Below are 144,179 nucleotides of genomic sequence, written 5' to 3' on the forward strand. Positions count from 1 at the left end.
AATGACTACATGGCTTACTTCTTGTGTCCATTTGCTTGGAATACCTTTTTCCAACCCTTTACCCTGAGGTAATGTCTATCCTTGATGTTAAAGTATGTTTCTTGGGTACAGCAGAAATCCAATCTGTTAGTGTATGTATTTTTTGTTGGGAGATGGAGACCATTGATATTGAAAGTTATCAATGAGCACTGTTTATAGACTTTAGTTATTTTGTTGTTGTGGTATGTTCCCACCATTTTATTTGCTGGTCTAAAGATTAGATATTTCTTGTGTTTTCCTGGGTATGGCTAAATTCTTTAGGTAGGAGTTTTGCTTCTATCACCTTCTGTAGGTGGTAGATAAATTTAGGTTTATCATGGAATGTCTTTCTCCATCTATTATGATTGAAAGTTTTCTGGGTATACTATTTTAGGCTAGCATTTGTGATCTAGAGTTTGCAGAACCTCTATTCAGATCTTTCTGGCTTGTAGAGTATTGAAATATCAGGTGTTCTTCTAATAGGTCTGTATTTACATGGCATTTGATCGTTTTCCCTTGTATCTTTTAATATTCTTTCTTTCTTTGTTCTATATGTTTAGTGTTTTGATTATTAAGAGCCAAGGGAAATTTCTTTTAACCCTGGCTTTTATGCTTTCTTTAGTGATTCTACTTCCATTTTTATATCTTGAATTGTTTTCATAGATTTCATTAACAGATTTAATCATATCATCTTTCAAGTTTCTTAAGTATACTCGTAATAGCAATATTGAAGTCTTTGTCTTATGTTTTAGATATTTTGCATTTCTCAGGGTCTATTGTAGTATGGTTTCTGGGTTCTAGTGGTGGCATATTGTTCTGGATGTTATTGATTGTGATTTTATACTGCTGTCTATATGTCTGTGCTTGTGATTGTTGAAATTCTAGGTGCTGATGTCTGGTCTTGCCTTTATTGTTTGGGTGTATTTTTCCTTGTTTTCTGTTACCCTTTCTGGTTCTTAGGAGACTGTGGAATCTGTAGGATGCCTGGTAGGAAATGCTCCTGAGATTCTTCCTGTTGTGGCCACTGGAGTTCCTGAGTAGAATGATGTTTTTAGGCATTGGAGATGACACTGAGGAACTGGGATCTCCTAGAAAGGGGAGCTGAGATGGTCTGCAGGAAAGAGGAATGCTGTTGTGCTACTAGGATCTGAATAGACCCCAGAGAATGGGAGCAGAGAAGAAGGAGAGTTAACAGCAGGTACGAGGCAATTTAAATGTAATTGGCTCTCATAATCTCATTGAGAGTGGCATGATTAGGATCCATGGCTTTGTTGGAGTGGGCGTGGCCTTAGAGGAAGTGTCACTGTGGGAGTGGGCTTTAAGTTTTCCAATGCTCAGGATATCATTCAGTGTCTCAGTCGATTTCCTATTGCTTGTAAGATTTAGGACCCTTAGCTGCTTCTCCAGCACCATGTCTGCCTTCATGTTGCCATGTCCCACCATGATGATAAGGGACTGATTCTCTGAAAATATAAGTCACCACCTCATTTAAATGTTTTCCTTTATAAGCACAGCAATAGAAACTCCAACTAAGACAAGGTGGTCTACTACAAAGCTGGGGATAAAATTAGGGGATGAGAATTGGAGCACAGGAGGGAGAGTAAAGATTTCTTACCTGATTTTCTGGCCTGCATGCTTGGTGGGTTTCCAGGGAGTGCCTGTGCCTGTGATATTTGGAGCCTGAGATGTATACATACATGAACTTATAATATTTTCTTAATTAATTCATTTATTGATTAAAAGAAGTGCTCTTCTTTGTTTCTTCAGATTACTTATACTTTGAAATCTATTTTGGCTGCCAGTAGGATAACAAGACATTTTTGATTCCTGACCCAATATGCTTAAAGTAATTTTCCTATACATTCCCTTTAAGTTGGTGCCTACTTTAAAAATAAGTTTGTTGTAGACATTTGATAGATGTATTTTATTTCTGAGTCCATTCATCTAGTCTGTGTCTTTTGATTAAATAAATGAGATCATTGGTATTTAAAGTTACTATTGAAAGTTCAGCCGCGCGTTGGTGGTGCACACCTTTAATCCCAGCACTTGGTAGGTAGAGGTCTACAAGAGCTACTTCCAGGACAGCCTCCAAAGCCACAGAGAAACCCTGTCTCAAAAAAACAAAAAATGTTATTATTGAAAGCTCTATGTAGAGTGTAGTCATTTTTTGCTGGTTTGTGATTTTAGTTGGGCTGATTTTATTTCAGTAAGGCATACTTTGTTTTCTTTTTAGTCTCTTGACTGTGTACATGCCTCCCTTCAGTTTGAAGTAATCTTCTGTTTATTATAACATTTTTAGGCTGTTGTGTCATAAAGGTTTTTCTATTGCCTTCAACTATGGCCGATAGTTTTTCTGGGTACAGTAGTGTAGATTGGCTGTCTTTTAGAACTAGGTTCCTCTGATTTTCAGTTTCTATTGAAAAATAACATTATTATGATAGGTTTTCTTTTATATGTGACTCATTTTTCGCCTTTACAGTTTTCAATGTTTTTACTTTGTTCTGTTTATTTAGTGTTTTAACTATTATGTTTGTGGGGTGTTTCCTTTTCTGGTCTTGTTTAGTTGTTGCCCTGTATGCTTTTTGCATCTGTATGACATGTGTATTTGTTTGGGGGAGATTTACTTCTATGATCTTGTTAAAGATTTGGTCTATGCTATTTCCCTATATATTTTTCTCTTTGATCTATGCCACACTGTTGCATCTATGTTTGGCTTGGCTTCTTTTTTGTGTGTTGCTTGTCTGTTTCACTGTCTGTGAATTTCTCAAGCTGTTTCTCTCTACTTGTCTTTACAATAAGGTTGTTTTCCCTCTCATTGTCACCATTCATTCTTTGGATTAAAATGAGGCCACAATATTTTGAAAAGAATGAAGGATATGGAAACAGGAACAGAAAATGTAAGGAACAAAGAGAAAACCAATACCATGATTATACACATAAATGAATAATATTTTTATTCATATTAAATGTTGATAATATAAGCACTCCAAAGGGCACAGGTAAGAACAGTAAAAAGCAAAATTCTATTATATGTCTAAGAAACACATTCTATACACAGACGAACTAAGTAAGTAGCAGAAAATGCTATGTCTTAGAAGTGTTATGTACATGAGTGGTAGAGTAGCTGTTTACTATCATATAATATGTGTTTCAATATAAAGCACAGTACCAGAGAAAAAGAGAATGCTTTATAAAGGCAAATGTGTTTCTATAACAGAAAGGTATATGATGATAATTGTATCTATTATTAAAATAGGAAAGGCTGGAAATATTGCACCGAGTGTATTAAACACAAGACTGAGGAAGATATATAAAAATGAACAAAATCCTGTATTTAAATTTTGAATCAGAGGCATTCTATATAGTCCAGACTGGTTTGAAGGTTTAGTGTAACTCATGCTGGCTTCAAAATTCTTAATCTTCTGTCTCAGCCATTCAGTGGATGAGATTACAGGTGTGTGTCCGCTTGTCCAACTTGGAAAATATTTTAATGCACAATACACTAAACAAAGTATACACATTTCTAATCAATATACCAGTCATTAAATTAGACATAAGTAGAATACAACTTAAAGTCTAATAACCATAAAAGGACTACATGATAAATAGAATTACTAAAATTAAAAACCGATCTTTCTAAATGTTGGCAATGATGTGTAGCAACTAGAAATTACTCCTGTAATTCCACTAAAGCATCTGATCTGTACCACATTCATTGGACCCTGGAACACACTAAAACAGGCAATTTGACCTATATACTATGTGCAATTTCAAAAGGCAGTTTATCCAGAAAACCAGTTTCTGGGTTTGCAAGTCTGAGCTTGGGTTGCCATACCCTCCTCTTTTCCTACCCTCAATTACAAAACCCCACTCAGACTCTAGATAGGGGTTTCTCCTGCACCCTTGAGTACTGCAACACTGGGTCTCAAATCTGTACTTGTCATTGAGATCACTTTTAGTTTTTATTCTTTAATTTCCCTCTGCCAGTTTAATTCTTACACAGATGAAATTATAGAAAAATTTTCAGTCCAATTAATGTATTCATGTTTTGGGTGGTAATTGCATAAACATGCGGTGAACAATGAAAACAGCCCTAAAGAGATTGTTGGAATAATCTAAGAGATTGTTTGGGCTAAACTGGTAGTGAAAAACATTGAACTAAGTAAATTTATTCAATTGTTATTTTGATAGTAGGCTAACCAGCATTTGCAATTAATTGGTTATGGAAAATATGACTTCATAGTGTTCCATTCATAGATGATGAATCAGCAGAACAAGTTCATATACAATTACTAACTGAATTCTTATTATTTATCCTTGCACCCATAGATAAGTGTAGCTTTTACACCTTATCAAAGAAGCTGATCTTTTGCATCAGAGGGAAGGTACCACAGAGACAACTGGTCAAGAGCAAGGAATAAGTGACTTTGGACTGATTCATCTTTAACACAACATCTATAACTATGGCTCAGGGAACATTGTGGAAGAGATGGCACAAAGTTGTAAACACCCAAAGACCTGCATGCCTGCTGTAAGAAAGTGTCCCCTAGGGTTCAAGGAGTGACACACGGATCTCTATGGGATAGGGGAAATAGAATAGATTTTGTGGGAGGACTGTGAGCAGGTGGTAATGGGAATAGGAGGGATGGGGTTGGAGAGGGTACTGGGAAACATAACTGGAATTGGGGGACATTTCTGGGGTGAGTTAGAAACCTAGTATTGTGGAAACTCCCTGGAACCTATGAGAGTGACCCTAGTGGAGTCTTATAGTAATGGTGGATACAGGGTCCGAACTGGCCATCTTCTATAACCAGAAAAGGCATCTGGCAGTGGGTCTGGGACATCAACCTAGTCAGAAAACCTTTGATCTACATTCTGTTCTGCTTGCATGATGTTCTGTGGTTCTGGGGGCCCAGAACTTGTGGGAATGCCCAACTCATGACTGGCCCAATTTGAGGTCCATACCATGCAAGAGAGCCTGCCCTAGACTCATTCTGGATCACCAAGACCCAGAGGCAGGATAGCCTAGAGACCTAGTATAGAACCAAACATGACAGGTAGAAAAGCATGAATGAAAAGATTCCTAACGACATTTCGATATGCTTAAATATCAGCGCTTAGCCCAATTGCCATCAGAGGGGTGTCATCCAACAACTGATGGGAGCAAATGGAGAGTTCCTTAGGCAGAGACAGGGCAACCTGGCAGAGAGGGGTGAAGGATTGCAGGAGCCAGATGAGTCGAAGATACTAGGAGAACATGGGTCACAGAATCAAGCAAGTGGGGTTCATAGGGGCTCACTGAGACCGAAGCAACAAATACGAACTGTGTGGGTCTCAGCAAGGTCCTCTGCAAATGATATGGTGTGTAGTTTGGTGTTTTTGTGGGACTCCCAATAATGAGAATGTCTCTGACTGTTGCCTGTGCTTGGGACCATTTTCCTCCTACTCGATTGTCTCTACCAGCCTTTGCATGAAGGTTCGTGCCCAGGCTTATTGTATCTTGTTAGGCCATGTTTTGTTGTTTGGTGGATATCCGTGGGATGCTTATTCTTGTTTTTTTAAAATATGAACTGAGCCAGAGTAGATCTGAGGGAGAGAGAAGGTGGGGAGGGTAACTGGGATGAGTGGAGGGAGGGAAACTGTGAATGGGATGTAATGTATAAGAAAAGAATAAAAATTTAAAAAGAACAGAAAGTGTCTCCCAGATATGACAAGGAAGCAGCACCCACGGAATCTCAGTTATATGATTCCTTGAAAAAGACCTGCATCCAGAAGACCCGCCCATACAGGAAAGACATCAGCTCTTCCAAGCCCCAAGCTCCAGCGAGCCCAGCTTCAGGGGAGATTGGGTCCCCAGCTGCGATCCCCCGCCCGACTCCCATCCCCTTGATCTTCGGGGCCACTCCTGGCATCCAGAAGACCCACCCACACAGGAAAGACATCAGCTCTTCCAAGCCCCAAACTCCAGCGAGCCCAGCTTCAGGTGAGATTGGGTCTCCAGCTGGCATCCCCCCCCACTCCCATCCCTTGATCTTCCGGGCCACTCACAGATGTCCTACAAATGCTAAGGGAACAAGGATGCCAGCCCAGACTACTATATCCAGCAAAGCTCTCATTACCATAGATGGAGAAAACAAAATATTCCATCACAAAGCCAGATTTAAACAATACGTATCCATGAATCCAGCTCTACAGAAAGTGCTAGAAGGAAAACCTAGATCCAAGGAAGATAACTACATTCACAAAGACACAGGCAAGATATAATCCCACTCTACAAAACACCAAAAGAAAAAAGGGAGGAGAAACTACACAAAATAACTTCACTAACAATAAATCAAGCACAAACAAGAATCATCAATTAATGGTCATTAATATCTCTCAATGTCAACAGCCTCAACTTGCCTATAAAAAGACACAGACTAGCAGAATGGATACAAAGACAGAACCCTTCCTTCTGTTGCATACAAGAAACACATCTCAACATCAAAGACAGACGTTACCTCAGAGTAAAGGGTTGGGAAAAGATCTTCCAATCAAATGGTCCCAAGAAACAAGCGGGTGTAGCAATCCTAATATCTAACAAACTAGACTTCAAATTAAAATCAATCAAAAGAGATGAAGAAGGACACTTCATATTCATCAAAGGAAAAGTACATCAAGATGAAGTCTCAATTTTAAACATCTATGCCCCAATACAAAGGCACCTACATTCGTGAAAGAAACACTACTAAAGCTCAAAATGCACATAAAATCTCACACACTAATAGTAGGAGACTTCAACACTCCGCTCTTACCGCTAGACAGGACCTCCAGACAGAAACTTAACAAAGAAACAAAACAACTAATAGAAGTTATGACCCAACTGGGTTTAACAGATATCTATAGAACGTTCCACCCAAATACAAAGAGATATACCTTCTTCTCGGTACCACATGGAACCTTCTCTAAAATTGACCACATAATAGGAAACATTGCTAATCTCCACAGATACAAAAAAATTGGAATAACCCCCTGTATCTTATCAGACCACCATGCATTAAAATTAGAATTCAGCAATAACACAAATCGCAGAAACCCTACAATCTCATGGAGATTGAACAATGCGAAATTGCACCATCCCTGGGTAAAGGAAGAAATAAAAAAAGAAATTAAAGTCTTCCTCGATTTCAATGAGAATGAAGACACAACATACACAAACTTATGGGACACTTTGAAAGCAGTGCTGAGAGGAAAGTTTATAGCACTAAGTGCCCACATGAAAAAACTGGAGAACAGTCATACTAGAGAATTAATAGCACAGCTGAATGTCCTAGAACAAAAAGAAGCAAACTCACCCAGGAGGAGCAGATGCCAGGAAATAATCAAATTGAGGGAGGAAATCAATCAAGTAAAAACCAGGAAAACACTGAGAAGAATCAATGAAACAAAGAGTTGGTTCTTTGAGAAAATCAACAAAATAGACAAACCTCTGTCTAAACTAACCAAAAGACAGAGAGAGAGCATGCTGATTAACAAAATCAGGAATGAAAAAGGGGACATAAAAACGGACTCTGAGGAAATCCAGAGAATCATCAGGGCATACTTTGAAAATCTGTACTCCACAAAATTTGAAAATATAAAGGAAATGGACAATTTCCTGGATAGATATCACTTGCCAAAACTAAATCAAGAGCAGATAAACAATCTAAACAGACCTATAACCTCTAATCAAGAGCAGATAAACAATCTAAACAGACCTATAACCTCTAATGAGATAGAAGCAGTCATCAAAAGTCTCCCAAACAAAAAAAGCCCAGGCCCAGATGGCTTCAGTGCAGAATTCTACCAGAAATTCAAAGAAGAGCTAATTCCAATACTCCTCAAAGTATTCCACACAATAGAAGCAGGAGGCTCACTGCCAAACTCTTTTTACAAGGCTACAATTACCTTGATACCCAAGCCACACAAAGACACAACTAAGAAAGAGAACTATAGACCAATTTCCCTCATGAACATCGATGCAAAAATACTCAATAAAATACTCGCAAACTGGATTCAAGAATACATCAGAAAAATCACCCACCATGATCAAGTAGGCTTCATCGCAGGAATGCAGGGATGGTTCAACATTAGAAAATCTATCAATGTAATCCACCATATAAACAAACTGTGAAGGAAAAACAACATGATCATCTCACTAGATGCTGAAAAAGCCTTTGACAAAATCCACTACCCCTTCATGATAAAGGTCCTAGAGAGATCAGGGATAACAGGAACCTACCTGTATATCAAGAACTTTGTGTCTTTGAAGAAAGAAATCAAAGAAGATACCAGAAAATGGAAAGATCTCCCATGCTCTTGGATTGGTAGGATCAACATAATAAAAATGGCAATCTTGCCAAAAGCAGTCTATAGATTCAATGCAATCCCTAGCAAAATTCCATCACAATTCTTCAAGGACCTGGAAAGAACATTAATCAACTTTATATGGAAAAACAAAAGGCCCAGGATAGCCAAAACATCCCTATACAATAAAGGAACTTCAGGAGGCATCACCATACCTGACTTCAAGCTCTATTATAGAGCTATAGTCCTGAAAACAGCTTGGTATTGGCACAAAAATAGGCAGGTAGACCAATGGAACCGAATTGAAAACCCTACTTTTAACCCACACACCTATGAACACTTGATTTTTGACAAAGAAGCTAAAACTGTACAATGGAAAAAAGAAAGCATCTTCAACAAATGGTGCTGGCATCACTGGGTACTGGTATGCAGAAGACTGCAGATAAATCCATGTTTATCACCTTGTACAAAACTTAAGTCCAAATGGATCAAAGATCTCAACATAAATCCAGCCACACTGAAACTTTTAGAAGAGAAAGTGGGAGATACTCTTCAACGAGTTGGTACAGGAGACCACTTCCTAAACATAACACCAGTGGCGCAAACACTGAGATCGACAATTAACAAATGGGACCTCCTGAAATTAAAAGCTTCTGTAAGGCAAAGGACACAGTCAACAAGACAAGAAGGCAGTCCACAGAATGGGAAAAGATATTCACTAACCCCACATCTGACAGAGGGCTAATCTCCAAAATTTACAAAGAACTCAAGAAACAAGTCTCCAAAACACCAAAGGATCCAATTAAAAGGTGGGGGTACAGATCTAAATAGAGAATTCTCAACAGAGGAGGCTGAAATGGCCAAGAGACACTTAAGAAAGTGCTCAACATCCTTAGCCATCAGGGAAATGCAAATCAAAACAACTCTGAGATACCATCTTACTCCTGTCAGAATGGCTAAAATCAAAAACACTGAAGACAATTTATGCTGGAGAGGATGTGGAGACAGGGGAACTCTACTCCACTGCTGGTGGGAGTGCCAACTCGTACAGCCTCTTTGGAAATCAGTATGGAGATTCCTCAGGAAAATGGGAATTAATCTACCGCAAGACCTAGCAATTCCACTCTTAGACATATATCCAAAAGAGGCAAATTCATACAACAAGGGCATCTGCTCCACTATGTTCATAGCAGCATTATTTGTAATAGCCAGAGCCTGGAAGCAACCTAGATGCCCCTCAACTGAAGAGTGGGTGGAGAAAATGTGGTACATTTACACAATGGAGTATTACTCAGCAGAAAAAAACAATGGAATCTTAAAATTCGCAGGTAAATGGATGGCACTGGAGGAAGCCATCCTGAGTGAGGTAACCCAGTCACAAAAAGACAAACATGGTATGTACTCACTCATATATGGTTTCTAGAGAGTCTGGGAAACAGGAAAGAACCTAAAAGATATGCATATATGCATAGTACCCAAGAGAAGAGGATTGAGATAAGATCCTCTGAATGGATGGGGAACACGGTGAGGGGCAAGGGGGAGTGGGAGCTGGGAAGAAGAGAGGGGGAGAAGAAAAAAACAGAGTAGGTCATGGGGGAACAGGAAGTTGAGTGGGTGGGGGTAGAATAGGGGGAAGAGGGACTCATAGGTTAGAAGACGGATCAGGCACCAGAGTGACCTCCAGTGATCTAAAGGGATAACACCAATTGGCATGCTAAATAATAGTGGAGAGACCACCTCGAATGCCTATTCTTGATAGTGAACTAGATGTCTATAACCATCTGGGAGCCTTCATCCAGTGGCTGATGGAAGCAGAGGCAAACACACAGTTAAACACTGAACTGAACCCAAGGAACCCAGTGGCAGAGAGAGAGGAGTGATGAGCAAATTGGCAAAGAATTCAGCTGATCTGAACAGAGGAGAGCTCTTGGACCCCAGACTGACAGCGGGGAGGCTAACATGGGACTGATCTGGACCCCCCCAAATGTGAGTGTCAGTGAGAAGGCCTGGGCAACCTAAGGGGCCTTGAGCAGTGGATCAGTGTCTATCCCTGGAATATAGTCATTGTGTGCCCATAGCACAAAGAGAGATGTTCTCTCAGCCTTGACTCTTAGGGGAATGCCTAGACCCTACCCGGAGTGAAATGACAGACTCTAGATATCCCCTATGTGAAAGGAATTGGCAATAGGGTGGGAGGCTGGGGGGGAAGGGGAGTGCGGGAAGAGGGGAGGGAGAGGGAACTGGGATTGACATGTAATACAAGCTATTTAAAATTAAAATAAAAATGATATAAAAAAAGAAACAGACCTGTATAATAACCACACCTATAAACAAGCCAGCATAGGTAGGGAAATTTCATAAGGCTCCACTGGTTACTGGCTGAAAAAAAAAGAGAATCAATTTTCTCCAGGCACAAGTCCCTTGATAGTTTATCAGATCCCAAGTGGTCACCTCTAAACATATGTTTGTATAACAAACACTAATTGAACTCAGTGCGTGTGTGTGTGTGTGTGTGTGTGTGTGTGTGTGTGTGTGTGTGTGTGTGTATGTAAAACAAATGGGACCTACTGAAACTGAGAAGTTTCTGTAAGGTAAAGGACACAGTCAGCAAGACAAAATGGCAGCCCACAGAATGGGAAAAAATATTCACTAATCCCACATCTGACAGAGGGTTGATCTCCAAAATTTACAAAGAACTCAAGAAGCAAATCTCCAAAACATCAAAGGACCCAATTAAAAAGTGGGCTGCAGAACTAAATAGAGAGTTTTCAATAGAGGAGTCTAAAATGGCTTAGAGGCACTTGAGAAAGTGCTCAACATCCTTAGCCATCCAGGAAATGCAAATCAAAACAACTCTGAGATACCATCTCACTCCTGTCAGAATGGCTAAAATCAAAAACACCAATGACAATTTATGCTGGAAAGGATGTGATGAAAGGGGGACACTCCATTGCTGGTGGGACTGCCAACTGGTTCAGCCACTTTGGAAATCAGTATGGAGATTCCTCAGAAAAATGGGAATAAACCTACCACAAGACCCAGCAACTCCACTCTTAGGCATATATCCAAAAGATGCCCATTCATACAACAAAGATGTCTGTTCCACTATGTTCATAGCAGCTTTATTTGTAATAGCCAGAACTTGGAAGCAACCTAGATGTCCCTCAACCGAAGAGTGGATAGAGAAAATGTGGTACATCTACACAATGGAGTACTATTCAGCAGAAAAAATTAATGGAATCATGAGATTCGCAGGCAAATGGATGACACTAGAAGAAACCATCCTGAGTGAGGTAACCCAGTCACAAAAAGAGAAACATGGCATGTACTCTCTCATATATGGATTTTAGACATAGATCTGGGGAGTGCCAGCCTACAATCCTATGGCCAGAGAGTCTGGGAAACAGAAACTTCATTTAGTGGCTAATCGAAGAAGAGGCAGACTCCCTTGGTTAAGTACTGAGCTGAACTCAAGAAAGCCAGTAACAGAGAGGGAGGACTGATGATCAAAGGGATTAAGACTGGGCTGGTTTAACCCCCAGAAACAGCTGACCAGACAAAGGTTAACTCTTGAATCCCAGGCATCAGCCTGGGAATCCAGCATGGGACTGATCAAGACCCCCTGAATCTGGGTGTCAGTGAGGAGGCCTAGGTAATCTATTGAGCCTTGGGCAGCAGATCAGTACCCATCCCAAGTATACACACGGACTTTGGACTCCCATAGAACAATGTGAGGTGCACTCTCACCCTGAACTCTTGGGGAAGGGTCTAGGCCCTGCCCTATATGGAATGACAGAGTATGGACACCCCCATGGAGGGCCTCACCCTCCCTGGGGGAATGAGGGGATAAAGCGGGGGGGGGGGAGTTGGGGGAAGGGCACGGGAAGAGGGGAGGGAAAGGGAGAGGGACCTGGAACTGACTTGTGAAGCAACCTTGTTTCTTATCTAAATTTAAACTGGAAAAAAAGATAATTGGACTAAAAAAAAAAAGAATAAGAGGATATGATTTTCAGGGGGCATGGAAGGAGTTGAATGGGAAGAGGAAGGAATGGAAATTGTGTAAATATATAGTAATCATGAATGAAATCTCAAGAAAACAAAACATTTTTGAGATGGTTTTTCTACGTAGCTCTGTCTCTCTTTGAATTCACTCTGTAGACAATGTTGGACCTGAACTCAGAGACTCACCTGCTTTTGCCCCCAAGTGCTGAGATTAAAGGCATGTACCATCACTGCTCTCCTGAAAATATAACACTTAAATAAAAAGAGAATACATGAAATTGTGATGGAAAGGTGATATTGGGGATACTGAGTAACTGGAAGGGAAAGAAAAGGGGTAGATTTGATATGAACACATGGTGTGTATGCGTGAAATTCTCAAATGATAATATAAATAAAAAGTAAAACTACCTTCTACAGGAAAACAAAACCCCAAAGAAACAAAGCAAAGAAAATAAAATCAATGAAACTGAATTTTATTTTCTATATTTTAAAAACATTAATGTGTGTGTGTGTTTGTGTGTGTGTGTGTGTGTGTGTGTGTGTGTGTGTGTGTGTGTGTAGACACAACTGCATGTACATGTGAATGTGAAGACCAGAGGTCTATGTTGGGTCTCTTCTGTATCACTGTAGACATGGTCTTCACAGTGAACCTGCAGCTCACTCTTCCAACTAGCCTTCATGCATCCATCTGTCCCTACCCCTGTCCCCAAGTACTGTACTTGCATTGTACATGATTGTACACTGCTTTTATATAGGGATTGGGACTTAGATCCTCATGCTTCTATAAGAAAGTACTTTGTCCACTGAGCCATCTCCTTAACCCCAATTCTGTAATATTTTTACTTCTCTTATCAGTGTTAGTACTGATCTGTGTTATACAGATGGGTTTAAAATGTAACTTTAACTTTTCACTGTTTTTTCACTGTGTAATGTAGATACTTACTATTGAATATTTTTATTCTGATTAATGCTAATTAATAATTTAATTTTTTTCCTAAATATTGTTAAGATGGAATCTTCACCCCAGTAGCTGCCATCCATGTACCCAAAGAGTCTGGGATGTTGTGGAAGCCCCCTCCCCCATCTCCCTCCAAACCCTGCTGCATCTCAGAAAGCTTGCCAAATGATCACCTCTTCCCCAGAGATACTCAAGACCACTCCCACAGAGTACTTAAACCATACCTCAGAGAACAGACTTGTGGTTTTTCTGGTCTCCCTTTCCAGTCTCCTCTCTGGGGTACTGGAAGGCCACTTGGGAGTGCTGTATCCATTAAATGTGGGCTTTTTCTAATTCGGTTTGATTTGGTCTGATTTGGATTGCTGCATAGGCCGAAAGGCTTATCATGGTGTAGAAACTGAAAAGTTTAAATACCAAACTGAATGAGTAGAAAAAGAGGACACCGTTGTCTTCTGATTTTAATGGAAATGCCGGAATTCTTCTTAAGTGTTTTAGTATAATGTTAGCTGTAAATTTATTATATAAACCTTCTTATTATATTGAGATAGTTTCTTTTATTTCTGGCTTCTTCAAGAAGTTTATCATGAAGAGATGCTGTGTTTTGTAAAAAGCCCTTCTGCTTATATTGAGATGATCACATAGTTTCTGTCCTTGAATGTATTTATGTAATGTTTGTTGATCTTATGTGCTTAACCTTCCGTGCATCTCTGGAATGAATTCAAGTTAATTATGGTGAATAATCTTTTTGATATATTCTTGAATTTAGTTTGCAAGCATGTTGTTGAGAACTTTTACATCTATTTTCAACAGGTAGATAGATGGGTTTACAGTTTCTTTTTTTTAATCTTACCTGATTTTGGTAGTAGAGTAACAGTTGTTTCATGAAACCTTTGCCAGTGTTGGTTCCTGTTCTATTTTATGGACTGTTGTGTTAATTCTTCTGTAAGGATCTGATGGATTTTAGGAGTGAAATGATCTGAGACTGGACTTTTATTATTTTGGAGTTTTTCCAATTAGTTCTTCAATCCCATTGCTTGTTATACACGTGAACATTTTCTACTGAGTGATTCTCACAAGTACCCTTTCAAATTAGTTGGTGGCAATCTCATTATTTAGCTTTTCTTTATAAGTCAAAGTTAAAAAATATATTTTCCATAAGAAATTAAAAGCAAGTTTTCAATAAAATCGCATTTCTTATGAAAGCTTATATTTGTAACTATAAACATTTCAGCTAAGTTGGGAGCAGTATTTTTGCCTAGGTATTTCTAATGATATTTAGCAGTTTTGAAAAATGCATGCATAATGAATATGTATGCATAAAAAGTGGTAATCTCTAGGTGCTTTCCTCTTAAGTAAAATTCACTTAAATTCTGCTATTTTAGTGATGCTTAGTGAATATTAGTCCTATCTATCAGAATTTTACTCTGTTTCTTTTTATGTTTATTTTTGTCCTTTGTATGGTGGCCTTGTTTCAGTTGTAAGTGCGCATATGTTTAATGAATTTATTGGCTTATTAGTTTAGTTCTATCAGTTAATTGAATTGGAAGTTATAGACTTGGCATAATGTCTGCTTGTTACTTTCACTGTCACTTTTTGTTAAAATTTACATCTTAAATTATGGTCCGCTGTCTTATTTTATAGTGACTCCCAAATAAGGGGTAAAGAGTGCCCATATTTAACTGGTAGATTTTCATTCTTATAACTGTGACTACTGCTATACACCATTTGTTATGTGGGAAATTAATAGGGCAAGACATTTTGAATGTCAAGATGTTTCACTACAGTGCTTTTGTAAGTAAGCAGACAATGGAATGTATAGTATATGAACATGGACGAAAGAAAACAAACTACATTAAGAAAAGCATTTGTGACTCAATTGCAAATGTGCAAAAACCATTATGTTGTCTGGCTAAAGACATATTTTCAGTAGTTTTGTATTTATATTTATTCTTTGATGTGTCGCCAATAGCAAGTAAAACAGGACTCACGAAAAGTAAGAGCTGAGCTGTTATGTGATCCCATACTTAGTCATTTGAAGAATTTGGGAGTAAACTTGAAGTCTTGTTCTGTACCCTGTAGTCACTAATTCATGGGAGCAAGGAGAAGATCATTTCCTTTTTGTTTGACAGAAATCTGAGATGCACTCTGATACTGTGATGTTTGCAAACAATTCTAGATAATCTTTTATATCATTTTTGTTTGTAGTTATATTGCTCATTCACAAAGTGAAAAGAATAACAGAGACATTGCTGGTTGGTTGGTCAGGATTGCCTCTTCGGATTATTTTATCTTTAGTATATTCTTTCAGAAAATATCCTTTCTTGCTTTACGCTATCTGATCTGCTTTTCTTTTTCATGTTAGAAACTTCTGGTTTATGGAGGTAATTGAAGATAAATATATATTCACTATTGCAATTCTGTTTTAAATAACCAATAATTAAGAGATAACAAAAAGCAAACAGTGACACATCATTTTTTGATCCTCGCACTCCTTGTCGGGAGGCTCAGGACCTTCCATCTCCTTGTCAACTGAGATTTTCCTTTTTCTACCAGTTGGCACATTACCTGAACAGAAGTCTATCCTGATAATTATTTTAAGATTTAAGAGGACACTTACAGTGCAAAAATGTGGAGTAAGGTATTTTAATGCTTTGCAGGTGCTCTCCATTTACAGTATTTCAAATAGAATTCTAGAAGTTTTGTGCATAGAATGACAAGATTTCCATCTGAACTTCTATGCTGTAAATAATTTATAGTCCCTGGAGAAATAAATGGAGATGTAATGTATGGCAGATTAAGGGTGTATTCTTTGTTTCCTTTATATCCTCAAGGGGAGGAGTCATAATCTCACTCCAGCAGCCAGGCCCTCCTTTCTACAATAGCTTATTATCTACATCACATTATGTTGTCAAAGAAAGAATCAATGAGCATCCACAGTATGGGAGATGATGGTTTTCTAACATGCAGTCTCCGTTGTTTGCCAGGGAGTATCAGCACAGCAATTAGCAATTTCTGAAGAATAATGCAGTTCAGTTTTTACAAAAGGACTGGTGTTAAAAAGCTCAGCTACACCATTTTTTTCCTGGATTGTTACTGACTGGCTATTTAAAGAGCTTCCTTAAGAGCTGTTTTGAATTTCATTTCATGATAAATGTGATAGTTTTCTTTGAACCTAAATTACATTCCAAACATTATTTCTACCAGTACCATTCTAGAAAAGAGGAAGAAGTGTAGATGAGCTTTTAGAAGTGTACCTTTGAGTGCAGCGGGACAATTTTACACTGACATAAAGAGCCAGTACAGGCTTTCCTTTGAGATGTAATTTCAAAGAAAATAATTTCTCCATTATTTATATTCCTGACCAAAATCACAAGTACATGAAGAAAATGAGTGGATCAAATATATCTCAAATCAAATAGAACCAAAAACTTTGCATCCTTTATTTTCTTCTGTAACAATTAGCATAACTAATTTTGATTGTCTTGATTTTTCTTTTCTTGTTTCTATTTTCCAGCAGATCATTCCATTTGTTCTAGTATGAAAGAGTGTTGTTTCAAGACAGGTATATTACTTCTAAGAATTAAAGCAATGGTGGGTAGGTAAATAAAGGTGAAACAGAACAAAACCAAAAATTATTGGAGCAAATTTGGTGATTTGTTGCTGTATTTTGGGGCTTCCAGTAATTGGATTAATTATGATTAAATAAATACTTTAAAAGTTTTATATACTGTAATCTCTTTTAAATATCTGATATGTAACAATTAGACAATTAATAACAGTGATGATAATGATGTTTTTAAAGTGATCCAAATTTGAAAATTGTGATTTAGGTTTACATATGGGTTTCCTGTTAGTTTTACATATGTACTTATTTTTATTTTATATCTATGAGTATTTGCATGCATGCATGCATATGTGAATCATGTGCATGACTGCTGCCTATGAATATCAGAAGAGTGTCCCAGATCCGCATGGAACTGAAGTTATAGAGAAGTTATGAGCCACAATGTAGGTGCTGAGGATGAAACTCAGGTCCTCTTCAAAAGTAGCGACTGCTGCTAAACATTGAATCATCTCCCAGACGATTTTTTAAAAACATAAGTTCAAAATAATAGATAACAAATGTAAAGACATCCAAGAGTTTGCAGACATTGTGAGAGTTTTATTCTGATTATTATTAATTGATTCTTTTTTCTTGTTTTTAGTTTAAATTAAAAGCAATCTTGTTTTACATGTCAATCCCTGTATCCTCCACCTCCCCTCCTCCCCAGCTCCCCAGCTCCCCACCTACCCCTATTCCATCTCCTTCCTGCTCCCCAGGGAGGGTGAGGCCTTCCATGGGGGCTCTTCAAAGTCTGTCACATCATTTGGAGCAGGGCCTAGGCCCTCCCCCGTGTGTCTAGGCCAAGAGAGTATCTCTCTATGTGGAATGGGCTTCCAAAGTCCATTCTTATACTAGGGATAATTACTGATCCACTGCCAGAGGCCCCATAGATTGCCTAGGCCTCCTAACTGACACCCACTTTCACGGGGTCTGGGTCAGTCCTGTGCTGGTTTCCCAGGTGTCATTCTGGGGTTCAGGTCAGCTGTTTCTGTGGATTTCTCCAGCCTGATCTTGACCCCTTTGCTCATCACTGGAGCTGGATTCCAGGAGTTCATCTCAGTGTTTAGCTGTGGTTATCTGCTTCTGCTTCCATCAGCTTCTAGATGAAGGCTCTAGGATGGCATTTAAGGTAGTCATCATTCTTTTTTTAGGGGACAGGCATTTAAGGTAGCCTCTGAAGTACTGCTTATATTGTTAATTGGGGTCATCCTTATAGATCTCTGGACATTTTTCTAGTGCCAGATTCTCTTTAAACCTGTAATGGCTCCCTCTATTAAGGTATCTCTTTTCTTGTTCTCCTGTATTCTTCCCCCGACTCAATCTTCTTGCTGCCTCATGTCCTCCTCTAACCTCCCCTTGCCCCTTCTCTTTCTCCTAACTCCCTCTCCCCTCACCCCATGCTCCCAATTAGCTCAGGAGATGTTGTCCCTTTCCACTTCTCTGGGGGACCATTATGTTTCTATTAGGGACCTCCTTGTTTCCTTGCTTCTCTGGCGGTGTGGATTGTAGGCTGGTAATCCTTTGCTCTATGTCTAATATCCATATATGAGTGAGTACACACATGTTTGTCTTTTTTGTGACTGAGTTACCTCTCTACCTCTCTCAGGATGGTTTCTTCTAGTGCCATCCATTTGCCTGCAAATTTCAAGATTTCATTGTTTTTTTTTCCACTGAGTAGTACTCCATTTTGTAAATATACCACATTTTCTCCATCCATTCTTCAGTTGAGGGGCCTCTAGGTTGCTTCCAAGCTCTGGCTATTACAAATAATGATGCTATGAATATAGTTGAACAGATGTAGTTGTATGAATGTACATCTTTTGGGTATAAGCCTAAGAGTGGAATTGCTGGATCTTATGGTAGACTGATTCCCATTTTCCTGAGGAATATCCATACTGATTTTCAAAATGTCTGTACAAGTTTGCACTCCCACCAGTAGTGAAGGAATGTTCCCCTTTCTCCACATCCTCTCCAGCATAAGCTGTTGCTGGTGCTTTTGATTTTAGCCATTCTGAGAGGAGCAAGATGGTATCTCTTTACTGGAACAAGACAAGATTTTCCACACTTTCCACTCCTGCTTAGCATAATGATTAATTACATAGCTAGAGCAGTAAGACCGGGGAAGGAGGAAAACAGGGGACACAAAATTGGGTGGGTAGGGACGTGGGTTTGATTTGGGAGGAATAGAGGGAGGGAATGAATATGATTAAATTAATTAAATAAAATTCTCAGAGAACCAATACAAAATGGGAATCGTGCATATAGAGAAAACACAAACAGAAATAATCAGTTTTATTAAACTGATTATCTATTAATCAGTTTCTCCTCCCTTCGTCCTCCCAAGCTCCTCCCCTCACATCCCTTCTTCTGCAGCTACACTCTCTATCCATTTCCATTCAGAAAAGAGCAGGCTCCCAAGAGACAACAGATTTTTTGGTATTATTGGTATGAGAAATAGAAGTAGATTTGCCAAAGTCTCGAAGAGATGAACATCTTCAAATTCAAAGTCATGCACACACAAACAAATGTATATGTGTGTGTATGTTTGTGTGTGTATTTATATTTGTATTCGTTACTCTTGATTCTCTCATTCTCCACTATTGGTTAAGTTACTTTGTCTCCCTGACCTATACTTTTTTCCCTGTTTTTTATCAATATCAGTGCATATATGACAATACATTACAAAATTCGAGTCTCATAAGAAACATATGAATTATATTAAAGAACATATAGGATTCTTTCCAGCATTTCAATTGTAAGTAATATCTCTATTAAATTAGTTCCAAGGTGATGTTGAAATCACTTGGAGCTTTCAGAATTTTATTAGAATTTTATTGGGTATTAAGGAAAATTGATAGATCATTAACTAAAAATTACATGGCTTCCTTTTATTTGTATTTTATATGTTTTGTACTTTTTCATTTTGGAATGCATTAATGGCTCTGTAAAATTTTCTACATAATTTTACTTCAAAATGTGGTTTTGTTTTACATACAACTGCTACTTGACGCACACAAACATATCTACACCTACTCACAATATCCAAAATTTATTAATTCCAAACCTTCAAAACAGATTATTTTCATTTACATAATTTTCTAATGTTTTTCTTCAAATATCTATCTTCTAAATTGTTATGGTTGATTGAAAATAAATAAATAAATAAATTTTTTCTTTTGTTGTTGTAAATCACTACATGTTGGCTAATATCACAAAACATTTTTAGTTGCTTTCTGGTTCTAATACATTTCCAAGTAACATTTTTAACTCTACTTGTTCATTTGTTTTTGTTAAAGCCCATTGTTGGTGGTCGAAACTGTATGGCTGAGTGGAAAACTGTTAAATGCTTGGGCTTAAGCGTGGATAATGAATTCTTCGCAGAGTTCCAGTTCTTTAAAAATATTTGAAACACACTTTCATGCTGTCATTGTACATTGCATGGTTTTATGGAAATATATTTTAATAGTTTTTTTTCTGGTAAGCAGTTCACAAAGTTTACCCCACAAAGACTCCCCTGCCCTATTTAGTGCATTGTTTCTTCCACTCTTTTCTCATTCTTTGTCTTTCCTTTGTCATTTTAACCTTTGCATATTTAGGTATCCTTTTATAAGACAAATCCAATCTTCTCAGGGAGGTTGGGATGTCAGTAGTGACTTGTGCATAACTAAAACTATGACAAGATTTTGATACAAGTATCACAATAAGGACTTTAAAGGTTGGTGTTTCTAAGGGATCCAATAAAACTCCAGGCATACTTTTGTTTAATAGAACTCAATACTAGATAATCAACTTAATACAAGGCACGTTGTTTTGCACATGGTGGTAATTTTTTCCTTCAAAATGCATGATTTATTCTTTACATTTTTTATTAATTTATTTTTTACATTCAAATCCCATTTTCCCCTCCATTCTCTCCTCCTGCTCCTCCTACTCCCCTACCTCCCTTCATCTTCAGAGAGGGTAAGGCCTTTCCTAGGAAGTCTACTAAGTCTGTCCCATCATCTCATTGAGGCAAGACCAAGGAACCTCTCCATCCCCTCCACACACTCCTGTGTCTAGGCTGAGCAAGGTATCTCTCCATATAGAATAGGCTCCAATAAGTACTTTGTGCATTAGTGTTAGATCTTGGACCCACTGCCAGTGACCTCATATATTGTCCCAGTTGCACCATTGTCACCTATATTAAGGGAGTCAGGTTTGGTCTTATGCAGGTTTCACATTTGTCAGACCTGAGTCAATGATCTTTCACTGACATGATGGCAAGTTTTACAAGAAACAATTAAGTTTTTCCATGAAAAGAAGCATAAAAGAGAGTTGTTGGAAAGGTCTAGAAAAGTAGCATTATATATAGTGAGAAACCCAATACCTTTGTGAACTGAAACTAGAGAAAGGTGAAAAGATACTGAAGCACTTAAAGTATACATTTTCCGGTTTATGCTTTTGATGCATCATGAAGGATCTCCTTGTGTCACATAACTCAGACCATACTGAAGAAATCTTGCACGAGGTAATGGAAATTATTTCACTGGAAAAATCATTCTACTTAAGTATGAATGGAAGATGGAAGAAATTCTGTTTTTTTAAGTAAATGCAGTAATTTCCAAAGAAATGAAGCTATTGCTTCATTACCATGGACAGCAAATCATCATTCCACACTGCCAAATCTTCAAAGACAATTATAAATAACTACTCACTGTGTAGTATTAGCTTCGAGAACTCATAATCATTCATGCTTTCCAATCCTAGCAAGGATGTACTGCAGAGGAACCATATGCAAACAATTCTACTGTGCAATTAAAAAAATATGGGAGGAACAAGGCACTGTAACATTTGTCCTTGTTGAGGTATGTGCACTGCTTTCCCAGGGGAATTTGAAACAGTGCTTCCAGAACCAAAATTCTTGTAGAAAGCTTGAATTGTTTTACAGAGAATACTGAGGACAATGGGGTTGTTTTCTCACTGACCAAACCATTTTAGTGTAAATTTGAAAATTCGGTACTCATAATATGCTCGCTCCAGTGACGGCCTTCTAATATTCATGAAGTAACAGCAACAGGAAGTTATATCAATTACAACTTATACGAAGAATAAATACGAACAAAAATATTATAGCTGAGGGTAGGAAAAATATGACGACTGGGAAAACTTTGGTTTGAGGAATTTGAAGCAAAATGCTGCTGTTGAAAATTCTAATTAAAGTGTTTCTGTCAATCAGTTTCAGGAAACACAAAATATATGTTATTTGTGTCTGTTCAGTAATTCTCCACTAGATCGGTAATTTTCTTTAGGAAACAGCAAATCCTTTGGATCTAAGGCTATATGATTCCATAAAGGAGGCTACTATGGTCTCATGAAATTCTGGAAGAAAGCACCAATAGTTAAGAAACTGAGCAATGTTTTGAACATCTGCTGTTCCAAATTGCACACTTAACTGGTATTAGGTTCCCCTGTATATGTGTTACTCCATGGAAATATTTAGAGCTTCTGATAAAGTCACTTGTTCAGGGGACACAGTTTAGTGAACTATAGTACTCTGCATGGAATGTTTGAAAAATGAAAGGAAGTGGGATCATTTTCAATAGGAAATAAACCACTAGCAACTTACCTCAGAAAATTATTATATTTTAATTAAACAGTCTTTGTGCCTACTCATTGAAAATTGATTTCAGGAGTTCAGTTACTAATTTTCTTTAGAATTAGGTAGTTAGAAATGTTGAATTTTTCTTTGTAACATAGACCTGGGTACACATTATTGTATTTATTAACTTTGTCTGCTGTATATTCATTTAACTTCTCAGCATAGAATCAATCTTTTTCCCTTTATCAAAATGAAATGTTTTAATGAGTTCATCTTTTATTGGGTGAAACAGAAATATGAACTCAATTATAAAGTCACAGTAAATGCATTTTTTGAGAGACCCACGAAGAGAATGTTCAACCTTTCCTGAGGAACAATATGAATAGCTATACGGTAGCTGGAAAACATATGTATTTAAATAGAAATGGTTTGGAATGCAAGACCTTGCTGGAAAGGAAACATAAAAATTACAAGAAATGGAAAATTATTAAAATTAACAGGGAAATAGTACTAAAGAGGTAGTTGAAAATATTAAAATTGTGAGTTTTTATTATTCCAATTTAGTCTACCTCATTTTATGCATTTCATTTAAAAATCTCTGATAAACGGCTCAAATCACCAGTTCCAGTGAGTGCTCAAGTTTTATCAAGCTTATATATATGAATAACCTTTATCATTTGATGCAGTTACCTTATCAAAAGGACATTAAGCCTGGATTTAGCCTTTAGCTTTTACATACCAGCCAGAATCCACTTACCTATTATTCTTATTTATGAAATTGTCAGAGCAGTGTAGTTAAGGACAATTTCCAGGGAATGCATTTAAGTTATCTGAAGTCCTTTAAGTGAAAAAAAATTATTGCTACTCTTTAGCTCTGAATGTAAAACTTAGATTTAGAGAAGAAAATGATAATGTTTTAACTTCATTTGATTTCATTAAATTTCTATAGAATGAAGAAATAGAACATATGATACTAATTTTAATCTTGTCATGATGAAATAAATTGTTGATAATGTGGCTGATAATAACTGTTAATGTGATGATGACAAAATGCATTTCATATCATTTGTTTTCTATTGCCAGTGGTGAAGACTAAGGTTGCACAAAATGACAATTATTTGTATATTCATTGACTGTGCTTAGCTTGAAGATGCAGCAAAGAATGAAAATGCTATTGTGAAGGTAGACATAACATTTCTTGATCACTTTGAGAATATTGTTGTAAATATAACAGGTAGATTACTTATTATCAAAATCATATTTGCTTAGGTCTTCATGCATTGCTCATAGCATTCCACCAAACTACATCTAGGATAAAACAAAATTTCTTATCACCAAAAATGAATAAAAAGAAACAAGGGATTAAAGGTAAGACAATATAGAACAATATATCACCTTATACTATATATCCTTTTATGATTTTTGTCATAAAACCTAACAAGTCTAACTAATATTAGAGACAGATTAATCTAATATATTGACTGAAATATTTAAACTCAGTGATAGACTTGTTACGATAGTCTTGTAATTGCTTTGCACCTGTAGCTTTAGTTAACAGGGTTAAGTAAGGACCTGTGTTGACAAAGTGTATCTTATAGATGTGAATGAGTAGTAAAATTGTGTTTAAATACTTATAAAATCCTGCAAGAAATGTACAAGAAATTGCATAATGCAATTCTGACAAAATTCAACGAATAAAAATAAAATGAAAATTATATAGCTAGAGTATTCATAAAAATAAAACTAAGTTTCTAAGCTTAAGTTTTATAGAACAACTAGGCTCATATGATACATTAATATTAATAGTATATGCTCTTTTTTTAACCTTTTGTTTTTAATGAGGGCTTTACTATGTTGCCCAAGTTAGTTTTGCTAACCTGGAATCTAGTAATTATCCCCTGTTAGCCTTTTCAGTATGTAGATTACAGGGGCACAGCTGCATTTCTATCTTAGTTTGTTTTCTATATACATAATATTTGCAAATAATGAAATGTTTACCTGGTCATGGTGCATGTTTATGATCCTAGCACCTAGGAGGTGGAGGCATTAAGGTAACCACACATTTGAGGCCAACTTGGCCTAAATAGGGACCTCTCTGCAGGCCAGCAAAGGCTATATGATGAGATTCTGTCACTACACAACCATAACAACAAAATCCTAAACAAAAATGCAATAGTGAAGTTTTGTTTTAATTACATTTGTTTCTTTTTCTTATTTTATTTAATTGGATGGGGTCTTTAATATAATAATGTAAAGAATTAATGATTTATTTCTCCTTCCTTTTGTCTCTTTTCAGGCTGGAGATCAAACTCACATCCTAACAAATGTTGGGCCTAACCCATCCTTGTGCTCATCTTAAACTCTTAGTGAAAGAGCTTACAACATTCCATTGTGAACTATGGTGCTACCTATTATTAGATAGCAAAGTATCCCTTTTCCAGTGAATATTTTCTTTTGAAATATGATTGTTTTGGACTTGTATGAATTTACTTTTGTCTGCTATTGAAATGAACATATAAGTTAGGAGTCATATGTTTACTTTTGTAGAAGAGATTTGTCTATAATATATTTTACTAATGTTTACTTGAATTCCATACACATTTCCTTCTGGTTTCCCAAAATAAGGTTTACAGCATTCCCATTTTTGCTCTATTCTGTGTGGGTTTGGGTACTTTTTGTATCTCACTCTAAGCTTTAGGTAAGAGGTATGATATTGATTTCCCATTTGTGTGTGAGCACTTCCCAGTCATTTATTTCTTTGCTTTGACTGATTGTGAGTTCTACATTAGCCACCACTGCACTAAGAAAAATCCCTGATGAAATCTAAGAACTATAATAATTGACAAACAGAAATTTAGAAGGAACTTTGAAACTGTGTCCACTTAGCAAAATATAATAGTAATAGATTTACCCCTGAAGTCTGTGAGCTCCCAACCATAGATTCTTGGCAAGATTTGGAGAACCAGGCATGAGTTTCCTTCTGTTGAGTGGGCCTTAAATCAAATCAGATGGCAATTGGTTTTTCTCCTAACATTCGTGCCACTTATGCACCATGGAAATATATTTCCACACTAGTCATTTTGAAGCTCACAGAGTTCACATCTTTGTGAAACTGTTGATGACATTTCCCTCCAAACAGGCTGCATAACAACTTCCAGTATTCTGAAAGCTAGTCTGTAGGAACGAAACTTTTTGGTCAGTACAGATGTGGTTTCTCCATGTCCTGTTACCAATATGTGTATCTTTGGCAATAAGGTCTTACCATTATATTCTGGTTGGCAATCAAAAGAAATGTTAGTAGGCTATATTGCTTGGGGGTCTCCAGCACACCTCTGATCTACAAGTTTAGGGAAGGTATCCCATACTAGGCAAGGTGCTTTTTATTTGCCAACTCATGGCTTCTGGGATGAGCATAATCTCCTATGTAGGGTAACACAGCTTCAAATATATATGTGAACAAAACTTGTAGTAAGTTTATGTATGGCTTTTTCAAATGTACTTAGTGTGAGTTAACTCTTCTCCAACCCACACATTTACCCCACCATCCCATCCCTCTCCCCCCCTTTTTTGGTTTTTATGAGACAGGGTTTCTCTGTATTGTTTTGGAGGCTGTCGGTCCAGCCCGGCCTCGAACTCACAGAGATCCTCCTGCCTCTGCCTCCTGAGTGCTGGGATTAAAGGCGTGCGCCACCACCGCCCGGCTCCCTCTCCCCTCTTAAACCTTCCTCCCCATTAATTTTCCTCTCCCTATCACCAGTGTTATACTATGCCTCCCTACCTTAAGACCTTTCTCCCCATCCCATGAATGATCCCTTTCTACTTTCCTGAATTCAGTGAGTAATTTAAATTGAACACTAAGAACCAAATATGATTGAGAACACATGACATGTATCTCTCTGAGTCTGGGTTGTCTCACTCAGTATATTATTTTATCAGATATTGTATATAAGCCCTATATATTTCTCTGCATATTTAATAACTGTAGTTTTTTACAACTGAATAAAATCACAAATGAATAAAATTCCATTGTATATAGATGGCATGTTTTCCTTATTTTTATTTTTTAGTTTTTGACATTCATGTTACTTTTTCTCTTCTTTCCAATACTCCTATAGCTCCAATCCCTGTCAAGCTCTTGGCATCCCTTTCTCGTGTGTGTGTGTGTGTGTGTGTGTGTGTGTGTGTGTACGCGTGCACATGCATCTTAATCCATTTAGTATTCTGAATGAAACAATCCCATAACAGAAATTCTGGTACCTCGGCTTTTATGATCTTTCCACCTCTTTTTCAAGGTGTTCCCTTAGCTGTAGGAATGGAGGGTGGCCACGGAAGGACTGGGAAACAAGTGGGGTTGGAGTGCATGATGTGAAATTATCAAAGAATCCATAAAAGAATTATGTTAACAACAACAAGGAGCATCTCTCATGAGGGTTGAGAGCGACACTTACGTATGGGCATAAGGATAAGTGTTCAGAATACAGTTTAATTTTATAATTGTCTAAATTATAAGTGACAGTAGAAGATTTTCTTCACAGTTGCATGATTTCACCAGCACAGGTAGTTGGCTAATTGTTTAGTACCAGCCATAAGTTACCTCCTATTGTGTGGGCTTTGTATACTCTTGCTTACCATCAAGATATATGTAATACTATTTAACTCTGGTCTGTTTTGAGGGCACATGTTCATTATCCAGCAGTTAATGGTCATCTAGTCTATTTCCATGTCCTAGCTATTGTGACTAGAGTAATTATGAACTTGATGAGCATTATTTCTATAGTGGGAAATAGAGTAATATGCCTTTGTGTAATATGCCCAGGAGTGGTGTAAGTCAGTCATGTGGTAGGGCTGTTTCCAAGTTTATGAGGCACTCCCACGATGATTTCCACAGTGGCTACAAAAATTTCCATATCATGTAGTGTACTGCCTAAGATTTCTTCTAGCAGTTTCATGTTTCACATTTAGGTCTTTGGTCCATTTAGAATTATCTTTTGTACAATGTGATAATACAAGGCTAATTTTATTCCTTTACGTGTAGGCATCCACTTTTCTCAGAACCATTTGTTAAAGATGATTTATTTTCTCCAATGCATGCTTTTGGCTTTTTTTGTTGAATATTAGATGGCTTTTGTTATGCATATTAATTTTTGGAATTTAATTTTCTTTCACTGGTCTGCAGTTCTGTTTTTATGCCAGTATCACATTGTTTTTTTATGAGTATGTTAACCCTTCTAGGATTGTTCTTTTTCTCAGGGGTGTTTTAGGTAACTTTGGTCTTTTATGATTCCATATTAATTTTAGGATTTTTTTAATATCTGTGAAGAATGAGATAGGACTTTTAATTGAGATTAAATTGAATTGTAAATGTTAGAACAGCCTCACAAAATTAATTTTATGAATCAAGAACATGGAACTTCTTTTCATTTCTAGCTTCTTTCTCTTAGATTCCTTCATAAATTTAAAGTTTCAATTAAGATATTTCATTTATTTATTTATTTGATTTCATTTTACATTCCAACCAAAGTTCTCCCTCCCACCCCATCTCACCTCCCTCTCCTCCCCTAACCTACCCCTAGCCCACTCCCCATCCACTCCTCCCAGCAGACAAGGGCTCCTATGGGGAGTTGACAAAGTCTGGTAAATTAAGTTATCTCCTTGTTTCTCTCTCTATATTTTATTTTCTTCAATGCTTTTGTGAATGGGAGTATGCTTATGATCTCTTTCTCTGTATTTCTGTTGATGGTACATAAAAAGCTTTTAATTTGTGCAAGTTGGTTGTATATTCTGCCATGTTGCTGAATTTGTTTATGATTTCTAGAAGTTTTCTCATAGAATTTTGGGATTTCATATATAAGATCATATCATCTACAAATAGAGATGATTTGACTTATTTTGTCCCATTTGTATCTCTTTAATTTTCTCCTCTTGCCTTATACGTCAGCAAGTATTTCAAGACTGATACTGAAAAGAACTGATTTCAGTGGGAATGATTAAACTTTTTTTCTTCATTTAGGAAGATGTTGGCTGTGGGTTTCTTAAATACAGCTTTTGATCGGTTGAGGTATGCTCCCTCTGGTCCAACCTCTCTGGGACTTTTATCATGAAGACATGTTGAATTTAATCAAAGGCCTTTTCAGTATCTATTCATATTATCATGTGTTCTTTGTCCTTACGCCTATTTTCGTGGTTCATTACACTTACTGACTTGTGTAGTTTGAACTATTCCTGTATCACAGGGATAAAGCCAACTTGGTCGTGGTGGGTAAATGTTTTGATTTATATCTGTATTCATGTTGTCATCATTTGAAAAAAAATATACCCCATAGGTATGTAGGCCAGTTTCTGTAGTGTAGTGGTTATCCCACTCACCTAACTATTATTCTTATTTATAAAATAATATAAATAACAAATGACAATTTATATTATATTTTATCAAAGTGTAACAAAGTCAAAAATTATTATTTACCAAAACTATATTAGAGGTACTGTGCTGGTTAATTTTTGTCAACTTGACAAAAGCTAGTCATCTTGGAAGAAGGAATTTCAATTGAGGAATTTCCTTGACCAAATTTTCCCATAGGTAAGTTTGTGGGACATTTTCCTAATTAATGATTGACATGGGAGGGCCCATCCCACTGTGCCTGGTCTCACTTCCTGAGGCATGGTCCTTGTGGTATAGAAAAGCAATTGAAACTTAGGTTATCAATCCACTGCATAAGTGCTTGTATGCACTCAGCCACATTTCTTCCTCTGCTCTTTTTTTAAAGACTGATAATGTGTTTTTCCTCACATGAGTTACTTCACTCATTATTAGCAGTTTTAAAGACATAAGTATTTAAATTCATTTTTGTGTGTGTATTTTGCCTGCATGTGTATCACCTATGTGCCTGGCTTCATAGACTTCAGAAAAGAGCATCAGAGCTTCTGCAGCAGCCATCAGTGATCTTAATTGATGATCTCCATCCCAGGAAGATAAAATTATTGAGAAAAGAATTGGGGTCAAGGATGAATTTTGATAAAAGGAAAACTATATTTTCAGCTCTCCATGGCAACCAGATCATTGAATCCACAATTTAGGCAGGTGGATAATTTTAGCTTTCAGCAATCAAACTATTTCTTTTTGAATCTTAGCACTAAGCCCAGTGCTTGTTTCTAAAACCTGAGAAACCTCAAATCTCAGCAGATAATATCTCCTGTGCTGTCAGTAATTTCTTGTCTTATTTTTATTACCTGTACTTTGCTACTGATTTTTATAATAAAAATAAAAGCATTATTTTTTCAACTTTTAACCATATTTGGAAAACAAACAGTTCACAGAAAAAATAAAAAGCAAAACCTCGCACTTCTTTTAATAAAAAGTGGGAACTTCCATGTGGCAATGTGTCCTCATTTACACATATTCTAGTCCATAGTTGTTTTATGAATCTTCTGCTCTGTACATTAGCTTTGACCAGGGGCCTTTCAAGCTTGAGCATATCCTCAGAAAAAATGATAATTACAGTCTTCATTAGAGGAAACTTTCTCAGGAGACTGCAATAAGTTTTTATTTTAATGACATAAAGACCTCTCTTGTTCTGAAAATAACAGCATTGTTCCTAATTGAAGATGTTTTGGATTTTATTCTTTGCATACATGGATTTCCTAACTGCTTTTAACTTAAAGAAAATGTTTTCAGATGACCAGCCAGAAATTTCTGGAAAGGTTTGCATTTTTTATATGACATGAGGAACTGAAGTTGGATAGTAAACTCCCTGGGGCATTTGGACAATGCCTATCTTCCCAAGACAGCTGCACAAATCCTTCCAAAACTATTCAGCCACCTGTTCATATCCTTCATGTTCCTTGGTCCTCTGAACTGCTATGACATTCTTTGAACCTCTATATCACATTTCTGTCTTCTCTACCCACACTTTAAATATTAAGAAGTACTGGTTCATATATAACATTCTGGTCTCTGTAAGTGATTGTATGGTGTTCAGCAATGAGAAGGAATTCATTGTTCTGTTTTCATCTTGCTAATAAATATTAACACTTTATAATATATTCTGTAACATTTTATTTGATGTGTATGTGTATAATTTGTTTTTCTAAGCAATAATAGGTGCCATAAAGACAGATATGTTATGCTTCCTTTTATAATAACATTCTCACCTAGTGATTTTTCCTAAAAATCACTTAATAAGATGTATCATTTGCTTATCATGTGCTGGGTATTATTTGATTCACAGTTTACTAGCAAATTTAGTTCAGGCATTACTGTCATCATCATTTTAATAGTACAGAGACTGAAGTTTAGAGACTTGTTCAAAGCCCATAAACTAATAAGTGGAATAAGTGAGATTCCAACCCAAGATAACTACAAAGATTATTCTTCTATTATAACAGCATTCTGGCCACTCATCTCTCCTTGTTAATAGAGGGTACCTCTGATCACACTGGCTTTCTGTCAACTATCTGTTTTCCAAACACAGTAAATATTAAATGAATAAATAAATGAATAATATTTTGATTTGTGTATATTTCTTAATATCTGCATTGTTTAGTTCTTGCACAAGATTATAGTTAGAAATTGATAGTTATGACAGAAGTGGTAATCTCTTCTTTTCACTGGGAAATTTCCACTAGTACAGAGTTGTGCTTATAACTGTACTGCTGAGTCTTCAAAGCCAATATGTAAGTGTTGCATTTTATATTACGTATTATGTAGTTATTGGTGCACATGTATTACTAAGTGACAATGTTAATTAGAATTTCTCAGGTAATCAACTCAATCTGTGATCTTCCCTTTAGGTAGATAGTTACCTCTTTTATAGATATCACTCATTTCACTTACACTGAAGACAGAAGTTGCTATCTTACATCTCATTTATATGTTTGTTAATTATTTTGTGGAACTGATCTGCCTGTGTATGTGTATGAGAGGGAGGACGGGAGGGAGGGAGGGAGAGAGAGACAGAGAGAGAGAGAGAGACAGAGACAGAGACAGAGACAGAGACAGAGAGACAGAGAGAGATTTTGATTCTGGAGCAGGTTTGTGTTAGATAGACCATTGGCTTAATTCAACCAGGTCACCTGCTTTTAATAGCTCTTCTCACACAGCCTGGTGAAACCTAGACCAGCTACAAAAAGATGTTAATCCTAGTCTTAAAATAGTGACTTCTGTTGAGACCTACAGATAGCTTTAGCAACTGGTCGTTTCCATGCTTCTTCTGCATGCAATTTTAGGAAAGAATACAGTACTTCTATCATGAAGATTGGAATTGCTGCTCTTGTGGCAGGAATTTTTGGTGCCGTTGGCATTATCCTATTTTTGGTAGCATTCGGAACTGAATATTGGTTACTTGCAACGGAGACCTGTGGAAGTTTTAACTCTAACAATGGAACTTTGGATATTGAAGAAGAGGTAACCAAAAATCTAATGTTTTCTTGAAAAATTGTGGAACTTGAAATAGTTGCCTATTAGAGGAGAGTAGCATTTTCAGAAATCTACATAATATTAGGTTGATTCTTTGGGCCTTTATTCTGTTAAAGTGTAGTTTTAAATTTAATAATTTTTGTTTTGAGTTGTTTCAGAGAGTGGAGATATGGAATCCAGGGTAATTTGAGCAGTAAGGAACTCAGGTTGTTATCGATATTGTTGTGATTTTATTTTCAGACTAAAACATGTTATTTTGGACGGTTAATTTGCAAAATGTCCTTCTCGTGATTTTCAAATCGTTTTACTGTGTAAAAATAATGTGGATATTTGAGGAAGAAAACAAAATGTTTGTCATAATTAGTAAGCATGTTCCTCCAGAGGCGTTCTCCAAAGTAAAAATTGTTTTCCTTTCAGGAGAGCTGAAAAGTCATTTTCACTGCTGTGTTGTTGGAACTGTAGTCCAGTGTGAAAGGTTATTTTATGGAAAGGTTTACATAGGATTCACAAAATTTTATCCAATTCAAATTTCACGAAATTCAAACATAATCATGTTATAAAACAATACTCATCTCCCACAGTTAAACAGTGCTCTTTATGCCTGCAAAATATTCATACACAAAATGCATTTACCATTTGAAGTGAATCTCCAGTGAAGAAGAAAAGCTATTGTTCTTCTTAGGTAAAACAACAAACAAACAAACTAAAACAAAACAAACCAAAAGCCTGATTCCTACTCAGTATGAATTGGTGTGATCGGGAATGTGTTAAATCTGATCCCAGTTCTCAGAAAATTCACTTTGACCTCCATTGCGACCATTCTTTGTTTTTGTATGATTTCCTTTCCAGAGGTCTTTCATTTCTGCAGTTTCTAATAAATTCACACTCATTACAGTCCCATCAATGTGTATTATTTTTTTTCTAAAGAGATCCTGGAATGCATTTACTTTTATTTGCTTACTTGTTGTTTCACAGTACATCTCTGGTTACTATCAAACTGGTGATCCTCTTGCCTCTACCTCCTGAGTACTCGGATTGCACATGCATACTTCTATTACTGTAAGGGAATATGTTTATAATGATGGATTCATTATTAAATAATGAATTATTTAACTAAAGAGATAGTTTTGGGGGGACAGCTTCCTGGTTTCTCTGATCGAATATCACCTAGACTGCCACATACTTCATTTAAACTGTAATTAGACAGTCACTGTACTCCCCAGGAAATAATAATGGACACCGTTGAGAAACACTTGCAGATACCCAAAAGAATGTTACAGCTGGTAATCATATTTGAAATCACCTAGGCCTGCTAGTTATCTCCCTCTGTATTTTTTAAATCATAGTAAGATTATTATACTGTTAACCAAATCTATTTGAGGTCTACAGTGTCTAGCACATGGACTAAAATGTTGCTGGATATGAGTATTTTTTACTGAGAGAGTTTTGCCATTTTCCAAACGGCAAGGAGCATATCTGAACTCACAGAACTTGAAGCTGAGAAACAACCAAAACTTAGAATTTCTTCTAGTGTTCTAGCCATCATTTCTTGATTATTTTATTACTTTAGGATATATTTAGTAGTGTCCATGTGTGTGGACAAAGCAAAACTCAGTCTAGACTGAATGGTCCATAAACAAGAACTAATTATTAGTGAGTCTAATGATTATTTAATGTTCCTCTTATCTTTATAATAGTGTATTTGTAAGTCATAAAGATATTTTACCTAACATGGGGGAGGGCCTAGGTCCTGTCTCAAAGGATGTGACAGACTTTAATGAATCTCCATGGGAGGTCTTACTGCCCCTGAGGAGTGGATGGGGGGATGGTGGGAGAAAATGGGAGGACTGGAGAGAGGGAATTGGGATTGGTATGTAAAATAAGATTGTTTTTAATTTAAATAAAAATTAATTAAAAATATGTACTTAATAATAAGAAGAAAATGAGTCTGCATTTTCTAGACACACACTTTGCAATATGACTCTTTTAAATTCATGGAATAATTTCTAACAAATACTGATGTATAATCACCATCAAGGGATTCAATTAGTATATAAGTAAGCCTGTGTTTAAACAAAGAAAGAGAAAAAACCTTTATGGATGATGTTGTTTATTATTCTAGACCTTCTCTGTAATATTTCATTGTTGAGCATAATATTTATAATAGCACTGCCTACAAATAAAAATTGATGAAGGCAAGGAATTAAAAATAGCAAATTATTAGAGCTTAGTGGATTTGCTTCTGTTATCTAATATGGAATTACATAGCATGGGAAATTTGTGTTTTACTCATATGGAGCAAGCAAAAACAATGAAAATATGATATTGTACATATTTTTATCTTGTTTCCATGACATAATATAATCTTGTTAAATAAGCATAATTAATACACAAAGAGAGAAAATGTTGATTTATAGCTAATACTTTATCTCATATTGTTTAACTATTTCTACTTACATTCTTTTCTTATGCTGTAGAGCTAATCAAAGATGTTTGCATATGGAACCAGTGACAGATTTCATCTGTAGCTACTTTTCTGTTTGGTCATTTTAAGCTTAAGGGTTATTCAACTATACTATGGAAAAGATTGTGCGACCTGTGCTTATTTAATACTCTACTCTGCTATTTGTCATTTCTCAAAGAGTTTAAAACAAAACAAAAAGGTTTAGAATCAATTTTACTCTAAAATTTTTATCTTAAAAGTTCCCCCATAGTATATGATAAAATTATTTACATGTAAATTAGGACTTAAAAATAAATCTACTATACAGGAATGAGATTTACAGATGTATGGAACACAATCCCCAAATGTTATAAAACAGTTAAATTATTTGTTATCCATGAGTATAGCTTATTTTGTGATCAAATGTTTCCAGTTTTTTAAAAAATAAAGTTTTCTTAATGGTATTGCAAGTTAAAATATTATACACATCTTCACAATAAAACCTGTTATGCAACAAAACAATCTGGTAAACTATCCTGAGTATTTAAAAATACATTTTAAAACCATATTATTAATTGATTTGCTATCCCTAAAGACTTATAGTAAATAATACATTTTGAAAGTATAGTTCATAGTTTTAATCGTAATAAAGTAATGAACTCTTAAAATAACATCGTAAAATACATCTTTAAGTCCAGGCCTTTCTGTTCTTATTATGACCTTATGATTTATACTCTGAAGTAAATAAAGCTTGACTGTTTAGCATTCACCTCACCAATACACTACCTTGAAAAAGGTTGAGAGTGCAGACACTTTAGCTTCTTGGTTTTTCAGTGAATTTCATTTCTGAAGAAATTTTGTTTGGTCTCATTAATTCAATTGTGAATCATGAATTATGCCAATTCCTGATCACAATTCACTGATTGTTAGCATGGGAAATCCTGTGCTATGATTTATAACCAAGAATTATGGTACAACAGATCCCTAATGGGATATGTACAAGAAATTTATGCCACTTAAAGAAAAATTAAAATAACAGGCTGTATTTATTTATACATTCTTGGAACAATTTGTTAACTTACTCATTAAAACACTGATATTACAATAATATTGTATAAAGTAAATAGGCTATGCCTTGGGTTCAAGAGGGAATTAGGTGCACAGGAAAATTTAGTTTCCAACTTAAATTGCCATTGATTAGGTGTTCTGTAAATCTATGTTGTATATTGAGCATGCTGTAAGACAAACACTGTGCATTCATTTTAACTTAGTTTTAAAATATATTTTATTTATTCTTTGAGAATTTCATACATACATACAGTATATTTCTGTCATATTTACTCATCCTTCTTTCTTCAACTTATTTTGTGTCTGTCTCCCGTGTTTCCTTCCCAAACTTATTGTTCTCTTTTATCCCATAAAGGAAACTAAGTCTCTACTAACAGTCATCAACTGGCAATAGCTCCTCAGCTTTGGGTGACAGCTCATTTATTCATCTCTCATGCATGGTATAATGTTGATTCACTTGATCTTATGTAGGCAATCACATGCATTTTTGAGTGCACTGACCTTGTCATGTTCAAAATATGCTGCTTCACTTCAACCCTCCTCTATGTCTTGTCTTTCTTTTACAACCCTTTTGCACCCTCTTATGCAATGTTCCCTGACTCTTATGGAGTGGCTTTGGAATGCTTACCTCATTTAACAGGTGAGCATTCCAAAGACACTTATTTTCTCACTTTGACCAGTCATAAGTGTCTGTGTTAGTCACCATCTAGTATACAAAGACAAGTTTCTGACAAGGAATGAGAATTACACTAATCTTTTAATATGGAGATACAGTATTATTTAGAGAGAAGTTTGAGACTGTGTCCACTTAACTAAATAATAGTAGTGGGTACATTCCTAAAATGTATGAGATCCTCAACCATATGTACTTGGCCAGATTTACAGTATCAGGCATGAGTTTTTTTCTGTAGAGTAAGCCTTAATCCAGAGAGCAGTTGGTTATCTGCATAATATTCATACCACTATTGGACCCATGGGGATATCTTTCCAGACCAGTTGTTAAGACCACTTACAGTGTTTAGAACTGGTTAAGGCTATTGATGTCCTTTACCCATGCATCCTATATATTACTCCCTCATACCATGAAAGCTAGTCGATAGGAGGGAGCTTCCAAGTCAGTGCCAGCATGATTTCTCTATCTGTGACCAAAGAATTTGATGTCTTCAGCAATAAAGACTTACCATCAAGTTCTTATGGGTAACCAAGAACACATGTCTATGTTTACCACTTGAGGGGATACTGGACACTGGGCCTTTTATTTAGCAACTTAAGACTTCTGGAAAGAGCATTGTCCTCAGTGTAGGGTAACTTAATTAATACTTTGTGTGTGTGTGTGTGTGTGTGTGTGTGTGTGTATACAGGTGTCTACACACACACATGTGTGTATGATGTTTATAGAGTAGTTCTTTTCATATGGCTTTCCAAACACCCTAATGTTAGTTATTCCTCCTCCACTCCTTCCCTTTCCTACTCACCAATCCCACTCTCCACATAAATCTTCTTCATCATTTACTATTTTGAAAACCTCAAGCATAATTCTTGAGAGACATGTATAACAATGATTCATCAATATATCACAAAACCTTAAAATATTAAACTTTTCCTGTATTCTCATTAAAGCAATTTAAGTTCTTAGTGTTCAAGTTAATATCTGTTCACTATCAAGAATGATATTACTTATAAGGTCATTCAAATTGAAAAAATTAAGAGCTACCAAGAGAAAATGAATCAGAATATTCAAGACAGCAAGATCATTAGTTGTACACACTAGTACAAAGAAAATGCTGGAAAGCATGTTATAAAACTGTATTTCCTAACCTGTCATAAGTGGTATTTCAGCATGTTGTAGAATTCATGAAAAAACAAGTCATACATAGTGCTGTAATTTAAATTATTTTATTTCACAGTATGATGAAGATATGCATGACTATGAAGAAATGTCAGTGATTTACCACCATGAAGGATTCTTCTGGAGGTGCTGGTTTTTTGGAGATGATCCACAAACTTCAGTTTGGAGATACTGGTTTAGTGAGTATGAGATATTATGTATGTGTGTTAAAAGTGTGGCCTTATTTTAGCTCCCGAAATAACCTCTTACATAGGAATTGGAGGAGATGCTTTGCAGTGACAATATATATTGTATCTAAACACCCCAGGTTTGGAAGGTTACTCTTTATCACATTTGCTCTAGAAGACAGTTGAATTTCCTTATATCCATGGATTTTAACCGATCACTTTGTGCATGCTAAACAAATGTTCAAGAATCAATTTGTAGCTGGGCATTGGTGGCACAAACCTTTAATCCCAGCACTCGGGAGGCAAAGGCAGGAGGATCTCTGTGAGTTTGAGGCCAGCTTGGTCTACAGAGAGAGTTCCAGGACAGCCTCCAAAACAATACAGAGAGACCGTGTCTCGAAAAACCAAAAAAATAATCAATTTGTAACATAAAACCAATTAATAAAAGTGCATTTATGTTATTTGTGTCTTTGCATGCAACTCTAACTTGCTAAGTGAGAACTTAATTAAATTTTGAAGGCTTCAGTTTAATGTAGCAATAATTATTTAAAATAATTTTATTTTAAAATACTGACAAGGATTATAATTGCCTGCCTAAATAGTATTATACCTTAGAAACAGAGATTGTCATTGTGGATTTATAATTCTGTGTTACCATAGGAAAATTACTTAACTATTCTTATCATCATGATTGGTAACAAATTTTATCAGCATTAATTTGATATGTAACTCCATGGTGATGAATAAATATCAAAGCCTTGGCTTTTCTATATGTCTAGGTATACTTTTACTTCATCAAGCTATACATCAAGTCAATAAAGTTGATGAGTTAGACTTGAGTTAAATTACACAGTTGAAATATTACCAAACATAATATACATTTAGTATATTATTTTCAGCACAGCATAGATTTTAACTCATTATATGATGATAATAATAATGATGTCATCAAAATATCTGCTACCACACTTTTTATCATATCTGGTTGTTTTTAAAACTAGAATATGTGTGTATCCTAAAGATTGATATACAAGCAAATTTACAGGTTCTACTTTTCTGAAGGGAAACATAGGAGTGGATGGGGGAATTTAGGGGAGGGGAACTTCAGTCAGGAAGTAGTATATGAGAGATGAATAAATAAAAATAATTGTAAAAGAGGCTCTTCTATAAATGGTTGAGCTGATTTTAATCTCAATATATTAAAATCCTGTTTCAGGACTAATCACAGATCAGACTGATCGCTAGATATATATTAATAACTTAATATATATTCAGAATAATGATACAAATATATTTTAGAAATACAAGAGAATATACAAGAACTATTGCCATCATTGAAGGCATCAAGTCTTTTGTATATCTGAGAAAAGAAGGAGATAAATAACAAGTACATAGAACAGAGACTAAATATGGCTCAATGTGTAAGATAACTTTCTTTGCAAACATGAAGACCTAACTTCAATTCCTCATACCATGTTAAAAGCTGGGTGTGGCCTTCACTGTTGTGAGATGTGAAGTTAAGAGGATTACTGGGCCAATTTTTAGGAAGTAGGCTTTGCGTGTGTGTGTGTGTGTGTGTGTGTGTGTGTGTGTGTGTGTGTGTGTGTGTGTGTGTGTTGGGAGCTGGAAGAGCTTTTGCATCTTGTGGATGTTTCGTGGAATCTTGTTTTTGACCACACTTTGATCTGTTCCTTCCAATTTGTTCTTATCAAGATATAAATAACCAGTCTGTACCTTTCTTACAATTATTGGCTCCTGTATCTGGAGAGATACCAACATACTTGTCAGCCTCATAGCTTGAGTATTTCTTCACATGTTCTCATTCTTTTTTATTTAAATTAGAAACAAGCTTGCTTCACATGTCAATCCCAGCTCCCTCTCCCTCTCCTCCTCCCCTGCCCACTTAGAAATACCCCCAATGCCCAGTCCACTTCCAAGGAGCATGAGGCCCTTCGTAGGGGATCTCCAAAGTATGTCATATCATCCGGGGCAGGGCCTAGGCCCTCTCCCATGTGTCCAGGCTGAGACAGCATCCCTTCAGGTGGAATGGGCATCCAAAGTACATCTGGATACCAGGGATAAATGCTGAGCTGTTGCCCGAGGCCCCAAAGAATGCTGAAACCTCCTCACTGACACCCATGTTCAGGGGGTCTGGATCAGTCTCATGCTAGTGTCTTGGCTATCAGTCTGGAGTCCACGAGCTCCCCCTCTTTCTGTGGGTTTCACCAGCCTGGTCTTGACCCCTTGCTCATAACTCCTCCCTCTCTGCAACTGGTTTCCAGGAGTTCAGTTCAGTGTTTAACTGTGGGTGTCTGCCTCTGCTTCCTTCAGCCACTGAATGAAGGCTCTAGGATGGCATACAAGGAAGCTGTCAATCACTTTATCAGGGAAGGGCATTTAAGGTAGCCTTTTCACTATTGGTTAGATTGCCAGTTGGTGTCATCCTTATAAGTCTTTGGACATCTCACTAGTGCCAGATCTCTTTTCAAACCTATGTTGACTCCTTCTATTATGGTATCTCTCATCCTGGTCTCCTCTATTCTTCCCCGGACTCAACCTTCCTGCTCCCCCATGTCCTCCTCTCCCCTCCTCTTCCTTCACTCCCTCTCCTTCTCTCCCCTCTCCCCATGCTCCCAGTCCTCTCAGGAGATTCTGTCCCTTTCCCCTTCTTTGAGGGATCATGTATATGTCTCTTTGTGTCCTCCCTGTTTCGCATACTCTCTGGCTGTGGGAATGTAGGCTGGCACTTCCCCGTTTCATGCCTAAAATCCATAAATGAGTGAGTACATACTGTGTCTGTCTTTTTGTGACTGGGTTACCTCACTCTTGATGGTTTTTTCTAGTGCCATCCATTTGCTTGCAAATTTCAAGATTCCATTGTTTTTTTTTTCTGCTGAGTAGTACTCCATTGTGGAAATGTACCATGTTTTCATTATCCATTATTCAGTTGAGGGGCATCTAGGTTGCTTCCAGGTTTTGGCTATTACATATAATGCTGCTATGAACATAGTGGAACAGATGTCCTTGTTGTATGAATGTGTATCATTGAGTATATGTGTAAGAGTGGAATTGCCGATTCCCATTTTCCTGAGGAATCTCCATACAGATTTCCAAAGTGGGTGTATGAGTTGGCACTCCCACCAGCAGTGGAGGAGTGTTCCACTCTCCAGCCAACCACACCCCCAAGCCCCCACTCAATCCCGACTCCGTTTCTCAGGAAGGGTAAGGCTCTCCATGTAGGATCTCCAAAGTCTGTCATATCATTCAGGGCAGGGCCTAAGCCCTCCTCCCTTGTGTCCAGGTTGAGAGAGTATCTTTCCATGTGGAATGGGCTCCCAAAATCCATTAGTATGCCAGGGATATATACTGATCTACTAACTGAGGCCCAACAGATTGCCAAGGCCTCCTCACTGACATCCAAATTTACAGGGTCTGGATAAGTTGCATACTGGCCTCTCAGCCATCAGTCTGGTGCCCATGAGTTCCCCTTGTTCAGGTCAGCTCTAGGTATGGGTTTTACCAGCCTGGTTTTGACATCTTTCCTCAACACTCCTTCTCTCTACAAATGGGTTCCAGAAGTTCAGTTCACTGCTTAGCTGTGGGTGTCTGCCTCTGCTTCCATCAGCCACTGAATGAAGGATCTAGGATGGCATATAAGGTAGTCATTAATCTTATTATCGGGGAAGGGCTTTTAAGGTAGCCTCTCCACTATTGTGTAGACTGCCAGATGGTGTCATCCTTGTAGATCTCTGGAAATCCAACTAGTGCCAGATCTCTCCTAAAACCTATAATGAATGCCTCTATTATAGTATCTCTCATCCTGCTATCTATTCTTACCTCAACTCAAACTTCCTGTTCCCACATGTCCTCCTCTTCCATCTTCTTCTCCCTCTCTCTTTCTCCCTGCTCCCTATCCACCACTCCTAGGCTCCCAATCCTCTCAGGAGATCCTGTCCCTTTTTCTGTCTCTGTGGTACAATGCATAGCTCTCTTAGGGTCCTCCCTGTTTCCCATAATTTCCAGTAGTGGGATTGTAGGTTGGCACTCCCATGATCCATGTATAAAATCCATATATGAGTGAGTACATACCATCTTTGTTTTTTTGTGACTGGGTTACCTCACTTAGGATGGTTTCTAATAGTGCCATCCATTTGCCTGCAAATTTCAGGATTCCATTGTTTTTTTTCTGCTGAGTAGTACTCCATTGTGTAAATGTACCACATTTTCTCTATCCACTCTTCAGTTGAGGGGCAACTGTGTTGCTTCCAGGTTCTGGCTATTACAAAAACTGCTGCTATGAACATAGTCAAACAAATGTCCTTGTTGTATGAGTGTGTATCATTGAGTATATGCTTAAGAGTGGAATTGCTGGATCTTGTGGTAGACTGATTCTCATTTTCCTGAGGAATTCCATAATGATTTCCAAAGTGGCTGTAAGAGTTCACACTCCCACCAGCAGTGGAGGAGTGTTCCCCATTCTCCACAGCCTCTCCAACATAAACTGTCATTGGTGCTTTTGATTTTAGCCATTCTTACAGGAGTAATATGATATCTCAAAGTTGTTTTGATTTGTGTTTCCCTGATGGCTAAGGATGTTAAGCACTTTCTTAAGTGTCTATCAGTCATTTTATACTCTTCTATTGAGAATTCTCTATTTAACTCGGTACCCCACTTTTTTTTTTGGTTTTTCGAGACAGGGTTTCTCTGTGGCTTTGGAGGCTGTCCTGGAACTCACTTGGTAGTCCAGGCTGGTCTCGAACTCACAGAGATCCGCCTGCCTCTGCCTCCCGAGTGCTGGGATTAAAGGCGTGCGCCACCAACGCCCGGCTGGTACCCCACTTTTTAATTGGATCCTTTGGTGTTTTAGAAACTTGCTTCTTGAGTTCTTTGTAAATTTTGTAGATCAGCCCTCTGTCAGATGTGGGGTTAGTGAATATCTTTTTCCATTCTGTGAGCTTCAGTTTTGTCTTGTTGACTGTGTCCTTTGTCTTACAAAAGCTTTTCAGTTTCAGGAGGTCCCATTTATTAGTTGTCTGTCTCAGTGTCTGTCTGTGCTACTGGTGTTATGCTCAAGCATTGGTCTCCTGTATCAATTCATCCAAGGGTACCTCCTACTTTCTCTTTCAAGAGGTTCAGTGTGGCTGAATTTATGTTGAGGTCTTTGATCCATTTGGACTTGAGTTTTGTGCATGGAAATAGACATGGATCTATATGCTTTATTCTACATGCCAGCATCCAGTTATGCCAGCATCATTTGTTGAAGATGCTTTCTTTTTTCCATTGTATAATTTTTAGTGTCTTTGTCGAGAATCAAGTGTTCATAGGTGTGTGGCTTAATATCAGGAATTTCAATTCGATTCTGTTGGTTTATCTATCTATTTTTTTGTGCCAACACAGTGCTGTTTTCAGGACTATAGCTCTACAATAGAGCTTGAAGTCAGGGATGGTGATGCCTCCGGAAATTCTTTATTGTACATGGTTGTTTGTTTCCATATAATGTTGATTATTGTTCTTTCAAAGTATGTGAAGAATTGTGCCAATATTTTGATGGGGATTGCACTGAATCTGTAGATTGCTTTTGGTAAGATTACCATTTTTACTCTGTTGATCCTACCCATCCAACAGCATGGGAGATCTTTCCATTTTCTGGTATCTTCTTTAATTTCCTTCTTCAAAGATTTGAAGGTCTTCCTTATAGGTCTTTCACTTGTTTGGTTAGCATTACCCAAGATATTTTACACTGTTTTTGTCTGATTTCTTTCTCAGCTCCTTTATTGTCTACATATAGTAGGGCTAGTGATTTTTTTAGTTAATCTTGTATCCTGCCACTTTGCTTAAGGTGTTTTTCAGCTATAGGAGTTCCCTGATAGAGGTTTTCAGGAAACTTATATAAACTATCATGTCGTCTGCAGATGGTGAAAGTTTGACTCCTTTTCCATGTTTTCATTCCCTTGATCTCCTTTTGTTGTCTTGTTCCTGTAGCTAGAACTACAAGTACAATATTGAATTGATATGGAGAGTGTGTATAGCCTTGCCTTATTCCTGATTTTAAATTTGTTGAGTTTCTCTCCATTCAGTTTGATGTTGGCTGTTGGTTTACTGTATACTGCTTTTATTATGTTTATGTATGTTCCTGTTAATCCTGATCTCTCCAAGACTTTTATCATGAAGGGGTGTTGGATTTTGTCAAAGTCTTTTTCAACATCTAGTGAGATGATCATGTGGTTTTTCTTTTTCAGATGTTTATATGGTGGATATAATGTATTGATGGATTTTAGTATGTTGAACCATCCTTGAATCCCTTGGATTAAGCCTACTGGGTCATGGTGGATCATTGTTCTAATGTGTTCTTGTATTGGGTTTGCCAGTATTTTCTTAAGTATTTTTTATTTTAATTTTAAATAGATTGTATTACATGTCAATCCCAGTTCCCTCTCCCTCCCCTCCTCCCAAACTCCACCACCATCCCCCCCATTCTCCCACCCTATTGCCAATTCCTTCCACATAGGGTATATCTAGAGTCTGTCATTTCACTCAGGGTAGGGTCCAGGCACTCCCTAAGAGTCCAGGCTGAGAGAGCATCCCTCTTTGTGTTATGTACAGAGGATGTCTGTTAGTATTCAAGGGATAAACACTGATCCACTGCTCAGGACTCCATAGGTTGCCCAGGCCTCCTCACTGACTCTCACATTCAGGGGGTCTGGATCAGTCCCATGCTGGCCTCCCAGCTGTTGGTCTGGGGTCCAAGAGCTCTCCCCTGTTCGGATCAGCTGTCCGTGCTGGTTTTGACAGCCCCTTCTTTGCCAATTTGCTCATCGCTCCTCTCTCTCTGTCGCTGCATTCCTTGGGTTCAGTTCAGTATTTAACTGTGGGTGTTTGCCTCTGCTTTCATCAATCACTGGATGAAGGCTCCAGGATGGTTATAGACATCAAGTTCACTATCAGGAATGGGCATTCGGGTGGTCTCTACACTATTGCTTAGCTTGCCAATTGGTGTCATCCCTTTAGATCACTAGAGGTCACAATGGTGCCTGATCTGTCTTCTAACCTATGATTCCCTCTTACCCCTATCCTACCCCCTCAGTCAACCTTCCTGTTCCCCCATGACCTACTCTCTCTTCCTCTTCTCCCCCTCTCTATTTCCCAGCTCCCCCTCCCCCACCCCTCGCCTTGTTCCCCATCTGTTCAGAGGATCTTGCCTCAGTTCTCTTCTCTTGGGTACCATGCATATCTTTTATGTTCTTTCTTGTTTCCCAGACTCTCTGTCATTGGAAGTGCAGACTGGCACTCTCCTGATCCATGTCTAAAATCCATATATGAGTGAGTACATACCATGTTTGTCTTTTTGTGACTGGGTTACCTCACTCAGGAAGGTTTCTTCCAGTGCTATCCATTTACCTGAGAATTTCAAGATTCCATTGTTTTTTTCTGCTGAGTAATACTTCATTGTGTAAATGTACCACATTTTCTCTATCCACTGTTCATTTGAGGGGCATCTAGGTTGCTCCCAGGTTCTGGCTATTACAAATAATGCTGCCATGAACATAGTGGAGCAGATGCCCTTGCTGTATGAATTTGCCTCTTTTGGATATATGTCTAAGAGTGGAATTGCTGGGTCTTGTGGTAGATTGATTCCCATTTTCCTGAGGAATCTCCATACTGATTTCCAAAGTGGCTGTACGAGTTGGCACTCCCACCAGCAGTGGAGGAGTGTTCCCCTCTCTCCACAACCTCTCCAGCATAAATTGTCTTCGGTGTTTTTGATTTTAGCCATTCTGACAGGAGTAAGATGGTATCTCAAAGTTGTTTTGATTTGCATTTCCCTGATGGCTAAGGATGTTGAACATGTTCTTAAGTATCTCTTGGCCATTTTAGCCTCCTCTATTGAAAATTCTCTGTTTGGTTCTGTACCCCACCTTTTAATTGGATCCTTTGGTGTTTTGGAGACTTGCTTCTTGAGTTCTTTGTATATTTTGGAGATTAGCTCTTTGTCAGATGTGGGGTTATTGAATATCTTTTCCCATTCTGTAGGCTGCCTTTTTGTCTTGTTGACTGTGTCCTTTGCCTTACAGAAGTTTTTTAGTTTCATGAGGTCCCATTTGTTAATTGTGGATCTCAGTGTCTGTGCCACTGGTGTTATGTTCAGGAAGTGGTCTATTTTTGCATCAATGTTCAAGTGGGATATTGTTATGTAGTTCTCCTTTTAGTTCTGTCTTTGTGTGGCTTGGCTATCAAAGTAATAGTAGCATCCTAAAAAGAGTTTGGTAATATCCCTTCTGCTTCTATTGTGTGGAAAAATTTGAGGAGCATTGTATTAGCTGTTCTTGGAATTTCTGGTAGAATTCTGCACTGAAATCATCTGGCCTTGGGACTTTTTTGATTAGGAGACTTTTGATGACTGCTTCTATTTTAATAGGTGTTATGGTTCTGTTTAAATTGCTTACTCTTATTGATTTAATTTTGTTAAGTGATAACTATCCAGAAAATTGTCCATTTCCTTTAGATTTTTGAATTTTGTGGAGTACACATTTTCAAAGTATGGCCTGATGATTCTTTGGATTTCCTCAGTGTCCGTTTTCATGTCCCCCTTTTCATTTCTGATTTTGTTAATTAGCATGCTCTATCTTTTCTTTAGATTGGATAAAGATCCGTCAATCTTGATGATTTTCCTGAAGAACAAAGTCTTTGTTTCATTTATTCTTTGTATTGTTTACTTAGTTTCTACTTTATAGATTTCATCCCTCAATTTGATTTTTTTCCTGGCATCTACTCCTCATGGGTGAGTTTGCTTGATTTTGGTCTAGAGCTTTCAGTTGTGCTGTTAATTCTCTAGTGTGACTATTCTCTAGTTTCTTCATGTGGGCACTTAGTGCTATGAACTTTTGGGTATGTTGTGTCTTCATTCTCATTGATTTTTAGGAAAGCTTTAATTTCTTTTCTTTCATTTCTTCCTTGACCCAGGAATGGTGCAGTTTCACATTGTTCAACTTCCATGAGTTTGTAGGGTTTCTGCAATTTGTATTATTGGTGAATTCTAACTTTACACCATGGTGATACAATAGGATTCAGGGGGGTTATTCCTTTTTTTGTATCTGTTGAGTTATGCTATGTTGCCACGTATGTGTTTGATTTTAGAGAAGGTTCCATGTGGCATTTAGAAGAAGTTATATTCTTTTGTGTTTGTATGGAATGTTCTATAGATGTCTGTTAATCCCAACTGGTTCATAACTTCTGTTATTTTCTTTGTTTCTTTTTTAAGTTTCTATCTGGGGGTCCTGCCTAGTGGTGAGAGTGGAATGTTGAAGTCTTCCACTATAAGTGTGTGAGGTTTTATGTGCGATTTGAGCTTTATTAATTTTTTAATAAATGTGGGTGCCTTTGTATTTTGGGCACAAATATTCAGAACTGAGACTTCATCTTTTTTGATGGACTTTTACTGTGATTAATATGAAATTACCTTCTTCAACTCTTTTGATTGATTTTAGTTTAAAGTCTAATTTGTTAGATATTAGTATTGGGTCCACTTGATTGGAAAATCCATTTCTCAACCCTTTACTCTGAGGTAAAATCTGTCTTTGACATTGAGATATGTTTCTTGTATGCAGCAGGATAGAGTCTGTCTTCACATCCATTCTGTTAGCCTGTGTCCTTATATAGGCAAGTTAAGACCATTGATATTGTGGGATATTAATGACCATTGATTGTTAATTCTTGTTTGTTTTGGATTTTTTAGTGGTGGTATTATGTGAGGATTCCCCCCTTTTTTCTTTTGGTGTTTGGTAAAGTGGGATTATCTGTTGCCTATATGAGTGTAGTTATCTTCATTGGGTTGGAGTTTTCCTTCTAGTAATTTCTGTAAGGCTGCATTTGCGGATATGTATTGTTTAAACCTGTTTTTGTCATGTATGATCTTGTTTCTCCATCTATAGTTATTGAATACTTTGCTGGGCATAGTAGTCTGGACTGGCAACCATGTTCCCTTAGCATTTGTAGAATATCTATCTAGGGCCTTCTGGCTTTCAGAGTTTCTATTTAGATGTTGGGTATATTTCAGATAGGTCTGCCTTTATATTTTTCTTGGCCTTTTTCCTTTGCTGCTATTAATATTTTTCTTTATTTTGTAAGTTTGTTGTTTTGATTAGTATGTGGTAAGGGGACTTCTTTTTGTGGTCTTGTCTATTTGGTGTTCTGTAATCTTCTTGTTCTTTCATAGGTATATCCTTCTTTAGGTTGGTGAAGTTTACTTCTATGATTTTGTTCAATTCATTTTCTGTACCTTTGAACTGTATTTCTTCACCTTCTTCTATACCTATTATTCTTAGATTTGGCCTTTTCATGGTTTCCCATATTTCCTGGATATTTTGTGTTAGGGAATTGTTGGACTTGAGATTTTTCTTTTGTCAATGACTGTATTTCCTCTTGTGAGTCTTCAACACCTGAGATTCTCTTTTCCATCTTTTGAATTCTATTTGTTATACTTACATTTGTTGTTCCTGATAGTTTACCTTGCTTTTCTATTTCCAGCATCTCCTCATTCTGTGTTTTCTTTATTGTTTCTATTTCAGCTTCCAAGCTTTGAACTGTTTGTTGTTTCCTTCACTTGTTTTGTTGTTTTTTCTTGGGTATCTTTGCATTCATTAAGAAATTTGTTCATTTTTTGAATTTTTAGCTTGTCTTTTCCTCCATTTCATGCAATTTTTTGTTTGTTTTTTTCTTCCATTTCTCGAAGGATTTTTCTTGTTTCCTCTTTAAGTGTCTCTATCATCTTCATAAAACAATTTTTAAAGTCCTTCTCTTCTGCTTCATCTGCTTTTGGATTTTTAGGTCTTGCTGGCGTGGAGTCCCTAGATTCTGGTTGTGTCACATTGGTCTTTCTGTTGTTGAGTGTGTTCTTATACAGTTGTCCTCCCATCCCTTCTTCCATTGGGGTCTCTCCCTCTCCTCTAGTCTCCCAGTCAATTAGGTGGTCCAAGACTTCAGTGTAGGTAACTCTGGATGGTCTAGCCTCTCCTGGTGTTACCCTCACTCAAGCAGAGGGCATTGGGGGCCAAGACTCAAGTGGAGGGTGGAGGGGAGAAGGCATGGGGGAGCCAAGACTGAAGTGTGCTGAGACTATAGGTCTACCTTGATGGGGCATGTCTACTACAGCAGAGTAGACCCAACAAGTTCCAAGCCAGGGATGGAGGGAGAGCCCACACTTACCTCAAGCAGAGGGCAGAGGGCAGAGGACAGAGGGCAGAGGGGGTTCTAAGAATGAGCTGTGGTCAGACACTGGATGGTCCATCCTGCCTGGTCAGGTCTACTAGAGTGGAGCAGACACAGAGAGTTCCAAGCAGGAGATGGCAGAAGAGCCCACACTCACTCAAGTAGAGGGCAGAGGGCAGAGGGGGGAAACTAATTGTTTAACTATGAAAGACAAGTTTAGAATTATTACTAATGCATATGAGTTTCACTTAGGGGTGATAAAAATTACTAAAAAATTAGAATTTTCTGATGATAATATTACTCTGTTTTATTAATGATACTAAATCAAAGCCTTTCAATGAGAGAATTTATTGTATATGCATCAAAATTCATTGAAATAAATGCTACCTGTAATTCCCATGCTTGAAAAATAAATTATTTTAAATGTTTATTCTATTAAAATATGTATTTATATAAAATCAGCTATATTCTTATAGCATATGAATTATTGAATTTTGGTGTAATGTAGATTTTATTATTTTTAAATTTGAGAATATAATTATGCCATTTCTCCCTTGCTTTTCCTCTTTTCTAACCCTCCATGTACCCACCTCCTCACTCTCTTTCAAATTCATGACTTCATTTTCACTTAGTTTATGCAATGTATGTGTGTGTGTTCCTTAATATGTAAGTGCAATCCTTTTTGTCAATATAATGTTATTTGCATGTGTATGTTTTCAGGATTGGTCCTTTGGTATTCACACCATATGAAATTGGTGTGCTCTTCCCTGAGAAAGACTATTTCTCCTGCTTTCAGCATTTCTTAGTTGACTATTGATCTTTATTTGGCTGATGTTTTTTCAAACTTTCTCTCTTCCTTATTAACATGTCTATTGGTGTTTTCTTTGTTATAGTCATGCTTAAGTAGCCACGTTGTTGAGACTTCATGATTGTAGTCTCTGACATTTCTTGGAGACACAAGCTAATGTTGAACTTCCTGTTCCTCAAGTTCCTACAATCTTTCTGCCTCCTCTTCCAGAACTATTCCTGAGCTTTAGGTGTTGGAGGTGTTTTATAGATGTATCAGTTGGGACTAAGATTCACAACTCTGAATTTTGATTGGTTGTATTTTGCTATAATGGTCTCCCTATATTGCAAATAGAAGTTTTCATGATGAGGGGTGAGAACTTATCTTTGGGTATAAGGGTAGATAGTTAGCATGTAGTTAAAGATTATGCTGGTTTAGTAAAGTGGTAGTTATAGATTCTCATTCATGATCTGTGATCTCATTATCCATGGGAAAGTGGCTTAGTTTCCAGTACAAAGAATGTTTTCCCTCTTGTTGAGCATGTCTTAACTCCAAATAGAGAGCTGTTGCTTATCACCAATGTATGCACACCATCACTCCACCTGAAGAGGTATAGGCCATGTTGGTCATTGTGGTTCACAGTTGTCATGTGGTTCATGGGTAGGACTATTGGTTGTTTCCCTCCTTTGGAAGCTTGTATGGTACTTCTGGTGCCATAAAAGGTACCTTCTAGTGCATAGTCCTTAGGTAGTAGGAGACTTTCAGGTTAGATTCAGCTTGGGGCCTCTGGGCTTTGTGTCCAAAATGCATGGTGTCTTTAGGAATATGGGCTTAACTTCCACCTGCAGGGCCAACCAAAGGCAATAACAATAGCCTGTAGTGTTTTGGTAGTCTATTAGACAACCCTAACCAAGAACATGAAAGAGGGTTTCTCAGCATGCATAGAATTTTTTTACAGTTTACTCTTTGAGGTATAATGTTTCCATTTATCATCATTTCATATTCATTATCAGCTTGCTATAGTCCATACATTTCCCATTTTTAACTAACAACCAACATTCTTTAATTTCAGGGGTTAATTCCTATTTCTTATCAGATATTTTAATTTTTATTATATATTTATTCTTACAAATGTATATGAAGTTATTTGATAGTCACTGCTTGTTCTTATTTATTCCTCATGGTGAACTATATTTCATCAGTGGTTATGAGCTTTATATCTTTTGATACATAAGCTAGATTGTTATAGTTGAAATATAATTCCTATAAATTCAACCTAATAAGGAAAAAGTTTGCTAAATGGAGTTGGAATAGACATGTCAAAGGACAGACACTGAAATATCTTGCTGTTAACATACATTTTAAAACCATAGATACATCTTAATTCTTCTCTTGATGCAAATTTGAAAGCATTTGATGTAGCAAATTAATTTCATATTCACAAAGCACTAATCAATTCAATTGAAATTCTTTGATAATTTAAGTGGAGACAAATGTCTACTTATTATAAAGTATTACTACTAACTAGAAAACACTTTAAGATAAGTGGTCACTCCATTAACATATCTAACATTCTCAATTCATCATTCATCATGACAAGACACTAGAATTAACACTGATATAATGACACTTCTATTATAATACCATGATTTTCATAGACTTCTAGAATCAGAGAGCATTACTATTTGAGAAACCCATAGATATTATCTAGTGCAACTTCCTACTTGATTGATGTATAACTCTCCTCAATAATACGGTGGCAAGTGGTCATCAACTCTATTCTTCAATACTTCCATTGAAGGTATCTTAGATTCTTTAACCACACATCTCATTATAATATCTGACAGCTAATATTGCTGCCTTAGCTTAGCTGAACAGAAATCAATCTTACTGACACTTCTGACCATGAGCTCTTTTTCTGTGTTTCAGAGCCACACATATTAGTTACTTGTCAAGTGACTAATCAGTGTTATAATTCACCTCTTCTAATTCTGACCCTTACCATATATTTCTATTCTTCAATATATTAATTTTATTCTGCTAATGACTGAGACTTTTTTGGTGAACTGTAATTAATGTCTATCCTTCAAACATATCAGATACCAATGTATAATGATTTTTTGGCTGTATTGTTTGTTTTTCAATTTGTACAACATTAAATGGCATTATTGTGAATCAACTTGGGGGACCTTTCACAAGGCCCCATGTCAAATGTGGTCCAGTCATTCCCAGGCACTGTGGAGGACACTCCTCCCCAGAACAATTCGAAAATCCAGTGCCTATTATAAATAAACCATACTACACTGAGTGATAGAATAGTGGTGGAAGATTAATCAAAAGTTAGAGGAACCATAAGACTGATATTTTAATAGACTTCTACAAATGACCAAAGACCAAAGCTAAAAGTACAAATAAATAACATTGTAATTAAGTGATTATTAGACACAGGTACAAGTATGACTTATTATTCCAGAATCATGGCATCCAAATTGACTTCTTCAGGAGGTAGATGTCCAATTCCTAGGGATTGGAACTCTATCTCAGGTAAAACAAAGCATGAGATGGGCTTAATGCATAGGGCCAGAAGGACAGAGAAGAACGCTGAGGACATATGTGGCTAATGTAGCAGTTAATCTAAGGGACATAATCTGTTACAACAATGGAATACCTAGATTAATATTCCCCCAGTCTCAGAAATGGTCCATAAACCAGCTCATTTTTCTGGAAAGAATATTATAAGGCACTATAAAAAACTATCACTGGCCATCCAGGCTGTACAAAATCATGATGAAACAGCTGCTGAATTCTCAGAGGTACTAATGGCCCTATCCTTAATGTGATTAACTGACAAATCTGTCTGGGTTGGACAATGGCTATGGCAGCATAGAAACTACAGGATTTAGAACAGCTGGTTCAGGATCAGCTAAAAGTTGGACAAATCCCAGACCTTGGAATTCTACTATATTTGTTAATAAAAAGAAATCTGGAAAATGGAGAATGCTGACGTACCAGAGAATCATATATAAAGTAATTTAGCTGATGGGATCTCCACAGCAAAAAATGCCTTTGCCTTCACTGTTATCTAAAGAATGGCATATGACAATTATTGCCTTAGAAGACTGTTTCATTACTATACCTTTAGAGGAAAAAGACATAGAAAAATTTGCCTTCATGGTGCATATTTATCACAACTCTCAACCAGACAAGAGATATTAATGGAAGATCCTCCCAAAGGGAATGTTATAAAAAAAGTCCTACTTGTTACTTCTAAAACCAAACTCCTTTACCCACAGGAAGTAACCCTATAGGTATACAAAGAAATGAAATCTGGCAAATGGATTTTTTTCATTTTACAGAATTTGGAAAATTAGACTATGTACACAATACAACAGACACATTTTTATGATTTCATTCTGCAACTGCTTTGAGTTGTGAAAACACTTATTCTGTAATTACACATCTATTAAAAGTCATGGCCATCATGGGAACACCTGTACAAAATAAGACTGACAATGCTCCAGCATATATCTCTAGTAAAATGAAACAGTTTTTTTGCACATTATAATATAAAGCATATTTCAGGATACAGCACAATCCTACAAGACAAACGGTTGTTGAAAGATCTAATTACACTCTAAAAATGCTTAATAAACAGGTAGGAGGAACTAAGACCCCTAGAGATAGATTACATAAAACCTTATTAACCTTGGATTTTATTAATGCTATTGCGAAAGGAACAACAGTTGTGGCCAGATGTTGGTCAGTAGAAAATACTACTGCATTATACCAGCCAATGTACCTCAAAGATGTGTTAACCTCAGAATGGAAACCAGGATATGTGTTACGTTGGGGAAGAGATTTTGCTTTTGTTTCCACAGGAGAAGAAAAGCAAAGGATACCATCAAAATTAATTAAGATTTTATTTAAACAGGAGAAACCTCTTGAAAGGAGAAATGTTAGCTTATCCACCAATGTGACTATAATACAAGTTGTAAGAAAAACTCACACGGGGTCAGGGGAGGGTTCTATTTTTGTCTTTACAGGAAAATAGAGATGCCTACTTTAAAAAAAGAACATATGGCCTCACAACAACGAGCCCACCTGGTTCATAATGATGACATTGAGCTAAAAACACTATTCAAGGTTCGCCTTTGGATTACAAACTGCTCAATACAATTCCAAATTGGCTAGCTGAGATGGTCTACCTTCTTACCACAATCTATCCAGAACTACAGATAGGAACTTCAGAGAAGCCTTACCCCTGCTCAGAAACTGGCTACAAATGTTACAACTAGTCCTCTTGAAACGTAACCATTGTTTTAGTTTTTGCAAGATCCCATAGAGATACATTCACCCATTAGATGGCAGGAAGCAATTCTAAGAAAATGGCAACCCCTCTCCAGACATATTTGTTGCGCCAAGGTTAATGACAGTTGTCATCTGCTAGGGGTTGTTTATAAGTTATAATAAGATTGGTGTCATAACAATGAAGTTTGGACCCAGGAATCACATTTGGTGCAAAAAGGGGGAATAGATAGGATAGGAAAGTAAAGTAGATTAGTGTTATCTTCTTGTAAACTATTTTAGCAACTAATATTTTAGACAGTTTACATTGGTATAGATTTTTGTATATTGATACATATGTAAAATTAATTTTGTATTCCTGTCTAAGATAATTTATATATTAATAGAAGATATATTTATCATATTGGGTATGTTTCTATTTCTGTTTACAAAATTTTGTGCACAAATGTAAAGTTATTTTTGTTATACTGTATGTATATTTCTACTTCTGCTTAAGGATTTTGTATATTGATGTTAAATACTGATATTTTTGTCATATGGTACTATACATTTCTACCTCTAATTAAGATTTCTTATATATTGCTACAAGATTATGGTCATTGTCACGCTGCACATCTGTTTAAAATGGTTTATTTTTATAAAGTGAATCTTTAGTTTTTAAGCCATATAAGTTATTTAGAATTATATGTTAGTAATCACCCATGTTTGTCATACTGATAGTTATGTTAGGTAGGTTGTCTAGATGCAAGGAGATGTACTCCAAATATATAGGTAATCTTCAAACACTTCAAAGACATCAAAAGCATGGCATATAAATGTATTAATAATTTAGAGCTCTATTGCCATGAGACATGACTGCTCCTGGCAGCTATTCCTGAAAGAATGATGGGCACCATATGGAGCTTGTTTTCTTCTTGGCAAAAGTAGCCTACTGGGCAAAGAACTGCCCTTGCCTCAACTGATGACAGTAAGTATGCTGTATAAACTGGATATGAATGGCCCATAACAAAAGTGACTGTTGAAATTGCTAAGACAAGATGAGATAATCATTTGGAGTTCCTGCTTCACAGAGGAAACTACCAGACATTCTGCATGACACAGAAGAAAGCAACTGACAAACATTGCCAGTATAAGGCAGAACAAATCTTCAAATTCCCTGCTTCACTGAGAAGTCTGACATACACTCTAGGCCTATAGGCTGAATATGGATGCCCCAGCATTGCAGAAGAAATTTGCATGGGTGATCAGGACCAGATATCTCTGTCATTTCTAGAGTTTTGGAAATTACTTAAAATGTGCTTCCTGTTTATTTAGGTCTTATTTATTTGGGTCTTTGACAGAGTTGAAGACTAGACACTTATAATTATAGTTTCCCTTAGTTATGATAAAAGATAAATTAGATATTAGAATTAATCTTGCCAAATACAAATAGACTAAATATTGCTACTATAATCCTTGATTGATAACTGTTTTGTTTTATGTAATTCTACTATGTCAATTTTAAAACCTTCCTTCCTAATTAGACAAAAAGGGTGAGATGATATGGGATGTCCTTCTGTATACAGTGTATATGTGTTGCTTTTATTGGTTGATGAATAAAGCTGTTTTGGCAAATAACCAGGCAAAATATAGTTTGACAGGAAATTCAAACAGAGTGACAGGGAGAAAGAAGGTGGAGTTGGAGAGACACCATGTAGCTGCCAAAGGGTAAAATGGCAGAACATTACTGGCAAGCCAGGGCCACGTGGTGATGCACAGATTATTTGAAATGTGTTAATTTATAAGGGAGAATTAGCCAGTAATAAGGCTGAGCCATTGACCAAAACAGTTTTATTCAAGAACCAATAAAAGCAACACATATTCACAGCATACAGAAGGAAATCCCATATCATATAATATGGCTTCCATTTTAGGGTTTTTATGATATTCCTGATTGTACAAATTAATGAGTCTCTACATCTTACTCCTTCTCACAAGTGGGAGCTCTTGGTCTCCAGATTGATGGTTGTGTGGAAAGCATGGGACTGACCCAGACCCCTGAATGTGGGTGTCAGTGAGGAGGCCTAGGTAATCTATTGGGACTTGGGTAGTATTTATCCCTGGTGTACAAACAGATTTTGAGTGCCCATGCCACAATATGGGATGCTCACTCAGCTGGGACTACTCTTGCGGGAGGGCCTAGGCCCTGCCCTGGATGAAATGACAGTCACTGGAGATCTACCTTTCCTGGGGATCAGAATGGAGATTGGGTGGGAAACTGGGGGACCTAGTGGGGAGGGTGGAGGAAGAGGGGAGGCAGAAGGAGTTGGTATTGACATGTGAAACAACCTTGTTTCTAACTTAGATAAAAAAAATTAAAAAAATCTTACTCCTTCTTTTGGGCTCTTTTTCTTCTGTTTACAACTGACTTTATTTTTAACTAAGCAAATGCCTTTGATTTTATTAATATTAGATTTCATTGTGACAGGTTCAATTTTGTGATCTTTTGACTTTTTATTATGTCATTTTGTTTGTGAACTACAATGAACATTCAAGCAGTTAACAAATTTCAACAAAGTTTGGCCTGTGTCTTGTTGTACACTATGGTTTCAAAGGGATTCTCATACTCCTTTTTGTTTAGTTTAGATAGTGAAATAAGAATGGTATCATTTGAAACTGGAATTATCTTTTACCTGCAATTTACTTTTAAATTTTAGTTAGTCTGTAAAAACTTAATCACTGTATTGTGATCATTTTCAACCCCACTCTTCCCCAGATACACTCCCCACCTTCCCATCTCCTCTCAAGTTTGTGTCGTCTTTGTTTCTTTAAAAACTCACTAGGTCCAACTTATACTGGCTATGTACTCGTGTCTGTGGAGCCGTGCACTAGAATGTCATCAACCTAGGCAGGTCCAGTATGCTCACAGAATCTATGGTTGCCTGGACAAGTACATTGCCTCAACAATGCACATTTTTGAGAATAGAAATATTTTACTTCTCTATTGTTAAAATTTATGTTCTTTTCCAAAATTTTCTTACTATTTTTCTATCACTTGCCATGATTTTACTCTAGATCTTATCTAGTATGTCCTTCTTCCTGCTATACTTAGAAGATGAACCTACTCTTCTTTTGAGGTTAAAATAAAATTTTATAGCCTTCAGAATTCCTCATTTGAAATTCAAATTTCATCTTTGTTAGGATGAGTAAAATCCACAGTACATTTTACATCCCTTGCGAAAGATTCTAGTTAATTGTAGCTCTTTGGTTGTGTGTTTCTATATGCAATTAAATTATAGTTTCTTAAAATGACAGCTTAATAAGCACTGTAATATTTACCTTATACTTTTAAAATATATGGTAGATGCCAAGTAACCATTTTGATTTCAATTGAAAGTTTATAAAACAATCAGTGGAGACAGTGCTCTAAGGGATACTGAGTAATAATTAAAATACGTAGACTTCAAATTCTACTTTTTGTGTGACACTGGGTATGCATGTTATATTCGTTTATGTATCCTACTTGAATTATCTACAAATAAGAGTACTTCATATCAACTATTTTAATCCCATCAAACATTTCTATGAATTTCTAGGTGTATGGATGATCAGACTTTAATTTCTAAGATCTTATAATTAAAAATAAGATGTCTTGCTTTTTTTTGTATTCAGTGAACCAGCCTCATCCTAAGCGCTGTATTCCTGGATATCTCTTTCCAATGCAAATTGCCGTTGGGCCTTTTCCACATCCATCTTTTGATGCAACCGCTGGTAAGTTTTGAGACACACTGCTTTGTATTGATGTGTGCACTGAATGAGAACTTTCTTAGTACTAACTGAATCAATGTTATATGCTAGATTGTGAGTTAAGTTGGTTATCTTTTTATGAATTCCAGATACAAATTAGTTATTTGACCATTTATATCCATATGTGTTAATTGTTTCAAGTGAAAATGAAAATGGTACACACATTTAATTTCTTCTAGATATTCGATGTAAACCTCAGTGAAAGTGCTTGAGTTTTTTACTCAAGTGAATCAATATATTAGATGTTACTAGTCCAATTTTATAGATTATGAAACTGATGCTCAGATATTTTGGAAATAGTAGAACCCATAGTATTATGGATTTAAAAACTCTAAAATATTATCTATTTTCTATAATAATTGAAAATATAATGAACAAGAAATCTGAATGTTTCTGTGATAAATTATGTCTACAATACTTAAAAACAAAATTATGTTTCTATTCTGTTAGTTTGAAACACAGGTTGAACCATATGTTTACCAGAATATCACATATTTGAAGTTTTTTTACTCTTTGAATACTTCATTCAATTATACAATAAAATATAGTCATATCAACCCTGATTCTTTCTCTGTCTCTACTTAATCCTTCTTCTAAACATCAAGTCTCATATTTTTTAATAACTCACTAAAAATATCCAGTGAAGTCCTTATGAACATGAACATGGGGCCATCTAGTGAAACATGAGAAACTCACTAGTGCTCCCACCTTCAAAAAGGAATGATTCCCTCCCCCCAGCAGCTATCAACGCCAATAGGAGCTCTATGCAAGTTTGGGCCTGTAGAGTACCTTTCTTGTCTATGCTGGACTTTTGGGTGGTTTGGTCTTGTACAGTTCTTGTAGAGATAAACAGTTTGTGTGAGTTCCTGCGCAGAAAGACACTCCTCTGTGTCGTTCAGCTCCTACTTTCTCTCTGCCTCCTCTTTCTTGATGTTCTCAGATCCTTGGTGGTGAAGAAGTTAATAGAGATGTCCCAGCAGGGATGAAAACTAGGTCTATTACTCTCAAAACTTTCAACAGTTATACAACTCTCCACTGGTTGTAGATCAAAGAAAAAAAGAACATTCTTTGACCCAGGTTGAGAACAGTCTAGATCTATGAATACAAATATAAATATTTTAAAGGTTATTTGACAGCATGACCATTTAATAAAATCACAATAGCAGGTTCTATGCTAAGGCCTGTGATCTCCCTTACCAAAACCTGTTGATCAGTATTATAACATCATTCCTGTTGAGCAAGTTTTTAAACCAAATAAAAGTAGTTGGTTCCTGGCATAACTGTCATCACAATTGCACAAGTGAATACATCCTGCCTGGAAGGTCAGTGTTATAGCATGCACGTTCTAGCAATGGCTGAGACCATTAATTTCTTTTCCCCCAAGAACCCTACGTGTTCTTTTCCATTACTATGAATGTTAGCCAATAGGGAAGAGGTTTACCAATCAGATTTACAATGATATTTTTATATACTACAGCCAAAGTTTATGGTATATTTGGAAACAGGACTAAACCATCTAATTGTAGTATTTAAACAAGGACAATGTAACAGCTTGTGTTATTTTGGAAATTTGTGTGACCTCCCTGACCAATAGCATATTGGGAAGTTTCCCATGACTTGCACTGCTATTTTTATATAATAATTTATGTGTTTGGGGAGTGAGATTGTCTACCCATGCAAGGTCCCGCTGTTTAGAATATGTTTGTTTAAATTAACTTTGAAATCAGCTTCTTAACTAGTAGTTTTCCATGAGACTTTTTATTATTTTTTTCACATTTTACCATCACCCAAGAACCAGAGCCCTCAACCAGAGAGAGGCAGAACAGCACATGGAACCAGGCTATAAAACCCCAATAAAAAAGGTAAAGCCAAGCAGGGCTGACATTCTCATGAGCCAACTCAGTAGGAAAGAGGAGTACTTAGCATTAATATGAAGTTGCAGATCCACAGCAACAGCAACATAGATATCTTTATTTATTTATTTTTATATTTTATTTTCCAGTTTAAATTTAGATAAGAAACAAGGTTGCTTCACAAGTCAGTTCCAGGTCCCTCTCCCTTTCCCTCCCCTACTCCCGTTCCCTCCCCCCAGCCCCCCCATTATCCCCTCATTTCCCCAGGGAGGGTGAGGCCCTCCATGGGGGTGTCCACAGTCTGTCATTTCATATAGGGCAGGGCCTAGACCCTTCCCCAAGAGATCAGGGTGAGAGTGTACCTCACATTGTTCTATGAGACTTTTTTATATATACATAGTTTTGGGTAGCCAACTACAACCCTCTTCTCTACCACACCCTCTTGCAACCATCCCCACTTAATCCTTTAATTGCTGGCATTGAGCCATCTTCTTTCATATTGTCTGTATTCTATGATAATTCCAAAAATATTGAATTGGGTTGAAAGATAATAGGCTTCCATGTGGGTTTTCATACACACTATCTTTAGGTTAGTCCTCCTCCAATCCCTGGACTTCCCCAACTACTACATTTCTGCCTGAATAAATTTTTTAATGCTTTCCAAGAATTCCCTCCTCTGTTTTCATCTCACCCATATTCTACTATTTGCACTCATATGTTGTCTCTCAATAGCCCATGTCTCCTTCTTTTAGCTTCCACTTGTGCTCCAAGTTAAACACACAAAAACAAAAGACTTGAAAGTAGGACAAATATTAGGTAGAATATGTTATATTTGATTTTCTGGACATGAGTTAGGTTAGTCAGGATCTTACAGATTCTAATTAGTGATTCCTTTATTTGCATGTGTTTAGCGCTAATCATTTATTAGTATGTGATCATTCTGAAACAAGCAACAAACAAACAAATAAACTGACTAACAAACATGCCCAAAATCAAACTAAACCAAACAAAAAACTGGTTCTCCCTCTCTCAGGAATCACTGACTGAATGCCAGCAGCTCTTCTCTCCTCTTTCACATGGAATGATCTCATGAAATCATCCTCTATCACACTAGCATGGTATGGTCTTTGAAGGTTCTTTCGGACAGCCATGTTGTTGAGATTCATGGGAAAAACATTCCATTCTCGTCTCCAAGGAATTATCATGCAACAGTTGTCTTGGTTCACAAGCTCTCTCAACTCTCTGTGCCCTCTTCTGTTATGTTCTCTGAACCTCAGGATTGGGTTATAAATGCTCAATTTGGGGCTGGGTACCCCACAGATATTTACTTCTTTTTGCATTTTGACTGGTTGTAGGTGTTTCCAATAGTCCTCCTCTGCTTAAGAAAGGTTTTCTTTTGAAGAGATGTGATAGCTTCACTTATTTATGTATATATATTTAAAAGGCAATTGTGCAACTTAAGCAATATGACTGTAGTAGATTTTCCTCTAGTGACTATGATCCCTCCAACCATGGGTTATTGGCCAGGTATATAGTACCAGACATAAGTTACCTCCAATTGAGCAACTTTAAGTCCAATTAGACATCTGTTCAGTGTCTTAGAGACAAAAGTTTCAGTATTACTCCACTGGGAGATACCTTGGCTGTCATGTAATTTTTGTGGTTCTCAGGCTTTAAACCTGGGTGAAGCTTTGAAAACTTTTCTGCCTTAGCAAATTACCAAGGCAGTGCTTGTGACACTGAGAACTTGACGCTGAGAACTTGTCCCCTTAGAGGAGGATTCTAAGTCAGTATCAGGTTGATTTCTCAATGCTCTCAGACAGAAGTGTGTTGTGTCTTTAACAATAGGGTCCTACTTTCTGCGTTATTTATTTTTTCTACTGTGCTGATAAAATACAATGACCAAGGCAACTCAAAGAAGGAAGAGTTATTTGGGCTTATTGTTTCACATTGTTGGAGTTTATAATGGTGGGAACAGGAAACTGGAGCTTCACATCTTAAACTATTAGAATAAAACAGAGAGAGTGAATTAGAAATAGTGCAAATAGAGACAGATACCCACAGCTAAACACTGAACTGAACTCCTGGAACCCAGTGACAGAGATTGAGGAGTGATGAGCAAAGGGGTCAAGACCATGATGGTGAAACCCACAAAGACAGCTGACCAGATAAGGGGGGAGCTCTTGAATCCCAGACTGATAGCTGAGAGGCCAACAGGGGACTGATCCAGACTCCATGAATGTAGTGTCAGTGAGGAGGCCACAGAAATCACTGGGGCCTTGAGTAGTAGATCAGTGTTTACCATGGTGTATGAATGATCTTTGGGAGCCCACTCCACATGAAGGGATGCTCTCTCAGCCTGGACACACGGGGAAGGGCCTAGGTCCTGCCCTAGATGAAATGACAGACTTTGGAGATCCCCCCAAGGAGGGCCTCACCCTCCCTGGGGAATGATGTGGGGATGGGGTGGGGGTTGGGGGGGCTGGTGGAGTGACAGGGGAGGATGAGTGGGAAAGGGAGCTCGTATTGACATGTGAAGCATTCATGTTTCTAATTTAAATAAAAACATATTTTGAGAAAAAAGAAATAGTGCAAGAGTTTTAACTCTCAAATATTTCCTCCAGTAACATATTTCCTCCAACAAGACCACACTTCCTAAAGTTCCTCAAACAGTGCCACTAATGTGGATAAAACGTTCAAATGGCCAAGGCTATGGGAGGCATTTCTCATTTAAACTATCACACTTTTCTGTTCCAGCAGGCAGCCAAGAGCAATAGCAATAAAAAATTGTCTTGAGAGTCTCTTAGATGCTGGATTGGGGCACGTTTTCACAGTGTGGGATAACTGCATTAAAACAATATATTTGTGTGTGTGTGTGTGTGTGTGTGTGTGTGTGTGCATTAAGTGTGTGTATTTAAGTAAACTTGAAAAATAGGTTTCCTCATTGTTTTTCTAAGCATCTTTATTGATGGTTAACACTCCTCTTTAACTCTGTAACTGTGTTTCCCTCCTTCACAAGTTACATTTTCACTCCATTTTTTCTGTCTTTTCAATTCATAGCACCCATGTCTTCCTGCTCCCTCTGTAGAACTCCTGTTCATTCCACTCTCCAGGCATCTAACACTCCAGATTATAAACTCAAACCTGAAGATTCAGATTTAGAATCCATAAAAAGGACTTGTCTTTCTGAGTCTGAATTACTTCAGTCAGTATAATATTTTCCACTTTTATCTCTTTACCTGCAAATTTCAAGATTTAATTTTTCTTTATAGCTGAAAATAATTTTTCTCTCTATGTATGTTTGTATATACATATATATCACATCTTTGTTATCAGTTGATGTACATATAGGCTGCTTCTAGTCCCTAAATATTGTGAATATTGTGAATGACAACTGTCCTAGATTAAGGTTTTATTTGGTATTTTTAAGGTGTCCCTAAATTAGTGCTTTTTCCTTTCATTTAAAAAAGAATCAATATTTTCTTTAATTGACAGGTTCAATTCCTCTACTTTGTCTTCATGCCCTGATATTCTGTCTTCTACTTGATCTATTTCACTGTTAATGATTTATTCTGTGTTTTCTAGATGGGTCTTCAAATTTTTTGTTCTATCTTCTTTTCAGCTTAAGTTTTCAACAGAGTTTTTATCTCATTAATGAATTCAATTTTAAATCCTGAATCACTTTCTTAATTCCATTCAGATATTGGCTAGTGTTTTCTTGGACATTGATTCGGAGTATATTTCTGTCCTCTTTGTTTCTTTGAGATTCTTTAATTGTTGGAGCATATTCATTATTGTTTTTAATATTGCATCCTGATGTTTATTTTATCCGCACTGGTGAGCATTTCTATAGGATTAGTGCCTTCATTTTCATTTTTTTTTTTTGCTTTTGTGACAGGGCCTGAACATGTCAGTTTATTTAGTTTGTTTTGTGTCTGATTTGAGACTCTAGCCTGATTACATTCATTCTGCTTTAGATGTTGGTCAATCAGGGTTGATTTCAGGTTATATAGGAGGAGGTGAGAAGGTCAGCCCTTTGGATGATCAATATTGATTACAGAAACTGGAGTGATTCTAATTCATTATTAACCAGTGTGATTTAGGTTCATTTTATTATTTTTGTTATCTAAAATTATTTTTGTATAATATAACTTGTTTATGGTTTGCCCTTCCTCTATGCCTTCTAGTTTCTACCTGCCTCCCCTCCTATCTGTATCTACCCCCTTTCTGTCTCTCATTAGAAAACAAAGAGGCTCCAAAGAGGTAATAATAAAAATTAAGTAAAATAAAATAACAAACAAACCAGAACAGGACAGAACAATCAGAAAGAAAAGAGTATAAGAAAAGGCACAAAAAATACATAAAGACACAGACTCAGGAACTCATAAAAAGATAAAACTAGAGTTCATAATATATGTGAAAAGAACTCGTAGAGTAAAAACAGAGATAGAAAGAAATAGAAATAAAGAAGATTAAAAAACAAAAGAAAAAAAGCTTTGACATGACATTATGAGGCACAGAACCTCCAAAGTCAAGACACTGTCAAAGATGCCATTGAGTTTCTTTTCTGTTGGCCATCTCCTAGTAGACATGCAGCCTACCCTTAATTGCAGTTTGTTTCCCCAGTGAGACTCCCTTAAAGAAAACTAAATTTTCATTTGCAAGTGATCATCAATTGGAGATAACTTTAGGGTTAAGGCTGGGTGCATGAGTCTACTTCTCCTTGAAGTTCTAGGACCTCATCTTGTGTAGACCTGTGCAGGTCCTGTGCATGCTGCCTCAGTCTGTGTGAGTTCTTATGGGCAATGATCCTGTTATGCTTAGATGGCCTTGTTCCCTTGTTCCCTCTAACTTTTACACTCTTTCTGTCTCCTCTTCCCCAGGGTTCCCTGAAGCCTGAGGGAAGGAATTTGATGGAGACATCATCTTTAGGGCTGAGTACTCCCAGGTCTCTTACTCTCTGGATAGTGTCATCTGTGGATCTCTGTATTTGTTCCCATCAGGAGGAAGCTCCTCTGAAGATGGCTAAGCAAGGCATTGATCTAAGAGTATAACAGAAGGACATTAGGAGTCATTTTATTGCTATGTTTGTTTGTGTTTTTTTTCTTAAAGACCATTATTAATTGGTTTTACCAAGATCCCTGGGCTATCTAGTCTTAGGTTCTTGGTCACCCAGAGAATGACAGGTATAGTTTCTATCTGGTAGAGTAGGCCTTAAGTCATATCAGATATTGCTTGCTTCCTTCCACAAACTATGTGCCTTCATTGCACTAGCATATTTTACAGGTAGGACTTCATTGTAGATTAAAGAGTTTGTAGTTGGTAGTGTTCAGAGTGCTTCATGTACCAAAAACATAAGCCTGTAAGGGAGGAGGCTGCATGTAGACACCAGTTTGACTTCTTCATGTTCAATTATGTAGGTGTTGTCTTCAGCAATAGGTCTTGCCATCCATTTGTGGAGAGCAACCATGAGTCTTGGCAACAGTTTTGGTTTCTTAGGTTTTCTATAAGACCCCTTTGGCCAAAAACCTCAATTAGATGTAACCTATTCTTTGTAAGCTTCATTTGGTGATTTTATTTAGGTCAAATTCATGTATATGTATATGTATACGTATGTGTACATGTATGCTTCTACTGTATTAGACTTCCACAGAACCCCGTTAATTGTTCTTAGTAATTTATGGGTATTAAAGGTGGTTTGAGATTGACTTGGTAAAGTAAAAGAAACCCCCCTTTTGCAGCATCTAGATGAGAGCAACCAAATGTCTGAAAAAGCACATGAATTTGACTTTTGGCTATGACTATGCCTGGAAGGCAACACAAATCCATAGATCTGGATTAGACTTAGCAAATATATATATATATATATGTGTGTGTGTGTGTGTGTGTGTGTGTGTGTGTGTGTGTGTGTGTAAATATCTTGTCTGGCTCCATCCAAAAGAGCTCACAGTAGGGACTCCTCCCTAGGCCTGGAGAGGAGATAGCATGGGATGGGAGGTGTGCAGTGAGGTTCCAAGGTCAGACTTGGAACCTAACTCCTTCTCTCCTCTCCCATGCTCCCAATTAGCTCAGGAGATCTTGTCCCTTTCCCCTTCTCTTGGCATCATGTATGTCTCTCTTATGGTCCTCCTTTTTGGTCCTCCTTGTTTCTTAGCTTCTCTGGTGGTGTGTATTGTAGGCTGGTAATCCCTTGTGTTTATATGTTTTTATTGGTAAGGATAGCCCATTTCATTTAATGTTCATACTGGATGGTTTAATATGTTAACTTGACACAAGGTGAAATAATCAGAGGAAGGAATATCAGTTGAGGAAATGCCTCCATGATATCCAACTACAAGGCATTTGCTCAATTACTGATCAATGGTGGAGGGCCCAGCCCATGGTGGGTGTTGCCATCCCTGGGGTGGTCAGGTCCTGGCTTCTTAAAGAAGGTGGGCTGAGCAAGCCATGGGGAGAAAAACATTCAGCAGCTCCTCTGCATGACCTCTGTATCAGCTCTTGCCTCCAGGATGCTGCCTTGTTTGAGTTGCTGTCCTGACTTCCTTTGATGATGAACAACAATGTGAAGTGTATCCTTTTCTTCCCCAGCTTGCTTTTTGGTCATGGTGTTTCCTCACAGCAAAATAAATTTCTTACTAAAAGAATATTTAGTAAGAATATTTACTAAAAGAATATTTAGTAAAAGAATATTTACTAAAAGAATATTTAGTAAGAATAAATTTCTTACTAAAAGAATATTTACTAATTATTTTATTTTTTATGGTTTGGGTAGATTACTTGGTCCTTTATTTTAGTCCTTATTAACAAGATTTTTCTTTTTTCCCTTGCTTAACCTGATGGATTCCTTCCTATCTTTGGTCTGTTCATCTATAGTTTCATGCAGTTTATTGTTTCTTTGTATAGAATCCTGTAAAGTGACCTGTAAGTGTTTCTTAGTATTCCTTAATATTGGCTTTGTGGTTTTTGCATGTCCTCAAATGTCCCTATCATTCCATCAAAAATTTAAAGCTGGTTCTTCTAGAAATAGTCACCTTGATTGTTAATTATTTCCTTTTAGTTTTGACATACATTTTCCTTGCTTTTGGTTTTTAAGATTGCTGATGAAAAATCTATTTTTACTATGATTTGTAGTTGAGTTGACAATTGTTCCTCATAGTTTCTAATATTGTTTCTTCCTGTGTATATTTTATATGTTGATTATAATATGACATTAGAACTCTATTTTCATTCTTTTTTGATTCAGGGACAATTTTATTTGATTTAAAAACAAACAAGCAAAACAACCTCAGGAAAGGAAAGCTATAAATCTCAACAGCTTCCTGGAAGAAAATTGAGGAAAGAAAGAAAATAAAAACCAAGTCAGTTAATGGAATGAAGGTCTGTCATATTGCAGGGATGGGGCCTTCAAGAAAAAATGCCTTTGCATTTCCTCTCAGATCCCATTCCATGTAATCATGTTTTATAAATTGATCAAGTATCGTTCTTTAGAAGAGTCATATTTTCTTATGACTCTTTCTTGTTAATATATATTTGTGCTGTTAATTTTCATCTCTTAGTTTAAATATATCTCCAGGTTTTGTTCGGAGTTCTTGTTCATGAAAAACTGATCATTAAGGCCTGAACCTCCAATACCATTCATACAGAAGGAAACAAAATACTGTTCCAGCAACCAATAACAGCCTGGACAGGACTTAGAAATATACTAAAAATTGAGCAGACCCATAAATATATTGCCAATGACTATTAAAATGGAAATTACAAAATCAATGACAGATGTGATAGAAATTTAAAAGGTACTTAGTGTCCATGATAAATTAATAAATTCTTAGGACAAAAAGAAGCAATGAAATATGGGAGCAGAAATGAATAAATGAAAGGAACAAGGAGAGGAGTGAAGCAGAATTTATGCAAGTGGATTAAAAAGAGAATGATTAGGAAAGGAAAAAAGAAAAAGACAAAAATCCCAATAATTAGAATTTTGGTGTATAAATTAGCTAACTATAAGGATTACAAAATTCAAAAAGAATCAATGAAACAAAGAGTTGGTTCTTTGAGAAAATCAACAACATAGACAAACCTTTATCCAACCTAACCAAAAGGCAGAGAGAGAACCAGGATGTATCCCTATTGCATGAATGGACTTCAGGAGCCCATTCCCCATGGAGTGATACTCTCAGCCTAGATACACGTGGAAGGCTCTAGTCCCTGCCCCAAATGAGTTGACATATTTTGATCATTTTTCATGGAAGGCCTCACCCTCCCTGGGGAGTGGGTGGGAGATGGGTTGAGGAGGATGATGGGGAACATGAGAGGATGGGAGGGAGACAGAACTGGGATTGATATGTAAAATAAGATTGTTTGTAATTTAAATAAAAATTTATTTAAAAAGATAGATCTATAGATGATGGACAAATAGACACACACATACATACAAGCATGAAGTGGAAATTTGGAAAATACTAACGGAGGAAAATGCTAATGTGTGTGAGAGAGGAGGTGAGGAAACGGAGATATTTAAATCTGTATTTTCAAAAGGAATGCCGACATTGTCATTATTTTAGGAAGATCACTAACCTGAAGAAACCCTCACAAAACACTGTCTTGCGGGGATCCCCACTTGACCTACCTAATACAGAGAAATATTTGGTTTAAGGATAATAGTTCAGGGACTGTGGCTATTTTATTCATTCCAATGTTCATTTTTATTTCCTCAATCAGAGCCTATTGCCTGTCTCCAATTTATTTAAAAGTGATGAGTACTATGGGCTTAGAGGATTGATTGCACAGGGGGGACAAGACATGGAGACATCATGAATCTGCCCTTAAGTTTGTAAAGCTAGTCATGAGTTAAGCCTGTCAAGTACTTCTTAGTAGATTTTTTCTTGACCAGATACATGGGGACAATTTAAACTCATGAACTCATAAGAATGAAAGTAGTCGTTTATTCTAGAAAAGGGAAGATACATAAATATCCAAATGAATTAGTTGTAAGAGGAAAAGAGAAAAAATTAGGAAAAATAAGTTGGAAAGTGTTATTTGGACATGAGCATAGGTGGTTATTATTATTATTATTATTATTATTATTATTATTATTATTATTATGGTTTTTGAGACAGGCTTTCTTTGTGTAGCTTTGGAACCTGTCCTGGAACTAGCTCTTGTAGACTGGCCTGGCCTTGAACTCACAGTGATCCGACTGCCTCTGCCTCCCAAGTGCTGGGACTAAAGGTGTGGGCCACCACCATATGACAGGTTATTAAATGTTTTTAAGTAGATGTATGCTAGATTCATGGAAACATTCTAAAAATGGTGATACATTGCTGCTGTCACAACAGTGAATTGATATTCAGGAGAAAAGACCTGAACATTGCATGGGAAAATGTGCCCAGCTGAGTCTCATCAACAGCCTGGTTTAAGGAACATCCTTAGCCATCAGGGAAATGCAAATCAAAACAACTCTGAGATACCATCTTACTCCTGTCAGAATGGCTAGAATCAAAAACACCGAAGACAATTTATGCTGGAGGGGATGTGGAGAGAGAGGAACACTCCTCCACTGCTGGTGGGAATGCCAACTCATACAGCCTCTTTGGAAATCAGTATGGAGATTCCTCAGGAAAATGGGAATTAATCTACCACTAGACCCAGCAATTCCACTCTTAGGCATTTATCCAAATGAGGCAGGTTCATACAACAAGGGCATCTGCTCCACTATGTTCATAGCAGCATTGTTTGTAATAGCCAGAACCTGGAAGCAACCTAGATGCCCCTCAACTGAAGAGTGGATAGAGAAAATGTGGTACATTTACACAATGGAGTATTACTCAGCAGAAAAAAAACAATGGAATCTTGAAATTCGCAGGGAAATGGATAGCACTGGAAGAAACCATCCTGAGTGAGGTAACCCAGTCGCAAAAAGACAAACATGGTATGTACTCACTCATATATGGATTTTAGATATGGATCAGGATAGTGCCAGTCTGCACTTCCACAGATAGAGAGTCTGGGAAACAGGAAAGAACCTAAAAGATATGCATATATGCATAGTACCCAAGAGAAGAGGATGGAGACAAGATCCTCTGAATGGATGGGGAACAGGGCGAGGGGGTAGTGGGACCTGGGAAGAATAGAGGGGGTAAAGAGGAAGGGAGTTGGTCATGGGGGAACAGGAAGTTGAGGGGGTGGGGGTAGAATAGGGGGAAGAGGGAATCATAGGATCGAAGACAGATCAGGCACCAGAGTGACCTCGAGTGATCTAAAGGTATAACATCAATTGGCAAGCTAAGCAATAGTGGAAGGACCACCTCGAATGCCCATTCCTGATAATGAACTTGATGTCTATAACTATCCGGGAGCCTTCATCCTGGGACTGATGGAAGCAGAGGCAAACACACAACTAAGCACTGAACTGAACCCAAGGAACCCAGTGACAGAGAGAGAGGAATGATGAGCAAATTGGCAAAGAATGGGCTGGCAAAACCAGCAGAGACAGCTGATCTGAACAGGGGAGTGCTCTTGGACCCCAGACTGACAGTGGGGAGGCCAGAATGGGACTGATCTGGACCCCCCAAATGTGAGTGTCAGTGGGAAGGCCTGGACAACCTATGGGGCTCTGAGCTGTGGATCAGTGTCTATCCCTGGTATACAATCTGTCTTCATGTGCCTATAGCACAAAGAGAGATGCTCTCTCAGCCTGGACTCTTAGGGGAGTGCCTTGACCCTACCAAGAGTAAAATGATAGACTCTAGACATCCCCTATGTGGAAGGATTTGGCAATAGGGTGGGAGGGAGGGTGGAAGGGGAATGCGGGAGGAGGGGAGGGAGAGGGAACTGGGATTGACATGTAAAACAAGCTATTTAAAATTAAAATAAAAAATTCTAACATATGGTACTTAAAACTTGAAATAATAGCCAACCGTCATATGAGGAAGGTAAGGCTGTTTCAGTTGATGTTGCTGTAGGATGTGAAACACTAATTTTTAAACTAAAATAAAATTACTGGTTACTCTAAAATGAAAGAAAAATGCATATGATGAAAACCCAGATGGTCAGCAAGGCTGTCTGTGCACCAAGGTGGAAGATTCCACGAAAGCAGCTTCCTGTTCTATAACGTTGGCTAGAGCTAAAAGAGGATCATCCGCATGATTTTTAAAAATCACGCATCAATAAGAGAAGTGTATATTTCTGAAATTAGATGTTTTGGATCACAGGTTTTCTTTCAATTGGCCTGCTCTTAACCCCAAACAGATATTTTTTAGGCCCTGAGCATACTTTGAAAATCACGTATCGCTAGTGACTATATGGCCAAAGTAATTTTCTTGAATTTTGAGTGACTATGTCTATAATGTTTTAATGGAGAGTTTGGGATCTTTGGTATTTGATAGTCTTTCCTAATATCAAGTTCTTCATTTGGGTCTTTTGATTTTTAACTGACTCTGGAACACTGATTCAACTAATAAGGCTTATTCAGATATTAAGTTGTATGGGAAGCATTGTCAAACAACAGGTGATATTAAATTTTGAGTTGTATTTGAATAATGTGCTAATATATGATGAAAGCTTGTGTGGTACAGAAATCTAATAGTCTGACACGAAATTATTGGTCATAATTTAGAAATTAATTTTATTATGTAAATTATGAAATATTTAAGTGTGGCATTAAATATCACTGATCATTGCCAAAAAAAAAAAACAGAGTTCAAAAGTGTAGGGCAGAAAGAGTACAGGCTGACAAGAAAGTTGCCATGTTAAGGTTTATTAATCACTTCTCTCCAACTTTTCTGCAATTATAACATTAGGAATGGATTCTCACTGTGCCTGTCCTGAGACTACACTTTCTTACTGCTGTGCTTTGAATCAATTGCTTTGTTGTTACCTGAGAATACAGGAAAATGTAAAAAAAACACTTACTGATAGTTTATACTTTATTAAATCTAGAACATTAAAAGTAGACCATTGCTTTAAATGAATACAAAATATAATACTGAGAAATGTATTTCTATGTCTAAGTTTGGGAGTAATCTACTCTTCTTTAAAAATGAAAATATAATATGATACAATATATTCTGATTTTGATTTCCCCTCCTCACAGATCCTCAGCAACTTCCTCATGGACTTGAATTCATACACTTTCTTTCTCTCTCTCATTAGGATACAAACAGGCATCTAAATGTATAATGCTAAGAAAATAAAATTAGATAAAATAAAACAAAATAAGAGAATAGGACAAAGCAAATGAAGAAACAGAGAAAAAGAGACAAGGAAAAAGCTCAGAAAACAAATGGAGAAACACACAGATATACACACACTAGAAATCCCATAAAAACACAAAAATTGAAAATGTAATATTTACACAAATAACATGGAAGTTTAAAGAGTAAGCAAAGCCCTGACAAAGCATTTGGAGGGAAATCCAAATGTAAGACACTGAGAGTAAAAAATGGAGAGTTGGAGAGACACCATGTAGCCACTGGAGAAGCTAGATGTGAGGTAACAAACCATGAGCCTTGTGGTAAAATAGAAACTGATAGAAATGGGTTCATTTAAATCTGAGTGCTAGTCAGTGATATGCCTGAGTCATTGGCCAATTATAGTTAATATTAAACCTCTGAGTGGTTATGTGGGAACTGGCAGGTGAGACAAGAAACCTCCAACAACAGAAGGGTTATTTAAAATAGAGAAGATGGGTGTGTGTTTATGATGTCTTTCTCAGAGTGTTTGCTAGTGGTGAGGAGAAAAGCTACTGATTTCTACAAGTTGTATTTGTATCCTGACTGTTGAAATGGTTGTTTCTGGAAATTTTCTCGGACTTCTTATGCATAATATCATGTCATCTGCAAATAGGAATAATTTGATTTGTGTTGTAATAACAAACACTCCAGAGCAAGAACCACACCTAAGAGGCTTATAAAACACAAACCAGAATTACAAATGAATGATGGAAGGAAGGAAGGAAATAAAGGATTGAGAAAGGGAAGGAGGGAGAGAGAGAGAGGAAGGAAGGTAAGAAAATATGAAATTGGGTAGATAGAGAGGTCAGGGGATCTGGAACGTTGGGGGATAAAATATGTTCATAATACATGACATGAAATTCTCAAAGAATTAAAGGCATTGAACCTTATAAAATGAGTATCACATCACTCCTGTGGCTACTTCTTCAGTCTCTAAATTGACTCGATCAAGGGCCCAACAAACCTCTTTTGTCATCAGACACATGGACTTCTTCTATCTTGAGACTGGATTTCATGCTTCAAGTGGAACCAATTCAACCACTACCACAGCTGCAGACAGTAGGCTACTACTACCAGAAAACCTGTCATAGATGTTCCAGGAGGAATTTGATAGAAGGGTTACCCAGAGACTATATCCAGGGCCTGTTCAGCACCCCGGTGGAGAAAGGCAACACTGCATAAGCTAAGCAGGAGCTATAGACTGTGGTCTGGTCACCAAACAACCATAAATCTAAAATACTCTTCAATTTAAAATGTTTACTTGTTCCTTGAAGTTTCTTTTTTACTAAAAGCATATTTTATGCCAGTAACTTTTAATTCATTTTTCATATTTTATGGACAACTTTGCTTAACAAAATATATCTTTATATTTTTAAGGTGAAAAAAAATTCAAAACATGATGTTAAAAAACTGAAAGTATGACCAAAAGTATAGTAGAGAGAAAAACAACATGGATATATAGGGAGAAAAGAGAAGAAAAAAGAATTCTCCAATAAAGGAAAACATGAATAAATCAAATTATATGATTTATAATTAATTTATAATAAATTAATTATATTTATTATTTTAATTTTAAATAGCTTGTTTTACATGTCAACCCTAGTTCCCTCTCCCTCCTCTCCTCCCGCACCCCCCACCATGACCCCCATCCTCCCACCCTATTGCCAATTCCTTCCAAATAGGGGATATCTAGAGTCTGTCATTTCACTCAGGGTAGGATCCAGGCACTCCCCCAAGAGTCCGGGCTGAGAGAGCATCCCTCTTTGTGTTATGGACACACGATGTCTGTTAGTATTCGAGGGATAAACACTGATCCACTGCTCAGGACCCCATAGGTTGCCCAGGCCTCCTCACTGACTCTCACATTCAGGGGGTCTGGATCGGTCCCATGCTGGCCTCCCAGCTGTCAGTCTGGGGTCCAAGAGCTCTCCCCTGTTCGGTTCAGCTGTCTGTGCTGGTTTTGCCAGCCCATTCTTTGCCAATTTGCTCATCGCTCTCTCTGTCGCTGGGTTCCTTGGGTTCAGTTCAGTGTTTAATTGTGGGTGTTTGCCTCTGCTTCCATCAGTCACTGGATGAAGGCTCCAGGATGCTTATAGACATCAAGTTCATTATCAGGAATGGGCACTCGGGGTGGTCTCTACACTATTGCTTAGCTTGCCAATTGGTGTCATCCCTTTAGATCACTAGAGGTCACAATGGTAGAAAGGGGGAGAAGAGGAAGAGAGAGTAGGTCATGGAGGAACAGGAAGGTTGACTGGGGGGTAGGATAGGGGGAAGAGGGAATCATAGGTTAGAAGACAGAGATCAGGCTTACTCCCTTTTGTATAATTCCCATCTTTAGGGATATTTATCAGCTGTTCTTTCACTGTATTTGTGATAGCTGGGGTAAGGGGAGTCTTCTTTATTTTGTAGAATAGTTTGTTCTTTTAAAAGATTTACATGCATTTATTTATTTATTTATTTATTTGTGGTGACATGTGCCACAGCACACATGTGGAGGTCAGAGGACAATTTGTAGGAATCTGTTCTCCTTCCATGATGTAGATTTACATGCATTTATTTATTTATTTATTTATTTATTTATTTATTTATTTATTTATTTGTGGTGACATGTGCCACAGCACACATGTGGAGGTCAGAGGACAATTTGTAGGAATCTGTTCTCCTTCCATGATGTAGACTCATGTCTTTAGATTTGGTAACAGATGCTTTTGCCTGCTGTGCCATTTTACAGGCCATGATTGTTTCATGTACCGATTCCTCTTAACTGGATTATACAGGGAAATCTAGTATCATGTTTTGTCCACAATTCATTAAGGTGAAGTGATTATTCTACATCACCACATACAATTCCTATTACCTGATATACTCTCACTCTTAGTCTCTCTCTCTCTCTCTCCTCTCTGTGTGTGTGTGTCTCTGCCACTATGTTTCTATCTATCTATCTATCTATCTATCTATCTATTTATCTATCTACCTATCTATCTATCCATATGTCAGTTACTAGTACTTGTAAGATGAAATGATAGTATTTGAAAACTGTATAGGTTTCAGAAAAAGGGGCTGAGGGGATGGCTTTGGTTAAAAGTACATACTGTTCATATCTCTCTTAGAGTGCTCCTTGTTTCCCAGACTCTGGTGGTGGGACTGTAGGCTGGCACTCCCCTGCTTCATGTCTAAAATCCATATATGAGTGAGTACAAATCATGTTTATCTTTTTGTGACTGGGTTACCGCACTCAGGATGGTTTCTTCTAGTGCTATCCATTTGCTTGCAAGTTTCAAGATTCCATTGTTTTTTTTTCCACTGAGTAGTACTCCATTGTGATAGGTGTACCACATTTTCTCTATCCATTCTTCAGTTGAAGTACATCTAGGTTGCTTCTATGTTCTGGCTATTACAAATAATGCTGCTATGAACATAGTGGAACCGATGTCCTTGTTGTATGAATGTGCATCTTTTGGCTATATGCTTAAGAGTGGAATTGCTCAATCTTATGGTAGATTGATTCCCATTTTCCCGAGGAATCTCCATATTGATTTCCAAAGTGGCTGTATGAGGTGGCACTCCCAACCAGCAGCGGAGGAGTGTTCCCCTTTCTCCACATCCTCTCCAACATAAACTGTCATTGATTTTGATTTTAGTCATTCTGACAGCAGTGAGATGGTATCTCAGAGTTGTTTTGGTTTGCATTTTCCTAATGGCTTAGGATGTTGAGTACTTTCTTAAGGGTCTCTCAGCCATTTTAGACTCCTTTATTGAGAATTCTCTATTTAGTTCTTTAGCCCACGTTTTAATTGGATCCTTTGGTGTTTTGGAGACTTGTTTCTTCAGTTCTTTGTAAATGTTGGAGATAAGCCCTCTGTCAGATGTGGGATTGGTGAAGATCTTTTTCCATTCTGTGGGCTGCCTTTTTGTCTTGTTGACTGTGTCCTTTGCCTTACAGAAGCTTCTCAGTTTCAGGAGGTTCCATTTATTAATTTTTTATCTCAGTGTCTGTGCTACTGGTGCTATGTTGAAGAAGAAGTCTCCTGTACCAATTCGTTCAAGAGTACCTCCCACCTTCTCTTCTAAGAGGTTCAGTGTGCCTAGATTTATGTTGAGGTCTTTGATCCATTTGGATTTGTGTTTTGTGCATGGAGATAGACATGGATCTTTCTGCAGTCTTCTACATGCCAGCATCCAGTTATGCCATTGAGAGCTGTATTTCCTGTTTGTGTTACAGGTTATTTTCATTTCTATTCTGTGGAAAGTAGAAAGTATTCCAACAGAAGGTTTTAATGCAGACTTTCTTCCATCCTTATTGTTGATTCCCTAACATAATAGTTTAATCATAATGCTGAATAAATGTGTTTAATAAAAACGTACACACTGTTCTTGCTGAGTACCTGAGTTTAGTTCCCAGTACCCACATTGGGAAACTCACACTACACTATATCTTCCATTACAGGGTGATTAGATGTCCATGACCTCAGCCTATCCTGGCACCTAACTAATGTGTACATACCACCTGTCCCAAACAGATAATTAAGACACATAATTAAGAGTTGGGAGAAGAATGCAGGATGCATATGATCTAATCACATTAAAAGACATTCTCAAAGAACTAATAAGAATATATTATGTATTTTTAGAAATTTCTACAATCAAATTATACCTTTTAAATAGCTAATTCACTGAATGATATTCTGGAGAAAATTAGCTTCATGTTTTGTTATTTCCTGAAAGATACGGACCCCATTGAAACAAAATATTCAATTAAAAGGTCTACTTTATTTGCATAATGGTGTATTTTTCTCTTTGAGTGTACATAGAAGCCCACAGAAAGGTTAAGATAGATGAAGTTCTGGGTTCTATAGCCCTTTTCTTTGTGGTATCATTCACATTTTTATTTTATTTTCTATTTGTTCCTTCTAGATGCAAGATGCAGTATATTTAATCTTTCACCAAATTGAAGAATATGATACATTTGTACACATCTCTATAAGTTTTAGAAGTGCCCAAAGGAGTTCTTGCCCCATGGTACATATAGGCTTATATTGAGAAGCAGAGAATGTACAATTATAAAACTTGATCCTAAATAAAGGTGCATCACATGCATTTGTTTTTGCTTTCAGACTTCATTTACATGAAATATTTGTGGGATAATTCCATGTGTTTACACATCCTTCTTGTATAGGAACTCAATCTATTAGAAAGTTTAGTAGAGGTGACAGACAAGTAAAATTTCAGCACAAGATTGAGTTGTTAGAAAGGACATCACAGAGTGCTAGGAAAGGAGATACAAGGTATGTTTAAATGATGAATCAGAAATGATGGATTTTGATCAGTGAGTTTGAAGTCTTGCTTTATATTATGAGTCTTGCATGGTTGTGCCCAGAGAGTTCAGATCTAGGAATATGCTACATCTAGGATAATCATGTTTTCATTGTTCTAGAACTAAAATGTAGTGGGTGCGTATGATTTACTGTAGCATATGTTTTTTGAGATGTATGTTGGGCCAGGAAACTCTGTTGACAGTAGACAATACTAAAATACAATCATTGATTGCTGTTGTATACAGAAAGGCAAATATGATATAATTTTTGTAAGATAGGCAAAATAATGATCCACCACAGGGGCCTCTAATATAAACTACACTAGTAAGGAAAGATATCTAGTGAGAAAGGCCATCTAAGATGTGTTTGGAAAGAAAACTAGGAAATGCTAGGTGAAAACATTGCTCTGACTGGTATTTTTCCCTTACTCTCTAGTGTACAGAGGCTTTTGGACAATCTTCATTATATTAGGTGCTGCTTCTAGTCTGTCAGGGGGATTTCTGCTGGTGTATGGGGTGCCCTTTGCCAGTGCTGGTTGCTACAAAGTTGGAGGTGGCTTCCTGATGATCTCAGGTAAGTTGTTGCATCACCTTATGGGCACAAAGCATAACTATAAAGTCATGTGTATTTTCTATGAAATCATTCCGTGATGAGAAACTGAAGTGATAAGAAATTGTGAGGAAATTATTTTTTATTCTATATATGGAAAATTTCCTCCTAGTTGTGTCATAGAAAAATCATATTTAAAAATTTATGTGCATTTTGAAAAATGTTGATTGTTGATTTTTCTCCTCTAAATATATGATAGATAGGAGAAAAAGTAGAGGTTTGAACAGACTTCAATATGATAAAGAACTTACAAATTTGAGTAACCAAAAGGCACTCAGAATGACAACTGTGTAGGTGGATAAAAGGGAAACAGTATGAAATAAGGTTAATGTTTATAGCCAAAGGCTGAGAAAAGCTTGTTTGTTTCTTGGGTTATGATCAGATGTTTGTGTTTTTTTCAACTTCACTAAAAACATAACATTTTAATAAGGCTTATCATTATAGTGGCATAAAGGAAATGCTATAGTTCTTGGGCTACATAGAAAGTTTACAACATGAAGGCATTTCCATTGCATAGATGAAAAATAAACCCATGGAAAGAAAATATAACTTATCTCAGATCAGACAGTGCATAAGAATGCAGACAAGTTTTTAAAAAGCTAGCATAATGCATGTGGGTGTATAATCTATATGTATATACTCATGTATATTTGTGTGTTTATTATAGAATACCTAAATCTAGCCAAGTAACATATTCATTACTTTTATCAATGTTTATCATTTTGTCTTTGAGCCACTTAATGTATAACTTCTCTTCATTTTTACAGAGTCTTACACAATAATTTTACACATGATCCATACATGTAATTTCATATGTCACTTTAGAAAAACAGAAGTGATCTTGGAATATTCCTTATAAATAGTTTTTAAGTCTAAAAAACAGAAAACAGGAAAGAAATTAGTAATTCTGATTGCAGAACCTATTTGGGAAATAGTCCATAATAATTTTGCTGTGAACACAGGGATAGAGGCTTATGAGTTAATAATGAAGGTTAAGAGCAGATTTAGAAACTGTGCAGATGTATGACTACTTTTACTAGATCAAGCCAGTTAAAAAAATCCAGCAGAGTGGGGAAGGCTTCCAGAGACCCCACCATGGAGACGCCACCATGGCTAGCTTAGGAACTATGGCCACTGATAGATGCTGGACAGGAAATCCAGTACCCTCTTAGATAATCCCACAGCCATGCACATATGAACAGCACTGATTGAACTCAATTGTCTGTACAACAAGCCAATGCTACAAAAGAAGGGCTTGAAGCTGGAAGTGAGATATATTAGGGAGGGAAGCCACGGAGAGCTGGAGGGAAGGGGCAATATTATTAGGAGGCATTGTATGCATCTATCATGTTTTCAAGAAAAAAATTTAAAAAAGAAATTCAAAATAAAAGAAGCAGGAGTGTGAAAACAAAGAATGATATTATAATCTAGTTGGTAATATAGTTGAATGTATTTGTGTTCAATGTGGAGTGAATTACTATCACTTTAAAAATAATAAATAAAATAATAACAAATGTATATTATCTGTTGAATATTTTAGCAGTTTAGTAAGCATTAGTAAGAACTCAACACATACCTAATTGAGTGAATTTGAGTGGATGTTGACAGAAAAATTTAATACTTTGCAATCTAGGACATAGAGAGCTGTAGTGCCCAAAAGCCAAATTAGAAAGTGAGTAAGTAGAGATAGGTCAGATGCAGAGTTCTTGGCAGTGACTGGCTTTAAGGTAAAAATGACTTAAGGAAACACGGAAAAACTGGAGTTTCTTTTCTCCTACAAATAAATTGAGCTTAACCCATTGTGTGTAAAAATTTAACCGAATTTTATCTTGTTGAAATGCTTATTTTAGAACTCAGACAACCAAGATTTTGCTTGCTTAAGAAACATGATTTTTAAATTAAGCGTCACTTTCTCTTTTGGCACGTCCATTTTCCTCTACCCTATAAGCAGAATCTTAGCTTTGAGCAGAGTTAAAATTTCAAAGCATAGGGAAGGTACAATTGTAGTTATAATGGCAGACACATGACCTGTGTATCTCAAATGTGAACTCTTATGTCAATATGTAATTGTTTCCTCTTCTGATTTTATTGTGGTTTGTATAACTTGCTGTTACACCCTTTAAGGTCTAGCTGAAGCAACAATTAATTCTATGAAAGCACTGTCTTTGCTCTATAGAATATATCCTCAAACTATTATGGCTCATGTAGAAAAGACAGCAATCCATCAACAGTCTATATTTTCTTTGTGGTAGGACTGTTTAAATACTTGGAATAAACATGTGGAGGTGTTATCAAGATCTATTTTCTTAGGTACTTTATAGTGTTGTTTACATTTAGGTTTCTATTTCTGTACTCCTCACTTTGCCACATATATTTGTGCATTTTAAGTCAACAGAAACTGCTTGCTGGAGTTAGCAGTATTTGTTATGATCATTCCTGTCCCACCATCAAAAGGATGATAGCTGTACATGTTGAACTATTCCCTGTTTATCTTAACTCAAATTGCCAATGTGAGACTGTATGGGGGTTAATGGCATTGAGTCAATGTAACGTTATTCATCAAAGTTGGAGGAATGTGAGTAGCCTATCTAAAAATTAGCTGATTTGTTTCAGAATTGTAGCTCAGATAAGTGCCTAGAATTTCCTAGCATTTTGAATTTAGGTCTTTTATTTTGAAGAAACATACTATCTTGAATAACTAGGCCCCATTCTTCCTTTTTGATTTTCCATTACTCTAGAACAACAGCTCATTTTGAATTCCTTTTGAAGTGAAATTTCTAACAGATAAATCAGGTAACTGATACATCAGATAAGTTAGGCATAATCATGGCTTCAGTTTGACTAATATGTTGAACATGTTAGTAATGTCACAAAGATTGACAGATAGACAGACATAAAGATTCATAGATAGATACAGGGGTAGTTCAGTAACTCTGCAATTATTCAGATAGAAATGAAACCTAGGGTTATCTAACCAAATCCAATGCTGCTTTATTAACAGTTTTATAAAAGAAATAAGTGATGTGTAGTTATACCTCTCTTAAAATAAATTGTAAAGAAGAGTAAAGGGACATGAGTCTAAGCGTGGTAATCACACTTACTGACTTTGAGCTTTTCATTCACAATGTGACACTATCAATATTTAATTATAGTATCTTTAGAAAAAAAACCTCTTTCTTTGCAGAAAATTGGCCATAGGAGTGATATATAAGAGGATGCCTTCTCTTAGAGTTGTCTATAATAGGAAACATGTTTTAAAGGAGGATGGGAATCTAATAACCAATAATCTTTATTCATATCATTAGCAAATTCTGTGAGATGAATTTAGTTTCCAAGGAGAGTTTCAATTCTATTTTACACTTATGTTCTTTTCTGTCCTCAGAAGGTAAGGAGCTACATTATTTGAGAAGAGATTAAGTAGAATTTATACTAAAATCTCATTAGTTTAAACTAATTTTGGAAAGATGGATGGCTGAATGACAGTATGTTCTAAAAAGAAATAATTTTACACAATAGCTCATTGGAGCATTATAGCATTGGCGAGGAGGAAAGCTGACTTAATGAATAGATAAACAAGTAATTAGAAAACCAATTATTTGTCAGAATATATGGACTTAGGTAATTTTGTTCTGGGATGGAAGGTAGAGATGCTTTAATATAGCATTAAGTATGCTCAGTGGAGCCCATTTTTAACCATAAGAAGGCAAGCCTTACATCAGTTTTTCTCAGTTGACCAGTGTTGATCCTCCCTTTCCCTTCCTTCCTTCCTCCTTTCCTTCCTTCCTTCGTTTCTTTTTCTTTCTTTGTTCCCCTCTCTCTTTCATTCTTTCTGATCATTTCTTTTGGATTCAGTTCTTTATCTGCATATACCTTGTTGAATTTGTTTTTCTTTTAGCAGTATGTTTTGTGAAACTGCCTTATTAAGATCACTGTTGGAACCATTTTTTATACTGTAAGTTTGGTTTAGCTTAGGCTTTCTTGAAGGCTGCTTTTCATTTCATTTCTGTTCCAAGGCCAGAACCCCCCCCCATAAATCTGTTACTTACATGTTATTTTCTTTTCTTCAAGGTTTTGAGTATGCAAGTAGAGTGCTCTGCAGTGAGCTACACCCTAGCCCATTGTTTGTGTTACTTTGATGTATGGATTTCATCATAAATTAATGGAGTATAAGTCAATATTTTACTCTGCTTTCAAATAATATATCATCACAGAGACTGAGCTTTATACATACATGGGAATCACTAATCACTGAAGGAAGCTTGGACTTATCCCTACCATAAGAATTTAATTTATTTAGCTGTTGCGTTCCACTAAAAATAATATCCCAATAGATCATCATATTTTAAATAAAAGATAAGCTAGAAACTAAGACTTGATAAGGCTTAGGGAATGTGACACATTCAGTATCACAAATGGATAATACTTTCATTATTTAAGGGAAGAACTGAATAAGCACATGTTTTGTCATTTGATTGCCCTAGACATTTATACTTAAAATGTAACAGAGGAACTACAGATAATGAATCCTTCCATTTAATAGTTCCTCCTTGTCTTCTAAACTTCCTCTATATATACTTCAACAGTCATCCTTATATCTTTTTTCAAGTTTCCTTCTCCTTCTTTATCTCACTCTTTGTCTATATTTGCAAATAATCCATGTACTGAATATTCTCAATATTATGTAGCTAGATAAAATTATACAACATGCCCTTAGATATTTAACTACCAACATATAACTCTACACAGTCATTGACCGAAGAGTATGCATACCCTATTATGCTTTTCAAATTTACAAAGAGGAAACTCTATGTCCTTACCATAAACTATAATGTCCTGTATGAATGGTTGCCCATTCATATTTTAAAACTTTTTTATTACTTTAATTTTAAATAGCTTGCTTCACATGTCAATCCCAGTTCTCTCTCCCTCCCATCCTCCTGCACTCCCTCACCATCTCCCCCAGCCTACCAGCCTGTCCCCACTTCCTTCCACATAGGAGATACCCAGAGTCTTTCATTTCACTCAGGGCAGGCTCCAGGCACTCCCCTAAGAGTCCAGGCTGAGAGAGCATCCCTCTTTGTGTTATGGACACACTAAGTCCATTTGTATGCCAGGGATAAACACTGATATGTTGCCCAGGGCCCCATAGGTTGCCCAGGCCTCCTCACTGACTCTCACACTCAGGGGGTATGGATCAGTCCCATGCTTGCCTCCCAGCTGTCGGTCTGGGGTCCAAGAGCTCCCCCCCTGTTCAGATCAGCTGTCTCTGCTGGTTTTGCCAGCCCATTCTTTGCCAATTTGCTCATCGCTCCTCTCTCTCTGTCACTGGGTTCCATGGGTTGCCCAGTATTCTACCAGTCTTACAATTTTAACCTTGTTTCCTATAAGTATCCCTTGTTCCAATTCATTTACACTGGTGTTGTAACTGTTTATAAAATATCAGATACTTTGCATTGGCTACAGTCTCTGCATGAATATTTACCCTCATAGATTTTGTCAACAATTATTTTACCATTTTTATGTTTTTGAAGAATTTTCTATCATCACCAACATATTTAAGAATCTATGTATCCTATCACTACCAGTATTCATAATTTTTTGTTGTATTTTTTCTTTTTCATGTCACACAGACATTGTAAACTTCTAAAATACTTTATTAATGACCCAGTTCTTATTATTTGCTTCCTGTTTCAAGGAAAAGGGCACCTACTATGTTAGTGATATGATTTAAGGACCCAGACAAGTATGTGGCATACAGTAAATGTTCAATAAATATTTTCTGAGTGAATAAATATATTGTCTAAGCTATCAAATCTATGGGAATTTTAAAATACACCTACCAGTGAATTAAAGTAGAGAGAGAAAATAATCTCATGATTACAAAACAGTTCACTTATAATATGTCCAAAAGCAATTATGAATTTTCTTTTAAACTGAAGGTAGATGATCTATTGTTTAAATTATAGAATTGCTTTAGTATATACTTCTATATGTCTTTATATCTATATAGCTACATATATATCAATAAATTATTAGTAGATATTTCAAAAATATGTTTTAATTCTGTAATAAAGGATGATGGAAGATCTGGGTAAAATATACTTATCCTCACTTTAAAATTATTTCATGGACAGAAAAGTTGACTGTGTTTATTCTAGTACATAAATGAAAAATATAAATATAATTATGCCATGAATATGATAAGACAATATTTGAAAATGATAATTTCTGGTTAGTTTCCCAAAGTGTGTCCTAAATAACTACAGTTCCAAAAAGTTAATATGAATTTGTGCAATAATAAAAAATCCACTTGAAAAGTGTTTAGTTAAATAAAATTGAACTTATATGTTTAATCATGGGCTCTAAGGGTTTAATACAGTAAATGTTTGAATCAACAAAGCACATATTCTAAATGTTTTTAACTGGATGACTTCCTTGTACATTTTCCCAAAAGCATGTCATGACTCTACAGTCTTGTCTCATGAACTTTGTTGTAGAAAACAGTCATTAAATCCACATATGAAAGTTATAAGTAGGCTGATTTTACACAAATTAAGAGAGTGCTCTATCAATGATGTACAACAACTGTTACTTTTGCTCTATCAATGATGTACAACAACTGTTACTTTTTGAGGTAGTAAGTCTCTAGCCAATGAATGCATTAAAGCAGACAAAATGGACTTGTGTTAGGGATATTAGAATGGAGTCTCCTTCAGCAAAGAATGTATTCAGTTATTCACAAGCTCCTGATAGCTTCTTTCCTTCCTTCTTTCTGTTTCTTTGCTTCTCTCTTTCCTTCCATTCATCCTCTCTTTTATCTTCTTTCCCTCCCTTCCCTCCCTTCTTTCCTTCTTCCTTTCTTTTCTCTAGAATTAACATTTGATAATGCCAGTATCTCAATATGTGAGAATAAATAAATAAATGGTTAGAATAAGTCAAATGATAATTTTTCCATTAACTAGTTAAGCAGAGAAAAGACATTCTACCCACTAAAACAGGGTGGGTTGTTTTGATTTAATTTCTTAAAATGACGAAAGAATAAATATGCCTTGGAAAGAAAAGCCAGACACCATTTTTAAATTTAAATTAGAAATAAGCTTGCTTCACATGTTAATCCCAGCTCCCTCTCCCTCCCCTCCTCTCCTGTCCCCTGCAATCCTCCCTCAAGTCCCCACCCAATCCCCACTCCACTCTCCAAGGAGGGTGAGACCCTTCATGGGGGATCTCCAAAGTCTGTCATATCATCTGGTGATGCTGCAACGATAAACGGCACAAAAGCCTTCCCTTTACAATCCGGGGCAGGGCCTAGGCCCTCCCCCATGTGTCCAGGCTGAGACACCATCCCTCCACATGGAATCGGCTCCCAAAGTCCATCTGGATGCCAGGGATAAATGCTGATCTATTGCCCCAGGCCCCAAAGAATGCCGAGCCCTCCTCATAGACATCCATGTTCCTGGGTCTGGATCAGTCCCATGTTGGTCTCTCAACTATCAGTCTGGGGTCCATGAACTCCCCCTTGTTCAGGTCAACTGTTTCTGTGAGTTTCACCCACCAAGTCTTAACCCTTTTGCTCATCACTCCTCTCTCTCTGCAACTGGGTTCCAGGAAGGAGTTCAGTTCAGTGCCAGACACCATTTTTATAGACAGAAGTTTTGTACTTATTAAATAACACTGATCACTTTTCCACTAAAGAATACTTAAGAACATAGAAGGTATCATGCACCTGGCACTGGATTTTTGTTTAAAAATCCATGGATTTAAGGAATAGCATTATCAAGAAAAGGAGGATATATCCATTCTAACTCTTATTTTAAAACATTTACACTTTTTAATTGGCTTACTGAATAGTGGGTTTACATGTGGATTTTTCATACACCTTTCACTTTAGTTAACCCTCCTCTCCTGCTCCCCATCTTCCTCATTTTCCACCCTCCTTCCTGGTATAAAATTATACCCCCAATTTTTTCCATTCAACTTTTACATTACCTTTGATCTATGAACCACCATTTCTTAAAACAACCTTCTACAATGACCCTTTCTAGTTTTCTGGATGCTATAAGTACTCTAAATCTGTAACTTAAACACACAGATCTAAAGTTTATAAGCTATGATTCACATATGAGAGAGAATATGTGTCGTTTCTCTTTCTGGGTCTTGGATATATCATTCAGTATAGCTTATTTCTAGATACATTCATTTACCTACTAATTTCATTTTTATTTAAAACTGAATGAAATGCCATGTACTACATTTTTGTTATTCATTTATACATTGATGGTTATCTATATTGATTTAATTTAGCAGCCATTGTAAATAGATGATCAGTGAACATAGATGAGTAAGTATCTCTGTTGTAGGATATGTCCTTTGATTATATGCCTAAGAGTGATGCAGCTGGTCCCCATGATAGTTCTATTTCTATTTCTAGACTTTGAGGAAACTCTAACACTGATTCCCATAGCAGCTATACCTGTTCACATTCTCATTAACTACGAACAAAATTTGATATTTTCCTACATTCATGCCAGCATTTGTTTTCATTTTACTATTTGATGATAGCCATTCTGGCTAGGGCAAGAATGAATTTCAAAGTAGGTTTAATCTTACTTTTTCTGATAGATAAATTATGTCAAACATATTTAAAATATTTATTAGACATTTGTGTTTATTCTTTTAAAGTCTCTCTATTTAGATCTGTAGCCCAAGTTTGGTTGGGTTTTTTGTTTGCTTGATGTTTTGTTTTTAGAATTTTTGTGTATTCTAGGTATTCATCTTTGTTAGACATATGGGTGTTAAATATTTTACTCCATTCTGTAGGGTGTTTCTTTGTTCAACAGACCATTTCCTTTACTCTACAAAAATGTATTTATTTTTTTTCAGTTTCATCACTCCCATTTGCCCATAGTTGGCCTTAACTTGTTTCCCAATTGAAGGAAGTTGTATTTGTAATGTCCTTAACTATATGCATATCATGTTGTGCATGCATTACCCTTGTTTTATAGAAGTTTTGGGGTAATAGTTTTAATTTATACTTTAAATATTTCATACATTTAAACAATGTATTTTGATCAGAGTTTCAGATTTTATGGTAAGGTTTCTGATCCATTTAGAGCTGATTTTATGAATGGTAAAATATAATAGTATGCCAATGTAACACTATTTTACAGTGTAATTCAAAATCAGGAAATAATGATAAATCTACATTTTCTGTTTTTGCTCATTTTGTTTGACTACTTGAAGTACTTTAAGGCCATTCAAATTTAGAGATAATTATTTCTTCTGGTTCTGTGAATAATGTTGCTATTTAATGTCTTTCAGTTCACAAAGATTGATGAGATAGAGTAATGGAAGAAAATTTAAAAATCCAAAATCAATTCATATGTATACATACAGCTAACTATTCCATTTTTAGAACATTATTAAAGGTGTTCATATGACACAGTGAGGCAAAGATAATCTTTTTTAATGACTCTGGAAACATAGCATATCCATGTGTACTGTCCAATGTATAAAATTTGAGACATAAGATAGTGTCTGTGTAAAATCATGCTGTAATCAATATTCCCTAGACATAGCAAGTTGTACAACTACTCATATACTAAATTACCATCACAAGAACTAAGGAAATCAAATAAGATCATAGTGCCTGCTTGTAGAATAACAAGACAAAAGGACATCCTGGAGAAATTTAGGAAAGAATGAGATGTACACATCAATCAGTTATCCACTCTAAACCACTAGTCTTGGGATTAAATACCTCCCATTTGGTGCAGGAAGAATTATTTTAAGCCTTAAAATTGAAAACAAATGCTAGATCCAAAACATTGAAACCCAATATTAGGCAATTCTTCACATGCCCAGAGACTGAATTGAATAAGAAAACTCCTACTCAGTATCCTCAATGAAAATAAATGCAAAACTCTCCAAGAAAATCCTAGAAACTAAATCCAGGCACATCCAAAAGTTTAATTGTCATGACCAAGAGCACACAATCACAGGGATAATACAAATTATTTAATATATTTACACAAAAATGTAATACATATCAGCAGAAAGAAGGACAAAATTAACAGAACCATTTGAATTGTAGCACTTGATAAAATTCAATGCGCAGGAAAATTATCCCAGACAAATTAAGCATAGATAGCAAACATTTCAATATACTAAAAGGCATTTGATTTAGGACAAAACAGCACTACCATGTACCACTTTATTTAATATAGTTCTCAAAGGTTTAGATGAAATTATCTGTCAAAAAAAGAAATTAAACACATTCATATTTAAAAGGAAGCAATAAAATTGTCACCATTTCCAGAGATATGATCTTATTTTAGTACTATAATTATTAATCACCCTTATTGTTATTTTGCAGAGCTCATAATAGAATTCAAAACATTGTGCTTGTTGTATACACACACTAATACTAAATTATACTATCATGACAATATGATCATATATATTATGTGAACATTTCATCAAAATCATTTAGAAATAAATATGAATTTAAATTTTTCAGTATATAAAATGGTGGTGGGGTTGTGAGAATTTGGGGGAGCAGGAGGATGGGACAGAGAGGGAACTGGGATTGATGTGTAAAATAAGATCGTTTTAAAAAAATAATATATCTCCCCAAAAAATGGATATGCCTTGAGTAGATTTAACACATAAATGATTAATTCAGAACCACCAATAATGTACTTGTGTCACATTAAGGAAAAACAGAAAAACACTTTTCCCCCTTGAATCATTTAACTAAGAGAAAATCCAGATTTGAAATTTCTTCTTGCTATTTTTGTCCTCTGTCTATTAAGTGTATGAGTATGAATCTATATTTTCCTGAAGACTGTCATGTGACTCTGTCCCTGTATCAATCAATATATATATATCTAATGTGTTCAACATGTATTCTTGGAAGATTACTTTCAAACTCTGTATTTTCCATTTTCACCAAATGATAATATAAGGTTACATCTATTGTGAAAACTGATTACATGGATGATCCAATGCAAATAACACCAACTATTACATTGTTCTCTTGAAATCAGGTTTAAAAAAACAGACAAATACATAGTAGGATAGTACCATATGATAACAGTATTCTTTTTTATGATTTAAAGATGTTTTTAAGGTAAAAATTCTCTTCCAAAAGAGCAAAACTACATATAAAGCAAATTTCCAAGGTTTTATTTTTTTTTAGTTTCTTTTTTTATTATTTATTTTTAAATTTAAATATAGATAAGAAACAAAGTTGCTTCACAAGTAAGTTCCAGGTCCCTCTCCATTTCCCTCCCCTCCTCCTGTGTCCTCCCCCCAACCTCCCCAATCTTAGGAGACATCAAGGTATATTACTGACTCTGGCTTTGAGGTTGAGCAAATTTCTGGTGTCTTAGAATTTAAGGTATGTTTTCAAAATATTGTATTGCCACAGTGCATTAGTAATCTTTCCATACCGCAGGAGTGAAGTATATGAAATAAAAAGCATAAAGCAACCTCATTTACAATAGTTACATTAGTGAGTCCGTAGACATAAATTGCTGGCAACTGAACTCAGATCTTATGTAAGAGAAGTATAGACTCTTAACCACTGAGTCATCTCTGCAGCCTTAGAATTGTTACTTTTTAAAATAGTTAAAGCAACCTATAGGTTCAATGCAATATCTATCAAAATACCAATGACATTCTTTGAGGAAATAGAGAAAGCAATCATAAAATTTAGATTGAACTATAACAACCACAAAGAAACAAAGATACTTGAGCAAATAGTATAAAACCAGAAGTATTTCAATGTCAGGCTTCAAAATGTACTCTGAAGTTAAGATACTCAATACAACCTGCCATTGGCATCAACACAGAATCATTTAGCAAGAAGCAGAAATAATACAATAATTAGCCGTATCCAAATCACTTGAAACAAAGGAGTGAAATGTCAGTCTTATGAAAACAGACTCTTCTGTGACATGGATCCAAAAATTCAACTCAATGTTGATCAAAGTTTCAACATGTAAGTCTAGTCACTCTAAAACTATTACAACTAAACAAAGAGAAAAATCTCTGGAAATTGAATTGGATATGAGTTTTTGGAGATCTCTCAGCTCCAGGAAAGAAAATAATAAAAAATGAGATGAAAGACTACATCAAAATAAATGTTCCAACACATTCAAGAATACAGTCAACAGAATGCAATGACGATATACTAGATGAGAGAAAATACTAGAAAAAACACTCAACAGGAAAGGAACTAACAAAATTAGCTGCACAAACTAAACTCAAAAATTTAAAAAGTATGCAGCATACTACTTTTCATATGAAAATAAAGAAGTATATTATGCTTAAATGAGAAGATGGCTAACATCATCAATTATTAAGGATTGTTAACTGAAAACCAAAGTGAACTGTTATCTTATCCCATAAAGAACAGCTATTATATATACAAAAAGATAACACAATTTGAATAAAAGGGAACCCTTATACCCTTTTGGGAGAAATGTAAATTAGTACAAGCATTATGGAAAACAGTAAGGACATTTCACAAAAATTTAAAAATGAAACATGGTGATATATTATTTCTGATTTACTAAAGATTGCCAGTCTCAAGCCATAGAGATCAGGCAATGGTGATATACACCTTTAATCCCAGGACTCAGGATTAAGAGGTAGACTGATATCTGAGACCAAGACCACCCTGGGCTACTGGAGAGTGAATCAGAGTTCATACCTTTAATCTCAAGATTTCAGGGGTATAAAAGTTAGAGGCATTAAGTCTGAGAGTTAGTCTTTAGCCACATTGCGGAAAGCATAGCAGTCTGCATGAATCTGAGTAGCAGTGAAGTTGGGAACAGTTTGAGGATATCCCCATTGGTCTGAGCTGAGGTAGAGGAAGAGCTAGTGACTGGCTGCTTTGCTTTTCTGATCTTCATCTTGAAGCTTGAACCCCAGTATCTGTCTCTGTGTCTTTTCCTTTTTATGCTACAATGTAGCAACAATATAGACAGAAGTTCCTCCAGTTGATTTTGATGGCCAAACTTCATTTTACATTGATTAGAGTAAAAAACACTTAAGAAATTAAGGTACTACACCTTTAGATCTGTCTGTGTGAGCATTTCAGAGAGGATTAATAGAAAGAACAAGATTCTGCTTCCATAATTTCCCCACCACGAGAGACTGAACTCAGGAAATGAGTCAAAACAATGTTTCTACTTGCACTCCTTGTCAGGTATTTGGTCCCAACAATAAGAAAATTGCTAATATGTGGGTACATACTCAAACTAAAGAAAGCATATTCAAGGGATACCTATAGTCTTAATATTATTTGGGCACTATTTGTGGTGGTTTGAAAGAAAATAGCCCCGAAGGGAGTGGCACTAATGGGAGTGGTAGCCCTGTTGGAGATGGTGTGGTGTTGCTGAGTGCAATTTGAACTGTGGGTGCCTGGGTCAATATACTTCAGAGATGAAGAATTTTAATATGTTGTTTAGAGATTATTCTGGTGATATTTTGGTGAAGAAAGTGACTGACTTTTGCCCTTGTCTGAAGAGTCTGCCTGAGGCAAAAGTAAAGAGTTTTGGATTAATTCCTTTGGCAGAAGAAATCTCATAACAGCCTAGTATAGACTCCGTTGTGTGGTTACTAGTGGTAACTCTAATGAAGATCTAGAATGAAAAGGAGCAAGCTGAGCAGGTAAATTACAAAATGTAAACTTGAGAAGAAAAGGAGCACTAGGAAGTAGAATGGAGCGAAGTCCTGTGTTCAAGGAAATAAACATTAAAAAAAAGAGTGGTGACCCCAGGGCAAGGGTCGCAGGTAAGTTTCCAACTAGAGAAAAGAAATTAAAGAAAAGTTTAGATGTGGGTGTGGTGGTGCATGCCTTTAATTCTAGCACTGGGATCACAGAGGCTGGCCTATCTCTGAGTTTGAGGTCTGCCTAGTCTAGATCAAGATTCAGAATAGCCAAGCTTAGGCAGTGAAGAAAAACAGAAAGCTGGTAAAGATATAATTGAATGAGGGGTCCATGTTCCAATTGGAGCAAGCAGCAGAACTTGGCAACTTCAGCTACATGGTTCTGAATTTAGAGTAAGGGATGGAAAGTAAGGCATTATGGAACCTTCTTCCATGACTAAACAAAGGTGCTGAAGCTAGGCTTGTATTAGGGGTGCCCCTGAATGGAGGCCTAGAGAAGTCATTGTGTGAAGCTGTGAAAGTAAAGTCTGAATTGCCTTGGAGACCCCAAGACTTTGGAGATAACAGGGTCATGGGATACCTGCCGAGGAAAGCTGGTAACAGGAAGTGGAACCAGCTCCAGATAAAGAAGTGTGTTGCAGTCAATAGAACTGCATGGAGTTGGAGGTCTGAGGAGCATTTTGACATCAGACATGGAGATGCAGTTGGGAGTTTTTCCAGATGGTTTTAGGTCTTAATTTGATCAAGTATTTCCTTGTTATGCTTCCTTCCCTACATTTTGGAGTGGTTATGTTTGTCCTATGCCATTACATGTTGGAAGTATGTGATCTCCAGACAGAACTGACTCCATTAGCATTTTTGTATACTCATAATAGGGATTTCTGGGTTGTACTTCTATTTAGTATTTCATAGAGTACATAGTTTTCTAAATAATGCCCTCATTAATCACATTCCCACCAACAGTATACAAATGCTTACTTTTCTCCATCCATTTTGCCAATTTTTATCATTTTAAGATAATTGTACTAGGTATGAAGTAACATCTTGTATTTTTATTTACACAGCTTGTGATTCTAACCTGATTATCAGTGACACTGAACCTATTGATCATTCATATGTATACTTTGGAATAAACATATTTTTCTGAAAACCTGGAAAATTCCAGATATTTTGCCCATTTAAAAAGCTTATTTATGGCCGGGCAGTGGTGACACATGCCTTTAATCCCAGCACTCGGGAGGCAGAGGCAGGCAGATCTCTGTGAGTTCGAGGCCGGGCTGGACCAACAGCCTCCAAAACAATTCAGAGAAACCCTGTCTCGTAAAAACCAAAAAAAAGCTTATTTATGTTTTTTTATTCTTATAATGTACCTTAATCTTAATCCAGGAGTGGTAGTACATAATTCTAGCACTTGAGAGGATTTATGTTCTTTATAGCAAATAGAGTGGTTAATTAAATGAAAAAGCAACCCATAGATTGGGGAAAATATTCACACATGATATGTCTAACTATATATATACATATATACTGTTAGTTTTATAGTTTTAAATGTAGCATAGCTTGTAACTATTAAAATGTGTATTGCACATTGAAATGTGCAGGACATTTGCATGGGTTAAGAATCCATTTAGTTTAGTTGGGTATTGTGAAAGGTGTCAGAATGTATGTGTTTCTGCATGGAACTGAAGGAACATCATTCTAAAAATTGTGTTGTTAGCTGGAGGTGATATAGAGTTTTGTTTACTGTTCTTGAGTGTGCTTGTTTGGGGGACTTTTTCTTGGTCATTTGAAAGGACAAATGAATCTCATATTCCCTTAGTAATCATCTAATCTTTTCCTGGACTACATTACACACATATACAGACACACACACATATGTATTATATATATGCATATATATTTATATATACGTATGTATATACATATCCCATCCAATTAACTATCTGCAATCTGAACCATTTGAAGATAACACTACATGACAAAAATGATGATATTGGAGAAGAAAACTCTTCTGTTCGGAAAATGTATTCATCCTTTCTTCTCAGATTATTTTGATTTCATCAATAATGAAAGAATTCATTTGATTTCTTACCACACCATTGGTATTCACCCAAGAGCTGTCAATTTCCATGACATATAAATGAATACATAATGCAATAACTGAATTTCTTCTTAAAATACTGTCTAAACACTGGAGAAATACAGAGTTTCTTCCTAAGTTCCCAAACCATTTTAATACCATATATTTGTCATGTGCCCCAAAGGACTACTCTTTCATTTAAGTATATTCAAGTTAGTATTGCATGTTAATAAAACATGAATTAATTGTGAGAAGGATGTTTAATGAGGTTCACTTGCCTTCTAATTAATTTAATTTAAAGTTACAAGAGCAATAAAGATTTAATTACATTCTTATGGATGTATTGTATTTCCTGAAGAATGTGTGGCTATTAATTTATGGCTACAACAATTTGTTTATGGCTGACTAATTGGTACTTTAAACACAAAACTGTATATAAATGTAAATTGCTTATTTGTTACATTTAATTTAAACTAACAGCCAATGCTATAATTAACATATATGTTTTGGGGAAGATAGTATTTAACATTTTAATTTCAGGAATTTCATATGCAAAAAATGTCTTCTCACTATAAACTAAAAAAATAAAACAGTAGCATTTTTAGTAGAGTATTTTGGGTAAATGCAAAGTTCTTAATCCTTATGGTGGTCTGTCATAAAATTTCTGGATATTTAATTCCTTAAAAAATAACTCATAAGATTTCCATTCATTGCATAACCAAGAGCACTGTTTCTACCCCATTTATTCTTAGTGTTATTTCCATAGGATGTAGCATAAAATTGAATATGATAGAATTATGTAAAAATTGTTACTACATATTACATTTTCTTAGTGTATACTACTTATACAGAATGATAGGTTTACTTATCAGATTTTCATACATGCATGCAACATATTTTCATCATGCCCATTTTGGCAACACTATTATTCAGCCTTCCCTATCCCATCTTCTCACATCCTTTCCAGTTTCCTAAAAGTCTCCAGAACTTCAGATGCTCTGGACCTGGAGCTAATATGCAGCTATGTGGTGTCCAATGTGGGTGCTGGGAAATAAACTTAACTCCTCTACAGAAGCAGGATATGCTTTTAATAACTGAATTATCTCTGCCACCCATAGTATCTTCACTTACTAAATGAGAAGAATGACCTTTGCTTCTAATGAATTTGCATTTTGGATAAATTGGAAAATTTCAGCTTAATACTAAATTGGACACAAAAGTTAATATTAAAAGGAAATTAAATGTATTCTTTTCTTGAATAACTTTACTGTGAGATCTTCAAAAATATTATCAAAGAACTGTGTTGTAACAAAACAATCATATATTAAGTATACAATGCTTGGAAAGGCAAGGGATTTGGTCATATTGTAGAATTGTAGTTAATTTTTCAAGTGTTTATTAGGTATGTATCAAAACTACTTCATATTATATTATACATTTGATTTCATTAAATGTGTACTTACATTTTGTGGCACAACATATACACTTAATTGTGATAGCAAAGACAAGTTCCATTGATTAAATTGTTTATACAGTATCCCAGGCAATTAAACATCCAGTATCTCTTTACATTTTATTTAATTTTGAAAATGCTTTTCAAAATCTCATGAGTTTATATAGTACTTTTATTGTAATATTAATAGCACCAACATGTCTCACGCTTTGTACAGCATTTAGTGTTTTAAATATATCCCTTAATAAAATTTTGTGGCTGTGGTATATAATTATTTAATCAAGCTCACAAATCCAGTTATTTATAACAAACATTATTTGGGGGCATAAACACCTACATATTACCCTTGAAAGTTTTGAAGTAGATTATAACAAGCAATGATGACAGCCTGATGAACGTAACTCAGGTAAACTCAAGAAATACAAGAGGAAAAAATGAAAGGGAGACTGAATTTTCTATTTTGTGTATGTGATGTGTGTGTGTGTGTGTATGTTTGTGTATGTTTATTTGTGTGACTGCAGGTGCACACTTACCACAGTGCATGTGTAGAGGTCAGAGAGCAGTCTCAGGGCTGATCCTTACCTTTCACCTTGTTTGTGATAGTGCCTTTGGTTTTTTGGCTGTGAACTGAGGGATAGTTGCCCCACCATTTCATGTAAGTCATTCTCTGCTCTTCACCTCTCTTCTTGCTATAGGGTGAATGGCATTACAGGTACATGCTACTGTACCCAGTTTTATGTGGGTTTTGGGCATTCAAACTCAAGCCCTCATACTGCACCCCAAACAAGTGCTTTAGCCACTAAATAATCTCCTCAGCCATGGAAGGCTGTTTTTGAGTGCTGTGTATCTAGCAACATGAAATTTGCAAAGGGAGTTATGCATGTTTCAGTCCTTCAGAAATCCTATTCATTTGTCTAACAAGGCTGATGCTGTTCATGTAGCATTACAGATGTTGCAGATAACAGTGAATGTGGTTCTTTAATAGTCAGCCTGGAGCTGATTTATGATTTCAGCTTGTGAAAAATTTCTATATCTGATTATCTTCTGTATTTCATAAATTGAAAAATACTCTACAAATCCCTGCAATTCTGTTGTTAAGGTTTCAAGCTTTTAGGTTAAAATGCCATTGGTATAATATAATTTTAACTTCACTTAAAACTATATGGAGTGATATGCATCTATTGACAGCAATGGATATGATGACTAGTGAGTTATTTAAATTATTGTAATATTTATGAGAATAATCTATTCATTTTTAATAAAACAACAAAATTAATAGTGATACATTTTCTGTCACTATTTTTGAGCAAATGCAATATATAGGACACTGTTAGGTCATGTAAGGTATAGATATCTACAATCATTTGGAACTTGTGATATCTCAACTGAAAATAGTAACAAACAAAATAGCACAGTACCTAATCTACATATGACATAGATTTGTAGTGATATTATTTACAATTTATTAAAACTTGCCTGAAGATTCAGAAAGCAAATCAGCCACTAGCCATAGAAGCCAGGCATACACCTTTAATCTTGCAGCCAGAAGCTAGGAGGTGGTGGTGCGCACTTTTAATTCTAGGACTCAGGATTAAGAGGTAGATGGATCTCCCTGAGTTCAAGGCAACCCAGGGATACACGAGATTGAATCAATCTAAAAGAGCAACAGATCACACACCTTTAATCCAGAACTAGATGGGTATAAAAGATAGAAGCAGGGTCTTCAGTAGTCAGTAGGAGGCATTCATTTTCCAGGCACGCTGAGGAGATGGTATAGTTTGAAGCTTGGTGAGAGCTCATGGAGACAGGATCAGCCCATTCAACCTGAGGTGGAGGTAGGAAGCTAGTGGCTGGCTGCTTTGTTTTTCTGAACTTCAGCTTGAAGATTGGGTCTTTTATTTTTCATGTTACAGTTCACAGTAAATATTGGTTTGGAGTTTTAGGGAAAGTATTAGTCAGTTTTGTGTGTGAGTGTGAGCTCTTTTTAAATGTATTAAAATGTGCATAGAACATTGTAGATCAATAATTTGTTAAAAGTAACCAACATGCCCTCAATAACATGATCTGAAAAAGAAAAAAATAACAGGCATGTTTGAGCAGATGGGAGAAAAACCATGAGACCTCTACCCTATAAGAAGAACTAGAGTTAACTAAGGAATGCTTAGAGCAGGAGAAATTGTCTTCCCAGGGACTATCACACCAACTGGTTATCCAACACCAAATAGTCAGCCCTGAAAACATGTATACAAGTAACATTATATAGACTGGGAAGGTTCTATTTATGTATTTAGAAATATATGTGTACATATATACACAAAAACATATATATGCATTAGCAAGTAATGAAAAAAAAAGGGGCCATGAACTTCAATAACATGATCAAGGGGTATATGAGATAACTTGGAGGGAGGAAGGGATAGGGGAAAATGATGTAATTATATTAAAATCACAACTAATAAAATAAATAAAAATAACTTTAGGCGAATTGATAATGCTGAGAGTAGGATAAAAGTATTTTCCAGGATTGAGTCCCTTAATTGGTTATCCAATACTACGTGGCCAACCCTGAAATCATATATATATATATATACAAGCAATACTAAATGAAATCAGCAGGTTGTATTTATATATTTATGTATATATATGTATGTACATGTAGCAATGGTAATTAAAGGAAACGATATCATAAATTTGAAATAGAACAAGAGAGGGAAATGGGAAGGTTTGGAGGGGGTGAATGAAATGTGGTAACTATATTTTAATTTCAAAATTACATTTTTAATTTCAAAAATTATATATATATATAATTGGAAAAAGTAAACACTGAGTACATTACATATATTTGGGCATCTTGGAGTGACAACCAGAGAACATAAGGAATACATTACCTATTTTCATGATATGTAAAGCAGTTCAATTTGAAGTAGTCATGGAATACTAAAATGCTGGTGTACAGAGGTAAAAGAAAACACATCCTTAGTCTGTGATTTTTAAATTTCAAAAGTATAGATAATATAATGCAATATGTGTTTCTCAAATGTAAAATAAAAATTTATGGGTTAACATTTGTCAAATTTCTTTATGGTATAGAAAATGAATTTAAGATTTTGCCATTTGTACTTCCCACATTATTTATTTGCTTTTCTTTCACAGGGGCCCTGTTCAGCCTGATTCTCAGCCTGTTTGTACTATGGAAGGAATATGCTGTTGATTTTCCAAAATATATATCTACTGAAAGGAGCAATAAGTGTGTTCCAGAAAATGTCCTCATTGATATAAAATATGGATGGTCTTTCATGTTTGCTGCTTTTGGAACTCCATTCATATATATGTCAGGAATTATGTTTCATTTCATTGGCCGACAGCTTGAGGAGTTTTGGAAATGAACAAGATCAAAATAAGAGGCTATAGTAAAATCCAATCATATTTCTGCAGGATGCTTCTACAAAACAAATTCAAGGCTTGGAACTTAGCACTAGGAGGATTATTTGCTACCAGTATACATGTGTAACATGACATTGCCAAATGAATGCAATTTGCACAAAGGGTGCTACACAAGGGAAACATTAAGAGAAGCAATTTCTAAGAGAACTTGTGTGAGCTGGAATTTTCTGTCTAGATGCAGAGATAAAATGGTCTACTCTGTTTTCTGAAATTCATCACAACTATGTACAAGAGTGAGAGTGATATCAAACTCTCTGGTGCTATTATTTAATTTTCAGTCTGTCCAAAGTGAACCCAATTTACAGTAGAGCTTTTCTTTTTATGGGGAATTAAGTTTGAATCATGTGGCTTACTTGAAATAACCAATTAACCATAGCTAATACACAAGGGCAGCTATGACTCATTCTCTTCTAAAAGCTTGAGAATTTGAAGGGACAAATGCAGAATTTTCCCTTCTTGTCTCTGAATAGGTAAAAATAGGTAAACTTGAACATCAGTTAGTGCAGGCACATTTCAAGGGGATGAATAAACACAGTTACATATGAAAAATCAACGATTTTATAGTTATGCCCCGCATCACACATCTTTCCAACATAAATCGTGCTTGAGCAAGAGATTTATGAAAATATTACAAAATGTAGACTGTTCCACTTGAATGGATGCAACTAATGGTCATATTTTCAATCTGAACAAAAGGGCCTCTTGTGGCTAAGGGATAATTATATCCAGAAAATGTGAATTCTGGCCTGCAGGATGACTGAAAGAGGTACATCAATTTCATTATTTAAATCACATCTATTTATTATTTAACTATTTATATTTGTCCTTTAAAGTCTCAGAAGAATTAATAAGTCTTAGTCCAACTGAATGGAAATGTGATGGGTAAGGTCTATGCTAATTTTTAATTTATAGCAGAATCTAATATTAAAATCATCAATAAGATAAAAGTTAAATTATGATTTTGGTGATCTTATATGTTGTGGTTAGTCTGTGAATTTTATAAGGAGAAATGGTAGAGTAGTCTTCATTGATAAATAAAAATGTATTATTTGTATGGATTTATTTTCTTTTGGAGGGGTTTGAGACTGGGTTTCTTTATGGCTTTGGAGGCTGTCCTGGAACTAGGTCTTGTAGACCAAACCAGGCTGGTTTCAGACTCACAGAGATCTGCCTGCCTCTGCCTCCTGAGTGCTGAGATTAAAGGCGTGAGCCACCACAGCCCCACTTGGATTCATATTCTATGGTATATGTTTTTAGTGATTCAAATTGAATAAGTGTCTTCAAGTAATAGTAAAATGAATGCTTACATTAAAAGGTTCTAATAATTAATAATTATTCTTCTTTGTTGTACTAATTAGTAACCATTCATCAATTATGACATAATTTTACGTACATGTTTTAGTTTGATACAAAGTACTACAAATTTGTATTGTTCTAAATGATACTTTTATGTTTACTTCATTGGATTTGTAGATTTAAAATTTAAAATTTTACTAATAAAATACATGTTGACCCATGAACCATTGCACAAGTTGATATTTCTCTTACACACACAAACACACACACAGAGAGAGAGAGATTGAGAGAGAGAGAGAGAGAGAGAGAGAGAGAGAGAGAGAGAGAGAGAGAGAGAGAGAGAGAGAGAGAGAGAGAGAGACTCTTTCACATTGAAAACCATTTAAAAAGAATCCTGGGAGGGGACTCTAGAAATAATATGTTTGGTGAGAAAAGATCTTGAAAATTATCACTTGTTTATGGTCTGATTATATCCATCAACAGAGTTTAGTACGGAGAGATTGAACCATTTCACAAAGACAGATTCATCTACCAGAACTGAAATTCTAATTCTACCATTACAGTTTAGATGACTGGTTGACTTCTGTATTAGAAGTGCCTGGAATGGCAAGTCTAATTCACAGGTCATAGATTGCTTGGTAGAAACTTGAAGGGATTTTATTTTCATTTTTAAGGAAGTCAGCAGTCTTCTGTTAAAATGGATGCACTGTGCAGTCTTAAGCAGAGCCACTACTCGCAGGTAGATATGCATATTTTGGAGGAACTGAGGGAGAAAAGGAAGTGATTCATTCTTAGTTTTCCATATTTTAAGGAATATACACTTCATAATAATGCCAAATTATCAGGAATTTCTTCATAGCTTAATTTATAAGACAAAATCAGTAAATGTGAAAAACAAGTCAAATTATCTGTCTAATATAACCATTCCATAGCATCAGGATTATTTCAAGTCTCAAAAGAGCAGAATAATTTTATTTGTACTGAGGAAGGTATTGGAACAGAATGAAATTTGGGAAGAAGGGTGGACAGTATCTTTTCTCTTAATATTAATTAATGAGACTGTGTATTGCTGTCACAGGGCTATGAAATAACAAAATAATGAATGAAAGAAATACAGTATATGTTGATTGTATGAGAAGGCACATACACTGATACCTAATTCAAAATAATATTCAGTTGGCTTGTTTACTTACCTGCACATGAAAAAGCACAAACTTTATTTGTTCATAGTGCAACAGAGAGTGACATTATCTATGAATATACATCATCACTTCTCAAATTTTACAGTGTCTCATGTGACCATTTCCTCATTCTCAGTAGCTTTATGCTGTGATAATTTGTTTTTACAAAGATGTGTTTGCTTATTTATGTACAGTCATAGTCATGCATATACATATTTATAAGTCCAGGTATATGCAACAATAGTGATTTGTATCAATAACTACTGTGGTGAATAATAATTTTTCTTTTCTTTTTTAAATTTATAAAACAAGGAAATGATAATTTTATCAAAAGATGTTGTTTTACTTGTCTACTAGTCCTTTGTATGTACATATTAAAATGTATGTACTGCAGTTCTCATGGGTAGACTGATGTGGGGAATGGATGAAAACCAATCTCCCCTGTAATGACGGCGCCTATCCACTGATCTATTGTGCCTTGGAGATAGCTGTGATATCACAGATAGACCACACTGTGATAGTTGGGACCAGGTGGGTATTTTGAAGAACTGGGCCAGAAAAGAGTTTAAAATATAACAAAATGGATGGAGAGAGAAGATCTGTCAAATTTGGCAAGTTGTTTATCAAGTTTCTAAGAGTATGTAAAGAGTATGAACTATGTTTATTAATAAAAATATAAATGCATATATTCATATATTCTTGTACCCAAAGAAAATGTTTCAATTCGATTCCATTGGTCTACCTGTCTGTTTTGTGCCAATACCAAGCTGTTTCCAGGACTATAGCTCTATAGTAGAGGTGGAAGTCAGGCATGGTGATGCCTCTGGAAGTTCCTTTATTGTACAGGGTTGTTTTAGCTATGCTGAGTCTTTTGTTTTTTCTTGTAAGCGTGAATATTGTTCTTTCAAGGTCTGTGAGAAATTGTGTTGGGATTTTGATGGAGATTGTATTGAATCTGTAAATTGCTTTTGGCAAGATTACCATTTTTATTATATTGATCCTACCTATCCAGGGGCAAGGAGGTATTTCCATTTTCTGGTATCTTCTTTAATTTTTTTCTTTTTTATGTTTTTATTTAAATTAGAAATACACATGCTTCAAATGTCAATCCCAGTTCTCCCCCTCACTTGTGCCTCCACCAGCCCCCCTCACCCCCAGCCCAATCCCCACATCATTCCCCAGGGAAGGTGAAGCCCTACTTGGGGGGATCTCCAGAGTCTGTCATTTCATCCAGGGCAGGACCTAGGCTCTTCCCCATGTGTCCAGGCTGAGAGAGCATCCCTCCATGTGGAGTGGGCTCCCAAAGTTCATTCTTATGCCATAGTGGACACTAATCTACAACCCCAGGCCCCAGAGATTTCTGAGGCCTCCTCACTGACACTACATTCATGGAGTCTGTATCAGATCCCTTTTGGCCTCTCAGCCATCAGTCTGGGGTTCAAGAGCTCCCCCTTGTCCAGCCAGCTGTCTTTGTGGGTTTCACCAGCACGGTCTTGACCCATTTGCTCATTATTCCTCCATCTATGTTACTGGGTTCCAGGGGGTTAGTTCAGTGTTTAGCTGTGAGTATCTGTCTCTGCTTCCATCGGTCACTGGATGAAGGTTTGAGGATGCTATATAAGGTAGTCATCCAACTTATTATCAGGTAGGGGCTATTATTGTAGTCTCTCCACTATTACTTAGTTTTCCAGTTTGTGTCTCTCAGCCATTTTAGACTCCTCTATTGAGAATTCTCTATTTAGTTCAGTCCTCCACTTTTTAATTGGATCCTTTGGTGTTTTGGAGAGTAGCTTATTGAGTTCTTTGCAAATTTTGGAGATCATCCCTCTGTCAGATGTGGGGTTAGTGAATATCTTTTCCCAGTCTGTGGGTTGTCTTTTTGTCTTGCTTACTGTGTCCTTTGCCTTACAGAAGCTTCTTAGTTTCAGGTGGTCCCATTTGTTAATTGTTGATCTCAGTATCTGTCCTTCTGGGTTCCGGAAACAGTCTCCTGTACCAATTTGTTCAAGGTTACCTCCCAATTTCTCTTCTAAGAGGTTCAGTGTGGCTGGATTTATGTTGAGGTCTTTGATCCATTTGTACTTAAGATTTGTGCATGGCAATAGACATGGATCTATCTACAGTCTTCTACATGCCAATATCCAGTTATACCAGCACCATTTGTTGAAGATGCTATTTTCAATTGTATAATTTTAGCTTCTTTGTCGAAAATCACCTTTTCATAGGTTTGTGAATTGATCTCAGTGTTCAATTTGATTTCATTGGTCTACCTGTCTATTTTTGTGCCAATACCAAGCTGTTTTCAGGATTATATCTCTATAATAGAGCTTGAAGTCAGGAATGGTGATGCCTCCAGATGTTGCTTTGTTGAGCAGGGTTGTCTTGGCTATCCTGTTTTTTCCGTATAAAGTTGAGAAGTGTTGTTTCAAGGTATGTGAAGAATTGTGCTGGAATTTTGATGGCGATTGCATTGAGTTTGTAGATTCTTTTTGTCTAGATTGCCATTTTTACCAAATTGATCCTACCTATCCAAGAGCATGAGATATCTATCCATTTTCTGGTGTCTTTAATTTCTTTCTTTAAAGACTCAAAGTTCTTTTGATACAGGTCTTTCACTTGTTTGCTTAGCATTACCCCCAGGTATTTTATGTTGTTTGTGTCAATTGTAAAGGGTATTGTTTCTCTGATTTCATTCTCAGCTGTCTTATCATCTGTATGTACTAAGGCTACTGATTTTCTTGAGTTGATATTGTATCCTGCCACTTTGCTGAAGGTGTTAGTCAGCTGAAAGAGTTCCCTGGTAGAATTCTTTGGGTCACTTATGTAAACTACCATATCACCTATAAATATTGGAAGTTTTACCTCTTCCTTTCCAATTTGTATCCCCTTGATCTCCTTTTGTTGTCTTATTGCTCTAGCTAGAATTTTGAGTACAATATTGAAGGGGACAGCCTTGTGTTGTTCCTGATTTTAGAGGAATTGCCTTGAGTTTCTCTCCATTCAGTTTGATGTTGGCTGTTGGTTTTCTGTATATAGCTTTTATTATGTTTAGGTATTTTCCTGTTATCCCAGATCTCCCCATGACCTTTATCATGAATGGGTGTTAGATTTTGTCAAAGGGTTTTTCAGCATCTAGTCAGATGATCATGTGAGTTTTGTTTCTCAGCTTGTTTATATGGTGGATTACATTCATAGATTTTCGTATGTTGAACCATCCCTGCATCCCTGGAATGAAGCCTACTTGATCATGGTAGATAATTTTTCTGATGTGTTCCTGGATGCGATTTACCCATATTTTATTGAGTACTTTTGTATCAATATTCATGAGGGAAATTGGTCTAAAGTTCTCTTTCTTAGTTGTGTCTTTGTGTGGGTTGGGTATCAATGTTATTGAAGCCTCGTAAAAAGAGTTTGGCAAAGACCCTTCTGCTTCTATGGCATGGAATACTTTGAGGAGAATTGGTGTAAGCTGTTCTTTGAATTTCTGGTAAAATTCTGCACTGAAGCCATCTGGACCTGGGCTTTTTTTGTTTAGGAGATTTTTGATGACTGCTTCTATTTCCTTAAGTGTTATAGGTCTATTTCAATTGTTCATCTGTTCTTGATTTAATGGTGGCAGGTGATATCTATACAGAAAGTTGTCTTATTCCTTTAAATTTTCAAATTTTGTGGAGTACAGGTTTTAAAGTATGACCTGATGATTCTCTGTATTTCTTCAGTATCCGTTGTTATGTCCCCCTTTTCATTTCTGATTTTGTTAATTTCCATGTTCACATTCTGCCGTTTGGTGAGTTTGGATAAAGGTTTGTCTATCATGTTGATTTTCTCTAAGAACCAACTCTTCGTTGCATTGATTCTTTGTATTGTTTTCCTGGTTTCTACTTTATTGATTTCAGCCCTCAATTTGATTATTTCCTGGCATCTACTCCTCCTGTGTGAGTTTGCTTCTTTGTGTTCTAGAGCTTTCAGTTGTGCTGTTAATTCTCTAGTGAAACTATTCTCCAGTTTCTTCTTGTGGGCACTTAGTGCTGTGAACCTTCCCTGTACCACTGCTTTCAAAGTGTCCCATAAGTTTGGGTATGTTGTGTCTTCATTATCATTGAATTCTAGGAAGTCTTTAATTTCTTTTTTTATTTCTTCTTTGACTCAGGAGTGGTGCAATTGCACATTATTCAATTTCCATGAGTTTGTAGGGTTTCTGCAATTTGTGCTGACCACATTAAAGCATGGTGGTCTGATAAGATACATGGAGTTATTCCAATTTTTTGTACCTGTTGAGGTTTGCTATGTTGCCAAGTATGTGGTCAATTTTTGAGACGGTTCCATGTGGCACTGAGAAGGTGTATTCTTTTGTGCTTGCATGGAATTTTCTATAGATGTCTTTCAAACCAAATTGGGTCATAACTTCTATTAGTTCTTTTGTTTCTTTGTTAAGTTTCTGTCTGGTAGTCCTGTCTAGTGGTGTCAGTGGTGTGTTGAAGTCTCCCACTATAAGTGTGTGAGGTTTTCTGTGTGGTTTGAGTTTTAGTAATGTTTCTTTTTCGAATGTGGATACCTTTGTATTTGGGGAATAAATGTTCAGAATCGAGACGTCATCTTGGTGGATTTTTCCTGTGATGAATATGAAATGACTGCCTTCATGTCTTTTGATTGATTTCAGTTTAAAGTCTAGTTTGTTAGATATTAGGATTGCTACCCCTTCTTGTTTCTTGGGACCATTTGATTGGAAAATATTTTCCCAACCCTTAACTCTGAGGTAACATCTGTCTTTGAAGCTGAGGTGTGTTTCTTGTATGCAGCAGAAGGATGAGTTCTGTCCTTGAACCATTCTGTTAGCCTGTGCCTTTTTATAGACAAGTTAAGATCATTAATATTGAGGGATATTAATGACCTTTGATTGCTTATTATCGTTTGTTTTGGAATGGTTGTTCTTGGGGAAATTGCATGTGGATTTCCAACCCTTTTCTCTTTTGGCTGTTGGTAAAGTGGGATTATGTATTGCCTATGTTTTTCTGTTTGTAGTTAACTTCTGTGGACTGGAGTTTTCCTTCCAGATCTCTCTGTAGGGCTGGGTTAGTGGATATGTATTGTTTATTTATGGTTTTGTCATGGGATATCTTGTTTTCTCATCTATAGTACTAGAAAGGTTTGCTGGGTATAGTAGTCTGGGCTGGCATTCTTGGTCTCTTAGTGTTGATAGAATATGTATCCAGGACCTTCTGGCTTTCAGAGTTTCCATGGAGAAGTCAGGTGTAGTTCTTTTGTTTTGTTTTGTTTTTTTGCTTTTTAAATAACATATACATTTATTATTTTTATTATTATTATTATTTATTTTTAAATTTAAATTAGAAACAAGGTTGCTTCACAAGTCAGTTCCAGGTCCCTCTCCATTTCCCTCTCCTCCTCCCATGCCCTTCCACCAACCGCCCCCCAATATCCCCACATTTCCCCAGGGGTGTCCATAGTCTGTCATTTCATTCAGGGCAGGGCCTAGACCCTCTCCCAAGAGTTCAGGGTGAGAGTGCACCTCACATTGTTGGGTGGGAGTCCAAAGTCCGTGTGTAACCTCGGGATGGGTACTGATCTACTGCCCAAGGCCCAATAGATTACCTAGGCCTCTTCACTGACACCCACATTCAGGGGGTCTTGATCAGTCCCATGCTGGATTCCCAGGCATCAGTCTGATATTCAAGAGCTAACCAATGTCAGGTCAGCTGTTTCTGGGGGTTAAACCAGGCCAGTCTTAATCCCTTTGGTCATCAATCCTCTTTCTCTGTTACTGGCTATCTTGAATTCAGTCAGTGCTTAGCCATGGGAGTCTTCCTCTTCTTCCATCAGCCACTGAATAAAGGTTCTGTTTCCCAGAGTCTCCGGCCATGGGATTGTAGGCTGGCACTCCCCAGATCTCTGTCTAAAATCCATATGTGAGAGAGTACATGCCATGTTTCTCTTTTTGTGACTGTGTTACCTCACTCAGGATGGTTTCTTCTAGTGCAATGCATTAACCTGCAAATATCAGGATTCCATTGTTTTTTTTTCTACTGAATAGTACTCCATTGTATAAACGTGCGACATTTTCTCTATCCACTCTTCAGTTGAGGGGAATCTAGGTTGTTTCCAAGTTCTGGCTATTACAAATAATGCTGCTATGAATATAGTGGAACAGACATCCTTGTATGAATGGGCATCTTTTGGATATATGCCTAAGAGTGGAGTTGCTGGGTCTTGTGGTAGGTTTATTCCCATTTTTCTGAGGAATCTCCATACTGATTTCCAAAGTGGCTGAACCAGTTGGCACTCCCACCACCAATGGAGGAGTGTCCCCCTTTCACCACATCCTCTCCAGCATAAATTGTCATTGGTGTTTTTGATTTTAGCCATTCTGACAGGAGTGAGATGGTATCTCAGAGTTGTTTTGATTTGCATTTCCCTGATGTCTAAGGATGTTGAGCACTTTCTCAAGTGCCTCTCAGCCATTTTAGACTCCTCTATTGAAAACTCTCTATTTAGTTCTGCAGCCCACTTTTTAATTGGATTCTTCGGTGTTTTGGAGACTTGCTTCTTGAGTTCTTTGTAAATTTTGGAGATCGACCCTCTGTCAGATGTGGGATTAGTGAACATTTTTTCCCATTCTGTGGGCTGCCTTTTTGTCTTGCTGACTGTGTCCTTTGCCTTACAGAAGCTTCTCAGTTTCAGTAGGTCCCATTTATTAATTGTTGATCTCTGGTTGTAGTTAGCTTTCTTGGGTTGGAGTTTTCCATCCAAAATTTTCTGTAGGGCTGGGTTAGTGGACACATATTGCTTGAATCTAGTTTTGTCATGGAATATCTTGTTTTCTCCGTCTATAGTGATTGAGAGCTTCGCATTTTGTGCTTTGTTTCTTCTTCCATTTCCTGCCTTTTTTGGTTTGTTTCTTCTTCCATTTTTTTCATTTTTTGCTTTGTTTTTTCTACCATTTCTTGCATTTTTTCTTTGTTTCTTCTTCCATTTCCTGCCTTTTTTGGTATGTTTCTTCTTCCAATTCTTGCATTTTTTTGCTTTGTTTTTTCTTCCATTTCTTGCATTTTTTGCTTCATTTCTTCTTCCATTTCCTGCCTTTTTTGGTTTGTTTTTTCTTCCAATTCTTGCATTTTTTGTTTTGTTTTTTCTTCCATTTCTTGCATTTTTTGGTTTGTTTTTTCTTCCATTTCTTTGAGGGATTTTCCAATATCCTCTTTTAGGGCCTCTATCATTTTCATGAAAGTGCTTTTAAGGTCGTTGTCTTCTGCTTCGTTCGCATTGGAATGTTGGGGTCTTGCTGGTGTGGAGTCTCTAGAATCTGGCGGTGTCATATTTGTTTTTCTGTTGCTGACTGTGTTTTTGTATTGTCTCTTTCCCATCTCTTCTTCTAGTGGGTGCAGAAAGAGCCCCTTACTGGTCTGGGGACCAGAGTTCCCTTTTGGTGGGTGCTAGCAAGTCCAATAATGTGGTGGTTCTTCTATTCCTTGTCCAAATGCTGGCCCCGTGGGTGGAGAAGAAGAATAGGAATCTGGGGCGCTTATCCTCTTACCTGGTCCCCTGGACCCTATGCTGGGTCCTGTTGTACTTGATCCAGAACAGCTACTCCCCTGGTCTCCCTGGGTCCTCTGGTTTCCTACTCTCGTTGGTGGGAAGGAGATCTGGAGTCTGGGGTGCTTGGCTCCCGCCGGGATTGGGAGCTCTGTGCAGGTCCCAGGCGATCTGCAGGCACTGGAGCACAGGCCGGGAAGCAGGCCTGTTTACCTGATGCTGCCGGAGGAACCTCTGCTTCCCTGGACTCCCAGCCTCCTCTCCTTTCCTAGTCTCGTTGGCAGGAGAGAAGATCTGGAGTCTAGGGTGCTTGGCTCCTGCCGGGATTGGGAGCTCTGTGCAGGTCCCAGGCGATCTGTAGGGACTGGAGCACAGGCCGGGAAGCAGGCCTGTTTACCTGATGCTGCCTGAGGAACAGCTGCTTCCCTGGACTCCCAGCCTTCTCTCCTTTCCTGGTCTCGTTGGCGGGAGAGAAGATCTGGAGTCTGGGGTGCTTGGCTCCCGCCGGGATTGGGAGCTCTGTGCAGTTCCCAGGCGATCTGCAGGCACTGGACATCCCAGGCGATCTGCAGGCACTGGACACTTTATTCTAATTTAAATGAAAAGAGAAAAACAGGAAAATGTTTCAGGAATAGGCATTTCTAGACTCGATACATTTTATTTGATGAATCTGCTTTATTAGCTGCGTCAGTACTGTATTAGATTATAGAAAGGTTTTAAGAGTTAAGTGACTAAGTTCATAATGGCATGACAATAACTGTCCTAGTTATAAAATATGTGAATTAAGCATTAGTGATTAACTCTAAGTCTCCAACAGTGTTGCATTTGTGTAACATCAGGGAAAAAACTAAAAAAAAATTTCCTCTTTGAGTTATTTAACTATTGAGAGTGAGTCCAATTTGAAAATGCTACTTCATGCTCCCTGTTTTCTGTCTTCTGTCTGTATGTTGAATGAGCTGGAATCTGTGCCATCCTGAAGGAAGTCTTGGTGATCCAACCCTGTACCTGTGTCAGACCCCATATAGGATTGTGTGTTTCTGTTCCTTATAAAGGTCTTTGTCTTTATAGCACAGAACAGATTTTTCCTAGTTCCATCCATTTGACTTCATATTTCATGATGTAATTTTTTAACCACTAAATAATACTTCATTGTATAGATGTACCACATTTTCTTTAGCCATTCAGTGGTTGAGGGACATCTAGGTTCTTTCCAGTTTGTGGATATTACGAATAAAGACTATAAAGATAGTTGAGCAAGTGTGCTTGTTTTGGGCTGGAGCGTCCTTTGGGTGGTATAGCTGGATCTGGAGGTAGATCAAGTTCCAGTTTTCTGAGGAATTGTCATATTTATTTCCATAGAGGCTGTACAGTTTTGTACTCTCACCAGAAATATATGAATGTTCCCCTTGCCCAACATCCTCACCAGCATGAGCTGTCATTTGTGTTATTTATCTTAGCCATTCTAATAGGCATAAGATGAAATCTCATAGCAGTTTTGATTTGCATCTTCTATTGTTTAAGGATGCTGAAAATTTCTTTACGTGTTTCACAGCCATTTGAGATTTCTCTATTGAGAATTCCCTGTTTGACTATGTACCCCATTTTTAATTAGAGTATTAAATTTGTTAATGTCTAGTTTTTTTGAGTTTTTTTGTATATTTCAGATATTAGCCTCTTTTCAGATGTAGAGTTGATGAATATCTTTTTCCATTGTGTAGGCTGCCAGTTTTATTCTATTGAAAGTATCATTTGTTTTACAGAAGCTCCCAGTTTCATGAGGCCCCATTTATTGTCAGTATTAGTGCCTACAACATTGGTGCTCTGTTCAGAAAGTTGTCTACTGTGGTCAGTGTAATCAAGACTATTCTACATTTTCTTCTCTATCAGGTTCAGTGTGTCTTGTTTAATGTTGAGGTCTTTAATCCACTTGGACTTGAGGTTTTACAGGGTGATAAATATGGATCTATTTGTATTTTTCTATATGCTGAAATCCTGTTAGATCAGCACCATTTGTTGAAGGTGTCTTCTTTTTTTCTATTGGGTATTTGTGGCTTCTTTATAAAAAAATCAGGTGTCTAGAGGGGTGAGGATTTATATCTAGATCTTCAATTCAATTTCAATGATCAGTGTGCCAGTTTTTCTATCAGTACCATGAAGTGTTTTTAGTACTATAGCTCTGTAGTACATCTTGAAATCAGCTTGTTTATAAGGTTTAAATTGGCTGATTTTCATATATTGAACCTTCTCTGCATCTCTAGGATGAAGCTTACTTGTACATAGTAGATGAATGTTTTGATGTGTTCTTAGTTTCTGTTTGTGAGTAATTTATTTATTTATTTTTAAGTTTAAATTTAGATTAGAAACATGGTTGGTTCACAAGTCAGTTCCAGGTCCCTCTCCCTTTCCATCCCCTCCTCCCTTACCCTCCCCCTAACCCCCCCATTATCCCCTCATTTCCCCAGGGAGGGTGAGGCCCTCCATGGGGGTGTCCATAGTCTTGTCATTTCATCCAGGGCAGGGCCTAGGCCCTCCCCACAAGAGTTCAGGGTGAGAGTTCATCTCACATTGTTGGATGGGAGTCCAAAGTCCATGTGTATACTGATGTATACTGATCTACTGCCCAAGGCTCAATAGATTACCTAGGCCTCTTCACTGACACCCACATTCAGGGGCTCTTGATCAGTCCCATGTTGGATTCCCAGGCATCAGCCTGGGATTCAAGAGTTAACCCTTGTCAGGACAGCTGTTTCTGGGGGTTAAACCAGCCCAGTCTTAAATCCTTTGGTCATCAGTCCTCCCTCTCTGTTACTGGCTTTCTTGAGTTCAGCTCAGTACTTAGCTGTGGGAGTCTGCCTTTTCTTCCATCAGCCACTAAATAAAGTTTCTGTTTCCCAGACTCTCTGGCCATGGGATTGTAGGCTGGCACTCCCCAGATCTCTGTCTAAAATCCATATGTGAGAGAGTACATGCCATGTTTCTCTTTTTGTGACTGTGTTACCTCACTCAGGATGATTTCTTCTAGTGTCATCCATTTGCCTGCAAATCTCAGGATTCCATTGGTTTTTCTGCTGAATAGTACTCCATTGTGTAAATGTACCACATTTTCTCTATCCACTCTTTGGTTGAGGGGCATCTAGGGTGCTTCCAAATTCTGGCTATTATAAATAATGCTACTATGAACATGGTGGAACAGACATCCTTGTATGAATGGGCATCTTTAGGATATATGCCTAAGAGTGGAGTTGCTGGGTCTTGTGGTAGGTTTATTCCCATTTTTCTGAGGAATCTCCATACTGGTTTCCAAAGTGGCTGAACCAGTTGGCACTCCCACCACCAATGGGGGAGTGGTTCCCCTTTCACCACATCCTCTCCAGCATGAATTGTCATTGGTGTTTTTGATTTTAGCCATTCTGACAGGAGTGAGATGGTATCTCAGAGTTGTTTTGATTTGCATTTCCCTGATGTCTAAGGATGTTGAGCACTTTCTCAAGTGCCTCTCAGCAATTTTAGACTCCTCTATTGAAAATTCTCTATTTAGTTCTGCAGCCCACTTTTTAATTGGATTCTTTGCTGTTTTGGAGACTTGCTTCTTGAGTTCTTTGTAAATTTTGGAGATCAGCCCTCTGTCAGATGTGGGGTTAGTGAATATTTTTTCCCATTCTGTGGGCTGCCTTTTTGTCTTGCTGACTGTGTCCTTTGCCTTACAGAAGCTTCTCAGTTTCAGGAGGTCCCATTTATTAATTGTTGATCTCACTGTCTGTGCTACTGGTGTTATGTTCAGGAAGCTGTCTCCTGTACCAAATCGTTCAAGGGTACCACCCCCTTTCTCTTCTAAGAGGTCCAGTGTGGGTGGATTTATGTTGAGGTCTTTGATCCATTTGTATTTAAGTTTTGTGCATGGCGATACACATGGATCGATCTGCATTCTTCTACATGCCAGCCTCCAGTTATGCCAGCACCATTTGTTGAAGATGCTTTCTTTATTCCATTGTATATTTTTAGCTTCTTTGTCAAAGATCAGTTGTTCGTACGTGTGTGGGTTAATATCCGGGTTTTCAATTTGATTCCATTGGTCTACCTGTCTATTTTTGTGCCAATACCAAGCTGTTTTTAGGACTATAGCTCTATAATAGAGCTTGAAGTCAGGGATGGTGATGCCTCCAGAAGTTGCCTTGTTGAACAGGGTTGTTTTGGCTATCCTGGGTATTTTGTTTTTTCATACAAAATTGATTGCTGTTCTTTCAAGGTCCGTGAAGAATTATGCTGGGTTTTTAATGGGGATTGCATTGAATCTGTAGATTGCTTTTGGCAGAATTGCCATTTTTAGTATATTGATCCTACCTATCCAAGAGCATGGGAGATCTTTCCATTTTCTGAGGGCTTCTTTAATTTCTTTCTTTAAAGATTCAAAGTTCTTGTGATACAGGTCTTTCACTTGTTTGGTTAGCGTTACCCCAAGGTATTTTATGTTGTTTGTTACAATTGTAAAGGGTGATGTTTCTCTGATTTCTTTCTCAGCACTTTTATCATCTGTATATAGTAGGGCTATTGATTTTCTTGAGGTGATCTTGTAGCCTGACACTTTGCTGAAGGTGTTAGTCAGCTGTAAGAGTTCCCTGGTAGAGTTCTTTGGGTCATTTATGTAAACTATCAAATTGTCTGCAAACAGTGAAAGTTTGACCTCTTCCTTCCCAATTTGTTTCCCCTTGATCCCCTTTTGTAGTCGTATGGCAATGGCTAGAACTTCAAGTATAATGTTGAAAAGGTATGGAGAGAGTGGACAGCCTTGTTTTGTTCCTGATTTTGCAGGAATTGTGTTGAGTTTCTGTCCATTCAGTTTGATGTTAGCAGTTGGTTTACTGTATATAGCTTTTATTATGTTTAAGTATGTTCCTGTTATCCAAGATCTCTCCAAGACCTTTATCATGAAGGGGTGTTGGATTTTGTCAAAGGCTTTTTCAGCATCTAGTGAGATGATCATGTGATTTTTGTTTTTCAGCTTGTTTATATGGTGGATTACATTGATGGATTGTTGTATGTTGAACCATCCCTGCATCCCTGGGATGAAACCTACTTGATCGTGATGAATGATTGTTTTGATGTGTTCTTGGATCCGATTTGCCAGTATTTTATTGAGTATTTCTGCATCAATGCTCATGAGAGATATTGGTCTGAAGTTCTCTTTCTTAGTCGTGTCTTTGTGTGGCTTGGGGATCAAAGTTACTGAAGCCTCATAGAAAGAGTTTTGCAAAGACCCTTCTGCTTCTATTGCGTGGAATACTTTGAGAAGAATTGGTATAAGCTGTTCTTTGAATTTCTGGTAGAATTCTGCACTGAGGGCATCTGGACCTGGACTTTTTTTGGGTTGGTAGACTTTTGATGACGGGTTATAGGTCTACTTAAATTGCTTATCTGTTCTTGATTCAATTTTGGCAAGTGATAGCTATCCAGGAAGTCGTCCATTTCCTTTAAATTTTCGAATTTAGTGAAGTACAGGTTTTCAAAGTATGACCTGATGATTCTCTGAATTTCCCCAGTGTCCGTTGTTATGTCCCCCTTTTCATTTCTGATTTTGTTAATTTGCATGTTCACTCTCTGCTGTTTGGTATGTTTGGACAAAGGTTTGTCTATCTTGTTGATTTTCTCAAAGAACCAACTCTTCGTTGCATTTATTCTTTGTATTGTTTTCCTAGTTTCCACTTCATTGATTTCAGCCCTCAATTTGATTATTTCCTGGAGTCTACTCCTCCTGGGGGAGTTTGCTTCTTCGTGTTCTAGAGCTTTCAGCTGTGCTGTTAATTCTTTAGTATAACTATTCTCCAGTTTCTTCATGTGGGCACTTAGTGTTATGAACTTCCCCCGTAGCACTTCTTTCAAAGTGTCCCATAGGTTTGGGTATGTTGTGTCTTCATTCTCCTTGATTCTAGGAAGTCTTTCATTTCTTTTTTATTTCTACTTTGACCCAGGAATGGTGCAGTTGTGCATTATTCAATTTCCACGAGTTTGTATGTTTTCTGCAATTTGTGTTGTTGTTGAATTCTAATTTTAAAGAATGGTGGTCTGATAAGATGCATGGAGTTATTCCAATTTTTTTGATGCTGCTGAGGTTGGATATGTTGCCAAGTATGTGTTCGATCTTTGAGAAGGTTCCACGTGGTGGTGAGAAGAAGGTATATTCTTTTTTATGTGGATGAAATGTTATATAGATGTCTGTTAATCCCAGTAACGTCATTACTTCTATGAGACCCTTTGCTTCGTTGTTGAGTTTCTGTCTGGTATTCCTGTCTAGTGGTGAGAGTGGTGTGTTGAAATCTCCCACTATAAGTGTGTGGGGCTTTATATGTGATTTAAGTTTTAGTAATGTTTCTTTTACAAATGTCGATGCCTTTGTATTTGGGGCATAGATGTTCAGGATAGACACTTCATCTTGGTGGATTATGCCTGTGATGACCTCCTTCATCTCTTTTGATTGATTTTATTTTAAAGTCTAATTTGTTAGATATTAGGATTGCTACCCCTGCTTGCTTCTTGGGTCCATTTGATTGGAAATTTGTTTTCCCAACCTTTACCTCTCAGGTAATGTCTGTCTTTGAGGGTGAGGTGTGTTTCTTGTATGCAGCAGAAGGATGTGTTCTGTCTTCAAATCCATTCTGCTAGCCTGTGTCTTTTAAGGGTGAGTTAAGGCCATTAATGTTGAGGGATATTAATGACCATTGATTGCTCATTCTTCTTCGATTTGCAATGGTTGTTGTTGTTGGAATTATGTGTGGAATTTCACTCCTTTGTTCTTTTGGCTGTTGGTAGAGTGTGATTCTCTCATGCCTATGTTTTTCTGGTTGTAGTTAACTTCCTTGCGTTGGAGTTTTCCTTCCAAAACTTTCTGTAGGGCTGGTTTAGTGGATACGTATTGCTTGTATCTAGTTTTGTCATGGGATATCTTGTTTTCTCCATCTATAGTGATTGAGAGCTTTGCCGGATATAGTAGTCTGGGCTGGCATCCATGGTCTCTTAGTGTTGGTAGAATATCTATCCAGGACCTTCTGGCTTTCAGAGTTTCCATGGAGAAGACAGGTGTAATTCTGATAGGTCTGCCTTTATATGTTACTTGGCCTTTTTTCTTAGCTGCTCTTAATATTCTTTCTTTATTCTGTGTATTTGGGGTCTTGATTATTATGTGCCCAGGGGCCTTTATTTTGTGGTCCACTCTATTTGGTGTTCTGTAAGCTTCTTGTACCTTCATTGGCCTGTCTTTCTTAAGGTTGGGAAAGTTTTCTTCTATGATTTTGTTGAATATGTTTTCTGCCCCTTTGAGGTGGTTTTCTTCTCCTTCTTCTATACCTATTATTCTTAGTTTTGGTCTTTTCATGGTGTCCCATATTTCCTGGATGTTTCGTGTTAAGGATTTGTTGGACTTAATATTTTCTTTGGTTGATGATTCCATTTCTCCTAGTGTATCTTCAACACCTGAGATTCTCTCTTCCATATCTTGTATTCTGTTGGTAATGCTTGTATCGGTAGTACCTGAACATTTGCCCAGCTTTTCTATTTCCAGCCTTTCTTCAGATTGTGTTTTTTTATTGTCTCTATTTCAGTTTTCAACCCTTGCACTGCTTGCATTATTTCTTGCAATTTTCGGTTTATCTTTTTGTCCATTTGTTGCATTTTATGAATTTTTTATTTGTTCTTTCTTCCATTTCTTGCATTTTTTGGTTTGCTTTTTCTTCTATTTCTTGCAATTTTTGGTTTGCTTTTTCTTCCATTTCTTGTATTTTTTGGTTTGTTTTTTCTTCCATTTCCTGCCTTTTTTGATTTGTTTCTTATTCCATTTCTTGCATTTTTTGCTTTGTTTTTTCTTCCATTTCTTACATTTTTTGCTTCATTTCTTCTTCCATTTCCTGCCTTGTTTGGTTTGTTTTTTCTTCCATCTGTTTGAGGGATTTTTCTATATCCTCTTTTAGGGCCTCTATTATTTACATGAAAGTGGTTTTAAGGTCGTTCCCTTCTGCTTCATTTGCATTGGAATGTTGGAGTCTTGCTGGTGTGGAGTCTCTAGAATCTGGTGGTGTCATATTTGTTTTTCTGTTGCTTAGTGTGTTTTTGTATTATCTCTTTCCCATCTCTTCTTCTAGTGAGTACAGAAAGAGCCCCTTACTTGTCTGGTGGTCATGGGACCAGAGTTGCTTTTGGTGGGTGCCAGCAAGTCCGATAATGTGGTAGTTCTTCTATTCCTTGTCCTTGTTCTGGTCACTGGACCTGCAGGAACAGCTGGTCCCCTGGTCTCCCTGGATCAGCTAGTTTCCTGGTCTCGTTGGTGGGAGAGAAGTCCTGGAGTCTGGGGTTTTTGACTCCCACCGGTATTGGAAGCTCTGTGCAGTTCCCAGGCGATCCCCAGGCACTGGACCCGCCATAACAGCTGGTCCCCTGGTCTCCCTGGTTCCTCTGGTTTCCAGGTCTGGAACTGCTGGAACAGCCACTCCACTGGTCTCCCTGGATCAGCTAATTTCCTGGTCCCACCGGCGCACTCTTGTATTCTTACCCTGACTCACCCTTCCTGCTCCCTGGTATCCTCCTCTCCCCTCCTCTTCTCCCCTTTTCTTTCTTCTAACTCCTTCTCCGAGTAATTTATTAAGTATTTTTACATGTATGTTAATAAGAAACATGGGTCTGTAATTCTATTTATTTGTTGAATCTTTGTGTGGTTTGGGAGTTACAGTTGTTATGGTTTCATAAAAAGAATTTGGTAATGCTCCTTCTGTTTTAATTTGTAGGAATAATTTGAGGAATATTGGAGTTCTTCTTTGAAGGTCAGGTGGAATTCTGCACTAAAACTCTCTGGCCCTGTGGTTTTTGGTCTAAGACTTTTAATGACTGCTTCTATTTCTTTAGTACTTTAGATCTATTGAAATTGTTCATCTTATTTTTATTTAAAGATGATAATCAGCCTCATAAAAAGAGGTTGGCAATGTTCCTTCTGTTTCTGTTATGTGGAAAAATTTGAGGAGTATTGGTTTTCTTTTGAAATGGTGGTAGAATTCTGCACTGAAACCATCAGGTCCCAGGCTTTGTTTACTTGCTTGTTTGGGAGACTTTTAATGACTCTTTCTATTTCTTTAGAGGTTAGAAGTCTATTTAAATTGTTCATCTGGTCTTGATTTAATTTTGGTGTGTGGTACCCATTCAGAAAATTGTCCATTTCTTTTATATTTTCCAATTTTGTGGAGTATTCGTTTCTAAAATATGACCTAAAGATTTTTTTCTTTTCTCAGTGTCTGTTGTTATGTTTCCCTTTTACTTTCTGATTTCATTCATTAGGACATTATCCCTTGTCCTTCATTTAATTTGGATAAGGATTTCTGTGCCTTGTTTTATTTCTCAAAGAACCAACTCTTTGTTTCAGAGATTCTTTGTATTGTTCCCTTTGTTTCTATAACATCGATTTCAGCCCTCAGTTTAATTATTTCCTACCATCTCCTCCTGTTGGGTGTGCTTACTTCTTTGTTCTCAAGCTTTCAGGTGTGCTGTTAAGTGGCCAGTATGAGGTTTTTTTTTTTTAAACGTAGGTATTTAGGACTATGAACTTTCCTCTTAGCACCTAAGTTTTTACATTGTGTCCCTTAAGTTTGGGAATGTTGTACATTCGTTTTCATTGAATTCAAATTTTTTTTTCATTTCTTAATTTCTTTCTTGACCCAGTTTCATTTGCTAGATAGTTGTTCAGTTTCCATGAGTTTGTATGCTTTCTTTTGTTTCTGCTGTTGAAATAAGTTGTGATAGTCTGAAAGGATGCAAGGGGTTATTTCAATTTTCTTGTATCTGCTGAGACTTACTTTTTGACCCAGTATGTGGTCAATTGTGGGGAAAGCTCTGTGAGTTGCTGAGATGAAGGCATACTATTTTGTGTTTGGGTGAAATATTCTGTAAATATCTGTTAGGTTAATTTGGTTTATAATGTCTGTTAGCTCTAGTATTTGTTTACTTTTTGTCTGTATAGCCTGTCCATTGGTGAGAGTGGGGTATTGAAGTCTCCCACTATCTATGTAAGTTACTTTTGAGTAGTGTTTCCTTTACAAACATGTGTGCCCTTGCATTTCAGACATAGATGTTAAGAATTAAAACATCATCTTGGTGGATTATTCCTTTTATGTGTATGAAGTGTCTTTTTCTGCCTTTTAAAATTAATTTTGTTTTGAAGTCTATTTTTTTAGATATTAAAATGACTATACCACCTTGCTTCTTAAGTCCAACTGCTTGTAAAACATTTTTTTCCAACCCTTTATTCTGAAGTATTGTCTGTCTTTGATGTTGAGGTGGGTTTTTTTGTATGCAGCAGAAGGATAAATCCTGTTTTTGCATCCATTCTTTTAGCCTGTGTCTTTTAATAGGGGAATTGAGTCCATTTATATTGAGAATACCAATGACCAGTTAATTATTATTATTTTTCTTTTTTGGTTTTTCAAGATGGGGTTCCTCTGTATTGTTTTGGAGGCTGTCCTGGAACTCGATCTGTAGACCAGGCTGGCCTCAAACTCACAGAAATCTGCCTGCCTCTGCCTCCCAAGTGCTGGGAGATAGATATTGTAGATAGATATTAATTACATTTGACTTTATCATGGAATATCTTGCTTTCTCTATTTATGGCAATTGAAAGGTTTGCTTGTTCATTTATAAGCATCTCCTTCTTTAGGCTAGGAAAATGTTCTTTGTATGTGTTGAAAATATTTTTGAGAGGCTTTGGGCATGTCAGTCAAATGTAAATGTCTTTGATTAGTACTTGGAAATGTGAATGGGTATTTTGGAAATTTCTGTTTCTGGCTGAGGGATGTAGTTTTTTTTCTTACATTTGCTATGATTTTCTAAGGCTTTCCCCCCATTGAATCTACTATATTAAGCATCAGGTTTTGTTCATCAGCAAACAAGAAAGAGACTTAGGTGACTCAATTTGTTTTTGACAAAAAGCACTTAATTTTGCTTCATTTTGAGAAAGACAAACTTTGCTTTTACTTGTCATGTACCAGATATCCCCATACCCACAGATCATCATAATTGTCAGATCCTGCCAGAGAAAATCCTCTTTCCTTCCTCACCCTCTCCCTCCCCCTCCCTTTCTTTCTTTATTTCTTTTGTGCAGGTTTCTTTGAGAACAGTAAATTTATAAGTGCTTAAGGCCCAAAGCAAAAATTAGTAATTTTTTTCATGGAAGTACATTTAATATCTAATGATTTAATGCCTGTGGCTGTAATGTCCAACAGAACAGGATTTGAAGATTCCAGTTTTAGATATTTTTCCAGAATTAATATCCACATTTTCTGCATTATATATAGGAATTCCTAATGCATTTTACAGTTTTATTGTGAACTAAATTTTTAAATGGTTTGATATCATGAGGTAAAAAATGTGGGATAAACACAAAGAGAGAAGCTGCAGGGGTAATTACAGTAGATCCCACTATATGCATAATGGAAATTTTGGGACACATGGATGGGCTACTTTTCTTTAATGAAGATTATCTTCCCTTTGAGAATTTGGGGGGATGGCAGTTCAGCAATTATGTGACCAAAACACATATTTTATTTTTTCTATTCTATTGTTGGTGTTGTCCTTAAAAATGATAACCAGTATTGGCATTCGAGGTGGTCCCTCCACTATTGCTTAGCTTGCCAATTGATGTTATACCTTTAGATCACTCGAGGTCACTCTGGTGCCTGATCTGTCTTCGATCCTATGATTCCCTCTTCCCCCTATTCTACCCCCACCCCCTCAACTTCCTGTTCCCCCATGACCAACTCCCTTCCTCTTTACCCCCTCTATTCTTCCCAGGTCCCACTCCCCCCCAACCCTCGCCGTGTTCCCCATCCATTCAGAGGATCTTGTCTCCATCCTCTTCCCTTGGGTACTATGCATATATGCATATCTTTTAGGTTCTTTCCTGTTTCCCAGACTCTCTATCTGTGGAAGTGCAGACTGGCACTATCCTGATCCATATCTAGAATCCATATATGAGTGAGTACATACCATGTTTGTCTTTTTGCGACTGGGTTACCTCACTCAGGATGGTTTCTTCCAGTGCTACCTCGAATGCCCATTCCTGATAATGAACTTGATGTCTATAACCATCCGGGAGCCTTCATCCTGTGACTGATGGAAGCAGAGGCAAACACACAACTAAGCACTGAACTGAACCCAAGGAACCCAGTGACAGAGAGAGAGGAGTGATGAGCAAATTGGCAAAGAATGGGCTGGCAAAACCAGCAGAGACAGCTGATCTGAACAGGGGAGTGCTCTTGGACCCCAGACCGACAGTGGGGAGGCCAGCATGGGACTGATCTGGACCCCCCAAATGTGAGTGTCAGTGAGAAGGCCTGGGCAACCTATGGGGCCCTGAGCTGTGGATCAGTGTCTATCCCTGGTATACAAACTGTCTTCAGGTGCCTATAGCACAAAGAGAGATGCTCTCTCAGCCTGGACTCTTAGGGGAGTGCCTTGACCCTACCAAGAGTAAAATGACAGACTCTAGATATCCCCTATGTGGAAGGATTTGGCAATAGGGTGGGAGGGAGGGGGGGAAGGGGAGTGTGGGAGGAGGGGAGGGAGAGGGAACTGGGATTGACATGTAAAACAAGCTATTTAAAATTAAAATAAAAAATGATTAAAAAAATGATAACCAGTGTTGCATGTCTATTATCTTATAGAAAGAGTAGGTGCACTTTCTATTTACCAATTATACCCAGTGGAGGGCTCCTGAGATCTCTTTCATGATGCATTACTGCCTCCAAAGTACAGAAAACATGATTCTGTGACATGAAGCATACTTGTATTCAAAGATTATATTTAAGTGTTTTTAAATAATATCTCCGAGTTATACTTATGCTGTATTGGCATTTCAAGTGGTAATTATTTAATTTTTTTCTTTTTTTAATTTTATTTTCCAGTTTAAATTTAGATAAGAGACAAGGTTGCTTCACAAGTCAGTTCCAGGTCCCTCTCCCTTTCCCTCCCCTCCTCCCGTGCCCTCCCCCCAACCCCCCCCCCGTTATCCCCTCATTCCCCCAGGGAGGGTGAGGCCCTCCATGGGGGTGTCCATAGTCTGTCATTTCATATAGGGCAGGGCCTAGACCCTTCCCCAAGAGTTCAGGGTGGTAATTATTTTTTATGGATTCTCTTTAGATAATAGTTCTCTCTTTTAATTACTTATTCATTGTAGAGATGAGCATTTATGCCCAAATATAGTAATAGTATATTATATAGTAACATAGAAAGTTAAGATGATGTATAATTACTCATCTCTCTATCATACCTTAAAATCAATGGCGCACATGCAATATTAGTTCCAATGTGAAACAGGTCTCAGAACATAGAGCAAGTAGTCTAAAATTTAACAGGTTTTTGATAACTGGTATTTTGCTACTAGAGTATGCAGCTTTGACTATAAAAGTTAATTTACCATTGGTCAGTGGTAGTTTATTTTATTTCCTAAATTTATTCTAATACTATCAAAGTGTTATGAAATGTTCAATTTCTTTGTGCATTTTTATTTTCAATCTTTACCTGGTTTAGGAGTAATAATAATTCAAACCTCTTGGCTTTTTTTGAAAAATCAGTAGTTGAAGTAAAATTCTATAACAGTGAAATGTAATTTGGAACCAATATGTCTCCACCCATTTAAGCCCATTCTTCTTGAGTCTCAGAGTCTCATTTGTTCAGCTGGTAGATGAGAATAGAAAAAAGAGCATAATATTGTGAGTGGGGTTTATGAATCACATTGGGAATTAGAACAATTTCGTGTTATTTGTTGCTATATATTTGCCACAAACCAAGTCATATAGTTACAACTGACTTCAAGGGACGCTGAGAAATATATTTCAACTGTGTGTCTAGGTATAGTAGGAAAGTATCTAGTAAATGACTCATCAAGCTCCACTTCCCTCATTTCCTCATGAAAATGCAAATGTCCCCTGGGGATTCTTTTAACATTTGAGTACTGTGTTTTGTTATACAGAGCTTTTTTGTTTTTCTTGCCAAATGTCTTCTGCATAAGTAAGGTGGCCATATAACTTATTACCCAAACTAGAACACTTTTAGTTATGGTGTGTTCTATTAAGATGGGACAAATGGCATGCATAAACACTGTCTTGGAGGAACTTGGACATGTGTCTATCTAATATATTGGTGGAGATTTAACATTTGAGATGAAACAATGGATATTTGTCCATATCACATGCCATTTTGTGCAGTGTTCAGCATTCAATGAATCAATTAACACCTGTAGGTTTGAATGAAGTATGAAACATTATGCAAGTCTAATTGCTCCATTTAAAGATAATCTATCATTCTTTTTAATGTGGTACATATGGTAATGTGCAGATAAAAAAGATTAGCTTCATAAGTTGTTTCCTTTACATACTTAATACGGCTCAGCCAGTTTTCAAGAATGTCCTGAACACAGTTAATGATTAATGAAAGGCAGTAAAGCATTTATATCACTATGATTTCAACCACCAGTAAATGGAATTACAGTGATCAGTGATCGTCCATGTGTTTCCCTAAAGCTATCATCTTCCATTTCTGGGTTGCAAAAGAAATACGTGGAGTAAAATTCAAAGTACATTTTCACTTTTCAAGATTAAGAGGATAAATTGGAGTATAATTAGAGAATGATGGTAAAAGAAATTTAAAATTTTGATGTGAAAATTGAGGTGGAAAATTAAGGAATATTTAGATTAATAAAATATACTCAAAGAATAATCAGATATCTATAATAAAATGTTCAAAGAGAGAAAGTAGTAGGCTTCTTCAGGGTTTAAGCCAACATCAGTGTGTACACATGGAAAGAAGGCATATTTGTGACTTGTGTCTTACAAAAGGAAGAGATAACATTAACAGAACATTGTTTTGCCTTTGGAAAAAGTAAGTTTATATATGTATTAGACAATTAATTGGTAATGATATTATACCTGGATTGAGGATGTTTTGTATTTCTTCCAAATTGAAAAGAGATTGTGGCATCTTTACTATAATACTAAGGATACAAAACATATGCTTATTATTTCTCATTCTTCCAGTAAGAATATGTTAACGATGAGATTCTGTTTAGTCATAAGTCACTAGCATTTAATTCCACATGTTTAAATGACCCCCAAACCTATTTCATGTGATCTGTTATCTCTATTTTCATATTAGCAACAATCTGAAATAATATTTAGGTAAGTTAATATGAATTCTAGAGAAATATATAGTAAGATATATGTATACATTTTTATGATATGTATCACTAGGAAAACTTATTTCTTCTTTCACTCCACAAGCATAAACCTGTCATGCCTAACATACTCTTTGGCTGACATAGAAATGAAACCGTTTTCTGGGACCTGACACTTGTAGAAAACCTATCAAATTATACAAGAGAAGCTTTGCTCTCTGAAGTGGGTTTTATCATGTAATGACTCTGATAAGGTAGATGATATTTTATTAAATTATAGATTCCTCCTGGCACATTAAAAAGTATGTCTGTCAGAGTTAAGATTACCATTTGGTGAAGCAAAGAATGATTTGTCCAGTCTTATCAATAATGAGTTTTTCTCTACAGCTCAGTGCACAGTCTTCCTATTCCAAAACTTGATTGAAAGACATGTGCAATAAACCCAACTTGACGTACAGTTTTAGCAATTAAAATGAATGTGTGTTTGTACATTGCATATCCCTATTTCAAGGCTCATTTCTCAAAGGCCTGGGATATCAATAAGTACGAGGATAGGTTCTGTGATAGGATCAGTAGGCAATAACCTGTTCAGTTAACAGTTGGGTCTCTGAGAAGCACTTTTTATCGAGTTTCACTGGATGGTCTTAATATAATTCTGTTTCAGAGAAAATATTGATTTTCAGTGAAACTTTCACACAAAACAATTTGCCTTTAATGTTTATTTCATGCTTTTTAGTGGCGGTTTTTATTTTCACTCTGGCTACTAAATGTAACTCAATGCTCCATTCTTAGGACAAATAATTTCCACATGAAATGTTTCCTTTAAATGCTCCATCTCTAGAATTACTTCATCTCTACTAGGAGACATGAACAACTTCAATGTTGTCTTGCGCATAAATGCATCCTGTGTTATTCTTTTAAAATTTCATTCACTAACATTTTCATAGATGTTTACAATGCATCTTAATGCTGTTACCTCCTCCAGTTTCCATCTTCCCCTTGCCCCTCCCTCCAATTTATTTCCCTCACTGCTTCAAGTCTAAGTTTTGGAAAAAATAAGTTACTGAATTCAATATGTGCTGCTAATATATGTGTCACTATGAGATTATCCATTAGGATAAAGTTTACCTGCCAATGACTACCCCTCAGAGAAAGACAACTCTCTGTATGTAGGGTACCATCAAATGCCAATAACTCTTCAGCTAGGGTTACAGCATAAGAAGCCCATACTTTTACCATGATGGAATTTTTAGGTAGCTTAATCAGATGACCATGGTTACTATTATTGTGAGATTATATGTGCAATGGACACGGACATGTCAAAATATATAGATATAGGAGCACATCCCTGGGAAAGACTAATTTTCCTCCCAGCAGTCATTAATTGCTTGGATTCTTTGCCTACAGAACACTGTAAAACTTTTGCCCTTCCATGCTAACATTATCTGGTCATTTTTATACAGCTGTTTCTCAGAAAGACAGTTTCATAGGAGGCTTCCTGATGTTTTGTGTCTTATAACCTTTCCTACAGTGCCCAGTTAGTCATAGATGCAGAAGCTGTGATGTATCCATTAGGGCTGGACTTCTCATGATCCATAATTTCTACACTGTATCTTGTTTTGGTTAGCTGTGAGGGTCTTCATTTGATATAACAGGCTTTTATGATGAGGTATGGTGTGTACACTTCTCTGTGTGTATAAAGATACAATTTAGAATGTAGTAACAAATTCTGGTCTAGCAAAGTGCCATTAGTAGATTCTCTTCTAATGTCCATGATTTTCCTAGGCCCAAGAAGCTAGTTACGTTTCCAGTGTCAGGCATGATTTGACTCCTGTGGCATTAAGGCAATCAAACAGCGGTTGGTTACTACCAATACGTGAGCGCCACTTATTACACCTTTACACATTTCTCATCATGCTGGACATGTTATGGTTCATATGTGTTGTATTGGGGTAGTACTGTTTAATTGCTTCCCTCCCTTGGCAGAATTCATAATAATTTCTGGAACCACGCAAACTAGACCTCAGGAAAGAGGTTTTCCTGTCAGGTGGAGCTTGAACCATCTGAGTCCTATGCCCTAAAGGTGTTCTGTCTTCAACAATAGGGACATGCCCTCAACCCCTGAGTAGCAACCAAATGCTACATAGTCTATATTGTTTTGAGAATGAGTGACTACCCTGCCTATTCATTATAAAAGAGGTTTCTTGTGCCTGGTACTAAGTTTATGTAAGTCTTGTGCCTGGTACTAAGTTTATGTAAGACTGGCTCTTTTCCAGAGTCAGTCCTAGTGGCATAACTTTCAACTTTCATTCATTTCTCTCTCTCTCTCTCTCTCTCTCTCTCTCTCTCTCTCTCTCTCTCTCTGTGTGTGTGTGTGTGTGTTTGTATTTGTGTGTATTATTGTGATGCCTGTTATTGATTGTCAACTTGACTACATCTGGATTAACTAAAACCAAAACATACAGGGCACACCTGTGAGGGATTTTTGCTTAATTTGAAGTAGAATGATCTACCTCTAATCTGAATCCATAAGGTAGGAAGGCACATCTTTAATACATATCTTTTGAGCTGGAACTCACCTCTAACCTAGGCCACACATTCTGCTGGAAGGAAGCATGGAAGAAGAATGCTTTTGGTCTTTTCCTGCTTGCTCTTGTCTCACTAATGAGTCCATTCTTTAACTGGCATTAGAGCCTACTTCTTTAGGATTCCAGCTTTTGCTAAAAATCACCTGAGACATCCAGCCTTGTGTACTCAGCAACTACTGGGTTGTTGGACTTTCTGTTTATAGCCAGCCATTATTAGCTGCAACACAGCCTGTAGCTCATCCTAATAAATCCCCTTTCTGTATATGTAGGGAGATCCATTATATAAATTCTGTTACTCTAGAGAACTCAGTTCAATTTATATGGATTATGTATAATATAGGTGAATAAAAAATAATATGACTCCTTGATATTTTATCCAATAAAACTTGCTTTTTATTTTCCTCTCATACCTCTCTGTTGCAGAGTATTTGACTGTACTGTGAAACCCAAGGCTGTGTCAATAAAGCCAACATTAGTTCGTAGCTCTAGCCAGCAACTAGTTGATGGGAATTAGCCATAGAGAGTACTGAGGAGTCAGAAAGACTGATAGAAAGATACACAGTAAGGAGAAGGAAGGGAATTGGAGTTTTGATTTATTTTTTTTTGGTTTTGGATGGCTAGAGAGATGCTCTCTTGCTGGGTCTCCTGCCAAAATGAAGGTCAGCTGGTTGCTTCTCTGCCTCTCTGAGATAGCAGGCTTTTACCCCAACATCTGACTCCTGAGCCTTTATTGGTAAACAAAATGATAGAGGTTTAGTTAAAAAGTACATTTGGTGGCAGCAGCAGAGCCAGTGCTGGCAGGCTGGCAGGGCCAGAAATCCTCCTAGGCCATAGCCTGAGTGACACTGCCTGTGAGACTGTGGGTCACAGATGGTAGTTAAAATATCTGTAGATTCAGATGCCTCCTTAGCCTGAATCCTCAGACTGCTTGCTTCAGACTAACTGCTGCTCCGAATGCCCTGAACTCCTGTTCAGGCCTTAAATTCCTCTCTGCCCAGCCATTTCCCTCTCCATCTCTACCTCCTTGGTGCTCGGATTAAAGGTGTGTCACTCCAAGTACTGGGATCACCTTTGTGTAAGCTCTCACTCTCTTTTAGACTGGATCAGTCTTGTGTATCCCAGAGTGGCCTTTAATTAACAGAGATCCATCTTCTTCTGTCTACCTAGGGCTGGGATTATAGGTGTGTACCACCACTGCTTGGCCTCTATGTTTAACTAGTGTGGCTGCTGGGATTAAAGGTATGTGCCACCACTGCCTGACCTCTATGGCCGACTAGTGTGGCTAACTTTGCACTCTGATCTACAGGCAAGCTTTATTTATTATATCATAAACGAAATATCATCACACACTTATTGCACTTTTATGGATATATTGAAAAGCTTATACTTGTGGTTCAAAGATGTTGCAACTGGTTATGACTATTAACTGTTTCCTTCCCTTAGTAGTTTGCATAGGATTTTTCTGATACTATGGAAGCTAGAACACAGGAACAAGGTATTTGATAAACTTTTACTCATCTAAGTTCTGTGTCCTAAGTATGTGGTGTCTTCAAAATTAGGGGCTGACCTTCAACCTCTGAGAGGCAGCCAAGGACTGCATCAATAGTCGATATTGTTTTAAGAGTCAATTGAACTATGGTGATCAAGCACTTTAAAGGAGGTTTCTTGTTTGTTGTTGCTGTTTTGTTTTAATCTTTTGTTCTTGTGCAGAGCTGTAACAACCTGGTACTGAAGTTTTTGTTAACTTGTGGATCTTGTGCAGAGAGTATTGTCAGCCCAAGTGCCATACCTTCTACATATCTATAGTATAATTTTAGATAAATATAAAATAATATAATTTTAAGGCTTTATCAAACAATTTTGGTATTATTTTTCCAATGTTCTTACTTCTCCTTCTGCATTTATGTCCTTCCCTCCTCCCTAATTGGAGCCCCCTCCATATTGTTCCATTCATATTATCCTACTTCATATTGACTGTACCCTGCTATTTCCCTCTTAACCTTTCAAACTTTCCTTTTAGAAAAGCTACAGTCTCTTTATATTTTTCTGGTTCCTATGGTTATTCCATGATGAATAATCACATCTAAATATTTGTTCTAGAATCTGCAAATATAAAAGAGAATGTTTGTCTTTGTGAAAGAGCATGCTTGTGTTTGTGAAAGAATTGGTCTTTCTGGGTTTGTGTTACCTCAGTCAAATTACATATTCTGGTCTTATTGATTTACCTATGATTTTCACTGTCCTTTACAGCTGAATAATATTCTATTCAGCATATGTACCAGATTCATTATCTGTTCATCCATTGAAAGTTATATAGTTTGTTGCTCTTCTCTGTCTATTGTGAATAGGTTGGACATGAGCATAGTTTAAAAAGTGTGTGTAAAGTAGGATGATGATTTGTCTTCATTAGGGCTTCCATTTCTGTGTTAGAACATCATTACGAAAACAACTTGGGAAGAAAGGATTTACTTCAGTTTAAAGTGTCATATCATAATCTATCACAATGAAATTAGAATAATTTCAACAATGGCTGAAACCTGAAGCCAAGAGATGAATCATATCATGTAGGAGTCCTGCTTACTGACTTGCTCCCCATTGCATGCTCAGTTCGTTTTCTTATAAAATCCAGGACCAACAAATGAGGGTGACATCACATCAATCATTAATCAAGAAAATGCCCTTCAGGACAGTATGATAGGGATATATTTCTAATTGAGGTTTTTTCTTCACAAATTATTTTAGCCTTTGTAAAATTTACATAAAACTAGCTATCACTATTGATACCTTGCTAAATTAATACCTAGACAGATTATTGTTAAATCATAATATTTTCCTTGTTCATCTTCAAGATTTCATATAAATATTGCAATAAACTCATTCCAACTTTGAAGGTTCCACAGACTTTAAAATTTTCAACAATTAGAAGTTCAAAGACTCCTTAAATTTATGTTAAAATCTCTATAAATGACTGATGTCTCTCTGACATTGCAAAGACTTTCTAACATAACCAAAGTCTTAAAACTGTGGGCTCCTGCAAAATCAAATAAGTTATGTAATTTCTTAGCATAAGAGAGAAGAATCAGAGCACAGTCAAAATCAGACCAAAGCAAAATCAAAATTCAACAGTATAAAACTTTTAGTGTTTGTCATCTGGGACACAGTCATGCTCTGATATCCAAAAGGCCTTCTCTGGCTCTGCCATCTGCAGTAGTTGCAGTTTGTCTTCTGGGTTTAGTCGGGCTTCACTCCATAGAAGCTGTTGATCAGAATTGGCATCTCCAAACTACTGGGTTCTCTATAGCAATCTAGATGAATCTTCACCAATAGTCTCTCTTTCAAGACTCTGACACTGACAAATGGTACCATTCCTTAGCTGCTTCCCATAATCAAAGGATGGGCATGCCTTCAGGACAATTATGACCCAGGAGACACATTATCAAGTTTGGTTGTTAGCACAAGATATAGCCTTAGCCGACTCTGGATGAAAGCTTCTGTGTGTTGACCTTGAGGAAACACTCGCTACAAGATTTTTACCTCAATGATGGTGGTCTCCTTTTAAATACAGCTGAGTTTTCAGCCTCAGTTAACCAGTATTAACTGTCCTAACAAAGCAGAAGTTTCACTTTGATGATTCTTAGTTCAAACTATCAAAAGCACAGATTGAGTCATTAAGGGACTCTTAAAGTTTCCATATGAAGCTTCTTAAGCCAGGCCTCAATTGCCTTCATTTCTCTCATCACCATTTTCTTCTAAGCTCACAAAGAACAATCCATTGATCTTTGAACACTCAATTGCTTTTCTAATCCACAGTTCAATTCCTAACACAATCCTCCCCAAAACATATGGTTAGGTTGGTCACAGCAATACCACACGGCATGGTACTGATTCCTGCTTTAGTTTTAGGTTTCTATTATTGTGATAAAACATCATGAGCAAAATTAACTTGGGGAGGAATGAGTTTATTTCATCTTACAGTTCCACTTAACAGTCCATCACTGAAGATAGTCAGGACAGGAACTCAAATAGGACTGGATCCAAAAGCAGGAATTGATGGAAGAGTGCTGCTTATTGGATTGTTACACTTAGATTGCTCAGTTTGTTTATTTTATACCAACCATGATCACTAGTCCAGGGGTAGCACTACTCACAGTTAGGCCGGCCTTTCCATATCAACAAATAATTGAAAATGCCCTACAGAGTTAACTATGGCAACTACCAATTCTATTGAGACATTTTTTTCCATTAATATTCCTTCCCCCCCCCAGAATGATGGTTGAGAGGCCAGTGTGGGACTGAACCAGACCCCTTGAAAGTGGGTGTCATTGAGGAGGCCTCCTGGCATTTTTTGGGGTCTCAGATACTAGATCAGTATTTATCCCTGGCATCCAAATGTACTTTGGGAGCCCATTCCACATGGAGGGATGCTCTCTCAGCCTGTACACATGGGGGAGGGCCTAGGCCCTGCCCTGGATGATATGACAGAATTGCAGATCCCCCATGAAGTGCCTCACCCTCGCTGGAGAGTGGAGTGGGTATTGGGTGGGGGTTTGGGGGTTTGGTGGGGCACAGGGGAGTAGGGGAGGGAGAGGGAGCTGGGAATGACATGTGAAGCAACCTTGTTTCTAATTTAAATAATAAAAAGATTCATTTTACCCAGATGATCTTACCTTGTATCAAGTTGGCATAAAAAAGTCACCAGCATGCAAGTCCTTTGAGAGTACTATGTGGAGATTAATTTTTAGTTTTTTTTAGAATTATCCATATTAATTTTCAGAGTGTCTGCATCAATTTCTGTTCCCACCAATAGCAAGTGAGGGTCCTTTCTCCCCCACAACATTACCAACAATATTTATTATTTATTGCTTTGTTGATCTTAACCATTCTGACTGGGGGAAGTAGAAGTGTGAGTGCTACAGTTCTGGAGTGAGAGGTATCCTTATTTGTCCGGAAGTTAGGCTATACCCAGAGCCTCAATAGGGCAGCTGTGGAGGGGTAGATTCGCAACAGGATAGCTCAGTCCTGGAGGGAAATGTATCCTGCTTTGTTAGGAAGCCAGGCTATACCTAGAGCTGTAGTAGGGCAGCTTTGGATGTTAGAGCCTCAACAGGACAGCTCAGCACTGAAGGGAGGGATATTCTGACTTGTTGGGATATTAGGCCATACCTGAAGCTGGGGCACAGCAGGGAATGGTCTCCCCACAAGATATGACAATCCTGCTGCTCTCCTAGAGAGAGCCCTTGCAGCTGAGCTCTGCTCTGTTCCCATAAGGGAAAGCCCTATCAGAGTTATGTGCTTCTTCATCTGTAGCCCAAGATATCACTTCTTCTACGACTCTGGGAGAGGGGAAGCTCCTGCAGAAATGTAGCAATCTCCTCTGGCTACCTTGAAAAGTTGTTACTTTTTCTACTCAGCCTTGCTCAGCCCCTCTAAGGGAATGTCTCAACAGAGCTTTTTATGCTGAGTCCCCTAAGGGACATCTCAGTAAGGGATTTCTGTTTTTCTGTTCTGCTCAGCCTTGCTCAGTCACCCTCAGGGAACATCTCAGCAAGATTTTTTTGGCTCAGTTCCCCATGGGACGCCTCAGCAAGATGCTTCTATTCTGCACTAGCCAAAGGAGATTTTTAACCCAAGACTTTTGAGAAAGAGATTTATTTTGGAAGGAGGAGTCCAGGAGAGTGGCTGCTTTTGCCAGGGTGAGAAAACACAGCCAGCAACTGAACAAGTAGAGGGGCTTAATAGGGCTTCTTAGTGGCAGAGTTTTTCCTAAGGAGAAGTTTTTTTTTCTGCTCAGGGATTGGTTCGTGTTCCTGCTCATGGGTAGGTTAGTTTAGTTGGTCAGGGACAGAGTTGTCTCTTGTTTCAGGGTAAAACTGTGTCTCTTTAACTGACCTTCTTTATTCTTTTGGCTCTAATTTTAAGGATAAGGTGTATTTCTTTCACTGGCTCTGGTTCTAGGGTGAAAATGTGTTTCTTCAGCCTTGGTTTCAGAGTCAGAGTATATTTCTTAGGGTCTGGTTAAGGCTAAACATGTTTCTTTCACTGGCTCAGATTACAAGTCCAGGGTGTGTTTCTTTCACTGGCTCTGTGTTCAGAGCCAGAGTGGCTTTCTTTGGCTGGCCCTTTTACCCTACAGTAAGATGAAATCCCAAAGTTGTTTTAATTCTCATTAAGCATGATGAACACTTTTTGAATTCTCTCTGAGCAATTTTAGTTCTTTTGTTGATGACTTTATATTTAGGTTCCTAGCTCATTTTTCTTATTTTTTATGTATATTACAGTTTTATTATTTTTAATGTTTTATTACTTTAATTTTAAATAGCTTGCTTCACATGTCAATCCCAGTTCCCTCTCCTTCCCCTCCTCCCACACTTCCCCACCATCCCCCATCCTCCCACCCTATCACCATTTCCTTCCACATAGGGGATATCCAGAGTCTGTCATTTTGCTCAGGGCAGGGTCCAGGCACTCCCCTAAGAGTCCAGGCTGAGAGAGCGTCCCTCTTTGTGTTATGGACACACGAAGTCCGTTTGTATGCCAGGGATAAACACTGGTCTACTGCCCAGGGCCCCATAGGTTGCCCAGGCCTTCTCACTGACTGTCACACTCAGGGGGTCTGGATCAGTCCCATGCTGGCCTCCCAGCTGTAGGTCTGGGGTCCAAGAGCTCCCCATTGTTCAGATCAGCTGTCTCTGCTGGTTTCACCTGCCCATTCTTTGCCAATTTGCTCATTGCTCCTCTCTCTCTGTCACTGGGTTCCATGGGTTGAGTTCAGTGTTTAACTGTGGGTGTTTGCCTCTGCTTCCATCAGTCACTGGATGAAGGTTCTAGGATGGCATATAGATTAGATGTCAAATTCATTATCAGGAATGGGCATTTAAGGTGGTCTCTCCACTATTGCTTAGCTTGCCAGTTGGTGTATCATCCCTTTAGATCACTAGAGGTCTCACTGGTGCCAGATCTCTATTATTTTAACCAAATTTTTAACTTTAAATATATTTTTATTATATTTTCCCCTCCCCCAAATCCTTCCAGGAGCCCCGTATCTCCCCACTCAACTTTAAGTTCTTTCTCAAAATCAAACAAAAACCCAAATAAAACAATGAAACTATGCCTACCTCCCCCCAACCACCACACTGTAATCAAATAAAAGCACACAAAAAACTGTGGAGTGCATTCTATGTAGGTCAACTACTATTGAACATGAGTCCTGTTCTGGAGTGGTTGATATACCCAGTGTTACTCTGTTGGAGAAAACTGATTTTTCCTCTCCCAACCGGTATAACTGACAGTTCAGTTGCTAACCTTTACCCAAGTGGTTAGCTTCTTATTCTTTCATTAACTCCTTTTAAGTATATAACAAAATAAATATAAAAAGATAAAACAGAAACTATGACTTCGGAGTTGGACAAATTAACGGAAGGAAAAGAGCCCAAGAAAAAGCACAAGATTCAGAGATGCATACATTTGTGCTTTCTGAGATCACATAAAAACACTAAATTGGAAAATATAATACATACATATAGGACCTGGCTCATTTTTAATTGGGTCATCTGTTTCCCAGGCTCTTTGTTGAGTTCTTTGAGAATTCTGTATATTAATACCCTGTCAAATATTTAGCTGGCAAAACTCTCCCATTTTGTGGATTTCTTGTTAACAAATGTTTTCTTAGTTGTACAGAACCCTTTTAGTTTAATGAGGGCCCCTTTGTCAATTTTTGGCTCTAATTCCTGGGCAAATAGAGTCTTGTTCAGAAAGTCCTAAAGGACCTGTATCTTCTAGGGTACTCTTTATGTTTTCTTCTATAAGTTTTAGTATTTTGGGTTGTAACTAAGGTCTTCAATCCTCTTGCATTAGGCATGCCACTTTGCTGAAATGTTGACTATTCCTAGAAATTTTCTGGTGAAATTTTTCAGAATCTCTTATGTATAATATATCTCACCATCTGCAAGTAGGGATGTTCTAGCTTTTTTCTACTTTGATACCTTTAATTTCCTTTTCTTGCCTTATTGCTGTAGTGAGTACTTCCAGGACTATGTTGAAAAAGAGCAGGACTAGGGACCATGCCCTCATATTTAATTGGCTTTTTATTTTGATATTCCACTTTTTAAAATTCTGCATATATTCTGGACATAATCTTTTGTTTGATGTACAGCTGGTACAGATACTTTCTCATTATGTAGACTGCCTCCTTATTATAAAGATGGCATTCTTTGTTGTTCAGAAGCTTTAGCTTTTAAATTTTATGTGCCCTTATTAATCTATTGTTTGTCTTAATGGCTGTGCTACCATTTCCTTTTCAGAAAGTGTTTTTCCCTGTATATGGTTTGAAATTTATTTTTTACTTTTACCTCTACCAGATTCAAGGAATCAAGTCTACCTTTGAAGTTATTGATCTTTTTGAAGTTTTGTGTAGGATGAGAAATAGCCATCCAATTTCATTGTCCTGTGTGTGACCATTTTGACCACTGTTAATATCACGTTTTCTTCAATGTGTATTTTTGGTCTCTATCAAAAATCAGTAAAATTGGATCTAAGAGTATGAGTATTTTAGTTAGGGTTTTGATTGCTGTGATAATTACACCATGACCATGGCAGCTCTTGTAAAGGAAAACATTTAATTGGGGCTGGCTTACAGTTCAATCATTTTTGCCTTATCATCATGGTGGGACATGGCTCCAGAATCTTTATTGGTAAAATAGAATGATAGAGACTTAGTTAAAAACTGCATTTGACAACAGTAGCAGAGTCAGTGGGCTGCAGAAGTCCTACCTGATCTTGGCCTTAGCAATGAGGTAACTACTGTGGAGCCACTGACACAGCAATAGATTCAGGGGCAGCTGCTGTGCTGCCAGTATAACAACATAGCCTTTTTACTTAAGTTACTTCATTTATAGCAATTTGTTACAACAGTAAAAATATAATTATTGATAAAATCAATATACATACATTTTTGTAAATTACACACTTCATGTTGTATTTCTGTATTCATCCTTATATCTTTATTTTTTAAAGAATATTCATTGTATAATTTCATTTTATTTATTTTTCTATTTCTCTGTGTGTGCATATCCATGTACATGAATGCAGGTATGCACGTGGCACAGTATGTGTGTGTCTATTGGCAGACAAGTTTGGAAGATGATCCTCACTTACTGCCATGTTTGATACAGTGTATCTGTTGTTCAGACACAGTGTATCTGTTGTTCAGAACTTTGTACACCAGGATAGCTGGCCTAGGAATTTCTTGGGACTCCTATCTCACTACAAGATCATTAAGATCAGACTACCTTATATGTCATCTTAGAGCCTTCATGCAGGAGTTGATGGAAGCAGAGACCCACTGCTAAGCACTGAGTCAAATTTCTGGAATTCAGTTGCAGAGAGGGAGGAGTAATGAGCAAATGGGTCAAGACCAGACTGGGGAAACACAGAAACAGCTGACCTGAGCAAGGGGGAGCTCATGGACCCCAGACTGACAGCTCAGAAACCAGCATAGGACAGAACCAGGCCCCCAGAAGGTGGGTGTCACGTAGGAGACCTGGACAGTCTATGGGGCCTCTGGTAGTGGAACAGTATTTGTCCCTAGTGTATGAATGGACTTTGGGAGTCCATTCCCTGATGGGAGATGTCATTCTGTAAATATGTCTCTCTTATTGGTTGATAATAAAACACTGTTGGCCAATAGGGAAGCAAGATAGGTGGGGTTAGGAGTTGAGGAGCATTCTGGGAAATGTAGTCAAGAGTAGAGGATTGCCATGTGATCCCGAGGAAGAGAGGACGTGTCAGGATGCCATCCTCGGAAAGAGTACTCCATATAAAAATATACATTAGTAATTATGGGTTAATAATTAAGTCACAGCTAACCATTAAGAAATCATAGCAAATGGACAATCGCTTCATAATTAATATGAATGTGTGTTATTTGTACACAGGTGGCTGTCAGAAAGAATACATGTTTCAATTCCCCATAGAGGGATGCTTTCTCAGCCTAGACACATGGGGAGGGCCTAGGCCTTGCCCCAAATGAAGTGACAGACTTTGATAATCCCCCATGGAAGGTCTCAATCTATGGAGCAGAAGTGGGATGGTATGGGGGTTGGAGGGTGTGAATGGGAGTATAGGAGGGAGAGAGAACTGGGATTGATATATAAAATAAGATTGTTTCTAATTTAAATAAATAAAAATACTATAAAAAGAATTAAGTGCATTAAGGATTTTTACAATACCTTGTATATTGCATACACTGAACAAATAATGATACATGTAGTTTTTATTGCTATTATAATAAAACATTACAATGCTTTAAAATATCACTGAGGTTATGCATTCCTGCTATCACATCTGGCTTTATGTAGATTCTGTTGATACAAATTCATGTATTTACAATTATATTTTATCCACAGAGCCCTAGCTTCCTCCTATATTTTCAAAGTTTTCACTATGTATTTTAAGACATTTTCTTAATGGTTTCTTTAAAGTTTAAATTTAACAAATTATTTCAGGTTAATATGATCTCAATTTCAATAATATGCACCAATGATAATAATATAAATTACTTATTGACACAAAATACCCATTGGCAATTAACTATTGTTACATTAATGCTATTATTTTGTTAAATACTGGGGAAAACAAAGAGGTAAAATTCTATTTATTAGTCTTTTATTTTGATGTATATTGAATTCTGAATTGGGAATTCTTTTTTCTAGCGCTTGACAATTTTTGCCTAATTTATTCAGCCTCCTGTGATTTCAGATGAGAAATTCATTGTCATTTTTATAGGATTCCTCTAGAGGTTATACGTGTATGCTTTCCAGATAATTTTATGATTTCCAGTTTCAAAGTTTAATTATTATGTGCCTTACGATGGATCCCTTGGCATGTCCACTATTGGGATTTCTTCAGCTTTGTGGATCAACAGTCTTGTCCCTTTGTCAGCGGGAGAAATTATCAATCAGTTTTTTTCAAATGTCCTTTTAGTTAATTCCTTCTCAGGTTAAAATATTAATTATATAAATTTTTACATTTTTTTAAAGAGACAGGGTTTCTCTGTATTGTTTTGGAGGCTATCAGTCCAGCCCAGCCTCGAACTCACAGAGATCCGCCTGCCTCTGCCTCCCGAGTGCTGGGATTAAAGGTGTGCGCCACCACCGCCCGGCATACCTGTTGAATCTTATACTACTTTCTTAGAGTATATCTTGTTTTAAAATATAACACTATCCCCAGATATTTGATGCTGTTTATGGCTATTGTAAAGGGTGATGTTTCTCTGATTTCTTTCTCAGTCACTTCATCATCTGTATATAATAGGGCCACTGATTTTTTTGAGTTTACCTTGTATCCTACCACTTTGCTGAAGGTGTTTATCAGCTCTAGGGGATCCCTTGTGGAGTTTTTTGGGTCACTTATATAAACTATCATACCATATGCAAATAGTGAAAGCTTGACTTCTTTTCCTATTTGTATCCCCTTGATCTCCTTTTGTTGTCTTATTGCTGTAGCTGGAACTTCAAGAACAATATTGAAGAGATATGGAGAGAGTGGACAGCCTATTTTTGAGAATTCCATATATGTATACAATGTATTTTGACCGCTCCCACTCCTATTCCCCCATTTTTTTCCACAGACTTCCCACATGACCATCCCACTTTCATATGCTTTTCTTTTTTTATAACCCACTTAGTCCAATTTGTGCCAGTCCCATGTTGTTCTTATTACTATGGATCTATAATATATTTGAGATAGGAATGACCATTCCTCCAGCATTGTTCTTTTTCTCAGGGTTCACTTGGCTACTTGGGATCTTTTGTGATTCCTTGTGAATTTTAAGATAGTTTTTTTCTATTTCTGTGACAAATGAGACGGGAAATTTTATTGGTATTACATTTCTATGTTATCAAGTAAACTAGCATTTGGTGCATTTATGTTCAGAAATTGTAATTTCTTATTGATTAATATCTTGATTTCAATGAAGTGTCATTCTTTCTCTCTTCTGATTAGTTTTAATTGCATTCCTTTTATTGTTGCTATTGTTGGCATCCATTTTGTCAGTTACTATATAGAATGCCTGTAGTTATTTTTGTTCTTTGCTTTGTTCTTTGGGGGCCCAACTCCCAGCTCCCAAGTAAACACACAGGGTCTTAGCCTTATTTATGAATGTTCAGTTTTATCTTGGCTTATTTCTAGCCAGTTTTTCTTAAATTATTCCATCTATTTTTTGCTCTGGGCTTTTACATTTCTATATATTTTTCTTTTTTTTCTTAAAGTCATTTTCATTGCCCATATTTACACTGTTGTCCTATAGAGGGTTTAGGCAAATTGAAGTCTTTTTGATAATTTTTATTAAAATTAGAAACAATCTTATTTTACATATCAATTCCAGTTCCTTCTCCCTCCCATCCTCCCAAGTCCTCTACCAACCCCATCCCCCATCAACTCTCCAGAGATAGTGAGGTCTTCCATGAAGGATCATCAAAGTCTGTAAAGTCATTTGGGGCAGGGTCTTGTCTTTTTTAAAAGAAAAAAAACTTGTATTTTCTTTTTGAGATTATAATTTGATTACATTTCTCCCTTCCCTTTCCTCCCTCTGAACCCTCCCATATACTCCTCACTTCCTTTCTTCAAGTACATGAAGTTAAAAAACACTATTATTGCATGTATATTAAGTATTCATATATATATATTCATGAATATACCTAAATATAACCTGTTCAGTCCATATAACACACCTAATATGAATGTTTTCAGGGCTGACTGTTTGGTAGTGTACAGCCAGTCAGTGTGTTCTTACCTAGGATGGACTTCTCCTATTCCCAGCTTCCTCAGTTGCTTGTAATTATTTATGTGGCCTCATGGGTTTTTCTCCATTCAGTTTGGTATATGCATTGTCTGTCGTCTTTGTTCAGCTCACATTGGGCAGTTGTCTTAGTGAGACTTTGTGGGTGTACCTTCTGGTATTACTAAGAGACATAATCTCATAGCAAACTCGCTAATTCTTGTCTCTTAAAAATCTTTCTGTACACTCTTCTGCGATGTTCTCTAAGACTTAGGTGAGGGAATGCTTGTAGATATACTCACTGGGACTGGGCTGCACAACATATGTAAAGCTTCATCCTTATGTAAAATATTTCTGTTTGCTTTGATTTTTTTTCTTCTATGTGAAGGGAACTCAATTCCAGAGTTTCCCTACTCTTTTGCCCCTTCTGTCTTAGGAGAGAAAATATTATTCCTGTAGTACATGTGGAGAAATAAATAGGCACACTTGGCTGTACTCAAGCATACCATCAGCTGCCACAGTTGTTCAGCTTCTCAGGGTTGGTTCTGCAGTAACACACACCATCTCAAAGCTGCCTTCAGATATTTGAGTGTTTAAGGTTGTCTAATTCATTACAAAACTTTCTTTCTCCAATGAGTTAGTGTTTAATCTTTCTCCATAATTGATGTTTTATGGGTGGTAAAGAGTCTTCATGAGAAATCCGTTACCAATTGTTAGTAATTTTGTGAATCATGTATTGCTTTATTAAAGAATTTCTATTTTAAATTTTTATTCATTTTACAGATCAACCATAGTTCCTCCTCCTGCTCCCCCAGCATCCCTCCACCCACTCCTCAGAGAGGGTAAAGCTTCTCATGGGGAGCCAACTAAGCCTGGCATATCAAGTTGCTACAGGACCAATTCTCTCCCCTTGTGCATCAAGTTTGAGCAAGGTATCCTACCATAGGGAATGTGATCCAAAGCCAGTTTATGCACAAGGAGTAAATACTGGTGCACTACCAGATGTCCCACAAACAGACCATGTTACACAACTGGTACTCACATTCAGAGGGCCTAGTTTGGTCCAAGGCAGGCTCCCCAGCTGTCAGTCTAGAATCCCTGAGCTCCCACAAGTTTGGGTCAACTATCTCTTTGAGTTTTCCCATGATGACCTTGATCCTCTTTGCTCATATCATCCCTTCTTCCTCTCTTTGACTGAACTCAGGATCTCAGCCCAGTGCATGGTTGTAGATCTCTGCATCTGCTTCCATCAGCTACTGGATGAAGGTTCAATGATGACAGTAGGATAGTCACCAATCTGGTTAGAGGAGAAGGCTGATTCCGGCACCCTCTCCACTGTATCTAGGAGTTTTAGCTGGGGTCATCCTTGTGGATTATCTCTATCATTGCTCTATCTCTCTGCATCCTTGCCCCAACTGGACCATCATGTTCCCTCATGTTCCCATCCCCCATCCCCTCCCTAATCCCTGTCTATATGCTCAGTTTACCCAGGAGGTCTCATCTGTTTCCCATTCCTAGGGTGATCCAACCCTGTCCCTCTTAGGGTCCTCCTTGTTACCTAGCTTCTCTTGGGATGAGGATTGTAGTCTGGTTATTCATTGATTTACATCTAATATCCACTTATGAGTGAGAACATGCCATGTTTGTCTTTCTGGGTTACCTTACTCAGGATGATTTTTTTTAGTTCCGTCCATTTACTTGAAAATTTCCTGATTTCATTAATTTTTAGAGCTGAGTAATGATCCATTGTATAAATGTACCATACTTTCTAAGTTGAAAAATAGATAAAGAAAAGAAAACACATCTTTCTGCTGCATACAAGAAACAAACCTCAAATTCAAAGACAAGACATTACCTCAGAGTAAAGGGTTGGGAAAAGATTTTCCGATTAAATGGACCTAAGAAACAAGCTGGTGTTGCTATCCTAATATCTAACAAATTAGACTTCAAGCTAAAATTAATCAAAAGAGATGAAGACGGTCATTTCATATTCATCACAGAAAAAAATCCATCAAGATTAAGTCTCAATTCTGAACATCTATACCCCAAATACAAAGGCATACACATTTGTAAAATAAACATTAGTTAAACTTAAATCACACATAAGACCCCACACACTTATAGTGGGAGAATTCAACACCCCACTCTCACCAGTGGACAGGACTATCAGACAGAAACTTAACAGAGAAATAAAGGAACAAATGGAAGTTATGACACAATTTGGTTTAATAGACATCTATAGAACATTCCATCCAAACACAAAATAATATACCTTATTCTCAGCACCCCATAGAACTATCTCTAAAATCAACCACATACTCAGCAACAAAGAAAACCTCAACAGATACAAAAAATTGAAATAATCTCCTGTATCTTATCAGATCACCATCGTTTAATGTGAGAATTCAACAATAACACAAACTGCAGAACGTCTACAAACTCATGGAAATTGAACAATGTTCAATAGCATCATCCTGGGTCAAGGAAGAAATAAAGAAATTAAAGAATTCCTAGAAATGAAAATGAAGACACAACATCCCCAAACTTATGGGACACTTTGAAAGAAATGATAAGAGGAAAGTTCATAGCTTAAGTGCCCACACGAAGAAACTGGAGAATTGTCACACTAGAGAATTAACAGCACAACTGAAAGTTCTAGAACAAAAAGAAGTAAACCCACCCAGGAGGAACTGGTGTGAGCAAATAACCAAACTGAGGGCTGAAACCAATAAAGTAGAAACAAAGAAAACAATACAAATAATCAATGAAACAACGAGTTGGTCCTTTGAGAAAATCAGCAAGATAGACAAACCTTTCTCCAAACTAATCAAAAGGCAGAGAGAGAATATCCAAATTAACAAATAAGAAATGAGAATCATCAGATAATATTTTGAAAACCTGTATTCCATGAAATTGGAAAATTTAAAGGAAATGGACAATTTTCTGGATAGGAGTCACATAACAAAATCAAACCAAGAACAGATAAGAAATTTAAATAGTCCTATAAACCCTCATGAAATAGAAGCAGTCATCAAGAGTCTCCCAACAACAACAACAACAACAAAAGGGCCAGATGGTTTCAGAGCAGAATTCTACCAGAAATTCAAGGAAGAGCTAATAGCAATACTCCTCAAATTGTTCCACACAATAACAGTAGAAGGGTTATTGTCAAACTCTTTGTACAAGGCTACAATTACCTTAGTACCCAAACTATACAAAGACACAACCAAGAAAGAATTACAGACCAATCTCCCTGGTGAACATTGATACAAAAATATTCAATAAAGTGAAAAATCATCCACCATGATCAAGTAGGCTTCGTCCCAGAGATGTAGGGATGGTTCAACATATGAAAATCTGTCAATATAATCCACAGTATAAACTGAAATAAACCACATGATTATCTCATTAGATTCTGAAAAAGCCTTTGAGAAAATCCAATACCCCTTCATAATAAAGGTCTTGGAGTGATCAGGGATAATAGGAACATACCTGAACATAATAAAGGCAATATACATTAAGCCAACAGCCAATATCAAACTAAATAGAGAGAAACTCAATGCGATTCCTTCAAACTCAGGAATAAGACAAGGTTGTCCATTCTTCCCAAGTCTCTTCAAAACCATACTTGAAGGTCTAGCTAGAACAGTAAGAAAAGTAGAACAAATGATACAAATGGGAATGGAAGAAGTCAAACTTTCATTATTTTCAGATGATATGATAGTTTACATAAATGATCTAAAAACTCTGCCAGAGAACTTCAACAGTTGATAAACACCTTCAGCAAAGTGTCAGGCTACAAGATTAACACACAAAAAAATCAGTACCCTCCTATGTATAGATGATTAGTGGACATAGAAAGAAACCAGAGAAACATCACCCTTCACAATAGCCACAAACAATATGAAATACCTCAGGGTAACTCTAACAAAACAAGTGAAAGGCCTATATGACAAGAACTTTAAATCTTTAAAGAAAGAAATTAAAGAAGATACCAGAAAATGGAAAGATCTCCCATGCTCTTGGATAGGTATCATCAACATGGTAAAAAAGGCAGTCTTACCAAAAGCAATCTATAGATTCAATGCAATCCCCAGCAAAATCCCAACACAATTCTTTACAGATCTTGAAAGAACAATACCCAGTTTTATATAAAAAAAAACAAAAACCCAGTATAGCCAAAACAATCTATTACAATAAAGGAACTTACAATAAAGGAACTTCCAGAGGAATCATCATCCATGATTTCAAGCTCTATTATAGAGCTATAAAGTAATGAAAACAGCTTGGTATTGAAACAAATATAGACAGATGGATCAACAGAATCAAACTGAAGATCCTGACATTAATCCACATACCTATGAATACCTAATTTTTATAAAGAAGCCAAAAGTGCATAATGAAAGAAAGAAAGCATCTTCAAAAAATGGTCTGATATAACTGGATATCAACATGTAGGAGATTGCAGCTAGATCCATAAATATTTCCATGCACAAAACTTAAGTCCAAATGGATGAAAGACCTCAGCATAAATTCAACCACACTGATCCTCTTACAAGAGAAAGTGGGAAGTATCCTTGAATCAATTGGCATAGGAGACCACATCCTGAACAGAACCCCAGTAACACAGACACTGAGATTGACAATTATAAAATAGGACCTCCTGAAACTTAGAAGCTTCTGTAAAGCAATGGATACAGTCAACAAGACAAAATGGTAGCCTACAGAATGGGAAAAGATATTCCCCAACCCTACATCTGACAGGGGCCTTATCTCCAAAATATATGAATAACTCAAGAAGCTAGTCACCAAAATTCCAATTAATCAATTTAAAAATAGGGTACAACTCTAAACAGAGAATTCTCAATACAGGAATCTCAAATGGCCAAAAGGCACTTAAGGAATTGTTCAACATCCTTAGCCATTAGGGAAATGCAAATCAAAACAACTCCAAGAGATATTATCTTATACTGGCCAGAATAGCCAAGATCAAAAACACCAAAGAAAGCTTATGCTGTAGAGGATGTGGAGAATGGGGAACACTCCCCCATTGCTAGTGGAAATGCAAACTTGTACACCTACTTTGGAAATCAGTGTGGTGTTCTCTAAGGATAATAGGAATTGATGTACCTCAAGACCTAGCAATTCCACTCTTAGGCATATACCCAAAGAATGCACACTCATACTACAAGGACATTTGTTCAGCTGTGTTCGTAGCAGCATTAATTGTAGTAGCCAAAACCTTGAAGCTTCTTAGATGTCCCTCAACTGCAGAATGGATATAGAAAACATGGTACATATACACAATATAGTACTACTCAGTGGTAAAAAATAATGACATCTTGAAATTCATAGGCAAATGGATGGAACTAGAAGAAACCATTCTGAGTGAGGTAATTGAGGCACAGAAAGACAAACATGGTA

The 144,179-nt window shown here is 36.9% G+C and overlaps 1 protein-coding gene across 1 annotated transcript; it reads left to right on the forward strand.

Moving 5' to 3' along the window:
• The first annotated feature begins 31,697 nt into the window (after positions 1-31,697).
• LOC110343352 (transmembrane protein 182-like) lies at positions 31,698-99,271 on the forward strand. Its single transcript, XM_021234653.2, has 5 exons — positions 31,698-31,885; positions 37,316-37,436; positions 57,373-57,471; positions 77,344-77,481; positions 97,881-99,271. The coding sequence occupies exons 1-5, from the start codon at positions 31,730-31,732 to the stop codon at positions 98,111-98,113; spliced, it is 747 nt and encodes a 248-aa protein (XP_021090312.1). The 5' UTR covers positions 31,698-31,729; the 3' UTR covers positions 98,114-99,271.
• The last annotated feature ends 44,908 nt before the right edge of the window (positions 99,272-144,179 follow it).

Source organism: Mesocricetus auratus, unplaced genomic scaffold (genome assembly GCF_017639785.1).
Source record: "Mesocricetus auratus isolate SY011 unplaced genomic scaffold, BCM_Maur_2.0 Super-Scaffold_100003, whole genome shotgun sequence".
Classification (NCBI taxonomy): domain Eukaryota; kingdom Metazoa; phylum Chordata; class Mammalia; order Rodentia; family Cricetidae; genus Mesocricetus; species Mesocricetus auratus.

Bases quoted from the DNA above. Each gene is read 5' to 3' on its own strand.
- LOC110343352 (XM_021234653.2), top strand. From the start codon at position 31,730: ATGAAGATTGGAATTGCTGCTCTTGTGGCAGGAATTTTTGGTGCCGTT. The intron at 57,472-77,343 runs GTAAGTTTTGAG...CTTACTCTCTAG, and splicing joins ATCTTTTGATGCAACCGCTG to TGTACAGAGGCTTTTGGACA. The intron at 77,482-97,880 runs GTAAGTTGTTGC...TTTCTTTCACAG, and splicing joins TGGCTTCCTGATGATCTCAG to GGGCCCTGTTCAGCCTGATT.